At 45.9% G+C, this 121,701-nt stretch overlaps 3 protein-coding genes, 2 long non-coding RNA genes and 1 pseudogene across 20 annotated transcripts; 3 read left to right on the top strand and 3 right to left on the bottom strand.

The window, feature by feature from the left end:
* Window positions 1-19,629: 19,629 nt before the first annotated feature.
* Window positions 19,630-40,276, bottom strand: ZNF695 (zinc finger protein 695). Of its 4 annotated transcripts, none has more exons than XM_008985645.5 (5): window positions 40,124-40,276; window positions 33,453-33,532; window positions 31,245-31,371; window positions 30,502-30,597; window positions 19,630-21,614 (listed from the first exon to the last, which is right to left on the bottom strand). In XM_008985645.5, the coding sequence occupies exons 2-5, from the start codon at window positions 33,465-33,467 to the stop codon at window positions 20,578-20,580; spliced, it is 1,275 nt and encodes a 424-aa protein (XP_008983893.1). In that variant the 5' UTR covers window positions 33,468-33,532; window positions 40,124-40,276; the 3' UTR covers window positions 19,630-20,577. The 4 variants fall into 4 exon arrangements, with proteins under 4 accessions (XP_008983893.1, XP_008983894.1, XP_008983896.1 ...); XM_008985646.5 differs by having other exon boundaries at window positions 33,453-33,517; XM_008985648.5 differs by lacking the exon at window positions 33,453-33,532.
* On the bottom strand, window positions 36,776-39,919 carry LOC144580418 (uncharacterized). The gene is made up of 2 exons (XR_013529906.1): window positions 39,613-39,919; window positions 36,776-38,926 (listed from the first exon to the last, which is right to left on the bottom strand). It is a non-coding gene; the product is annotated as an uncharacterized LOC144580418 (long non-coding RNA).
* A 490-nt stretch (window positions 40,277-40,766) lies between the features above and the next one.
* Window positions 40,767-104,969, bottom strand: ZNF496 (zinc finger protein 496). 13 transcript variants are annotated; one of them, XR_013529903.1, is made up of 15 exons: window positions 104,862-104,969; window positions 104,508-104,723; window positions 102,728-102,843; window positions 101,941-102,367; window positions 101,437-101,620; window positions 96,400-96,479; window positions 80,978-81,110; window positions 80,337-80,444; window positions 79,125-79,238; window positions 69,518-71,715; window positions 67,244-67,368; window positions 57,237-57,315; window positions 54,738-54,835; window positions 52,198-52,319; window positions 40,767-41,770 (listed from the first exon to the last, which is right to left on the bottom strand). XR_013529903.1 is itself a non-coding variant. In XM_078357078.1 (11 exons), exons 5-11 carry the CDS (start codon window positions 102,328-102,330, stop codon window positions 70,937-70,939), a joined length of 1,788 nt encoding a protein of 595 aa, XP_078213204.1. In that variant the 5' UTR covers window positions 102,331-102,367; window positions 102,728-102,843; window positions 104,163-104,323; window positions 104,508-104,723; window positions 104,862-104,969; the 3' UTR covers window positions 65,304-70,936. The 13 variants fall into 13 exon arrangements, 9 of the variants coding, with proteins under 9 accessions (XP_078213204.1, XP_078213205.1, XP_054104376.1 ...); XR_013529904.1 differs by lacking the exons at window positions 40,767-41,770; window positions 52,198-52,319; window positions 54,738-54,835; window positions 57,237-57,315 and adding an exon at window positions 65,304-65,511; XR_013529902.1 differs by lacking the exons at window positions 40,767-41,770; window positions 52,198-52,319; window positions 54,738-54,835; window positions 57,237-57,315 and having other exon boundaries at window positions 65,304-67,368.
* LOC100389873 (small ribosomal subunit protein eS1 pseudogene) lies at window positions 56,054-56,919 on the top strand (annotated as a pseudogene).
* LOC128930252 (uncharacterized) lies at window positions 61,633-65,327 on the top strand. Its single transcript, XR_013529907.1, has 3 exons — window positions 61,633-61,731; window positions 65,052-65,084; window positions 65,198-65,327. It is a non-coding gene; the product is annotated as an uncharacterized LOC128930252 (long non-coding RNA).
* On the top strand, window positions 102,332-106,285 carry LOC128930207 (uncharacterized). Its single transcript, XM_078356421.1, has 4 exons — window positions 102,332-102,490; window positions 104,107-104,301; window positions 104,346-105,560; window positions 106,007-106,285. The coding sequence occupies exons 1-4, from the start codon at window positions 102,332-102,334 to the stop codon at window positions 106,055-106,057; spliced, it is 1,620 nt and encodes a 539-aa protein (XP_078212547.1). The 3' UTR covers window positions 106,058-106,285.
* Window positions 106,286-121,701: the final 15,416 nt, after the last annotated feature.

The raw sequence follows: 121,701 nt of genomic DNA, 5'->3' as shown, positions 1-121,701 counted from the left end.
ACCCAGAAGGTGGAGGTTGCGGTGAGCCAAGATCGTGCCATTGCACTCCAGCCCAGGTAACAAGAGTGAAACTCTATCTCAAAAAATAATAATAATAATAATTTGTTAAAAACAGCATATTTTCTGACTAAAAGAAATAAAGCATATTGAGCAGTTAGATATCAGTGTAGTAAACTGCATAAAAGGATCATATTTTAGCATTATTTATAATAGTAAAACTGAAGAGATCTAACTTTCTTCAGAGAAGAAACAGTAAAAAAATTGTAGTCCACTTTTTCTTTGGAATACTTTTAAGACATTAGTCATAGTAAATTAGAATTATGCACACTCATATGGAAAGATGTCAATGACACACAGTTTGAGAAACAGAAAATTTACAAATGGCATAGTATAATGTAATTTCTTAAAAAAAAACTTCATGAGTATAATTTACAAATTCATTTTAAAAATCCAGAAGAATAGACACCAACCTTTTAACAATAGTTTCTTCCAAGAAGGGAGTGAGTTTGGAGAGAAGGGTATGAAAGAGGAGACTTTCAGTTTATAAAGAGCTGTATGACTTGTCATCTTACTTACTTTTTGTAAGGCTGATAGCCTTGCTAAGAGCCGGATGAACAACACCCACCCTTCTCTATGCCTGATAACAGCTTATCAGGCAGAACACATTACTCAGCATCTGGCTTCTCCATGCAGGCTCCCTCGCCCACTTCTGCATTCTGCCCCCAGCTCTATATTCAGCACTAGACTAAGCACTCTCAGCACCAAGCTGTGCATTTGAACCTCAGCACTAAACTATACAGCTGAACCCGCAAAAATTGAAGAAATCCCGCCAAGCCTTACCCAATGGCAGCCCACCCCATGCATCCTAGGCCAACCCCGCTCTAACCCCCCATAGAACCCCTGCCCTGAGAAGTCAAGCATGACTTCTCTAGTCCCTTTCCCCAGGACCACAGAACCTCGTCCAGGAGATAAATAAATTGGCATCTAATTGTTCTTATACTGGTCTCAGTTTCCTCATTGTAAACGTGGCAGTAACCATTACATTTGGTGCCGAAACCCGGGAGGAGTTGTAAACCACCCCCCTCCTGGGGGCGGGGAGCTGACCCCTCCTGGGGGAATCTGACTCCTCCACCTAAAGCCGGGCCAGGAAACCGCTCCACCACGAGGTAAGACTTCTGTCACCCATAGCCTCTCCCGCTGCCTGCTCTGTAGACTCCCTGTCCGTAACCGCAGCCGTGTCAGGGACTCCTTACCGCCTTGGGCCCAGGGCCCCAGTTCCATTCCGAGGACCTGTGCGTAGAGGAGACGTCCCTACACTCTTGTCTTTTCCCCATAAGCGGTCTGCCAGGGGTCAGGAATCTGAGGGAGACGTCCCCATCTTCCTGAACCCTCTCCGGTGTTCGGCAGTGCAGTCCAGGACGCCTTCCCATCATCTCTGCAGCAGCGAGTGAGGTTTGGGTAATAAGAAACCCTGTTTACAGCTCCAGGCCCTACTCAGGACCTGGACCAAACCCCGGCTCTTAGTCCCAAATTAGCCCTTTGGCAAACTAACTCCTGTCAAAGTACTCTTAGTTACTCCTTTCTGTTCCCACGCGAGTGTGTGAATGAGTGAGTTTATGTGTAGTCCCATGGCCTAACGGCTACGGGGCTTGAGTGGGCCTTCACCCACAGTTCTATGGGGATGTCATAAGGCATAACAGTGATTCACCTCAGGACCAAAAGTTTTGAGGTGACCAGGCCTGGGGGTTATACGGGTACACCTTAGCCAAGATGCCCCTGAAATATCCCTCTGGGGACATGGCTGGACAGGCATCAGATTGGTCTCCCATCTGGGGGACGCCCAGCCTTTGTTCGTCAAACCTATTTGTGGTTCTGTCTTTACCGTAAGTTTGCCAACTTCATCAGGCTCCTGCTGGCTGATGTGCTGTGGTTTAGGTCTGCCTCCCTTGAGGTAGAAGATATCTTACAGCGGGTAATGAACCACTGGCTACAGGGGACCTTCACTGACTTTTTACCTCTAGAGATAACTCTGTTCTCTTTTTTCCTCCTACTTTCCATCTATCACTAAAACCTCACTCTCTGCCTCTCTCCCTGTCACTTCCCCATCACTAAAACCTCGCTCTCTGCCCCTGTTCCTGTCACTTCCTCAAAATCTCCCATGTGGCACATAGCTCTAGCCTTATCTCTCTTTATCTTCTTTCTCATTGTATTCATTGCAGCTTATAAGTTCTCTCAGCCACCCCCTCCAGGAAAAGAGCTCTTTTGCCCTATTGGGTGTAGTACCTCACCCCCACAGTTAACTAGCTAATCATGGACAACCGGGGATCCCGCCCTGACCCTAAGTTGCCGCTAAGGTGTCTAGTTTTAAACCTACCCAAGCCGGGCCTTTCAATAAAAATGAAAACGCTGTTCTTCCTCTCCACTGTAGCCTGGCCACAATATCCCCTAGACAACCACTCCAAGTGACATCCAGAAGGCACGCTTGACTGCAAGGTCCTGACATATTTAGACAACTTTTGCCAGAGAAATGGGAAGTGGGCAGAGGTTCTCTATATTCAAGCTTTCTGGCACCTCTGCTCCCATCCCGACCTCTGCTCCTCTTGCAGTACCACCCAGGTGCTCCTGGCCAAAGACATTCCTGCTCTGCCCTTGGCCCCTTCACCGGCCTCCTCCTCTTCTTTTTCTGACCCCAATCTGGCCGAAGAACTTTCCCTGCCCCCGACTCGACCCAATAATCCCCCACCATACGTGGACCTCAACCCCCCCTTCTCCTTCTCCTCTTCCAGTTTGCCCCCCACATCCTCCTCCTCCTCCTCTTCCAGCTAGCACCCAATCCCCTCCTGCTCCTCCTCTTCCAAGTCTTAATGTGGCCTCTCCTGTTAGTGCCACACCCGCTCACATGGCGCTCCTGGCATCAGCCATTCCCTCCTTTGTCCCCTCTGCGAGGTGGCCGGAGTGGAGGGTGTTGTCCGGGTGCGCGTCCCCTTCTCCCTTGCCAATCTGTCCACCATTGAGAAATGCCTAGGGTCCTTCTCCGCCAATCCTACTGCCTATATCAAGGAATTTTGTTACCTCACTCAGGCATATGACCTAACCTGGCATGACACCTATGTAATCCTGTCCTCTACCCTTACTCCTGACGAGCGTGGCCGCTTCCTTGAAGCAGCCAGAGCACACACTGATCAGGTACATCTCACTGAGCCTCAGATGCCAGGAGGTGTGGTGGCGGTCCCTGTGGCTGAACCTAACTGGGACTATCAAACTGGCCAAAATGGCCACCACTGCTGAGACTAAATGCTACAGTGCCTCCTAGCAGGCATGCAAGACACAGCTCAAAAAGTAGTTAATTATGATAAGCTGCGTGAAATAATTCAGGGTCCCACTGAAAACCCAGCTGCCTTCCTTGACCGACTAACCAACACTATGGTTCTTCACACCCGAGTAGACCCAGACTCCCCTGCCAGGACCACCCTCTTAGCTGCCCATTTTATCTCCCAGTCAGCACCAGTCATCAGAAAGAAACTAAAAAAGGCAGAGGAGGGACCCCAAACTCCCATACAAGATCTGGTAAACATGGCATTTAAAGTTTTTAATGGCCGAGAGGAAAAGGCTGAGGCCGTCTGCCAGGCCCATCTACAGCAACAGGTAAGCCTCCAAACCCAAGCTATTGTAGCAGCCCTGAGGCCAGCAGCTTACCTGGCGCCTGGCACAAGGAGCTCCTCAAAGTTCCTTCTAAAAGGTCCTCCAGGACCTGCCCAGGCTGCTTCAAAGGTCCCGCCTGGGCCCTGTTTCAAGTGTGGCCAGGAGGGACATTGGGCTCGACAGTGCCCCTGTCCGCGTCTGCCTTCCGGACCCTGTCCAATCTGCAAGCAAACTGGACACTGGAAGGACAGCTGTCTGCTCCGGACCACAGGCTCAACCCCCGCACCTCCATGTGGGGGACAAGCTGGTCCAAAGGATGCAGTCCCTTCGTTTGAACTCCTCGGCCTCATGGATTATTGATGCAGCCCAGACTTGAGGACCCCCATCACCCTTGCTGAGCCCAGGTTAAAACTGCACATAGCAGATAAGTCAATTTCTTTCGTGGTCGATACGGGGGCTACCTGGTCTGTATTGCCTTCCTACTCAGGACCTAGCATACATTCCCAGGTCTCAGTCGTGGGAATTGACGGGGCGCCCTCCTACCCCAACCAGACACGTCCCCTAACCTGCAACCTGAAGGGACTTTCATTTACGCATTCCTTCCTGATCATACCCTCATGCCCAGTCCCCCTACTAGGATGAGACATCCTCCAGACTCTAGGGGTTACCCTCTAACTCGCTAGCCCCCTACAGTCAACCCCATCTTCTACCCACCTCCTAGCACTCGCCTTAACTGGCAACACATCCAGTCACGACCCCTCGCCTCAACCCCCATCTCTCCTGAGGTAGTTGACCCCTCAGTATGGGATACTTCCAAGCCTATAGTTGCCACACATCATACACCTGTTAAAATATTCCTCAAGGACCCCACCAGTTTTCCCTCCCGTCCTCAATTTCCCATTTCAAAAACCCACCACCTGGGTCTGAAACCTATTATTTCTCGACTTCTAACCCAGAGACTCCTCATTCCCACCAACTCCCCCTGCAACACCCCTATCTTGCCAGTCCGAAAATCTTCTGGCGAATACCACCTAGTCCAAGACCTGCGCTTAATTAACGAGGCAGTGGTACCCCTCCACCCGGTGGTTCCCAATCCCTACCCTTGTTATCCCATGTTCCCTCTAACACCTCCCACGTTACAGTCCTTGATCTCAAAGTCGCCTTCTTCACCATTCCCCTCCACCCGGTGGTTCCCAATCCCTACCCTTGTTATCCCATGTTCCCTCTAACACCTCCCACGTTACAGTCCTTGATCTCAAAGACACCTTCTTCACCATTCCCCTTCACCCGGACTCTTACTTCCTCTTTGCCTTTCCTTGGACTGACCCCGACTCTAACTTGTCACAACAGCTGACCTGGACAGTCCTGCCCCAGGGCTTTAGGGACAGCCCCCCCCGACATCTTTGGACAAGCACTGGCAGCTGATCTTGCCACTTGCCCCCGTCAGCCCAGCCTCCTCTTACAATATGTGGATGACCTGCTGCTGTGCAGCCCCTCTCTTTCCGTGTTACAGCAGCACACAGCTGCTCTCCTTAATCTTCTTGGGTCTAGGGGTTACTGGGTTTCTCCCTCCAAAGTACAGCTGTCAGTCACTTCGGCCATCTACTTAGGCATCCGCCTTACTCCACACACTAGGGATTTAACTGTGGACCCCGGAAGGCGCTACTGGCATTACAGCCTCCAGAATGGGCTGATGAAATCCTCTCCTTTTTAGTATTTGTAGGATTTTTCCAACACTGGGTTCCCAATTTTGCCACCCTGGCAAAGCCCTTGTATGTGGCAGCTGAAGACACCCCCACGGGGCCTCTCTCCCATCCAGGGGCTGTTAAACAAGCCTTTAAAACCTTACAGACTGCCCTGTCCACAGCACCTCCCCTTCACTTGCCAGATCTTAATCGCCCTTTCCACTTGTTCACGGATGAAGAACAGGGAATAGCAGTGGGGGTCTTAACCCAACCCCTGGGCCCCACGTATTGTCCAGTAGCCTACTTATCAAAACAGCCTGACCCTACTGTCAGAGGGTGGCAACCTTGCCTGCAGGCCCTAGGAGTGGCCACAGAGCTGACCAAGGAATCCCTGAAGCTCACCTTAGGCCAGCCAATTTCGGTGTTCTCTCCTCATCGGCTAACTGACCTTCTCTCTCACAAATCCCTCGCACACCTAGGACCCTCCCGCTTACAGGGGTTTCATCTACTCTTCATTGAAAATCCTTCAGTCAGCCTCCATCCTTCTTCTCCACTCAACCTGCTCACTCTCCCTCCCCAGCCCACTCCTGTCCTGAACTTATAAATACACTCACCAAACCCCGAGAAGGCCAAACCGACCTTCCTCTGTCTGAGCCAGACCTCACTCTGTATGTAGATGGGAGTTCTGTAACAACAGCTGAAGGACGGCGAAAGGCAGCCTATGCCGTGCTCACAGACTCAGCCACCCTTGAGGCCCGCTGCCTTCCTGATGGAACCACGTCACAAAAGGCAGAACTCATTGCCTTAACCTGGGCTCTCTCATTAGCACAGGGAAAGCAAGTGAATTTCTATACTGATTCAAAGTATGCTTTCCTTATCACCCAGTGTCATTCTGCCCTCTGGAAAGAGCGGGGATTCCTTACAACCAAAGGATCCCCCATAATCAATGCTACTCAAATCTCCAATCTCCTAAAAGCCCTGTCACTGCCCAGGGAAGTTGCTGTCATTCACTGTCAGGGGCACCAGGTCCAACATGACACTGTTTCCCGGGGCAATGCATGGGCAGATGCGGCAGCTAGAGCCTTAACTAGCACCGGACCAGCCCCACCCCAGTCCTTTTTCTCACCACGGCCATGACGCCAGCTTACTCACTGTCAGAAAAACAGACCCTCATATTAAAAGGGGAACTGAGTCTGATCGGGGCTGGATCTGCCTAAACAGCAGACGGCCCTTCCACGGGAGCAGGCTTCCAAAGTAATTTCTGACATACACCAGTCCTTATGTATAGGGCCCAAGGCATTACACCGTTTTGTACAGCCCCTATTTTTCTCACCAGGTTTACAACAGACTATTGAGCAAGGGCACAAAGCCTGTGTCACTTGCTCTAAGGTCTCGCCTCAGGGTAGCTTGAAGCCACAGTACCCCACTCACCAGATGCGGGGCAGCTTGCCGGCCCAGGACTGGCAAATTGATTTCACCCATATGCCTCCTCATAAGAAACTCTGCTGCCTTCTAACTTTTGTAGATACCTTTTCTGAATGAATTGAGGCCTTCCCTACCCCCAAGGAAACCGCGGACACGGTGGCCTCCCTCTCAATTCAGGAAATCATCCCTCGCTTCAGCCTACCTGTGACCATGCAGTCAGACAACGGCCCGGCATTCACTGCTCGAGTGGTCCAGCTGGTTGCTGAGTCCCTTAATCTCTCCTGGAAGCTACACATCCCGTACCATCCTCAGTCGTCGGGTAAGTTCGAACGGGCTCATGGCATCCTTAAGAACCACCTGGCAAGACTCATCATAGAGGTAAAGCTCTCTTGGCCTACGCTCCTACCTCTTGCTCTGGCCCGGTCCGAGCTGCCCCACGGGACCGACAGGTCTCAGCCCCTTTGAGTGGCTGTACGGTAGGCCCTTCCTGGTTTCTCACAACCGCCCGGTGCAACCACCTCCCCTGGCCTCCTACCTTCCCTACCTCTCTCTCCTCCGCCATACTCAGGGAACACACTGACCGCACTCTCCCTGTGGTCCCAAGCCCAGAGGACTCCCATCCGGCAGTGCCTCTCCAGCCAGGTGACAGCGTTCTCCTCAGGGAACTTAAGCCAGGTCTCTGCAGCCCAGGTGGTCAGGACCCCACACTGTTATTCTGACCACCCCCACTGCTGCTAAACTCCTGGGTCACGCCCCGTGGTATGTGTCCCGCCTCAAACTGGCTCCCCAAAATGACCAGTGGAGGTCTGAACCGCTGGGCCCCACTCACCTTCAACTCACGCGTGGCCCCTGCCCGTCATTCTCTGACCCTCTGAGCCCTTCTATTCACAATAGCTCTAGCCCTTCCTCTTAAAGCAGGCCCTTACTACGTCTGGCGATTCTACCTTCAAGAATCTTAGACAGATGGCCCACCACTAAAACTCATGACCTTGCCCAAGCAGACTGCCAACCTGCAGGCTGCCAGTCAGCCATAACATTTGAATTCCCACAGTCTAAATCCAAAACTCTCAGGACTGGCTGGGGGTGGGGGGCGCCTTTGCCCTCTGTTTTCTATATCAACAGACCCAAGACCGCTGCCTTACAGAGAGCGAGACCTATGGTGGATGCCCACATGCTGGCTGCGTTATTCACAAAACCTTCAGAACACCCACTACCCCAGCAAGTGATATGCTTTTTCTCAACCAAGGCAAAGTGTCCCTTGTTATCCAAGATCCCTGGAACCCCCGCTGGGAAAGAGGTACTGCTGGCAAAATATCCACCTGGTTCCAAGATAGCCACCCCAGCAGTACGTGGCTGATATATCGTTCCATACCTGAATAGTGCCAGTAGGGATAGACCGACTTAACTCCCTAAGCAACACCATCCAACAGAGTGAGGCTGCCTTAACCAACCAAATTAAGCCCCAAAGCAATGGTCCCCAACCTTTCTCGTGGTTGGCACTAGACCGGCAAAGTGCCAGCATGCTGAGCCTAACCGAGGCCACAAATTTCACGACTTGCTTTCTGTGTGCCTCCCTTAACCAACCCCCCTTAGCCACAGTTTCCCTCCGAACCGGATTCAGCCTGTCACAATCACCCACGGGACCTGACACCTCCTTAACAGGCATCCCCGTTTTCAAAATACACTCCCCAAATCTCTCTCTCTGCTACAGAAAGACCAGGAGTCCCAGTCTTAGATAGAGGTAAAGACCCTCCTTCACGCAGCCCCAGGGCGGTACTTCTGGTGAGGTACAGGACCGAGAAAGCCATACTCCAGCTAGTTCTCTTCCCCACTAAGGGTCTATCTGAGCAAATTTCCTTTCATTAAACAGAAAACAAACTCAGAATGGGACATGTATCTTTGTAGATGGTAACAGAGACCACAAAGTCGTTTAGGAGGTAAGGGTACACACCTTAGAGGCAGAGGGCCAAATTAAGATTTTTTTTTTAGACACTATCTGGCTCTATTGCCCAGGCTGGAGTTCAGTGGTACAATTTTGGATTACTGCAGCCTCCACATCCTGGGCTCAAATCATTCTCCCACCTTAGACTCCCAGTAGTTGGGACTACAGGCATCTGCTACCACACTCAGATAATTTTTGTAATTGTTGTATTTTTGGTACACACGGGTGTTGCCATGCAGCCCCAGCTGGTCTTCAACTCCTGGCCCAGCTGATCAGATGACAGGCGTGAGCCACCACCCAGCCTAGAGCAGGTTAAGATTTAAGGTATACCAGGAACATGTGTAAAGTTAAGGGAGCTATTCAAACTCCTGGAGCCTCAGTTTCCCCATCTGTAAAATAGGGATCACATACCTACTTTATAAAGCTGTTTAAAGGGTTAAGTTCACTAATATATGTTAAGCCTCCTGCTATAGTGAGTATCCACATTATTAAAAAAGTAGTATCAGACTTCAAAATACAGGAATAACATGAAGAAAACCGAAGGCAAGACGCTCAGCTTCATATAAGCAGTCCCAGCAACATCAGAATGAGGAGATCTATAAGTAACTACAATTCTTCAAGGAATTCCACTGGGGTGGATGAATACGGGATCTGACAGCATACATATGTGGCCAGTATACAGTGACTTAGACAGCAGGGGTGCAATCCTTAAAGACCCTCCGAAATGCAGTTACACAGTGGGTTCCCGACAAACAGCAGCAACAAACCAGGCACTCCAGCAGATACCACCATCAGTGAGGCGAGCAGAGCAGAGCACAGACACACATCTAAGCAGAAGACGCTGAACTGGAAGAAGCACCAGGCTCTAGGAATAGCAGCTGCAGTAGCATCAGGACCAACCTTCTGCGACAGCTGCTGTGGAGACTGCCGAGAACGCAGGGTCTTTGCAGCCATACACACAACAGCAGAGTATCTGAACTCAGATCATGAGACTTTTTTCTTCATCAATCCTCATTTTAAGACAACAGATCACCTGAGGTCAGGAGTTAGAGACTAGACTGGTCAAAAATAGGCCGGGCACGGTGGCTCACGCCTGTAATCCCAGCACTTTGGGAGGCTGAGGCGGGTGGATCACGAGGTCAAGAGATCGAGACCATCCTGGTCAACAAGGTGAAACCCCGTCTCTACTAAAAATACAAAAATTAGCTTGGCATGGTGGTGCGCACCTGTAGTCCCAGCTACTCGGGAGGCTGAGGCAGGAGAATTGCTTGAACCCAGGAGGCAGAGGTTGTGGTGAGCCGACATCATGCCACTGCACTCCAGCCTGGGTAACAATAGCAAAACTCTGTCTTAAAAATAAATAAACAGATAAATAAATGAAATAAAAAATTAGCTAGGTGTGGTGGCACTGCCTGAGTAGTCGCAGCTACTCAGGAGGCTGAGGCAGGAGAATTGCTTGAACCCAGGAGGCAGAGGCTGCATTGAGCCGAGATTCTGCGCCACTGCACTCCAGCCTGGGCAACAGAGCAAGACTCTGTCTCAAAACATTTTTTGCAAAACAAGCAGTTGATAAAGAACTTGTATCCAAAATCCACAAAAAAACTCTTAAATCTTTCAATAAGAAATGAACAACCCAAGTATAAAACGGCAAAAGATCTGAACAGATACCTTAGTGAGAACATTAAGGACGGCAAATAAGCATATGAAAAGATGCTCAACGTCATACGTCATTAGGGAACCGGAAATTAAAACAATAATGACGTACCATTGCACACGTTAGAATGGATGAAATCTAAAACACTGACTACCAAATGCTGCTGAGGATGTGGAGTAACAGAACGCCCACTTACTGCTGGTGTCAATGAAAAAGGGTATAACCAGTCTGGAACACGATTTGCCAGCGTCTCTCAAATCGAGATATGCACTTACGAACAGCCTAGCAATCATACTCCTTGGCCCTCACCCAAGAGGTGAAAACTTGCATCCATACAAAAATCTGCACATGAATGTTTAGAGCAGCTGTCTTCCTAACTGCCAAAACACGGAACCCAACCAGAATGTCCTTTCTTAGGTGACCAGGTGATGTAACCGTGGTTAGTTTCCTGTCAGCCATCTCTGAGGCCCAGGAGTAACTGGTCCTTCCTTCAGGCTGTTCAGTTGGCTGGCTGGAAACCCTGGTCACATCCCGGATGGCAGCTACTTTTAATCCTAGATTTTATTAGAAACTCATGACGAAAATCTTCAAGACTTAGAAATATTTAAGTCTTACTGTGTAATACTGAGTACAAGGAAAGTAGTAGGAGGTCTTTTCAGCATCTCTGAAATCACATGCAGAAATAGTCCTTCATAAGGCCAACACTTGGTATCTCTGTTTTGCAAAGGAGAGTAAGTCCAAGATGCCACAGAGAGGTTTTGTGCAGCACTGCCCTCATTCCAACAGAATGAGCTCACTTTAAGTGACCCAGTAGGTCTCTAAAATGAATAAGCTATCAGGCATTAAAAAAAACTTTACTGAGAGGAAAAAAATTACAAATCAGAGGAAAAGTTGTTAGAATTTTTATATCTTATAACAAATAAATTATGTGCCCTATTCTCCCCTTATGGGTATATCATTAGTGCTTTCATAACACTTGTAATTTTTAGCTTTAGAACACCATCCGGGCCACACACGGTGGCTCCTGCCTGTAATCCCAGCCCTTTGGGAGGCTGTGGCAGGTAGATGACTTGAGGCTGGGAGTTCAAGACCAACCTGGCTAACATGGCAAAACCCCATCTCTACTAAAAATACAAAAATTAGCTGGGTGTGGTGGTGCACACTTGTAATCCCAGCTACTCAGACATGCGAATCGCTTGAACCCAGGAGGCAGAGTTTGCAGTGAGTTGGTATCACATCACTGCACTCCAGCCTGGGTGACACAGTGAGACTCTGTTTAAAAAAAAAAAAAAAAAAAACAAAAAAAAAAAAATCCCAGGTGCTTTAAAAAGCACAAAGACACAAAAGAAAATTCCAGAAATACAGAATTAATTACTTTAAGCTGATAAAGGACTAACACTCCAGTATCTTCTGAGGGAAAAGCTTTCAAACAAAAATCACTTTTGGTAAGAATTATAGGAAATGGAGCTATTGCTGTGAAAGGGTGTAACTAATTCAGAAATGTGATCACACACCCTGAAGCCCTCAAGGCTGATTAACTCCCGGGCTTCTGAGGGCTTATCCCACCCCATCCTCTATTTGGTGGGCCCCATGGAAGGAAACTCTCTCTGGCCCACGTAGGCATCCCTTTCTTTTTCTGCCAGTAACCAGTGCTTCGTCTCCACCAGGTCCTGGAGCTCAGGACTCCTTCACGACTTGGTTGTCAGGAGCTCAGAGCAAGATCTGCAGCGCTTCCGCAAGCAGTGGAGAAGAGCGGAGATGAGAAAAGGCTCTGAGATCTCAGGGTCTGAGCTGGAATTCTGGCCTTGTATTTCTCTCCTGTGAACCTCAGGCTGGTGACTTGACCTCATCCATAAGTGGTGATGACGCTGATAATAATTACCACTTACTGCTGGTGTCAATGAAAAATAATAGTAACGTTCATATAGAACTGGCAACGATGACGATAATAACCAAGGTTTATTTAGCACCTATCAAGTGCCAGGCCCTCTAGCAAGCATTTTACACATTGAATTCATTCTACCACGTACAACATTCTCACCTTTATGTACTAAAAGGGTCCTGCAGGGCTGGGCATGGTGATTCATACCTGTAATCACAGCACTTTGGGGGGCCGAGGTGGGAGGATGGCTTGAGCCCAGGAATTCAAGACCAGCCTGGGCAACACAGTGAGACCCCATCTTCACAAAAAATTAGCTGGGCATGGTGGTGTGCATCTGTAGTCCCAGCCACTCAGGAGGCTGAGGTGGGAGGATCGTCTGCACCTGGGACTTTGAGGCTGCAGTGAGTTGTGATTGTGCCGCTGCACTCTAGCGTGGACCACAGAGCAAGACCCCGATCTCTTAAAGAAAAAAAAAAAGGTCCTGCAGCTTCTAAGTGGCTGCCTGAGCCCGGGTGTGGAGACCAGGGCACCCGAAGCACATGTGCTGAGCAGCCCCCACCTCCCCTGCATGTCTGTTCTCCCTGGTCCCTGACTACCCTTGTCCACCCAGGCCCCGTGTGGATGCCCCCACACTGGCCTTATCCTCAGTCACCTCGCAGGTGGCCAACACCTGACTGATGTGACGGGCGGACAGCATAGATGAGGGGCACACAGCAAGGCCAGGTCACCTCACAACCCATGGGTGTACTCATGTCAGCCTCAAATGGGCCCCTGGCTTTACATCTTCGACACTCCCAAGACACCCAGGAGATGTATACAGCTCTCAGCTACACCATGCAGGCAAGAGCACTCAGGAAGGGGAGGCCCAGTGAGTGATCTATGGTGGACCCTCGTCGCAAGTAAAAGACCTTTGTTATCCACCCCGCAGGCCTGGCCACTCAGGGACTCGGCTCATTCTTGGCTGAGTGGGACGAAGGGTCCCTGTCAGTGCCCAGAGACGGCTCACGAGAACAAGAACTGAGAAAGGGAAGAGATGATGGTTGAGAGTTGGACGGCTGCCAACTTACACAGCATTAGAATGGAATAGTAACAAACACCAGTGGAAAGTCGTAGTCTCTTCCCGGCAACTATCCCTAAGAAAAGTAGTGATCGGCAGGAAAAGGAAAGGAAAAGTAGAATGGATTATGAATTAATTGTAGAAGAGAAAAAATCCCCAAAGTAAATTATCAATGAGTTTCAAGCAGGTAAAATGTAGATGCATTTTGCCTGCTGTTTCTGCGTGATTTTACAGCTTTGTGTAATAGAAGCTGCTTTCCCTGCAGAATCAGGGCATCCTCGGTCACCTGCAGCGTTCAGTTAGGTTCATTCTCTGCCTGGGTGGCACCCAGGTACTGCCAAGCTTCCGTGTGCTAGGATCCTGCCGCCCAGCTGCCTCAAAATGCAGCACCCTCTCCTGAAGTCAGTGCCGGCCTTTGAAAGGCTGAGGGCGATCACGCAGGGGGTCCTCCTCCTTCAACTGGAACCCCTTATCATAGGAAGCTGATTGTAGGGAACCAGCCCCCACACCCGACCCGTGGGTACCCCGAGTTTGGTGGTGACAAAGGAATGAGAAAAAGACAGATTAAGAATCAAAGTGGGACCGGGGGACCATCACTTGTAATGCAGGCAGTGAAGGCCCGGAGCTCTGGTTTCCACAGTATTCATTGAACACAGTCACTTTTATCTATAGTGCAGGTGGCGGGTGAATCAGAGAAAGGGAGGCTGTGCATCAAACATAAGATCGATAGCAGTGGTGGTTTGTGTGGGTTTCTCAAGCACTGAAAGCGAATAGACAGTGCAGGTGGTGGGAGGGGCTCAGCAAGGAGCCTACATGCCTGGTTACATTCCAGTGCTTCAAGGGAGTGTTACGTCCTTGGGCACTTGTTTAGAGTATCAGAGCTTAGGTCACTGTGTTCCCGGGGACACTCCCCAGAGGCTTCCTGTGGCTTCCGCAGTTTGTTGTTCCTGATTTCCTTCATACATTACTTATAACCGGTTTACATAAGCTCACTGTAAACCTTTCCTCCACTGCTGCTCCAACACTGATGTGAGGCCATCAGAGAAAGCCAGGGGTGAGTCTCAGCATCCCATTTTGCCATCTCCTCCAACTCTGCAGCTGACTTGGCCTGTTCAGACTCCTTGTTAAGGCCAGTTAAGTTTACTGGTCTTACGGACAGTCAAGCAGGCATCTGAGGTACCCTCAGAATTAGTCAATTTGGGGTCATCCACTTTGGCCACGAAGTCGCTGGCCATGTGCTGCAGACCCTTCTCCGGATGATATTCATCATGCAGTGATCAGGCTGCCGTTCCCTCAGGCTGTCCCAGCCATAGCTTCTCCTCTGATTGCTCCAAATAGTCCTCAGCCTAGCAGGTTCAGGAAACAGCCAAGGGGTCTGTAACTTCAGACATGAATTACTGGGACCAGTCTTCTTATAATTCACAGCATCTCCAGCTGCAAGAAACTCCTGGGCCCAGTTCTCAGACAAGGCCAAGGCAGCCATCCCAGTGGCTCTCTGGGGAGCCTGGAGGAAATTTGTTCGTTCTGCTGCATCTCAGCCAGGAGCTCATCCATCTTGAAGGTGTAGGGGCCACGAAAACAAGGGGTACGTTGTGTCCCGCAGGAATCTACCCACCAACTTACCTTCAGAAGCACTCCCAAAGGCTTGGAGACTGCCTCAAGGCTGGGACTCTGGGGGGCCGGGGGCTGGGCTGAGTCCCTCCTGCTGGGGTGGGGGGGTCTTTTCTCTTTTTACTTTATTTAACGATATTAATTATGCTTAGTATTTCAGTTCACTAATCTCAACAGCTCAGACTAATTTAATATTTAACCAATAGGTTGTACATTAAGTAATTGTATTTCCAACTGTTTATATTTGGCTTTTTTCAAATATGGCTTGTCAAGCTTGTAGTCTTTGGTTCTTTCAACATTAGCTTTTATTCCCTACTTTCCTCATTGTGATGACTAAAACATTTATAAAAAACAAGTCCTATAACTGTGTAACCTAAGTCTTAATTTTCTTATGGGAGGTATTACATGAGACATCTGCAGTCAGTTTAGGTCTTTGTTTTTTAAATTTGCTTTATGGCAAGCTGGGACACACACATGGGTTTGGCAACTGTGATCCCCACATATGAGGAGCACTTACTTCTCAGTCCATTATTTTTCTAAATGGTTTCTTTGGTTTGCTTCTCTAGCTGGAAAATTCTCATATTTTACTTTCAACTCCATACAGTAAAGATTCTTGTAACTTTCTGAGAATTTTATCTTTCTACATTTAAAATATGCAGAATCTTTTTCCAACAAGCACAAATGTCAACAGTGTACACATGAAATATATTTTACACATTTTTTTAACAGACAAGAAATCTCACTACTTTATTTAGAACACATCCTTTCCTCAACAACTGTAAAGTAATAATAATTTGTAGGGTGTGACTTTAATACGAGAAAACTGTACACTTTGCACAAATTTCTGAAATAAATGTACTCTGCTTCAGCGAACAGTACCTATTTATCACCAAAATTACTGTTTTTCTACACCACTGAGAAAACATTGGCAGATTTACCTGAATTCAAATTTTTGGCTTCAATCACCATGCTTCCTCATTGGCACTTCCCTGAATCCATGAAAAAAATCTGAGTCTTCCATCTGAACCATAAATTAATTTTTAAAATTTCAGTGGAGTTTTCATGTGGTCAGACAGTACGTGCTGGTTACATTTTAGACAAGAATTTCAACTGTAATTTACAATGTTCAGAAAATATGACCTGCTGGGTTTCTGCAGTAATAAATTCAATGACATATTTTAGGCCTAAAACTTTACCACTTAAAATATTATATCTGATATTTGAAAATAACGGGCATCCTTCGTTTATTGGCAAAAATAGCTGCCATTTGTTCCTATGCCAAATTCACACAATTTTCCAACAAAGTTAATATTATTTATGTCCATTGAGTTGTTGGACACCAAAAAGGTAATTTCCATAATGAGCTTAATGTTACCTAATATGAATGAAAAGGTGACAGAGGCTAGGAGATGAAGTGAATAAGGAGAGGGGAAATGTTCTTCCAAGTGTGCCAAGTTTCAATTACAAGAAAAAAGATTTAATGATCAATTGCATAGAATGGAGACTACAATAAATAATGTGCATTTCAAAAGTGCCATAAACACTATTTTCAATGTTTTCATCACAAAAAAATGTGGTGATAACACTAACTTGATTTAATCATTTTACAACATAAACATATATCAAAATATTACATTTTAGACAGATACATAGAACTATTTATTTATGTATTTTTGAGACGGAGTTTCGCTCTTGTTACCCAGCCTGGAGTGCAATGGTGCGATCTCGGCTCACCGCAACCTCCGCCTCCTGGGTTCAGGCAATTCTCCTGCCTCAGCCTCCCGAGTAGCTGGGATTAAGGCACGCGCCACCATGCCCAGCTAAGTTTTTGTATTTTTAGTAGAGACGCGGTTTCACCATGTTGACCAGGATGGTCTCAATCTCTTGACCTCATGATCCACCCACCTCGGCCTCCCAAAGTGCTGGGATTACAGGCATGAGCCACCGCGCCCGGGGAACTATTATTTTTCAATTAAAAATATAATTTTTTAAAATTCAATTTTTCTTTTTCAATGAATCTTTGATTTCTTCACTTTAAACTCTTAGGTATCAAGCATAAAAATGTTTAACGGCTTAGAATAGTACCTAACACATTGTATGTGCCAAATACTATTTTGTTCAAATTATCTTTTTTCACAGCATTCTTCAAATACAAGATTATTCTGTATATCTTGTTAAAATTTATTTTTCCATCTTATCCAAATATTGATAAAAATGGGAGGTAGGGCGTTTGCCCACTTCATACATTCCAAAATCAAAGGGCAATTTCACTAATGATTTTTACATCCTGTAACTCATTTGTCTCACACGGTAAACACCAATGTTATGTAACAGAACTATATTCATATACTTCACCCTAAAGAGAAAATTTTGAGTTGATTTGAGTACAGGACTCATTCTACATTTTTATTTCAAATCACTCCACGTCAAGTGCCTAGAATAATTTTTCATGACATACTAAAATAAAAAATATTAATAGGGGTGGATTACAAAAGTGAAGAAACATTCTATGAACTGTTTCATTATTTATATAAAATAAATATATTTATATCCCTATAACAAAAAAATTAAATATTTGTAGATAGAATAGCTCGTATAAACTGCTTAAGTTGTAAATTTAATGAACTTTTTTTTTTTAATTGAGATGGAGTCTTGCTCTGTTGCCTAGGCTAGAGTACAGTGGCATGGTCTTAGCTCACTGCAACCTCCACCTCCCAGGTTCAACAATTCTTCTGCCTCAGCCTCCTGAGTAGCTGGTATTACAGGTATGTGCCACCACACCCAGCTAATTTTTTGTATTTTTAGTAGAGATGGGGTTTCACCAAGTGGGCCAGACTGGACTCGAACTCCTGACCTCATGATCCATCTGCCTTGATGTCCCACAGTGCTGGGATTACAGGCGTGAGCCACCATGCCCAGACAATTTCATCAACATTTAATGAAAAATACCAATTTTCTCACAAAAACTTCAAGCAGTTACCTATTAGAGGTAACATTTCTTAATTCATCTGTTAGCCAGTATTACCATAATACCAAAATGAGGCAAAAGAATCACAAGATGACTAAGAAACAACATCCTAAATCTAGACACAGAAATTCTCAGAAACATTAAAAAATACAAAAACATATAAAAATGATTACATACCATGACTAAGTAAAATATTTTCACAATGCAATGCTGACTTAATATTACACAGTATTAGTTGAACTAAAAATGTAGTAATTTAAATGGAAGTCTGACAAATTCAACACCTATGAATGATAGAACAGCAAGAAAACTATTAGAAAACTTTTGAGACCTGCTAAAAGGCATCTATGAAAAACCAAAATCAGCCAGGTACAGTGGCTTACACCTGTAACCCAGAACATGGGAGGCCAAGGTGGATAAGACTGCATAAAGCCAGGAGTTCAAGACCATTCTGGACAACATAGGGAGACCCCATCTTCACAAAAAATTTGGAAAAAAATATCTCGCCATGGTGGTACATGCTTGTCCCAGCTACTCAGTTGGCTGCAGTGGGAGGATCACTTGAGCTTAAGAGGTTGAGGCTGCAGTGAGCCAAGAAGAAAAACCCCACACCAAAAGCTAATATACTTAATGGCGAATGATTGGCAGCTTTATCTGTAAGTTTGAAAACAGGATGAGAATTTCTACTTTTACCACTATTCACCATTGTACTGGAGGTGTCAGCCACAAAGTTACACTAGAAAAATCAATAAAATGCAACAGATTAGAACAGTCTTTTATTGCCATAATTTTGTATTTTTTTTTTGAGATGGAGTCTCACTCCTGTTGCCCAGGCTGGAGTGCAATGGCGGGATCTCAGCTCACTGCAACCTCTGCCTCCTGAGTTCAAGGATTCTCCTTCCTCAGCCTGAGCAGCTCGGATCACCGGCATGTGCCACCACCCTGGGCTAATTTTGTGTGTGTATTTTTAGTAGAGATGAGGTTTCACCATATTGGCCAGGCTGATCTTAAACTCCTAACCTTGTGATGTGCCCACTTTGGCCTCCCAAAGTGTTGGGATTACAGGCATGAGACACTGTGCCTGGTCCCTTTTTTTTTCTTTTTTGAGACAGTTTTGCTCTGTCACCCAGGCTGGAGTGCAGTGGCATGATCTCAGCTCACTGCAACCTCCACCTCCCAGGTTCAAGCAATCCTCCTACCTCAGCCTCCCAAGTAGCTGGGATTACAGGCACATGCCATGATGCCCAGCTAATTTTTTTTTTTTTTTTTTTTTTTTTACCAGAGATGGGGTTTCATCATATTGGTCAGGCTGCTCTCGAACTCCTGACTTCATGATCTGCCCGCCTTGGCCTCCCAAAGTGCTGGAATTACGGGAATGAAATGTTGTATTTTAAAGGTGTGAGAAATTCATTAAAAATCTATGTAATCTCAGCACTGAGGGAGGCCAAGGTGGGTGGATCACGAGGTCAGAGTTCAAGACCAGTCTGGCCAACACAGTGAAACCCTATCTCTACTAAAGATACAAAAAATTAGCCGAGTGTGGTGGTATCTGCCTGTAATCCCAGCTACTTGGGAGGCTGAGGCAGGAGAATCGTGTGAACCCAGAAGGTAGATGTTACAGTGAGCTGAGATTACACCATTGCACTCCAGCCTGGGTGAAAGTGTGAGACTCCATCTCAAAAAAACAAAAACAAAACAAAAAAACAAACAAAAAACCTACTTGAGCAAATAAAGAAGTTCATCAATGCCACAAGATCAACATGCAAGGTTGGATAATATGTTTATATTATAGCAATAAACAAAAGAATTACATTAAAATTTCACTAATAGTATCATAGAAAACAATTATAAATTTAACAAAATAAATGCACATAATATACACCGAACATTTTAGAATGCTGAAAAAAATCAAAGAGCCGAATAAACTGAGATAATATCCAATATTCAAAGATAACAATACTGAAAATGAAGATCAAAATACCCAACAAATTTATCTACAAATTCAACGCAAATTCCAACGTAGCTTTTAATGTAAATTGACAAGCTCTTCCTAAAATCTATATAAACATGCAAAGTAAATCAAACTCACAAGAATTCTGAAAAATAATAACAAAATTCAGTAGTTTACACTCTTGATAAAAATGCTTACTACGATGTTACAATAATTAAACAATATGGTACTGGCAAAAGGGCAGATTTGTGTACACCAAAAAAACAGAATTAAAGGTTCATTAATGAACAAATTAACTTGTGGTAAAATTACTTTTTTCTGTGAAAGGTGTTTTGACTGCCGGGCGCGGTGGCTCACGCCTATAATAACAGGACTTTGGGAGGCCGAGGTGGGTGGATCACGAGGTCAAGAGATCGAGACCATCCTGGTCAACAAGGTGAAACCCCGTCTCTACTAAAAAATACAAAAATTAGCTGGACATGGTGGTGCGCGCCTGTAGTCCCAGCTACTCGGGAGGCTGAGGCAGAGAATCGCTTGAACCCAGGAGGCAGAGGTTGCAGTGAGCCAAGGTCTTGCCATTGCACTCCAGTCTGGGTAACAAGAGCGAAACTCCGTCTCAAAAAAAAAAAAAAAAAAAGCAAGGTGTTTTGACAGTCATTATATTTATAATGCTTTAGTTCAATATGAACTCTGATCCTGAGTAAGACATGAGCAGGTATTAAAGGCTTTGCCACATTTTTTTATGTTTGTAGGATTTTTCTCAGGTATGAATTTTCTCATGTACATTAAGGTGTGAACAGTGGTTAAAGGTTTTGTCACATTCTTCAGATTTGTAGCATTTCTCTTTTGTATGAATTCTCTTATGGTTTGAAAGGCTTGAACAGGATATAAAGACCTTACCACATTCTTCACATTTATAGGGCTTCTCTCCAGTATGAATTCTTTTATGTTCAATAAGGTGTGAGCACCGGTTAAAAGCTTTGCCACATTCTTCACATTTGTAGGGTTTCTCTCCAGTATGAATCCGCTTATGTTTAGTGAGGTTTGAACACTGGTTAAAGGCTTTGCCACATTCATCACATTTGTAGGGTTTCTCTCCAGTATGAATTCTCTTATGTAGAGTTAGGTAGGAGAACCAGTTAAAAGCTTTGCCACATTCTTCACATTTATGGGGTTTGTCTCCAGTGTGAATTTTCTTATGTTTGGCATGGTTTGAACTGTGGTTAAAAGCTTTACCACATTCTTCACATTTATAGAGTTTCTGTCCAGTATGAATTACAATGTGATTAGAAAGGCTTGAGAAGGATTTAAAGACTCTGCCACACTCTTTACATTTGTAATGTTTCTCTTCATTATGAGCTGTCTTATGTTCAAGAAAGCATGAGCAGTGCCTAAAGGCTTTCCCACATTCTTTACATTTGTACAATTTCTCTGCAGTGCGGATTCTCTGAAGTGGAGTTAGAACTGAGGATATGTAAAAGGAATTGTCACATTCTTTACAGTTGGAAGATATCTCTCCAGTATGTCTTATCTTATGTGTATTTAGATTTGACAATTTACTGAAGACTTTCACATGTTTACTACACTGAAAGATTTTGGTATAGGTAGTTGATAAAGACTGGTTAAGTCCACTGTAACATTCTTTCTGCACCTTAGATTCACCCACACTGTCCCAATCTTTCTGTAAGTGTAAATTCTCAAAGCCACAGCTTCCATATCTTCTCAGTATCACTTTTTGAAATGAATCTTTTATGCCTTGCTCTGGCAAGAGGTCTTGGGTGAAATGAGAAGAAATAGCTGAAAAAAATAAACATAAATTATCCAACTTACTAGCCTTAGGTGAATATGATTTAAAAAGCTAATCTATATAATTACACCAAACACATTAGCAACATAGCATTATAAAGATAGCCCTAATTTTTTTATGTATATAATATAACAAAACTATACTGAACAGAATGCCTTTGTGAGAACTCTAGAAACCATGTTAAAACCTATAGAGAAGAGGAAGGAACGCTTGTTACGTTTATCCACCACAATTCTTTCTTCCCCTCAACACACCATAATCACTTCAGAAATAAACTCCCAACTCCTAGCTTCTCCTTCAAGACAGAAAGTAGTGGCACATATGTCCATAGTTTAGATGGAATTTTCAGAGACTAGTTTCTGTCTCCCATGACACAGAGTGCTGAAAGGAAGTGGTAGAACAGAACCAACCTTGGAATGACAGGTTGGCTCTGCCGAGACCAAAGGTAAATAATTGTTATGGCAGCAAGGAGGCTGCAGTACCACAGACAGACAACAGGTTTAGCAAATAACTGATTATAGAAGAAGAAAGAAGAAGAAACATGGGTAAACCTCTCTAACTGGAAATTACGCATAAAGTTCCAGAGAACACACATCCTGCGAACAGGTTTGAGAGGCTCATGGAAACCCTAGCTCCAGTCAATTGGTGTCAGACTACCCAGGACAATGCCTTTTTATAACTACTGCGACAGGTGACTTTTAGTGCCCAACTCTCAACCAAAGATCGCAACATATACATTAGGGTAACATGGCTCAATCAAAACAATAAGTGAATAAATAAACAAATATCCAGAAATCAACCTGAAAAATCTGAGATAACGATCTGAATAATGCCCAATGAGTAAAATGGGAACACAGACATGAAATTAAGAAAATGACATTACCCACACGAAGATTAAAAGTATAAGAAGAAATTGAAATTTTGGAGCTGAAGAATCCAAAAAGAATAACTGACAAATTCTCAAATGTTAAAAAAAAAATTATGAAGCTTAACACATTTCAAATAGGATAAACACTAACAGACCCATAACAAGACTCATTATAGGCAGTTTCAAAAAATTACAGATGAGAAGAGAATCTTGAAAACAGAAATGGAAACGCAATGTGTCATCTGTAAGCATGCTTCTATGAGACTGCCAGAGCAAAGCTATTTTATAAACCACGATTCTAGTACTTAGAATTTTATTTTTGTGTATGTGATCACAGGGCATACAGAGAAAACAGGAAACCTGCCTTATTTGAAGAAACATATCTCCAGAAATTCACCCTTCAGGAAGGGAGATTTTCGTATTTTTTGGACAAAGAATTTAAAGTAATCATCTTAAACATGTTCAACGACCAAAAGCAGAACACATTTAATTAACTACACAAAATCAGGTTGGGCATGCTGACAAGAGCAATATGGTTTACATAAAGTAAAATATTCAGGTTTTTGCTCATTTAAAAATAAATTCTGGCTATGCACAGAGGCTCACACCTGAAATTCCAGCATTTTGGGAGGCTGAGGTGAGAGAATTGTTTGAAACCAAGAGTTCAAGACCAGCTTGAGTGACACAGTGAGACTGTCTCTATGATTTTTTTTTTTAATTAGCCAGACATGGTGGTATGTGCCTATAGTCCCAGCTACTTAGAAGGCTGAGGTGGAAGGATCACTTGAACTCAGGAGTTTGAGGCTACAGTGAGTTATGATCATACCACGGCACTCCAACAGCCTGGATGACAGAGTAAGACCTTGTTTAAAAAAAAAAAATCAGAAAAACCATGCATGAGGAAAATAATATGTCAACAAGGAGATTTTTTTTTTTAAACTATAAAAAAGAACCCAACTAAAATTGTTGAGCTGGAGAATATAACTGTGTTGAAAAATTTACTAAAGAGCTACAACAGCAGACTTAATGAGGCAGAAAAAAACATCAGCAAATTGAAGATATATCATTTATAAATACCGAGTTGTAGAAGCAAAATTTAAAAAATGAAGATGCAATATAGGACTTAATGGACATCATTCAGTAGACCAATATATTCATAAAAAGAGACTTAGAAGATATAGGTAAAAAGTGGCAAGTTTTTTCTTTTTTTTTTTTTTTTTAAAGGAAGGGGCTGAGAACTTCTAAAATGTGAGTGAGATAAAACCAAAAATATTAGCAAGAATACTTGATTTGGCCAGGCACTGTGGCTCACGCCTATAATCCCAGCACTTTGGGAGGCTGAGGCGGGTCGATCACAAGGTCAAGAGATCGAGACTATCCTGGTCAATGAGGTGAAACCCCGTCTCTACTAAAAATACAAAAATTAGCTGGGCATGGTGGTGTGAGCCTGTAGTCCCAGCTACTTGGGGGGCTGAGGCAGGAGAATTGCTTGAACCCAGAAGGCGGAGGTTGCGTTGAGCCGAGATTGTGCCATTGCACTCCAGCCCAGGTAACAAGAGTGAAACTCCATCTCAAAAAAACAAAAACAGAAAAAGAATACTTGATTAAAAAAAAATTTACCTTCAAAAATAAGTGAAAAATAGACTTCCAAAATAAACAAAAGCTGAGAATGTTTGTTGCTACTAGTATAGTCCTAAAGGAAATTATAAAAGCAATCTATTGTGTTGAAAAATAAAATGATGCTGGACAACATCATAAAACCATATGAAAATATAAAGCTCTCTGTTAAAGGTATATATTTACCTTTATATATACATATATATATATACACACACACATATATATATATACACACACATATATATATACATATACATATATATATATATATACACACAGATGTGGAATTGTCTAATGGTACATAAAACTGAAAACTCTGTAGACTGTGAAAAACAATATGTCTCCAAAAATCTATTAATAAATGCACAATATAAAATGATATCATTTTTGACATTAATATTAAATTGGGGAATATAAAGATAAATAGTTTTTGTAGTCTACTGTAGGAAAGTTATAAGATAGATGGAAATGAGGGACAACATATCTACAAGGAACAGAAAACAATTAAAAACAAGATGGCACTAGTATTGCCATTTCCTTTAGAAATTGTTTTAAATATAAATAGATTAAAATCCTTAATGAAAAGAAAACGGCTGAATGGATTAAGAACAAACAAGATTCTAAAATATGCTGTGTACAAGACACTCAACTGTAGGTCTAAAAGAGTCAAATAGGTTGAAAGTAAAGAATGAAGAAAAATATTCCATGAAACCAGTAACCACAGTTGGGTGGTATGGCCACAATTATATTATACAAGATACATTTTTAATTAAAAACTGTCACAAAAGGCAAAGATTGACATAATGGTAAAATAGGCCCATTTACCAAAAATCTTTAAGTTTTATATACACACATACTCTACACACAAACATACATATATATGTCTTATGCATATATATGTATATGTGTGTGTGGTGTGTGTGTGTGTGTGTGTGTGTGGAGCAACATTTGCTTCCACATATATGAAGCAAATATTGACAGAAACGAAATAAGAAATACACAGCAACACAATAATTATAGACTTCAAGATTCCATTTTCAATAATGAATAGAAAAATTCCATAGAAGATCAATAAGAGGGCCGGGTGCGGTGGCTCACACCTATAATCCCAGCACTTTGGGAGGTCGAGGCGGGTGGATCACGAGGTCAAGAGATCAAGACCATCCTGGTCAACATGGTGAAACCCCCTCTCTACTAAAAATACAAAAATTAGTTGGGCATGGTGGCGCGTGCCTGTAGTCCCAGCTACTCGGGAGGCTGAGGCAGGAGAATTGCTTGAACCCAGGAGGCGGAGGTTGCGGTGAGCCGAGATTGCGCCATTGCACTCCAGCCTGGGTAACAAGAGTGAAACACCGTCTCAAAAAAAAAAAAAAAAAAAAAATCAATAAGAGAACAGAAAATTTAAGTATTATAGACAAATTAGACCTAACAGACATGTTCAGAATTCTCCAGGAAAAGCAGCAGAATATTCTTTTACAATATTCTCAATTGTGTATTCATTCTGTTAGGATACAAAACTTATCAAATTTAAGAAGACTGAAATCACACAATGTATTTTTTTCTAACCAAATCCAAAATACGTAAAAATTAAACACTCTTTTTCTTTTTTTTTTTTGAGACGGAGTTTCGCTCTTGTTACCCAGACTGGAGTGCAATGTGCAATCTCGGCTCATTGCAACCTCCGCCTCCTGGGTTCAGGCAATTCTCCTGCCTCAGCCTCCTGAGTAGCTGGGATTACAGGCACGTGCCACCATGCCCAGCTAATTTTTTGTATTTTTAGTAGAGACGGGGTTTCACAATGGTGACCAGGATAGTCTCGATCTCTTGACCTTGTGATCCACCCGCCTCGGCCTCCCAAAGTGCTGGGATTACAGGCGTGAGCCACTGTGCCCGGCCTAAACACACTCTTGAACGTATTCTTGCTCAAGGATCAGATGATTTTTTTTTTTTGTTAAGGTATCAGTACCAACAGTGATATACAGATTCACTGTATCTCAATCAAAATGCCAATGGTACTTCTTTTGCAGAAATATTCTCTAAATCCTAAAATTTGTTTAGAAATTCTAACTAATCAAACACCATTTCCAAAGAAGAAAAGGCTGGGTGTGGTGGCTTATGCTTGTAATCCTAGCATTTTGGGTCGTAAACATTACCAGGATAACTTGTGGCCAGGAGTTTAAAGCCAGATTGGACCCTGTCTCTATTATTAAAAAAATAAATAAATAAATAATGAAAAGAATAAGAAGCGGCTTTACACTTCCTATTTCAAATATATTATACAAAGCTATAAAAATAATGTAGCACTGACACAAGGACAAACATTAATAAGTAGATAATGAAACAGAAGCGAGAACCCAGGTATAAATCCTTTTGCATAGAATCAAATGACCGTCCACAAGGTTGCTATGACCATGCAGTAGGGAAAGGAGAATCTCCTCAACAAATCATGCTGAAAACTGAGTACCTACATGAAAACAATTAATTTGGGCCCTTCCTTTGCATCATATGCAAACAATATTTTGAAAGGATTGAATACTTAAACAAAACTAATAAAACTCAGGAGAAAATATAGAGGAAAAGATCATCAAATTGCTCTTTATACTGTTTCCTTGGATATGAAGGCAAATCCATAAGCAACAAAGAACAAAAAACTGAACTACACCAAATTTAGAATTTCTGAACATTGAAGGAAACATTTAGTGGAGTGAAAATACCACCTTAAAAATGGGTGAAAATATTTGCCTATTAGATACTTGATAGGAGTTAATATACAGACTATATCTCTCCTAAAACTCAGTAAAAAGAATAATAATTTGATTTAAAAATGGACCAAGGATTGAACTGACTTTTCTTTAAAAGATAACACTCAAGTGGCCAACAGGCACTTGAAAGAATGCTGAAAATTACTAATTTGTAGAGAACTGCAAAGCAAAATCACAATGAGATATCACCTCATATCCATCAAAATGGCCACTATCAAAAACGAATAGAGGCCAGGCACAGGGGTTCATGCCTGTAATCTCAGTACTTTGGGAGGCTGAGGCAGAAGAATCACATGAGGCCAGGAGTTTGAAACTAGTCTGGCCAACATGGTGAAATCCCATCTCTACTAAAAATACAAAAATTAACATGGCATGGTGGCACATGCCTGTAATCCTAGCTACTCAGGAGGTTGAGGCAGAAGAATCACTTGAACCCAGGAAGCAGAGGTTGCAGTGAGCCAAGATCAAGCCACTGCACTCCTGCATAGGTGACAGAGCAAGACCCTGTCTGCAGGCGGGGGAAAAAAGGCCAACAGAAACTAATCTCTCAAGGATGTGAAGAAATGGAAACCTGTGTGCACTGTTCATGAAAAAAAATGACACCGTTGCTATTAAAAAATAGTATAGAGATTCCTTGAAAAATTAAAAATGGAATTATCATATACTCCAGCAATCCCATTTGTGATTATATATTCAAAGTATGCAACTCAGAACCTAGAAAAGGTAGTGCAGCATTATTCACAAAAGCCAAAATGCAGAATCAACTCAACTGATCAACAGATAAAAAGAAATGTGGCATATACATAAAATTGCTATTATTCAGCCTTAAAGAAGAAAATATTGTTACACTATAAGGATAAAGCTTGAGAATATTATGTTAACTGAAATAAGCCAGTACCAGTGACAGTGTATGATTCTACTTACATATAATATATTTTTTTGTTTGTTTTTTGAGACGGAGTTTCGCTCGTTACCCAGGCTGGAGTGCAATGGTGCAATTGTGGCTCACCGCAACCTTCGCCTCCTGGGTTCAGGCAATTCTCATGCCTCAGCCTCCCGAGTAGCTGGGATTACAGGCACGCGCCACCATGCCCAGCTAATTTTTTTGTATTTTTAGTAGAGATGGGGTTTCACCATGTTGACCAGGATGGTCTCGATCTCTTGACCTCGTGATCCACCCGCCTCGGCCTCCCAAAGTGCTGGGATTACAGGCGTGAGCCACTGTGCCTGGCCTCATATAATATCTTTAAGTAGCCAACATCATATAGAAAGTTAAAGGGTGTCTGTCAAGGGCTGGAGAGAGAATAAAATAGGCAGTTCTTTAGGAGTACTGAGTTTTGATTTTGCAAGATGTACAATTTCTAGAGGTCTTTTGCATAACAATGTGAATTCGTGTAACATTATTAAAAATGTACCCTTAAAGGTGCTTAACATCACCAATTATCAAGCAACTGCAAATTGAAATCATGATGGGACATTATGTCACAGCTTTTAGGATGGCTAATATCAAAAGGAAGAGACGTGTATATTATTCAAGGTATGGACAAAAGCCTTGAATATCTATTCACTATTGCCCTATCTATCACTTAAGAAAATTAATTTACACCCCATAAATTCATACAAATAAAAAGAAAAAACTACAAAAGAGATCATATGGGACATACATAAAATTGGCATTATTTAGCCTTAAAGAAGGAAATACTGTCATACTGTACGATAATAAAGCTTGAGAATATTATGTTAACTGAAATAAGTCAGTACAAGTATTGACAAGGGTGTGAAGAAAAATAAATTCTGTATATTGTTGCTGAGTTGTAAATCTGTAGAGCCATTAGCAAAACCAGTATGGAGGTTCTTAATTAAAAACTGAAAAATAAAACTACCATATAATTCCTCAGTCCCACTTCCATGTAAATAACCAAAGGAAATAATTATATCAAAAAATTCTGTACCCTCATGTTCACTGCAGCATTTTTTCACAATTGCCCAGATATGAAAACCTAAATGTCTACAGACACTAAAAAGTATACACACACACACACAAACACGAATATTATTCGGCCATTAAAAATAATAAAATCCTGCCATTTCAACAACATAGATGAACATGGGGGAAATTATTCTAAGTGAAATAAGCCAGGCACAGAAAGAAAAATATTGCATAATCTCTTTTATAAGGGGAATCAGAAAGGGTTGAACTCACAGAAGCAGAGAGTACAAGGATGGCTGCCAGAGGCTGGAGGTAGGGAAAACAGGGGAATGTTGTTCAAAGAGTACAAACTTTCCACTCTAAGTTACATACTAGAGTACAGCATTGTGACTGTAGTTCCTAATAGCATTCTGCATGCTTAAAATTTGCTAAGATAGTTATATCAAATCATCCCATTGTACACAATACTCACACAATTTTTATTGGTGAAAAAATCCATGTTACATACATGTACATATATACACAAATGTATACACACCGAAAAATATATGAATAACAGCTCCAGTAAATTTCATACTAAACAAGAGAAAATTATAAAATGATAGTTATTATAAACTAAGGTAGCAAGAGGAAGTTAAATATATGCTTAGCACTGCTTTAAGCTACCCAAATAGATAGCATATTTAAGAAATCTAGGAAGTTGATACGGTTTGGCTGTGCCCCACCCAAATCTCAACTTGAATTGTGTCTCCCAGAATTCCCATGTGCTGTGGGAGGGACCCAGGGGGAAGTAACTGAATCACGGGGGCCAGTCTTCCCCGTGCTATTCTCATGATAGTGAACTAGTCTCAGGAGATCTAATGGCTTTCTCAGAGGTTTCGGCTTTTGCTTCTTCCTCATTTTTTCTTGCTGCTTGCATGTAAGAAGTGCCTTTCATCTCCCACCATGATTCTGAGGCCTCCCCAGCCATGTGGAATTAGTAAGTCCAATTAAACCTCTTTTTGTTCCCAGTCTCAGGTGTCAGTCAGCAGTGTGAAAAGAACTAACATGAAGTGAACAGATACACTAAACTACACTACAATTGAGAATTTTGGGCACAGTTTAAAATACCAATCCCAGTTTATATAAAACAATAGATGTTTAATTAAAAAAATAACAGTTTCTTATATTTAGGGAGATGTCTAATGTTCTCACAAAAATCACTGAGTATACATTTCTATAGAATGACATTTCAAACCTCTACAGAATGGGAAATCACAAAGCAGAAAATATATAATATCTGTTCTGGTGTTCCTAGGATTCTAAGCCAAATCCCACTATTCTTACACATCTTAGACATCGTGCAAAAAGGGAACTTAAAAATACGTTAACAAAGAGCGTCTAAAAAATACAGATATTCCTGTGTCCCCAAAGCAGTGGAAGAACAAGCAGATCATATGGTCTGTTACAAGTTGTGAAGAGGACTTTGGCTTTCACTATAATTTTGAAGAAAGATCACTGAAGGAAAGTAGAGCCTCGAAAGAATTTAAGAGCATGGGAGAGAGGCATTCCTACGTGAGAGCAAGGAAAGAAACTCGGGCTTCTTAGAAACCATTTCCATTGGAGCAGAGCTTCCAAAACCACATTTTAAGGTCTGGCTTCCTCCCTGATCTCTGAACCTCTCATCTTTACCATCCATTTAATTTACTCCCACTTACCTGGTTGTTTGGCTACTGTCTCACATTTCTTCACACTCCATGGCTCATTCCTTTGCTCTAGACAGGTGATCAGGTCTGGCTTAGAGATAGCAATACCTGGTTTAAAAAAAAAAAAAAAAAGGACCTGTTTTATTTTTTAAAAAGTAGCATGACTCTTGCTTGGATTCTCCAATTATCAACCTAGTACTGTGTTCACTAGAGAAATGAGGACATAATAGAAGATTCTAGAAAATAAATCCCAAAATACTGTTTCCTGACAGAACCTTTAGAATATTTTGCAAGTATTTTAAATTTATGAGTCCCTAGTTTCACTACCTAATTCTACTGAATCAAAATTTGGTGGTGGCAACTAGATTTTTTAGGGTGTGGGCAACTAAATATTTTTTTAGTTGCCACGGAAAATATTTTTTCAAACATACAGCAAGTGGCAGAGCCTGTGTTTGTTTCAGTTTCAGTTTATCTAACCAGTAAACAAACATGAGAGCCTTCATTTTCCAAAGCGAGCTATTTTATGCCACTAAATTTCTGGAATTACTACTAATCTAGAGTATGTGCATCACTTCAAGAAAGGAAGGTTAATGTCAAGATAAAATACCTTGAAGATTATTTTTTCTATACCAACAAATCCCCAAGTTTTCCTTGAAAGCAGAAATCCAAAACTCATTTATGCAAAGCAGAAAGTCCCCAAAATATTCTACAATGAAGGAAATAAAATAGAAATTATGCAATGACATCATCCTCACCCAGGGAGACCAGGTTTCTGTAGTTTTCTAACATCACATCCCTATACAGATTCTGCTGAGCGGGGTTCAGATAGCTCCACTCTTCAGGAGAGAATTCTATGGCCACATCCCTGAATATCAACAGTCCCTGGAAAAAAGAAAACACATACTTATCAAGTGTCCATGGGTAGAGTTCTTAATTTGATCCCAGGCACAAGAGAGACAGAGAGAATTGGTTCTTACTTATAGAAGGGACTGAAATTATCAAATAATTATAAACACAGAAATGTTCTCCAATGTATTCTCTAATCCTAAGAAAGAGGATGGCATAAGATGCACATAACCAGTATAAATGATCTACTTTTGTGAATAATACAGTATAAAATTAAGGGCAGCTGGGTGCCGTGGCTCAAGCCTGTAATCCCAGCACTTTGGGAGGCCGAGGCGGGTGGATCACGAGGTCAACAGATCGAGACCATCCTGATCAACATGGTGAAACCCCATCTCTACTAAAAATACAAAAATTAGCTGGGCATGGTGGTGCGTGCCTGTAATCCCAGCTACTCGGGAGGCTGAGGCAGGAGAATTGCCTGAACCCGGCAGGCGGAGGTTGTGGTGAGCCGAGACTGCGCCATTGCACTCCAGCCTGGGTAACAAGAGCAAAACTCTTGTCTCAAAAAAAAAAAAAAAAAAGAAAAAGAAAAAAATTAAGGGCATCAATACAGGCATATATATTTTTTTCCTGTTATATTTATATCACACAGGATAAGTCGTAAATATTTCTCATATGTAGAAGTCATGATTCATCAGAAGGTACCCCTCAAATTTTAATGTGTACACAAGAAACTAGAGATCTTCTGAAAATGCAGGTTCTGATTCAGAAGACCTAGGGTGAAGTCTGAGTTTCTCAATTTCTAGTAAGCTATACAGTGAAGCCAATGTCTGGCCCAAGGAAAATATTTTTTCTCAAACATACAGGAAGTGGCAGAGCCTGTGTTTGTTTCAGTTTCAGTTTATCTAACCAGTCAACAAACATGAGAGCCTTCCTCTTCCAAAGCGACCTATAACCAAGGAGAATCTAAAAAGAAAGAAGAGCTTCCTAATTAAATGTGATGATGCTTTATACACGTCAGTCAGTAAATCTCCCCAAGGTACTAATAATAATGAGAAAAATAACTCTACAGTGGAAAAATCTGATCAACTATAGTAGGATAAATTGATATCAAGGATCACACACAGGAGGACACAAAATCACTGCTCTAATATTATTGGCCAGAAAAATAGTAAATTACAATCTGAACCTAATCATGTAGCAACATCTGTTTTTTTTCCTTCGTTTTCTGAGACAGAGCCTTGCTCTGTTGCCCAGGCTGTAGTGCAATGATGCAATCTCCACTCAGTGCAACCTCTGCCTCCTCGGTTCAAGTAAGAGGCACCTCAGTCTCCCAAGTCGCTGAGATTACAGGTGTGTGCCACCATGCCCAGCTAATTTTTGCATTTTTGGTAGAGATGGGGTTTCATCATGTTAGGAAGGCTGGTCTTGAACTCCTGACCTCAAGTTATCTGCCCACCTCGGCTTCCCAAAGTGCTGGGATTACAGGTGTGAGCCATAGTGCCTGGCCAGAAATATCAGTTTTATGCAAAGTTCAAGCGATAGATATTTCCCAGGTTCTTTAATCTCTAACAGTGGATTTTAAAAGTGTTTCTTTAGTATCCTAAACGGGATACTCTAATTATTCTCTTTTCAGAACTTTTAAGTTATTCCAGGCAATTAATGCCATCGTCCTTAAATGTCCCTTTTCTTAATTCTGTTCTGCATAGAGCTGATAGAGCAGGTGGATGAAATCTGAACAGTACATAGTCCCCTTCTTCACTGATACCCTAAGACCCAACCCCATCCCCAGTGGGAATCTTGGGCATCCACACTTTCCCATGTTGATCTGTCACAGAACATTTTTAATACTGCCCATCATACATTGATGGTGAGATTTGGTCATGACATATAAGAAGCCTGGATGGAGAGAATGGAGAGAAGATTCTGGTATATAGGAGGAAGGATTTTACAGAGCTCCTTGATTAACAATCTTAGGGAAAAAAAGGGGGAAAAGTAGTTGGAAAAAACGTATTAGGCAGGTACATCAGAGTACAGAAATAAAGATTTGCAAGTTCTCAACACATGACATTCCAGAAGAAAAAGAGGACACATCCCCTGAACCCGGACACATTCACCTGAGAACCAGCCATTTCTTCCTCTTCTTCCTTCTTCGCTGGGATTCCTTCTCAGGTGAGATTATCTGGACAAATCACACCTGCATTTGAGAATATGCCTTTAAAGGTGTCAGCACAACCTTTTCACCTGCAGCCAGCACACCTGCAGGCGGAAGGCCCTGAAGCACAGGACAACCTTTTCACCTGCAACCTGCATACCTCCAGGCAGAAGGCCCTGAAGCACAGGACAACCTTTTCACCTGCAGCCAGCACACCTGCAGGCGGAAGGCCCTGAAGCACAGAAGAGGGCACACTCCTTTATTCTTCGTCACAGGAGGGAGGAAAAAATGAGCTCCCACACAAAGACCAAACATTTCCTGACTTCAGGTGATCTCCCCTGCCATGAACTCCCACGATTAAGGAAATATGGACCTTGGTGACCTACCCCTACCATACCCAAGTAGAACAGGTCCTCTGACCTCCTTTTGGAACTAAAGTCCCGTGACTGTATCTGGGAGCCCTCAAGCCTGACTCTGATCTCACCTTAGAATCATGGCGCGGGGCATTTCCTTAAAACAATGATGCCTCCATCCAGACCACAGACAGGATCTTTGGAGAGGGTATGCATGATGGTAGTTCTCTAAACTGGCCATGTGATTCTAATTGGAAGCCTGGGCTGAGAACTACAAGCTGAGCACTGTCTCTCAGGCTTCAATGTACATAGAAATAAATTGGTATTCTAATTTGATATTCCAGGACCCTCTAAGTAATGTTTCTGCAGGTGTGAAAGCAGTCTGTAAATTGGCTTATCAAGTCTTCTGATACTGTTCCCCTTGGACTCCTTATCAGCAACACTCAGCTAGAGAAGGCAAGCACAGCACAGAGTTCCTTCCCAACACTGGTATCATAACACAAATGCTTCTGACTGCAAGTGAGGACCACCAACTGCCATCCTAAAAGATGGCATTCTATGCTGAACCTTCAACGTTTACTATAGTCTAGGGAAGGCAGCAATGTCTGAGCAAGTCTGCACTGGGAAAACAACATGGACATGCACATTAATGCAATGTTTATGGAACATATACTACATGCTCAAAAGTATGTTACAGAGGACCGTGCTGAAAACGTAGTAACAAGTGAGGTAACTCCTCTAACACCCAGGCAGGTGGGTACTAAGGGTTCCACAATCCCCAGGATTTACATGAAGGATCCAGCTTTTTTTTTCCTGTTTCTCCATCACTGATTTTTAGGAAAAATAATGTATGGAGTCATTTTTTTTTTCTAGAGATGGAATCTGCTCTGACACCCACACTGGACTGCAGTGGTGTGATCTTGGCTTACTGCAACCTCTGCCTCTGGGTTCAAGTGATTCTCCTGCCTCAGTCTCCAGAGTAGCTGGGATTACAGGCACCTGCCACCATGCACAGATAATTTTTTGTATTTTTAGTAGAGATGGGGTTTCACTGTGTTGGCCAGGCTGGTCTTGAACTCCTGACCTTGTGATCCACCTACCTCGGCCTCCTAAAGGGCTTGGATTACAAGGGTAAGCGACCATGCCCTGCCAGAGTAGCAGATTCTTAACCCCGAGGAGGTATCACCTGTCCCTAATTAGCTAAATCTTGAGTCAGAGAAAGGACAATACTGCTTCCATAATGACTTTATAGATGGGTGTGGCTGTGACCATGGCTCTGCATATTTTGTGGCCCTAACCTTCCACTGCTGAGGTTCTTGTTTACATTTACAGATTCTGTCACCAGGCTCTTGTTATACCAGGAGCTTCTCACACAACTGTAACAGGTCCCTGGATTTGGACAACTCAAAGGGTGCTACTCTGAAAATGGGGCTTTAAGATGTCTATGTTGGCCAGGAACAGTGGCTCATGCCTGTAATCCCAGCACTTAGGAGGCCGCGGCGAGAATAGCATGAAGCCAGGAGTTCAAGACCATCCAGGGCAATGTAAGTGAGAGCTCATCTCTACACAAAATAAAAAATAAAATTTGCCAAGTGGTGGAGTTTATCCCTGTAGTTCTCGCTGTTGAGGAAGGACAATTACTTGAGCTCAGGAGTTTGAGGCTGCAGTAAGCTATGAATGTGCCACTGTACTCCAGCCTGAGTGAAAAGAGTGAAACCGTATCTCAACAAATAAAGTTAATAAAAGCTTTAAAAAAGGGGCGAAGAGCAAAATTTATTCTCTTATTTTCTGTTGGGGAACTAAGCCTCTTATTTCTAGCTCCTTTCAGTAGAAAGAGCTCCTTTCATACTTGGAGTGTACGGACACCTGCAGGGAGAGGCTCCCCAGGAAGAACTAACTGGGCTTCAATGACCTACCACAGCCAAGTCAAGTTCAAATATTCATGGTCTTGAACTCATGGATACTTGAATTTCAGTAGATCTGGATTCAGGTACTTGAGGGGGAGCCCTGGACAAAGTGTGCATATCAAAGAGGGTTTGTGGGAAAGAAAAAGCAGAGAAGTGCTATCATGTACTCATGTTAAGTACTCAGCACAGGGTTAGTAAAGAAGCAGTTTGTGCTACAGATACTGGCCCAAGTCGGGTATGCTCCAGCTCGTTCTTGTGTCCATGGAGGCAGATGAGATTAGTCATATAGTCCAAAAGCCGGGTGGGGGCGGAATGGAGGGATCGGGTTGCTGGGGGTGGGGATAGGCCAGGAGTCTTCTAGGCAACCATGTGGGTTTTTTATGGAAAACTCTCAAAGCAAAGGTGTTGTGATGGGACTCCTGAGGGTGAAGCCTTGTCCTGGAAGGGACTTAGCCATGTCGGTGCCTAGTGGGATGTTTACAAGTAGGTGAAAATCACGTAGTGGCGGCAGAGTGAACAGAGGGGTGTGTCTGCAGAAGGCTTTGCTTCTAAGTCCTCAGTCCTCTCTGACCCTGAGAGGAGAACTGGAATCAGAGGAGAATGTGCGACGTGTGTGCAGGAGAACAGAACCTCCCATTCCTGAGACACCCTGAGACGCCTCCAGCCCAGGCCACTGTGATGTCTTTTTTCTGACACCAAATGTGTGGAGTTGCTGAACACCAACAGGGTGTCCAACAACTCAATTCTCACACCACCCAAAGTCACCACAGACCCCACAGGTTCAGGACTCAGTCCCACAACACTGCTGCCACTGCAGAGGCCAGTCACATGTCCCCGGGGCCCACCAATACTTCTGGGTTACTGCTGTATCTCAGAAACTCCCAGAGCTGGGTGCGGTGGCTCACATCTATAATGCCAGCACTTTGGGAGGCCACGGTGGGCAGATCACCTGAGGTCAGGAGTTGAGACCAGTCTGGCCAACATGGAGAAACCCAGTCTCTTAAAAAAAAAAAAAAAAAAAAAAGAAAGTTTCAAATAGTTTTATTTGATAGAGCTATTCACAGAACTCAGGAAAACACTGTACTTATGCTTACCAGTTTATTATAAAAGATACAACTCAGGAACAGTCAAATTGAAGAGCTGAATTTGGCAAGGGAAATCGGTGGGCAAAGATGGCAGGTAAATAGCTGTGATTAATGAAATCCTTCAGCTCTGTGTTCTCCAAGAACAGCTTAATAAAAAGCAACACGTCTCTCATGATAACTTAGATGATGCTCCCTCTTATACCTGTCACAAAGCCAGGTACAGATAATTCCCATTTCTTCCCTATAACCAGTCAGCTCAACACTTTTGTCTTCAGTTGTTAGAACAAAATACTTATTAACCAAACTGCTTAAGGTTCTCTCCTTTCTCCCAGGCCCCTGAATTTGTACCACCATCTGCTTGAGCTAACATCTAACTCCTATTTACGACCCTCCTAAGAACAGGCCACTTTGGGAGTAAAACTTTTTCTCATTAGGATCTGATGTGCCACCTGCATCGGGTCCTCTCACTCTCACCTTCCTTCTACTCTGCTTTGTTCCTCCGTACGAAAGAAAGCCCCTGTCTGCGTAAGCTTTGAGATCCTGGAAGATACCATAGTTGGTGCTTTCCCTCTGTTGTAACACTCCTTTAGAATTAAGGAACTTCTTACCTAAATGTGAATTTGTTTTATTTGACAAAGTCTAAAAACAGCCCCAGAACAGTAACAGTTCCATCCTCAGAAAGAGCCTCCTGACTCCACTTCCATTCCCACCCAATGGCACCCACCTGTGGATCCCAGCTCTCCAGGGCTCTATGGCTCCTCTCACGCTGGGGTGTGCAGACTGGGACACCTGCAGGGGAGGCTCCCCAGCAAGAACTCTAACTGGGCCTTCAATGACCTTCTTTTGCAGGCTCAAGATTGGCCTTAACTTAAGAGTCACTGGGCTCAGACTTCTATTTTCCAGTCAGGTTTATTCACTTAGTTTTAATGAGAAAATGCCCAGTGTTTGAAAAATCCAGCAAAACCACTCAAACACAGTGTTTATCTAAGAGAATAAAATTATAAGGCACCTCTATTTTATACCTCAATAGAGACAGCAAAAGCGTCTATTAGTTTCAGACAATAAACACATCAAATTATTTCCATAATTCAAATCACTTAGTAGACACACATATGAACATATCTAGGAGATGCCAAGTCCCATCCTCTAAAATTCAGTATTAAACTTACACATCTAAATAACAGAGATATCAACTCCACAAATTCTCCACCCTTTAAAAAAGAGGAACTAATATTTTGATGAATCAGTGTAATTCGCCAATTAATCTACTACATTTATTTTGTGGAAATGTATTCATTTCCTACAGCCATACTGGAAGAGAGATTTTCCCTATCACTTTCCCTGGTAGCATTCCCACAGCTAAGCCCTGGGATTCTGTTTACAATCACCCTCCAAAAAAGAATAGGCCTGACAAGCTTACTACACTCACTCTAGTGAAGAAAAAGGTAACTCAGTGAATATTTGACTATATATTGAATGTCTTTTCTGAAATCTGCCTCTTAAACATTTTCTTAATTTTGAAGCTCTACTGTTAAAATGCAATAGACAGTTAATAAAAAAAAACTAAGGTTGAATTAAGTGGAAAAAGTTTTCAAGGTGTAAAATCCAGGAAGTGGCAATGCTGACTGGAACACAGACAAATCTGACTCAAGTGCCAAGTCAGGCCATCCTATCACTTGGGACGTTCTTCTGTTTCCCCACTGCCCACTGAACAACTCAATGCCCACCTTCCCTGCTTGCCCAGGAGCCACTATATCGTGTCCCACTGTGTGCCCCAAGAGGTTTGGCTTTGCAGATTCTTGCACCGCCTCCCTGGAGTGGGTTTTCCTTGTCCTTTGGAACATTTTTTTCCCCTTCACAAGTCTGAGAGGATCCAGATGTCAGAAATCATTTGTCTTTTCCTCTCAATATCGGCATCCGACTGGCTGACCAGCAATGTGTCTCCAAGGAACAGAGAAGCTGGAGTTGGGTGAAGACAATCTTAACTTCGAGGTTAGCTTTGTCAACTAAGGGTAGAACGAGATTTCTCTCAGCCCCAGGGCATCCAGCTGCTCCCCTAAGAGGCTCCACCTGCATCACTGAGGTTGTCCTCTGGGAGGAAAGGAACAAGAGGTTAATATCCACTCAACATTCCCTGAGCCAGGACTGCTGGGGGCATCCTGGGCCATACCCAGGCAATAATGAAACCCAGGCACAGAAAAAGACTTAAGTGTGTGTGGGGACACATTACCTTGTAACATTTCCAAAACAGAACCTCAAACCAAATACATTCTGATAAGGTGTCTGTGCCTGGGGAAGATAAAACAAGAGGCACAAAGATTTTTTTTTTTTTTTTAAAGCAGAGTGTCAGGAGATTCTTCTCTGTTCACATAAAATGTCTCCAAACAGAAAACAGATGTCTAAAAAAAGTGCCATCCAATGCTCTGTGGAAAAGTGACTAAAATATTGTGTGTGAAAAGTACAATAAAGGACAAAGAGGCTGGGAAGACAGGACGGTGAATGTGAGGCCCTGCTTGCCTGCTCGCCACACATTTGCATACGCAGTGGAAACCAGTCCCCCTCTGGAGTGTTTAAAATCATTAAGTAGCAGTCAGTATTAGACCCAAGTAGCACTAGTGCCATGGGTTCCTAAGGAGAGAAATCTATCTCAAATACACGTCTTGTAAATTACTACCTTAGCGGAAAACGATATTCAGGCTGAACCAACCAAACCTCCAATAACCTCTCCTTACAGAAGCAGGAAACTTCCACCTGGACAGTCCCAGCGAGGCGCCTACCTAACTGCACCAGGTTCTGAACGCGGTTCGCTTCCTCACGCACCGTACGAGCCTTTGCTCCAGGCACCCGCAAACCCGGCTGGGCGCTCTGCACTGATGAGCAGTTCCTTGCTCAAATAAACTCTTCAACATGTAAACCGCGACTCCCTTTTCGTGTTTCCCAGGGGAAAGGAGGGCCTGGGACCCACAGCGCCCCCACGGTGGCTCCTCCTGGGTCGGGGCTCCCCCAGGTTCCTCCCGTCGCCACCGCACAGCCACGAACGCACAGCTGCCTGCGACGGCCCCGGCCGGGCGGAAGTCGCGCACTGAAGCGGACCGGACGCGGGGCGCGGCTGGCGGCCCAGCCCACATCACATCCTGCGGCCAGGAGAAGCCGAGCGCCGGGCGGGGCCGCCGGGGTATCGGGTCCGCAGACTCCGGAGGGAGATGTGGGGAGGCCTAGGGCCGTCCAGCCAGTTCCAGCCGTTTCCATCAGCCCCGCCCCACCTCGGGACCCCGTGCATATACCCACCATTTCCCAGCTTCCCGGCTGTCCAGGCCTCTTAGCTATGGATCTCCTGATACCTGCAGGACACAGGGCAAGAGCTGTGGCGGCCACCTGGGCGTCCTAGAGCAGAGCACGCGGAGCACAGACGCCCGCGCGAGGACTAGGCGAGACGAAGGCACCGCCACATCCCGGAAGCCGCGCCCTTCTGTCCGGCTGCGCGCCTGATTGGACCGTTCCCACGTCAGCGTCCCTGATTGGATAGGACTCCAGTCCCCGCCCCCTCAGGCCCTGAGTGACGGAGGGTGTGATCAGACGCTGGGCTGACGGCGACAAAGTAACAGGTTCTTGGCTTCAGCCTTTTCATGGAGGGCTTCCTGGTTGCTCTGGGCCTCGTCCAGCCCAGGGAGTATTTTCCTTTAACGTTTGTATAAGGTTATATTCATTCATAAATAATAGACATACGTAATTCGCAAATGAAAACAACAGAGTGGGAAGGGTTTTAACATTCAGGTTTTAGGGCCTTTCTGGCCTCTGGTCATTTGATCAGGCAGCCTGAAATTTCATAAAGGAGACAGTCCTTTAAGAAATAAAATGTAAGCCACGTGTGAATTTTAAGTTTCCTAATAGCCACCTTTAAAACATTAAAAATAACAAGTGAAACTGATTGTCATTTAACCTAATATATTCAAAATATTATCATTTAAATATATAATCAATATATGAATGAACTGTATAATTTTCGGTAGTCAGTCTGTGAAACTCACTCTGTATTTCGTCAAACCTTTCCAGCACGTCTCAGTGCAGCCACATTCCAGGCCCTCAGTACCCACACATGGCCAGTGGTTGTCACACTGAGTGCAGCTCTGAGGGAGGTGAAGGGCCTGAACCTTCATTTCCTTCCAGAAGTGAAAGATTGGTACCTCCTTATCAACATCTCTCCCCAGGCCAAAGGCTGAAGGGACAGTGCCCTAGAGAGAGAGCAAGGGCTGGTAGACCACTGCTGCCCCCCTGCTGTCCATCTTCCTTCCAAAGATCAGACAGTGAAAAAAGAACAGTGGAGCCCCAGGAGGACTTAATACCAAGTCTTTAGGTCAGTCCACAGCTTTGACTTCCAAAGTTTAGATATAGAAAAAATAGATAAAACAAACTTCTTATACTGGTATTTGGCCTTGGCCCTAATGAACAGGCTATCGGTTGTATTTTTCCTCCTATGGTGTGGGAGACTGGGTGAGTTTACCAATCACATGTACACAGACATGTGGACATATGTGTCTCTACATAACTCATCACCGTCTAACGAGATCCAAATTTAAATAAAGGGAAAAGAAAATCAATACCTATAGGGTGCCTACTGTTTGCACATAACTAGTAATCAGTCTCTCATTGAATTTTGACATCCTGTCTGTATTGAGTGTATGTATTAGTTAGTGATGCCTAACAAACCACCCAAAATTTACTAGCTCATGATTCAGCTGGTCAGCAATTTTAAGTTTAGCTCAGCTGGGCAATGCTTTTGGTCTCAGCTGGGATCCTTCAGACGTGTGGTCAGATGCTGATTGTAACTGTTTCTAGGGGTGAGTTGCCTGTCAACTGGGGCACCTTCATTCTTCTCCATGTGGTATCTCATCCCCCAGCAGGTTAATGTGAGCTTATTATAGAGATAACAGGATTCTGAAAGAAAAACAAAAGCACTCAAGAATTTTTGAGCCTAGGTCCCAAACGAGCACACTTACGTTTTCTGTTGACCAGTGCAAATAAGACCAGCCAGATCTAAAACTTTTGAAGTACAGATTTTGCCTCTGAAGGGAGCAGCTATAAAAGCACATTGCAAAGGGCACGTATGCAGGGAGGAATGAAGAATTTTTGCAATCAGTTTCATTATGCCTTTTCTTGCAGATGAGGTTTATATAACTGTTCCAAGGCAAGAAACTTCCAAAACCCCATAGCTACTAAGCAGCTGTGTTGGAATACAGACTCAACTCTGACCAACTCCAAAGCCTATGTACCTCCATAGACCAACCACACTACTCATGCAACTTCCCTGGTTATTCGAGGTTCTAGAGAGTTAACACTTCTGCGGTAGAAGCAGAATCCTTTTGATATTTGTGCCCATATATTACTGTTTATCACTGGCATAACCCCTCAAGAAACTGCAGAAGCATCTTGGAAGGATATGGAATACTTAAGAAAATAGCTGGGGAATGAATTTAGGAAATCAAAGCCAAACAACATATTTATTTTTCATCATAGGAGACTTTGAAAACATATAATGTATTCCATATATCTGCAAATTCTTTTCATTTTTGGGTATTTTTAGGCTGCTTATGATTTTTAACACAGACTAAAACACTATGCCTGAAATAACCTCTTATTCTGGAAGCAAGTGACATAAAGATAGGTCTGCTGATAAAGACATTTTCTTCTGCTGCAACTTAGCAAAATATCTGAGTGTGTCTTAAAGTTATCCGTAGAGTTTTAACAGGGCCAGTTCATAGGCAACAGCTCAGAAGCATATGTGGTCCCCCAGGGCTTGTGACTGGCATCTGGGTTGTTAAGACTTCTTTTTTATTTTCACTAACAGTTCTTTATCAACAATGTCTTTTGCAATTGTTAGTTTCATTCAGCAGCTTGTCTTTTGCTTGTCTTAACAGTATCTTTTGCAAAACAAGACTAAAGTCCAATTCATCAATTTTGTCATTCATGAATCATGCTTTTGGTGTTGCATCTGAAACCCTATTGTCAAACCCAAGGTATCCTAGAGTTTCTGTTGTCTTATCTTCTAGAAGTTTCAAATTTTGCATTTCACATTCAGGGTTTTTATTTTTTTCTCTTTTTTTGGACACTATTTACCCACTGAACATTTACGTTTTCTATTCATTTTGAACTAACTTTGTGAAAAAGGCAAGGTCTTTGTCTCATTTATTTCTCTGCATATAGATGTCTAAGTGACAAGCAGTATTTGTTGAAAAAACTACTTTTTGAATTAAATTTCCTCTACTCCTTTGTCAAAGATCAGTTGACTGCGTTTTGTGGGTTTATTTCTGAATTTTCTATTCTGTTCTATTGATCTATTTGTCTATTCTTTTCCAGATACCACACCATCTTGATTACTACAACTTTATAATAAATCTTAAAATCATGTAATATGACCACTAGAAATTTACTCTTCATTGTTTTGTTAACCGTTCTGGATTGTCTTTCCATATAACTTTTAGGGTTAATGTTTCATTATTGACTACATAACTTTTAAAGAGTTTTAATGGGATTGTTTTGAATCTATAATTCAAATTGGGGCAAACCAACATCTTTTTTTTTTTTTTAGATGGAGTCTTGCTCTGTCGCCAGGCTGGTATGCAGTGGCCCCATCTCCACTCACTGCAACCTCAGCCTTGTGGGTTCAAGCAATTCTCCTGCCTCAGCCTCCCAAGTAGCTGAGATTACAGGTTCCCACCACCACACCCAGCTAATTTTTGTATTTTTAGTAGAGATAGGGTTTCACCATGTTGGCCAGGCTGGTCTTCAACTTCTGATGTCAGGTGATCCACCCACCTTGGCCTTCCAAAGTGCAAGGATTACTGCTGTGAGTCACTGAGCCTGGCCACATTCTTTTCTTTCTGATTGAAGTAATCCCTTCAGCATTTCTTGGAGGACAGCCTTGGTGTTGATTAAATCTCTCAGCTTTTGTTTGGGAAAGTCTATATTTCTCACTCCCAAACATTCTTCATATATTTTTGCCAGATATACTACTTTAGGGTAAAGGGTTTTTTGGGGATTTTTGTTTTTTTCTTCAGCACTTTAAATATATTATGCCATTCTCTTCTGGCTTGTACGGTTTCCACTAAAAAGTCTGCTGCCAGACGTATTAAAGCTCCATGGTGTGTTGTTTCCTTCCTCTTGCTTCTTTGAGGGTCCTTCAGCTTTGTTGAGGACCTTTGGGGTTTGATTATTAAACACCTTGCGGTTGTCTTCTTTGTGTTAAGTCTGCTTGATGTTCTAATATATAACCACCTTTAGTGAATATGGTATGTTTCTCTAGGTTTGGAGAGTTCTGTGTTGTTTCTCTTTCTCTACCTCCTCTTAATTGCCAACAATTCCCAGATTGGTCCTTTTGAGGCTATCTTGTAGGTGTGCCTCATTCTTTTTTATTCTTTTTCTCTTTAGTCTCCTCTGTCTGCGTATTTTCAAATAGTCTTTCTTTATGCTAATTCTTCTGCTTGATCAATTCTGCTATTAACAAACTCTAATGCAAGTTTTAGTATGCCAGTTGCATTTTTCACCTCCAGGATTTCTGCTTGATTTTTAAAAATTATTCCAGCCTCTTCATTACATTTATCTGATAGAATTCTAAATTCCTTCTCTGTGTTATCGTGAATTTCTTTGAGTTCCTTCAACACAGCTGTTTTGAATTCTCTGTCTGAAAGGTCACATATCTCTGTTTCTTCAGGACTGATCTCTGTTGCCTTATTTAGTTCATTTGGTGAGGTCATGTTTTCCTGGATGATCTTCATACTTGCAAATGTCTGTCTGTGCCTAGGCATTAAATCAGTAGTTATTTATTATAGTCTTCATAGTCTGGGCTTGTTACCATTCTTCTTGGGAAGGCTTTTCAGATATTCAAAAGGACTTGGGTGTTGTGAGCTAAGTTGTATCTGTTTTAGGGGGCACCCTAAGTCCTCTAATGCTGTGGTTCTTGCAGACTCATGGAGGTACTGCCTTGATGGTCTTGCACAAGATCTGGAAGAATTCTCTGATTTACAAGGCAAAGACTCTTGTTTTCTTTTCTTACTTTCTTCTAAACAGTCTCTCTTTCTGTTCCGAGCCACCTGGAGCTGGCAGTGGAGTGACACAAGTACCCCTAAGTCCACCCCTTCTAGAGCTGTGCTGGGTCAGTCCCAAAGCAAGCATAGAGCTGGGTCTCACCCACGGCCTGCTGTAACCCCTTTCTCGCTACAGCCTTTGTTTGCTCAAAGCTCTGGGGCTCCACACTCAGCATGTGGCAAAGCCAGCCAAGCCCATGTTTGTTTCTTCAGCATGGTAAGCTACCCCAGGCCAGGAACGTGTCCAGAGGTACCGTCTGGGAGGCAGGGACTAATGTCAAAAACCTTAGAAGGCCACCTAGAGCAGCTCCACTCCTGTGACTTTGCAGGATTCATCCCCAGTGGCTGATCTCACGAACTGGTGATGATTGCCTGTAGCTTTTCCAGACACAGGGAACAAGCTGCCAGTGGATCCACTATTCCTGGGTTAACAGAATGGTGGCCCCCTTCTTACAGCTCCACTAGACAGTGCCCCAGTGGAGACTCTGTGTGGGGGCTACACATTTCCCCTCCATAGTAGAGGTTCCCCATGAGGGATCTGCTCCTGCAGCAGGCTTCTACCTGAATACCCAGGCTTTCCCATACATCATCTGAAATCTAGGTGGAGGCTCCCAAGCCTCAGCTCTTGTACTCTGTGCACCCACAGGCTTAACACCATGTGGAAGCCACCAAGGCCTATAGCTTGCACCTTCTGAAGCAGTGGCCTGAACTGTGCCTGGGCCTTTTTGAAGCAAAGCTGGAGCTGGCATGGCTGAGATGCAGGAAGTTGTGTCCCAAGGCTGTGCAAGGTGAGCCCTGGTCATGGTCCATGAAACCATTTTTCCCTCCTGGGCCTTTAGGCCTGTGATGGCAGGGGCTCTTGCCAAGGTCTCTGAAATACCTTTGAGGTCTTTTACCTATTGTCTTAGCTATCAGCACTTGACTTCTTTTTACTTACGCAAATTACTACAGCCTGCTGAATTCCTCCCCTGAAAATGGGCTTTTCTTTCTTAATTTCTTCTTCTACAAAAAAAAGGGATATATTTGCAGAATGTGCAGGTTACATAGGTATACGTGTGACATGGTGGTTTGCTGCACCTATTAACCTGTCTTCTAAGTTCCCTCCCCACACCCCACAGGCCCTGGTATGTGTTGTTCCCGTCTCTGTGTCCATGTCTTCTCATTGTTCAACTCCCACTTAAGAGTGAGAAGAAGCAGTGTTTGGTTTTCTGTTCCTGTGTCAGTTTGCTGAGGATGATGGCTTCCAGCTTCATCCATGTCCCCACAAAGGACATGATCTCATTCCTTTACTTTTTTGGGGGGGATGGAGTCTTGCTCTGTGACCCAAGCTGGAGTGCAGTGGCACAATCTTGGCTCATTGCAACCTCTGCCTCCTGGGTTCAAGTGATTCTTCTGCCTCAGCCTCCTGGGTAGCTGGGAGTACAGGCACACACCACCATGCCCAGCTAATTTTTACATTTTTAGTAGGGACAGGGTTTCACCATATTGGCCAGGCTGGTCTCAAATTCCTGACCTCCTGATCCATCTGCCTCAGTCTCCCAAAGTGCTGGGATTACAGGTATGAGCCACTGTGCTTGGCCTCATTCCTTTTTATGGCAGCATAGTATTCTATAATGTATATGTACCACATTTTCTTTATCCAGTCTATCATTGATGGCATTTGGGTTTGATCCATGTCTTTGCTATTGGAAATAGTGCTGCAATAAACATACGTGTGCATATGTCTTTATAGGAGAATGATTGATATTCCTTTGGGTATATACCCAGTAATGGGATTGCTGGGTCAAACAGTATTCATGGTTCTAGATCCTTGAGGAATCACCATATTGTCTTCCACAATGATTGAACTAATTTATATTCCCACCAACTGTGTAAAAGCATTCCTATTTCTCTACAGTCTCACCAGCATCCATTGTTTCCTGACTTTTTAATGATTGCCATTCTGACTGGCATGAGATGGTATCTCACTATGGTTTTGATTTGCATTTCTCTGATGATCAGTGATATTGAGCTATTTTTCATATGTTTGCTGACCACATAAATCTCTTCTTTTGAAAAGTGTCTGTTTACATCCTTTGCCCACTGTTTTTTTTTCAGACGGAGTTTTGCTCTTGTTACCCAGACTGGAGTGCAATGGCACGATCTCGGCTCACCGCAACCTCCGCCTCCTGGATTCAGGCAATTCTCCTGCCTCAGCCTCCCGAGTAACTGGGACTACAGGCACGTGCCATCATGCCCAGCTAATTTTTGTATTTTTAGTAGAGATGGGGTTTCACCATGTTGACCAGGATGTTCTCGATCTCTTGATCTCGTGATCCACCCACCTTGGCCTCCCAAAGTGCTGGGATTATAGGTGTGAGCCACCACTCCCGGCATCCTTTGCCCACTTTTTGACTTGTAAATTCCGGATATAAGATCTTTGTCAGATGGATAGATTGCCAAAATTTTCTCCCATTCTGTAAGCTTCCTATTCACTAATTATAGTTTCTTTTGCTGTGCAGAAGCTGTTTAATTTAATTAGATCTGGTTTGTCAATTTGGGCTTTTGTTGCAATTGCTTTTGGTATTTTAGTCATGAAGTCTTTGCCCATGCCCATGTCCTAAATGGTATTGCCTAGGTTTTCTTCTAGGGTTTTTATGGTTTTGGGTTTTACATTTAAGTCTTTAATCCATCTTGAGTTAATTTTTCTATAAGGTGTAAAGAGGGGTCCAGTTTCTGTTTTCTGCATATGGCTAGCCCATTTTTGGGCTTTTCTTTTCTACCACATGACTGGGCTGCAAATTTTCCAAGCTCTTATGCTCTGTGTCCCCTTTAGATGTAAGTTCCAACTTCAGATCATTTCTTTGCTCATATATATGAGCAGAAGTTTTTGGAAGCAACCACTTTACTTCTTGAATGCTTTGTTGATCAGAAATTTCTCCCACCAGATACCCTAAATCATCATTCTCAAGTTCAAAGCTCCACAAATTTCCAAGGCAGATACATACAGCGGCCAAGTTCTTTGCTAAGACATAACAAAAGTGACCTTTGCTCCATTTCTTAGTTAGCTACTCATTTCCATCTGAAACCTTGACATCTGAACTTTCATGTCCCTATCACTATCAGCATTTTGGTCACAACCATTTAACCAAACTTTCCATTATCTTCCTGTCTTCTTCTGAACCCTACAAACTCTTCCAACTTCTGCCTGCTTCCCAGTTTCAAAGTCACTTCACATTTTCAGGTATCTTTATAGCAATGCCCCACTCCTCAGTACCAATTTTCTGTATTTGAAACTAATTAATGTATAATAAAAAGAAGTTCAATTGGCTCAGGGGTCCACAGGCTGTAGAAGAAGCATGATGCTGACATCTGCTCAGCTTCTGGGGAGGCCTCAGGAAACAGTCATGGTGGAAGATGAAGGGGGAGCAGGCATGTCACATGGCCAGAGCAGCAAGAGAGAGATGGGGGAGGTACTACATGCTTTTAAATCACCAGATCTCATGAGAACTCACTCACTATTGTGATCATAGTATCAAGGGGGGATGGTGCTAAATTATTCATGAGAAACCACCCTCATGATCTAGTCTCCTCTCAGCAGGCCCCACTCCAACTTTAGTGATTACAGCTGAACATGAAATTAGGATAAGGACACAGATCCAAGTCATATCACCAACCAAAAGCCAAGTTCTTGAACTGAGGACCTCAAGAGACTGCTTGCTGTTCTATTCCTCTGTGGCCAAGCTGGTACCTAAGGTGCAAAATAAAGTCCCCTTTACTTTTCCCTCTGCTTTTCTCAAGCAGGAAGAATCTTGCCCTATAGCCACACAGATGGTAATATGCTGAGTCTCACCTAAAGCCAGAACATCTCAGAGTCCCACCATGACATACTGCCTTGGTATCACTGCTCCTTATTCAGGGCCCAAGGGCTCTTCAGTCAGCAGGTGATGACTGCTGGAAGGGCTGTGTTCTTCCCTTCAAGGTAGTGGGTTCCCTTCTGAGCCCAAATGTGTCTAGAAATGTTGTCCAGGGGCCAGGGCTTTGAAAAGGGACCTCACAACTCTGACTAGTACCCTATTCTGCTGTGGCTGAGTTGGTATCCAAGGTGCAAGACAAAGTCCTCCTACTCTTCCGTCTCCTTTCCTGAGGTGGAAGTAAGTGTTCTCTTTTAGAACTACAAACTCTGCAGCCTGCGTGTAGGGAAGAGGTAATGCCAGCACTTCCTTGATTGCTCCAGCTGGTGTCTCAGCAGGTCATGTGCTCCCACAGTCCCCTGGCTATGGCCCAAGTTCAGCCAGAACTTGCCTGCAGCCTAGACTGCCTTTCAAGTGTGTTTAGGGCCCTGGAGCACTTCAGCCTGTGACAGTGAGGTCTGCAGGTTTGGACTGCTGGGATTTGTGATTTCCCTCTGGCTAGAGCTGGTTTATATGCCCCTTCCATTGGTGGGCTGCAGCTGAGGTTTGTCCCATTTTGTTTTCTGCTATGACAGGGCAGCACTGAGTTCAGTGCCTCACAGCGGTTGCACTGTGCTTCTCTGCAGTGCACAGAATCACCCTCTGCACCATGCCACAGCTGCCTGGCAATGGGGCAGGGATGGTGTTTGTGATTCAAGACTGTTTTTCCTACCTCTTCAATGCCTCCTTCAGCAATATGAAGTTAAAACCAGGTACTGTGAGTTTACATTTTATTTTTAGTTCTTATAACAGTGCTTTTTTTGTGTAGTTAGTTGTTAAATTGGTGTCCTTGCAGGGAGAATGATTAGCAGAGCCTTCTATTCTGCCATCTTGCTCTGCTCCTCCCTTAATTTTGCTTCATACTTACTTTGTACTTAGGTTTACTTATATTCAGTTTTACTACACTTAATGTAACTTATGCTTAACTATGCAGATTAAAAACTCTATGTAGTCAAATATATTAGTATCTTCCTTCATTGTTTCAGGATTTGAGACATAGTGAGAAAGTTTTCCATGCTCCCATTTATACAGTGATTCATTTGTGCATTTTCTTCTGGTATTTTTTTTTTAAACTAGAATTGAATATATGGAACCATTGCTATTCGTACTCATTTACTTGCATGGTTTATAAAATTATTTAAGCTTTATTCCTGGCCCTGTTACTGTCTAGTTATTCCCACATAACTCGTCTTAATATGTCTTCCTTCGTGGCTTTAGATATCACCATACATTTATTTGTTTTCAACTGGATCTATTTTTCTTTTTCTAGAGGGGTTAATCTCTTCCACTGGTCTATTATTTTTAATAAGCTCCTAGTTTGCATTTATAATATTTTATAAAAGGTTTTTCCATAGATGTTAATAGATACGAATGATCTGTTTTTTCCTTTTGATACCATTTCTGTTAGTATTTGGTACCAATGATTTATTTACTTCATAAAACATACATGGAATTTGATTATATAAATATATCCAATTAGCAATATGTGCCCCAAAAATATATATATCAATAAAAGGTAATTTTAAAAAAAGTTTTTAAGTTATCCTTTTTTTGTCAAAAAGACCAATTTTACAATATTGATATTTTTGAAACAAGGATTTCTTTATGACTAATATTTACTGTCTTAAAAGTATTTTGTGCTACGTAAACATCATTTTATTTTTGTTTTGTTCACACTTATTCATTTGATATTAACAATTCTGTCTTTGAAATTTTGTAATGTCTAAAAAGTATTATTTAGCTGAATATATCCATCAGTCTTTAGGAGTATGGGCTAAATTTTCTCCCATAGGCAAAAATGTGGATGATTCCCATGAAGAAAAGCAGCTCATAACAGTTAACAAATAACAGTAGTGACATGGAGGAGGACTCCTTCAAGGGAGATGTGCAGTTGGCAGGCAAGCTTATGAGGCCCACACTGAAAAGGACTCACCAGCCGGGCACGGTGGCTCACGCCTGTAATTCCAGCACTTTGGGAGGCTGAGGTGGGTGGATCATGAGGTCAGGGGTTCGAGACCAGCCTGGCCAACATGGTGAAACCCCGTCTCTACTTAAAAATACAAAAATTAAGGCCGGGCGCAGTGGCTCAAGCCTGTAATCCCAGCACTTTGGGAGGCTGAGGCAGGTGGATCACGAGGTCAAGAGATTGAGACCATCCTGGTCAACGTAGTGAAATCCCATCTCTACTAAAAAATACAACAAATTAGCGGGCATGATGGTGTGTGCCTGTAATCCCAGTTACTCAGGAGGCTGAGGCGGAAGAATTGCTTGAACCCAGGAGGCGGAGGTTGCGGTGAGCCAAGATCGCGCCATTGCACTCCAACCTGGGTAACAAGAGCAAAACTCCGTCTCAAAAAAAAAAAAAAAAAAAATACAAAATTTAGCCAGGCATGGTGGTGTGCACCTGTAATCCCAGCTACTCAGGAGGCTGAGGGAGGAGAATTGCTTGAACCTGGGAGGTGGAGGTTGCAGTGACCTGAAAGTGCACCACTGCACTCCAGCCTGGGTGACAGAGTGAGACTCTGTCTCAAAACAAAACAAAACAAAACAAAACAATGGCTCACCAGGTATGAAGGCCTGGAGTGCTTTTAGAACTTTCTGCAATGGAAAGGAGGGGTTGCTGTCAGATGTCTTGGTTCTTCAGCTGCTAGAAGTCTTTAGAAGAGAACAGAAGATGGTCCCCCCAGAGTAAGGTATGCAGACCAAGTAATTATATGCCACCTTTATGTTTTCTTGTCAGTATGTTGAACTAGTGTGGTAACCTGGTTAATTATTGCCAACTGAGGATATAGGCAGGTTTAAATATCTTTGATTTCCATAGCATCAGGGCATGGATAAATCGTGACTGAAGAAGTGCTGGGTCTAGGGTAAATATGCCTTGTGACTATGCAGACTTCATGTGAGAAAGTCTCTAATAGGAGAAGCCACTGCAATAGGAGTTGCCATGTTTCTTGTGAATGCCATAGGTTGCATATTGTTGGTTATGTAGAATGGCTAACAGCTCTCCCCTATGGGACCACAGCTGAATCCTACTGTTCTGCAGGGAGGTGGTGGCCTGTGATGTAGGATGTCCGTTATAGAGCTATTTCCATTCTATATGAAAGACTGAGGTGGGTGGATGACTTGAGGCTAGGACTTTGAGACCAACCTGGCCAACATGGTGAAACCTTGTCTCTATTAAAAATACAAAAATTGGCCGGGCGCGGTGGCTCACGCCTATAATCCCAGCACTTTGGGAGGCCGAGGCGGGTGGATCAAGAGGTCAAGAGATTGAGACCATCCTGGTCAACAAGGTGAAACACCGTCTCTACTAAAAATACAAATATTAGCTGGGCATGGTGGTGCGCACCTGGAGTCCCAGCTACTAGGGAAGCTGAAGCAGTAGAATTGCTTGAACACAGGAGGCGGAGGTTGCAGTGAGCTGAGATCGTGCCATTGTACTCCAGTCTGGTGACAACAGCGAAACTCCATCTCAAAAAAAAAAAAAAAAAAAAAAAATACAAAAATTACTGAGGTGTGGTGGCATGTGCCTGTAAACCCAGCTGTTTGGGAAGCTGAGGCAAGAAAATCACTTGAACCAGGGGGGCAGAGGTTGCAATGAGCTGAGATCTGTGATTGAATTCCAGCCTGGGTAACAGCAAGATGAAAGAAGGAAGGGGAGGGGAGGGGAGGAAAAGGGGAAGGGGAAGGGGAAGGGGAAGGAGAAGGGGAATGAGGATGGGGATGGGAAGGGGAAGGGGAAGGGGGAAGGGGGAAGGGAAGGGAACTGTAATAGAACAGAGTTGAACAGAAGAGGAGTGGAGTGAAATGGAATGGAATAGGACAAATTGGAATAGAATGGAGTGAAATAAAGCAGAAGAAAGTTGAACACACTGAAACAATGGAATGGAGTGAAGTGGAAATGAAATGCACTAGACAAATAAATTGCAATAAAATGGAATGGAGTTGTATAAAACAGAATATAACTGAACATAATAAAATAAGATAGAATGCAGTGGAGTGGAGTGGAATGGAGTACAGCAGAATGGCATAGAATGTAGCAGAATGCAGTGGAAGGGAATTGAAAAGAATGAAATGGAATAAAATAGAATAAACTGGAAAAGTGGAATGGAGTGGAGTAAAACAGAATAGAATGGAATGGAGTGGCGTGGAACAGAGTGGAGTAAAATGAAAAAGAATGTTAGAAAATAGAAAGAATAAAATGCGATGGAATGAAATGAAGGAGTCAAGTATAATGAAAGGAAGGGGAATAGAATGGAATAAAATAAAATGAAACCATTTACAGAATGAAATGGAATAGGATAAGCAAAATGAAATAGAGTGGAGTGGAATAGGGTAGGATAGGATAGAATGAGACAAAATAAAGTAGAGTGGTGTGGAATGGAATGGAATGGAATGGAATGGAATGCAGTGCAGTGGGAGGGACAGAAATGGAGTAGAACAGAATAAGTGAAATGGAGTGCAGAGGAGTGGAGTGAGCTGGCGTAGACTGAGTAGAGTGGAGGGCTGCATCTTGTAAGGATCTTCTTTCTAGTGGAGACTCTGCAGAGGTCCAAGGTAGGGCAGGGCATCACATAGCAAGGGGGTGGAGTGCGATAGCTCAGGCCTCTCTTCCTTTACTTATTAAGCTGTCAGCTCCATTCCCACGATAACCCATTAATCAGTTAATCCATGAATGAAAAATTCATTCATGAGTGCAGAGCCCTCATGGCACAGTCACCTCCTAAAGGTCCCATTTCTCAACACTGCCACATTGGGAATTAGGTTTCGACATGAGTTTTTGTGGAGACAAGCCGTGTTCAAACCACAGCACTGGGGGAGTGCATTTCCATTTAAAGTTGAAGGGATAGAGATTGCCTAGGACATACAGCAGAGAAATTCAACAAGAAAAAAATAATTTTTGTTTGTTTTGAAACAAGGTCTTGCTCTGTCACCCAGGCTGGAGTGTAGTGGCCTGATCTCAGCTCACTGCAGCCTCAGACTCGCAGGCTCAAGAGACCCTCCCACGTCAGCCTGGGAGTCAGGCTAATTTCCATTCAGTCAGTAGCTGGGATTACAGGTGCATGCCACCACACCCAGCTAATTTCTGTATTAAAAGGTTTTTAAATTTAATTTAATGTTTAAAAATGTACTCAGGGGCCGGGCATTGTGGCTCAAAATCCTAGGACTTTGGGAGGCTGAGGTGGGTGAATTTTCTGAGGTCAGGAGTTCGAGACCTGCCAGACCAAAAACCCCATCTCTACTAAAAATAGAAAACTTAGCCAGGTGTGGTGGTGCACACCTGTAATCCCAGCTACTCGGGAGGCGGAGGCAGGGGAATCACTTGAACCCACGAGGCAGAGGCTGCAGTGAGCTGAGATCATGTTATTGCACTCCAGCCTGGACAACAGAGCAAGATTCCATCTCAAAAAAAAAAAAAAAGCTTCAAAATTCAAAAGGACAAACCAAAATAACAGGAAAAGTCTCCCTCTGATCATTTATCACCTGGACCCTGAGTTCCCTTTTCCAAAGGAAATGATGTTAACATTGCTCTGTAAATTTCCAAAAATATTTTATACATACAATAGCATGTAATATATAGCATATATAACTATATGTGTGTTGTACTAATTTCCTACTGGTGCTATAAAAATTATCACAAATGTAATTGTTTAAAATAAAATATAGTTATTATCTTGCAATTCCGGAGTCAGACATCTCACATGGGCCATAGTGGGCTAAAAATCAAGATGTCAGCCGAGCCCAGTGGTTCATACCTATAATCCCAGTGCTTTGAGAGGCCTAGGCAGGAAGATACTTGAGCCCAGGAGCTTAAGGCCAGCCAGGGCAACATAGTGAGACCCCCATCCCTACAAAAAGCAAATTTTAACTAGCTGTGGTGGCACGCACCTGTAGTCCCAGCTACTCCAGAGGCTGAGATGGGAGGATTGTTTGAGTCCAGGAATTCAAGGTTGCAGTAAGTGATGATCATGTCACCGGAGTCCAGCCTGGGTGACAGAGGGAGAACAAGTACCAAAAAAAAAAAAAAAAAGACATACATAAAGAAAAGTACATATGTAATGTTAGCTATGAATTGATTAGACACATTTATTTATTTATTTTTGCTTAAGACAGAATCTCACTCTTGGTTGCCCAGGCTGGAATGCAGGGGCGTGATCATGGCTCACTGCAGCCTCAACTCACTGGGCTCAAGCAATCCTCCCACTTAGCTTCCTGAGTAGCTAACTATAGGCTCACCACCATGCCCAGCTAATTTTTTTTTTTGAGACGGAGTTTCACTGTTGTTACCCAGACTGGAATGCAATGTCACGATCTCAGCTCACCGCAACCTCTGCCTCCTGGGTTCAAGCAATTCTCCTGCCTCAGCCTCCCGAGTAGCTGGGACTACAGGCGCACACCACCATGCCCAGCTAATTTTTGTATTTTTAGTAGAGACGGGGTTTCACCTTGTTGACCAGGATGATCTCAATCTCTTGACCTCGTGATCCACCCGCGTCGACCTCCCAAAGTGCTGGGATTATAGGTGTGAGCCACCGTGCCCGGCCAATTTTTTGTATTTTTAGTAGAGATGGGGTTTCACCACATTATCCAGGTTGGTCTTGAACTCCTGGACTCAAGTGATCTGCCTGCCTCGGCCTTCCAAAGTACTGGGATTACAGGTATGAGCCGCCGCACCTAGCCTGTTTATTTACTTTTGAGATGAGGTACGGTAGTGTGACCCAGGCTGGATTTGAACTGTGGACTTAAACTACCATCCCAATTAAGCCTCCTGAGTAGTTGGGACTATATAGGCTTGTATCACCACACCCAGAATATTATTAAACACCTCCTAGATCCAGGTGCTTTTTTAACTCTGGTGTGACAAAGATATGAGCTCACAATTATTACAGCATCCAGCCAAACAGCAAGGATTCAAAATGAATACGGGAAGTTATCTCCCCAAACCATTGTCTTGTTTTGTCTTATGAATACAGCGTTTCTGATTCTTAATTCATTCACAGACCACTTTCACTATATTGCCACTGTGAATACCACCTATATTGTGTCAAATACAAAAAAAAAAAAAAATCCAGACTTGGGAAGGAGTCACTTAATAGAAAAGGATTATTACAAGGGGAAGGGGAAGGGGAAGGGGAAGGGGGGGACTATACTCCTACTGTGAAATCTGCCAGCATCTCAAACGTTGGGTAGAAAGGGGTTTTTCTGCCCTTTTGGCTCTCTGAGCAGCACCATGGCGGTTGGCAAGAACAAGCGCCTTACGAAAGGCGGCAAAAAGGAAGCCAAGAAGAAAGTGGTTGATCCATTTTCTAAGAAAGATTGGTATGATGTGAAAGCACCCGCTATGTTCAATATAAGAAATATTGGAAAGACGCTAGTCACCAGGACCCAAGGAACCAAAATTGCATCTGATGGCCTCAAGGGTCGAGTGTTTGAAGTTAGTCTTGCTGATTTGCAGAATGATGAAGTTGTGTTTAGAAAATTCAAGCTGATTACTGGAGATGCTCAGGGCAAAAACTGCCTGACTAACTTCCATGGCATGGATCTTACCCGTGACAAAATGTGCTCCACGGTCAAAAAATGGCAGACAATGATTGAAGCTCATGTTGATGTCAAGACTACTGATGGTTACTTGCTTTGTCTGTTCTGTGTTGGTTTTACTAAAAAACGCAACAATCAGATACGGAAGACCTCTTATGCTCAGCACCAACAGGTCCGCCAAATCCAGAAGAAGATGATGAAATCATGACTCGAGAGGTGCAGACAAATGACTTGAAAGAAGTGGTCAGTAAATGGATTCCAGACAGCATTGGGAAAGACATAGAACAGGCTTGCCAATCTATTTATCCTCTCCATGATGTCTTCGTTAGAAAAGTAAAAATGCTGAAGAAGCCCAAGTTTGAATTGGGAAAACTCATGGAGCTTCATGGTGAAGGCAGTAGTTCTGGAAAAGCCACTGGGGATGAGACAGGTGCTAAAGTTGAACGAGCTGATGGATATGAACCACCAGTCCAAGAATCTGTTTAAAATTCAGACTTATAATAGTGGCAAATAAAATGTGTGGCAAATAAAATGGCTTATTTGTGGCCGGGCGTGGTGGCTCACACCTGTAATCCTAGCACTTTGGGAGGCTGAGGTGGGTGGATCACCTGAGGTTGGGAGTTCAGAACCAGCCTGGTTATCATGGTGAAAGCCCATCTTTATTTTAAAAAATAAAAATAAATAAATAAATAAAAAGTCCTATTTGCAAAAAAAAAAAAAGAAAGGGATTTTTCTTCTAGAGGGAAGAGTGACTAAAGCTAGGAAGAATGAAGTGTGGGGAAATGGGAGGAGCCACATGAAGGGAGGGGTGGGAGGTGGAGTGAATGGAGTAGTGAGAGAAAGTTTTACCTGGCGTCCAGCTTGTTCTTAGGAGGGACCGGCTGCTGCCTCAGGTTGAGGGTGGGTTCAGGTTCACGGCCCTGGGATCCTGGGAGAAGGAGAGTCTGGTTAACAAGTACTCCGTTCTGATGCATCAGTGAGTATGTTGGTCAGCCTAATCATTTGTGGGGCAATGAGTGGGAATTTGGAAGGTCTGTGTGTGGCCTTGTGTCAGGTCAACGAGGGAACATCCTCAAGCCTTCTCTAAGTTATATGAGGAAGGGAAGTTCTTTGCTGTGTCAACTGATATTAAGCCTGTTAAGGCAGACATAATTTTATAAATGTTTTGTAAATCAAAGAGTATCTGGAACAAGTCTTAATTTAGGAAGTTTATTTTGCCAAGGTTGTGGATGCACCCGTGACACAGCCTCAGGAGGTCCTGGTGACATGTGGCCAAGGTGGTCAGGGCACAGGAGACATTGGACATCAATCAGTACATGTGAAATGTACATCGGTTCAGTCCAGAAAGGTGGGACCACTTGAAGTGTGGAGGGGCTTCCAGGTGTATATATAATAGGTAGGTAAGAGACAAAGGATTGTATCCTTTTGAGTTTCTGATTAGCCTTGCCAAAGGACGTAGGTGTGCATTTAACTCAGCAGAGGGATGACTTTGAGTTCTGCCTGCCTTTGTCCACAAACTGTGAGGAAGGTATGTAGTTTTTTGTTTTTATTTTAAATCTTAGTAGCTATTTTTTTGGAATAGAGTGGGAGGCACGATGAGATTTGAGGAATTCGGCCCAGATATTCTACTCAGGGACAGGATGTCAGCCACAAATCATAAGACCTTCTCCAGGTGGTTAATTTGGACCTGTAGGTCATCAGCCGGAAGCCATTTCCAGGACACAAAGGGTAGGAGAATTGTTTTAATTCACACTCCCAGGGATCAGGTAAAAGTCACCACTGTCAACCAGTACACTTGATGTTCTTCCTTTTAATAACTAATCAGGTTCTTTAAAGAAAGTTTCAGATTGCTCATACAAAAGGACAACTGGTAGCAATGCCATAAAGAAAGGGGGCATTCGATGGACTCAAAGAAAACAAAGCAATGCTACTAGACCGGAGACAGTGGAATCCAGTTGCATTTATGAGTTTGTCTTCATTAAATACTGGAGATTAGTAAGTGTCAAAGGAGCCATGAAGACATCCTAGCACAGAGAGGGTCCACTGTGTGATCTAATCAGAAGAGCTGCAGAAAAGAATAGCTTTGCAGTATATGAGTTAATGTTTTTAATGCTACACCCATTCATCAACTAAAATTATCTCAGTGATTCCCCACTTTGGGAATCCCAAACAATCCATTAGGATGCCAGTGAAAATTTTCCCATCAGTTTTTTAAAAACTAAACTTCAGTTTTTAGAACAGCTTTACACATTCAGAAAAATTGGTAAACTAATACAGAGAGTTCTCATAAACTCTGCACTCAGTTTCTTCTGTTATTAATATTTTGTTAATGTATTTGTTGGGTACACGTTATAATGAATGAATGAAGTAGCTATGTTACTAACTAAAGCCCAAGCATTCTTCAGATTTCCTGTTTTCACCTAATGTCCTTTTGCCGTTCCAGGACATTGATCTAGGATGCCTCCTCACACCCAGTTGTCCTGACTTCTTAGTCTCTCCTTGACTCACAGTTTCTCAGACTTTCTTGTTTTTGATGACCTTGATGGTTTTGAGGTATTGTGGTATTTTGTAGAATATCCTTCAACCAAGGTTTGTCCGATGATTTTCTTTTTTTAAATAGAGATGAGATCTTGCTACGTTGCCCAGGCTGATCTGGAACTCCTGGGTTCAAGTGATCCTCCTGCCTCAGCTTCCCAAAGTGCTGGGATTACAGGCATCAGCGACTTTGCCCAATCTGTCTGATGATTTTCTCATGGTTAGACTACAGTTTGGAATGGGGGATAGTTTGGGGTTGGAAGATCACAGAGGTAAAGAGCCCTTCTCAGCACTTCATTATCAAGGGTTCAAACTGTCAACTTGACTTCTCATTGTTGATGTTGGCCTTGGTCACCTGCCTCTGGTAATGATTGTCAGGTTTGTCCACTATACAGTGACTCTGTCCTCCTTTCCACACCGTATAGTTGGAGAGGCAGTCACTATGCACAACGCACACCTAAGGGTGCAGCGTTACGCTCCCACTCCTCAAGGGCAGATCATCTATGTAAAGCATTGGAGTTTGGCGAAGGTAGTATCTACTCCCCATTTATTTATCCAATTGTTTGTTTATAATAATACAAACTCCCTCTTGACTTTTAAATGCCCAGCCAGTCTTCTGCATCCAGCCTGCCTTGTCTGATTTTGTTTTTTGATGTATGTATGAGTCCATTTTCACACTGCTATAAAGATACTACCTGAGACTGGGTAATTTACAAAAAAAGGACGTTTAATTAACTCACAGATCCGCAGGTCCGGGGAGGCCTCAAGAAAGTTACAATCGTGGTGGAGGGAGAAGCAAGCACCTTCTTCACAGGCAGCAAGACAAAGAGACAAAGGAGGAAATTCCAAACACTTACAAAACCATCAGATCTTGCAAGAACTCACCATCACCACAATAGCGTAGGGGAACCACCCCCATGATCCAAACACCTGCCCCGCTTGACGCCTTGGGATTACAGGATCCTCCCTCAAAACTTGAGGGTTATAAACTGCGATGAGATTTGGGTGGGGACACAGAGCCAAACTCTATCAATATAGGTTCTTGCTCTGTCACCCAGGCTAGAGTACAGTGGCATAATCAAGGGCTCAGCGCAGCCTCCACCTCCAGGGCTCAAACAATCTTTCCACTTTCCACTTCAGCCTCCAGAGTAGCTGGGACTACAGGCAACACGCCACCATACCCGGCTAATTTTTGTATTTTTTATAGAGATGAGGTTTTGCCATGTTGCCCAGGCTGGTCTGGAACTCTAGGGCTCAAGTGATCCGCCTGTCTTGGCCTCCCGAAGTGCCGGGATGACAGGCCTGAGGCACGGCGCCCAGCCATATGGCTGTGTGTGCTTTCTCCCCTGACCACCTCATCTACTCTCACAACTACAATGACAGCAACAGGGCAAGACCCCCAGCATTTCCCCAGCAGCCTAAAGCTCCTCTGTTCTTTGGACTTGCATGTTCAGCTGCCTCCTGCCGTGGCTACCCTTAACGCTCCGCATGTTCCACACTGAACTGCTGCTGCAATTCTCCTTCCTCCCCAAGACATCGCCCCTGTGTTCATGTAGAAACCTGGAAGTTTCCCTCCCAGCTTGCCACCCAGATACTCCCCAAATCTCTGTACCTCTCTTCACCCATGCTGTTGCCTCCAAAGTGCTTCACGCTGGACTCCCACCTGTCCTGGCTTAGTGGCCTTGAAACTCACCTTAAATCCCCCAGTGCTCCCTCTCCCTAGCATCCCACTATCTTCTCCCTAATACTCCACTGTCGCCCCTGCACCCTGATATCCTTCTCCTGTACCCCGTTTCTCCCTCCTCTACACCCCACTACAGCAGAGCCACCTTTAAAAACACAAACTTTGGCCAGAAAGGTGGCTCACGCCTGTAATCCCAGCACTTTGGGAGGTTGATGCCAGGAGTTCAAGACCAGCCTGGGCAACTTAGTGAAACCTTGTCTTTATGAAAACTACATTTAAAAACTATTGAGGCATGGTGGAGTGTGCCTGTAGCCCCAGTTACTTGGGAGGTTGAGGTAGGACGGCTTGAGCCCAGGAGTTTAAGGCTGCAATGAGCTATGATGGTGCCACTGCACTCCAGCCTGGATGACAGAGTGAGACCCTGTCTCAAAAAATAAATTAAGTAAAAATACAAACCTGGTTACGCTACCTCCCTGCTGTCATAGGCTCTCAAGGTACATTCCAACAAGATCTGTTGCCACTCTGTCCCTTGTTCCCAGAGCTTCATGGGTCCTCCTCAAGTCCAGCCATGGACAGCCCTGCCTACTCCTTTTCCCATGCTGCCTTTTTTCCATCTTCCACATCTTCCTTTCAAAGTCACTTCTCTTGGAACGCTTCTCTGACCCTACAGACTATGGGAAAATTCTGTTACATTCTCTATGTATTCCTAATCTGTAACTCTCATCAAAGTGGTTATATAAAGATCATTTATTAGAGTTCATTACTTTATGGCTTTAATTACTCTGTTAGTATACAGCAGCTCCGCACACTGTGAAATGTCCAGACTCTAGACAGGCTGCCTGAATTGAAACCTTGGGTCTGCCGTGTATCCCTAAGCAACTTCCTCTACCACTCTATGCCCCATCTGTAAAATGGGCATAATGATTGTGCCTCCTTTGCAGGGTGATCATGAAGATTCAGTGAGCTGCTATGTGCCAAGCTCGTCCAAGAGGGCCTGAAATTTCAGCAGCTGCCACGGGAGGTAAATGGTGAATAATGCAAGTCTGTTCTTCCGAATCATAGAAAGACTCCCGAGTCTTTTTCTGCCGGCCTGATCATCATCTACCAGAGGGAGGGCAGTTTGAGGTAAGATAAAATCTGGAAGAAAAAGCATCACTGGCCACTCCCACCCTCATCCCTCAACCCCCTAGCTCAGGTTAAGGGCTTGCAGGCCCAGCTGCACCTCTGCCCTAGAGACACCTGTACAGACTCCTAGGAAATTGCTCAGAGCCACGCAGCCATGGTGAGACTGGAGTCAGGGCAGGGCTCACCCCTGGGTCTCCCCACAGTACTTGCAGGCCTCTCTAGAAAACAGACAGACTGAGACTGGAATGGGGAACTGAATACCCCTAAGTTAGTGGCGCACGAGTGTTTCCATGACGTATGCTGGCAAGTCAATTCATTATCAATACAAAGAGGGAGCAGGATGCACTGCCACATGCAGACCTGGGCCCTCCCCGAGCCTCTGCAGCACGCTTGCAGTAAACCGGTCCCAAAAGTTATGCTTTGGTGTTGCAAAGAGAGATGCCCCTCTGAGGAGACAGGAGGGAGTGTGAGGGTCACAGGGCAGCAGAGCCAGAGCGTCCTGGACTTGCCTGTGCCCCTTTCCAGTGGGGCTGGTGGCTGCGATGCTGACTGGGCAAAGGAGAGGGCATGGGTGGCAAGCGTGGCTCCCAGGCACTTCCAGGCAAGGGAAGTCCTCCTCTCCTGAAGTCCTTTCTCCCCACCCCATTTCAAAAGACCAGGCTTTTCTTATTAAAAACCGTTGTTTCTTCTCTGGATGTGTCCTGACTTCACCATTACTGCCAGGCCTGAGGCTCAGCCAAGCCCTGAGACCCAGCACAGCCTGGGGAAGGCCCAACCACTAGAGCAGCTCCAGGCTCCACCTTCCCTCGGGGCTGAGGGAGGGAAGCCCAGGCGGGTAGGAACCGCCCAGCTTCAGCCAGGCCTTCCTCATAAACTTCTTCCCACCCAGCCATAAGATGAGGAAAAGTAAGTCGCTTCTTCCCGCTTAAAACCCAGCTGAGAAAAATCTCACCCCCTCCATCCTGACAAAAACAATGACAACATCACTCACCCATTCAATATTCTCAGAGTGTCCTGTCCCCACAGGAAGGCGACTACATCTCTCAGGTTTATTCCTCCTCCAGCTTGAAGCCACCGCGAGGACTGTGTGGCTTCGCCACCACTCTGCTTCAGTCTGAGGGCGAGGCACTTAGGTCCTTGTGTCCTCGCCTGCTGTGGTGACAGCAGGAATGAGGCTGCAGGAAACTGGGTCTGTGACCTCAGAGAAAACATTTAACTAAGTTGTCCTCAGTGGCCAAAGGAGGGCTCTGGACAACTTATTGTGTCTCTTTCAGCTTTAACACTCATGATACTTTTGTTTTCAGACAAGGTCTTACTGTCACACAGGCTGGAGTACAGTGGCATGAGCAAGGTTCACTGCAGCCTTGACCTCCCTGCCTCAGGTTATCCTCCTGCCCGAGCCTCCTGAGTAGCTGGAACCACAGGTGCACACCACCACGCCTGGTTAATTTTTGTATTTTTTGTGGAAACAGGGTTTTGCCATGTTGCCCAGGCTGGTCTCAAATTCCTGTGCCTGCCTGGGCCTCCCAAAGTGCTGGGATTACAGGCGTGAGCCGCCACACCCAGTAACACTCAAGATTTTTACTGAATGTGAGCCAGTAGTTGAGTTTCAAAACACATTTTAAAATGTTTTTCTTCCCTCCTTTCTTTCCAGTCTCAAGATATAACCTTGAAACAAACTTAAAAACCTTTTTCCTTAGTCTTAAAATATAACCTTGAGATGTACTCTGAAACTCCAGCCCCTTCCCTTTTCCACTGTATACTTCTTTACCCCATGCACCTTTATCTAACCATATGCTTGTTAAAACATTCCAGGGGCTAAAACACACCAGACAGGCAGGTCCAGCTGTGAAATCCTCCCCGACTTAACAGACTGCCTCAAGATCGATAATCTATTGCCTGACTGCAAGCAGCATAAGAAGGCTCTGGCTGCTCACGGCTTGTGGAAAGAAGCCAAAATAATGAGTTGGCCCAGCATTATGGCTCACGCCTGTAATCCCAGCACTTTGTGAGGCTGAGGTGGGCAGATCACTTGAGGTCAGGAGTTCGAGACTAGCCTGGCCAACATAGCAAAGCCCCATCTCTACTAAAAAATACAAAAATTAGCTGGGCATGGTGGCATATGCCTGTAATCCTAGCTACCAGAGAGGCTGAGGTATGAGAATTGCTTGAACCCAGGAGGCGGAGGCTGCAGTGAGCTCAGATTGTGCCACTGCACTCCAGTCTGGGGCATAGGGCAAGATTCTGTCTCATAAATAAATAAAATGAAGTTATTATAGCTTGAGACTAGGGGGTTTGAGGAGGAAAAGGAAAAGGAAAAAAGAGTTTTAAAACGTGGTTTGAGGCTTGGCTGCTAAGCTGCTCAGTCACATGGCCATGGCAGCTGTGAAGAGAGTGCCAGCCTGTGCTCAAGGCAAGCATCACAGCAAGACACTGCCCTGCACCCCGTACAACTCCAGCACACCTTTCACATCAGGCTGCCCTGCTTTAAGCCCCTCCCTCAGCCCAGACTTTGGAAATGGTTTCTTTAAGGCCTTGGCATTTCCCATCTGCTAGCATCTCATCAATACGGCTGCTTTCCTTTTACCGCACCGTGCTTCTTGTGAGCAGCTGAACTTGAGTTGGTTACATGAAGATAACTATTTCCTGAGGGAGTGTCACCTTACTGTGGAAACCAGAACATGGAGGGCAGCTTTGGTTTCCTGTAGTGGAAGAACATGACTGATTACCTGATTTTCAGATTTAAATCCTCCCTTAGGGCCGGGCAGGGTGGCTCAAGCCTGTAATCCCAGCACTTTGGGAGGCCCAGGCGGATGGATCACGAGGTCAAGAGATCGAGACCACCCAGGTCAACATAGGGAAACCCCGTCTCTACTGAAAATACAAAAAATTAGCTGGGCATGGTGGCGCATGCCTGTAATCCCAGCTACTCAGGAGGCTGAGGCAGAGAATTGCCTGAACCCAGGTGAGCCGAGATCATGCCATTGCACTCCAGCCTGGGTAACGAGAGCAAAACACCGTCTCAAAAAAAAAAAAAAAAAATCCTCCCTTAAAAGAACAGTAATGGTCTGAATGGGCCCCCCCTCCCCCCATGAAGATCTTTCCCCTGGGACCTGTGATGTGGCCTTATTTGGAAAAAGGGTGTTTGCAGGATACCTAGTTGATACCGGAGACTGGCATCTGGGCAGTGGGAGCTCTCCCCAGCACCTCAACATGCTGGCTTCCAAGCACCCACTTGGATGGAGGTTCTGTTTCTTTTGGGAGGGCAGAAGTGATGGGGTGCAGCTCTATCCAATACATATCAAACTCTCATTTTGCAGGAGCATGTTGTCTGAGACCCCAAGCTGGATGAGGTAAGCAGACATAGTCAAAGAGGTCTCTGCCCTTGGTGGTCAACAGAGGAGAGAGTGGTGAGAAAGGAATGCATTGGAAATCATCTGCCCTCTTCTTCTCAACTGTAATGCAGGTCTGCACTTACCATCTCCGAGCCCCAACACTGCACACCTGGCTGTTACTGAATCTAACTGGGATCCACTCGTCCAGCGCAGTCAGGCCAAATATCCACACTGAGGTTTATGTCAGGAGAAAGGAAGGTGTTTATTTGCAGGATGCCAAGCAAGGAGAATCAGGCAGCTCACACTGAGTATCTGTCTTCCACAGTGGCTTGCAAGTAAGGGTTTTTAAAGGCGAGGTGGCTGGTGCCAAGGCAATGAGTTACCTCAACTGCTCAGTCAGTTACACATCAAATGCCTTGTTCTACTCATCCCCCGCTTCTCACTACTGCATTTGACTCGTCATTTAAAAAAGAAAAGAAAAAAAAGAAGGAGAAACATAAAGGCAGGGGTAAATTTTAGGAAAGCAGAAATTACAGGCAAATTCATGAATTAATACATTGAAATGATGTCTTGGTTTAGCCTCAAAAGGGCAGGATACTTTGAAGCAGAGGCTTACAGCTCATAGGTAGAATTCACAGATTTTCTGATTTGTAATAGGTTATAGAAGAGCAGCTTGGTTTAAAATTCTGGGCCGGAGGAAGAGAAGGTTAGGTCTGGCCCTTGGGAATGACTTCCTCCAGGGTCAGGAGGAAATTTAAGACAACACCGGTCAGAGTTTAGTCCTCAGGCCTCGTTATCTTATCTGAGGTTTCTGTGCCAGTGAATCCTTGCCCAGCAAGGAGCATGCCTTTGACAAGAACTAACCCATCCAGACCCGAACCTCCAGTGTCTGACCTGACCAACGTGTCCTCTGCCTTATGCATCCCAGAGTCTGGTGCCAGGCAATGAGGAACCATCTCTGTAACCCAAAGCCCACAGAAATTTTTCAAACTAGTCAATCCTAGACTATTCACTTTGCTCTGCCTTGCCTCTGTCCAAGGAAACCCCAAAAAGACAGTGGCCCAAACCTTCTCCTTGCTCGTGTCCTCTGCCTCCTGCCACCTGGTCTTTCCTGTGTGGCCCTGTGTGGCCTGAGGTGCCTCCTGTCTCTAGGACCTGTAAGCAGAATAAACTTTGTCTTTTCCTAAGACTCGTTTGTCTTCTCTTGTGGCTACACTTGACTGATCACATAAAAAAGTACAAAACAGCAGGTATCCAACCTCACCATGTTTTGACAAGGTGTAGCAAAACCAGTAACATGAGCCAGGATAGACGCAAACATAGCAAGATTTTTTTTAAAGCAGGTGATGGGGAGAGGGTGGTTCTCCTGCCATTTGGTTGTGTGATTAGAAGACAGACCTTTGTCATGGTTATCAGCCTGCCTGTGATATTCCAAGATGTGTGAGGTCATCCCACTTGCATGTATTCCTGAGGAATCTGCTTTCCCACACTTTTTAAGAATTTTGCATCTGCTCACAGGGAATTTCTATGGCTTCTCTGTACTTTGTTGATTATATGTACATTAATCATGGTGACCTGGTTATAGGCTATGGTTTCAAGAGAAGATAAAGTTCCCAACTGGTATTTGATGGGCAAAATAGGTATAAATGGACCCCATGGGCTTTGCCCTTGATGAGAGCCCAGTCCCTGCCAACCCTCCCCCAGATGCTGGGCTGCTGAAATTCTACTGGTTGCCCTCTATATGGGTCTGGGCTGCTGGAGGTACCTGGTCTTCCACCGGTCCCCTCAACACTCCTTTTCCTGTGGCCAGTCTGCCCTAAGCAAGTTTTGTAACCTCTAGCCTTGTTGCATGGAATAGTAGTGGACACTGACCATCACTTTTAAGACCAAACAGTAACAGTGTTTGTTGCTAATATTGTGTCTGGAGGCTGGGTGTGGTGGCTCAAACTTACAGTCCCAGCACTTTGGGAGGCCGTGGTGGGAGGAACTCAGAAGTTTAGGACCAGCCTGCACAAAACAGTGAGACCACCTCTTAGGAAAAAAAAAAAAATGAGCTTGTTTGATGGCATTTCTGAAGTGCTATAATCATCACTGAACTGCCTACATAACTCTGCTAGCAGAAGTACTCGTGTCTGGTCCAAACTCTGCTTTTGGCAGAGGAAGGAAAACCATCTCACCGAAGAGTGACTTGGACAAGATCTCTGCCTTCTCTTCCCTTTGTGCCACAGTATGATTTAGGACTGATAGGGACCCTCCCTCCAGTGGACTCATCTTTTAATTGTTTCTTCTTCTGAGGCAAGAGCTGGGGAGATAGAGAAAACGGAAAAATGGCTAACGTTAGGTTAAAGTTGTGGTGTGACCAGGAGTACAATCTACCCTGTGTATGAAACAGTTATTTATTCTTTCTTTTGGGGAGCAGCCAGATCAGGTGACCAGAACTAGCTAAAGCCTACAGGTCCCAGAAAACATCAGATTTTCACCTTTCGGCTGTGCTTCACATTTTACCTTTTTTTGAGATGCGGTCTTGCTGTTGCCCAGGCTGCAGTACAGTGCGTTCCACCGTTCACAGCAACCTCTGTCTCTGAGTTCAAGGGATCTTCCCCTGCCTCAGCCTCCCAAGTAGCTACAGGAATGTGCCACCACAGCAGGCTAACTTTTCTAATTTTTTTTTTTTTCCCATACAGATGGGGTCTCACTATGTTGCTCAGGCTGGTCTCAAACTCCTGAGCTCAAGAAATCCTTGTCTTGGCCTCCCAAAGTGTTGGGATTACAGGAATGAGCCACCATGCCTGGCCACCTTTTACTTTTCAAATGAAAAGCCTAACACGAATATTGATTCAGCTAGTGAGTTTTTATTATGGACCTGTGGGTTTGTGGCAATGCCAAGGGATCAGAGGAATGAAGAGGGAGGATGTTGCTCAGATGGGGTCTCAACCTCCAGAGCAAGGTGGAGACATAGCTCCAGACAGCTGCCCAGCCCCTGGGGTGGGAGGGAAGAACTGAGGGGCAGCTGTTCTCAGGGAGACAAAGATCACTTGGGTGCAGCCCCCTACACCGTGGTGGAAGGTGCTGGTTGGGCTGGAGAGTTGTCAGACCTCTCCTCGGAGCAGGTAACCCCTAGCTGCTCCTGCTGCATGGGACAAACCTGGGTTTCAGCTACATTTCCCAGGAGGATTTCCAATTCCATCTCCTGAGGTGCCTTGGTTGGCTCTGGATTGGTGGTAGGAACTCAAGAGACAGCCTCCCTGTAGTTTCTAGTTCCCTCACATTCCCTTCGTCACTTTCTCGTTCATGATGTGGCTTTACACATAAAACACAGGGGTAGGTAGAACAACGTTCCTCTGAGTCAGACGTCTGAAGCAGGAAGGTGAATAACCCTCCCAAGTCCTCAGAGCTACTAAGAGAATCCTCAGGAGAGGTAGGATCACACAGGTAGGTGGGGTAAATGTGAACCCACAGAGCCTGGCTTCCACTTGGAATTATCCCCCCTCCTTGGCCTTAAAAATCCAATTTCTCCCTTGTCCAGATAGGTTGATACAAGAGACAAACTATTTAGAAACTAAAAGCCTCAACAGCTTACTTCCTGTTCCAAGTATAACCAAATGGTTTTACTGCGCTTACTCTTCCTGGGCACGTGTGTAGATGCATCTACACAGAAACAGTAGTTGTGACTATATAATCTTGTCATGCGTTTGGGGCTGAGGCTTTTTGATTCTTTTTGAGTCGGGTCTCATTCTGTCACTCAGGTTTATGTGCAGTGGTGTGATCTCGGCTTACTGCAACCTCTGCCTCCCAGACTCAAGCAATCCTCCCACCTCAGCCTCCAGAGTAGCTGGGACTGCAAATATGCACCACCACACCCAGCTGATTTTTTATACTTTTGGTACAGATGGGATTTTGCCATGTTGCCCAGGCTAGTGTCAAACTGAGCTAGGCGATCCACCCGCCTTGACTTCCCAAAGTGCTGGGATTACAGGCCTCTGTGCCTGGCCCAGAGGCTTCTTAATGTGAAAATTACATGACAAGGAGCACCAGGAACTTCGTCTGGTTTACTGCCTGTTGGTAGGATCTGACATATAAATAATACAAAATACTCATCTGGTCTCACTTGCAGTTTAAACCACTGTTACACTACAGGCTTGATGCCCTCTCATGCTGACCCTAGCCAACATAATCAGTTTTTCAGGAATACCATGTTTTAAATTGCTTGAGGCTTCATGACCTCCTGTCACCCTCAGTCCAGAACCCCAGCTGAAGACAAAGCTCCAGCCCCAGTCAGGAGGCAGGGAGGGAGGAGAATCTGTCGGCCTTTAAGGCTACTAAGGTTCTTCCATGCAGAGGACACCTGTGCTGAGTACCAACACCTGGGTCTGAACCCTGCCTTCGATGGAATTGTGAGCAAGCTTGCTTGGTTGTACTGACTCATTTGTGAATTAGGAATGACAGCATACCTCACGTTTACCTGGAGTCGTGGGTTGAATTCTGTCCCTTTCAAATTCATTCCAATGTTGAACTCCCAATCTCTAGTACCTCAGAATGTGACCTTACTGTTGAAGAGTTGCTGCGGCCATAGATGAGGTTATACTGGAGTCGGCAGGATGGGCTCTAATCCGATATGGCTGGTGTCGCACACAGCAAGAGTGCCATGTGGAGATGAAGGCAGAGACTGGCGCTTCCACACACCAAGGAACGGCAACTGCCAGCAAAAGCACGAAGCCCCTTCTCCCTCACAGCCCTCGGAAGGCGCCAGCTCTGAGGACGGCGTCATCTTGGACTTGCAGCTCCCAGAACTGTGAGGGAATCCATTCCTGTTGTTCTAAGCCAGCCAGTGTTAAAACATACCTAGAAAACTGACACCAGCAGTCCAAGCTAACGTATACGTAAAGTGTGATGCCAGGGAAGGTTCTGTTCCGGAGCTTGGCTCACCCAGACAGGAGAACCCCTCACTGGGGGCTGAGCTCCACATTCTTAGGCAGTACAGACTGGAATTAGGGACTTAAGTGCCTTTTAAATGATGATGCCTCGGCTTCCAACCCACAGGCATCTGCCAAGCATCTTTAGGGTACAGACATCTTGGGGTATGTGTAACACAAATTAAAAGGGAAGCTTTGTTTTTGGTGTGCTCCAGATCCCTAGTAACTGGCCCCCAGGACAAATTAAAAGGTATGATGACTGTTTGTGAACTCAAGGAGCTCTGCAGACCCCTGCCTCAGACTCCAAGCCCAAAAGGGCTGTCTGATCATCTTGGATCTGCGGGGTGCTCCTGCCCACCTGATGGCCACAAACCTGGGGCTCAGACATGACATGTCTGGCTCAGACAGGAGGAGGGAGGTGTGCTCTCTATGCCTGGCCCTGCTCCCCACTGAGCCCATCATTCCCACACTGCCTTCCTGCTTCCTCCAGTCCAACACCCTCCAGCAGCTTCTGAGTGGAAGTGCAGGCACCCTGGAGCTTCAGCAGCAGATCCCAGCATTCAGACAGGGAAGGAAGGGAGGGAGGATACTGAGGTTTGGTTGGTGACCAGGGCGCTGCCCCGACAGGGGAGCCCAGTTTGACTCCCCGAGCTTGGGGACCATGGGGCAAGGGTCTCTAAGACATAGAACACCTGGCATGTCCAACCTGGTGGTGGCACATCCCTGTTTTTTGGCACAGCAGAAAGAGAACACTCACTTGCCCACTCTCATTACCTGGTGGAGGGAGAGTGCTACCATGGCACCACCTGAACGCTGGACACTACCTGAGAGCAAAGGACAGGAGGAGGGAGGTGTGCTCTCTATGCTGGGGAAGGTGCGTCCTGGGTGGGGGTGCTCATCAGTACCAATGTGAGTGGGCAGAACCGCCCAGGGTGAGGGCACACCAAGCGGGCAGGCTCAGTAGGAGTTCAGAGCCTGCTTGGAACGGCGCTTCATGTGCAGGCGCTCATGGCGCAGGAGGTCATAGTTCTGCGTGAAGCTCTTGACACAGTACCTACACTGAAAGGGTCGGGCTTTGTCCTTCAGGTGAAGGTGGCTGCGGTGCCGAGCCAGGTGGTCGTGCCGCTGGAAGGCCTTCCCACAGTCACAGCACTGGAAGCTCAGCTTGGCCTTGCCGTTTTCCAGCGGGTCGTTGGGACCCTTGTCCACGTCCTCGGACCCCTCCTGCTCTCTCTTCTCCACCGGCTGGAGTCTGTCCGGCTGCAGGTGTATCCGCCGGTGGGAGAGCAGGTGGGAGTTGAGGCGGAAGCTCTTCCCGCAGGCACCACACCGGTAAGGCTTCTGGGCCTCATGGCTCTCCAGGTGCCCGTCCAGGTCCTCGCTGTCACTGAACAGCTCCCCGCACACTGAGCACTCGTGCGGCTTCTCCCGCTCTCTGCGGCTCCGCAGGTGCCGGATGAAGTTGACCCTCCAGCGGAAGATTTTCCCACAGTTTGGACACACGTAGGACTTCTTGGAGCTCTGCATCTCGCCCCCGGCCTCAGCGCTGCTCCGGTGGGAGGTGGGGAGGCTGTGCTGCTTCTCTGTGGGGCTCGTCGGCTCTTCTGTGCGGCTCTTCCGCTCCTCTGTGCAGTACGGGCCGTGCTGGGAGTCCTCGTCCCCAGAGCTGGAGAGAACGATCTCGATGGTGACTTCTTGGTCCAGGCTGTTCTCTAGAGATCGCGGGTTGCCGCCAGCTACAGGAACGTAACATGCAGGTCAGTGGTGCTGTGCAGGCCACATCCCAGACCCTCTGACCCCGCGCTGGAAGCCTCAGCTTGGAGCTTGCAAACCCACATTTTTACAATGTTCCTCGGTGATGGGGGCGGCCTGGCCAGCCCTGCAGGGGCCACTGGTGTAGCCTGTGAGGAAATCTTCAGCATGGGCCACGCTGTGTCCAGAGCATGCTGGGTGCCTTTTTCCCTGCTCGCCCTCTTCCCCGCCATTTTCCCTTACCTCCCACACCCAACCCTTTTGTTCTCTAACCACCATGACCACCCCATCCCCCAAGCTCTTGGAGTCTCTATCTGTGTAAAGCCTGACCATTTACAGATCACTAATTTAACAAGGCATGGGGGAAAACTCTATCAGGATAGTGAGGACCTGGGAGACAGGAAGACTCTGCATCCTACACATGCAGTTCCAGGAAGGTGCCGCTGTCATGTGCTGACACTTGCATGGTCCAGGGACTGTGCCAAACTTCTGACATGCACAGCCCTAGAAGCCCCTGGACACAAGCTGATGACCTACTGGTTGCCGCAACTGCACATAACTAAGATGATCTGTCCCAGGAAGGAGGGCTGAGGTGCTACTCAGCCTTGCTAGGCTGCTCAACAGTCCCAGACTGCCCAGGGTCCAGCTTCCCCCTCTCAGTAGCACCGCATTTTTGAGGCCACAGGTGGTGATGGGTAAACATGCTCTGGACTTCCTAACCTAGACTGAAGCTGGCTCAATGCATCCTGAGTCTGTGATGTCGAGAAGGGAGAACCACAGGGAGGGGCTGGGTGGGCAGTGCAGATCCCGGCCTAAGGTCCTGGCCTACAGAGCAGAGCCCATCATACAGGTGGCCTGTGTCCTCACTTCTGTGAAATGTGGAACACAAATCTAGAGGTCAGGGGTAGTGGTGCCAGGCCCTCCTAGATATTAGTAGGAATGTGGTTGGTCTGGGCTTCATGGCTGTGGGGAGGAGAGCCCTGGCGGGTCAGAGAAGCTCAGGACAGGAGAAGCTGGACAAACAGAAGCAGGGCAGAAGACACAGAGGCTAGGGAGAGCAGAGAGATGATGAACAGTAGTGGGAGCAGTGGGGCCATTTGTCAAATCAGTCACAAGGGAGTCAGGGGAATGTGAGTCTGGGAGTGGGTACTGAGTCTGCCAAGAACCCATGTACTATAGGAGGGAAAGCACCAGATGACAGAGACTGTGTGTGTGTATATGTTTTTAAAATTTTTTTTGTAGAGATGGGGTTGCACTATGGTGCCCAGATAACAGAGATTCTGTGTGTGTGTGTGTGTGTGTGTGTGTGTGTTTGTATTTTAAAAATTTTTCGTAGACATGGGGTTGTACTGTGTCGCCCAGGTTGGTTTCAAACTCCTGGGCTCAAGTGATCCACCCTCAGGCAATCCACCTGCCTCAGTCTCCCAAAGTGCTGGGACTACGGGTGTGAGCCATCACACCTAGCTCTGACCTGCTAGATTTAAGACTTGCTTGCGACCCATTTCCCTTAAATTTCTCTCTTCTAGAATGAGAATGGTCTATCATATGCTTTTCTCACAGTTGTATTTTGGAAGCAGAAAACATCTGGTTTCACAGGTTCATAGCTAGAAAGGATTTTGCCTCAGGATGAATCATACTTTGAGTCTCACCCACACCCAATTGAGAGGCTGATATTTAGATAATATTTTGGACTTACAGTTGATGCTGAAATAGATTGAGAATTTGGGAGCTGCTGGGATGAGGTGAATGGATTTTGCATGTGGGAAGGACATGAATTTTGAAGGTTCCAAGGGTGAGGTCTCACAGGATGAATTGTGTTCTCCCAATACTTCCCACTGAAGTCTTAACCCTAAGGACCTCAGAATGTGACTGTATTTGAAGACAGGCTATTTCAAGAAGTAATTAAGTCAACATGAGGACATACGGGAGGGTGGACTCCACACAGTCCAATATGACTGGTGTTCTAATAAGAGAAGATCAAGACAGGACAAATACAGATCTTAGACCATGTGAGTACACAGCAAGGCGGTGGCCATCTCCTAGCCGAGGAGAGGCCTCAGAAGAAACCAGCTCTGCTGACACCTTCATCTTCTATTAGCTGCCTCCAAAATAGGGAGAAAATAAAATCCTGTTATTTGAGCCACCCAGTCTGTCGTACTTGTTACGAAAGGCCTAACAGAGTAATATAGCACATAGTAGACAACATCACCTCAAGTCAGCTAAAATGACCAAAATTCCACGCAGAATTTCTACAAAAGGGGAAATAACTCAAGGATAGTCTTATTATGTACTATCAACACAATATGAAGAAAATTCCTTGAAGACAGAACGTAGATGAGACTGCTAGAAGCCTGCCCAAAATACCAGAGGATAAGCACCACCAAAGAGTTCTCAGTTCAGCAATAAAAACAAAAGGGGGTGTGTGTGTGTAAGATGGTGGTGGGTGGGCATAGGGTGTGGTGGCCCCACAGGGTCGTGGGGTGTCTCTTATGCTGTGTTGAGGTGCAGGATCCAAGAGGTGAAGAGACAGGACACTGAAGAACTGGTGAAGAGCATCTGGACTCAGGGGGGTCATGCCACCTGTAAGCACAGATCAGTGGTAGCCCCCAAATGCCCCAGAGAATCTGTATTTATTAGGTACAAGCAGGGGCAGGGTCATGAGTGACATCATCATCTATAGGCTTAGTAATAGGGCATATATAATCATAATCACGTGAGTCACAAGCGAGGGGACCACCCCATTATGTCACCTGGACAGAGAGGTGGGCCGTGTGCGGCAGGGGACCAAGCCGTGCACAGTAGTAGAGGGTCATGTACAGAAAAGCAGTCCACCCCCATTAGGTCACCAAGGCAAGGAGGTGGGCTGTGTGCAACAGGTGTTGTGTACAATACTTCTTATCTAGGGGCTGGAGACTTCAAAGGGTTTCTAACAGAAAGATACTGTAAGCTTAATGCAGTGGGAGCTGACAGACTTGTGCTCTTAAGATATTTATGGGAGGATTCTTTGAGCTAGCACAGAAGTGAGAAAAGACTGATGGGGTGTGCAGCTGCTGTGACTGGTCATACCAGAGGGGTTCTTCTCCCTCAGTTATTTGAGGGATCTCAGGCCTGAGGCCTACTTTCCACAGAAACTGGATGCAAGGTACCACAACTCCTTTATCAGGAGGAGAGGCTCCTGCTCCAAGCCTGCCATACAGCGTGTGCCCTTTCAGGCAGGGACGCCACCGCTTGGGTCTTTGGTTCTCGTCCTGGTCTGGCTGTTTTCCCATGTGCTGCTTCTGTTCTGTGACTGCTCTAGGCATTCCTCCTACTACAAACTACTATATGGTTATATAGAAGGATTCTATAAATCAGCACTAAATGTGTCCGTACAGCTCCAACTACAATACCTATATGATTATATAGAAAGATTATATAGAACTAAGTATGCTAGATATAAGTATTAAGTATGATTATATAAGCTAGATATATGTAAGTAGTAAGTTACACTTCAAGCACTAATTCTATAAACTAATATATGATTATATATGAAGGATTACATAAAGGAAACAGCTGAGCAACGACACTATCAACTAAGATATTCTTCAGGCACTACTTGTGCCTGGGGTCTGGATAGTTCTCCTTCCTCGGTGCACAGGGGGGTGTTACCCACAGGTGGGGGTGTTGTCCCTGAATTAGCTATCAGGATAAGGTTAGGGAAGACAGAAAAGAGCTATTAGGCCAGGCGCAGTCGCTCATGCCTATAATCCCAGCACTGTGCGAGGTCGAGGTGGGTGGATCACTTGAAGTCAGGAGTTTCAGACCAGCCTGGCCAACATGGTGGAACCCTGTCTTTACTAAAAACACAAAAATTAGCCAGACATGGTGGCACACGCCTATAATCCCAGCTACTCAGGAGGCTGAGGTAGGAGAATTGCTTGAACCCAGGAAGTGGAGGTCACAGTGAGCCAACATGGCGCCACTGTACTCCAGCCTGAGTGACAAAACGAGACTCTGTCTGAAAAAAAAAAAAGAGCTATTGGTCTAAGGGCCAATATATGCATTAAACCATTTAATCCTTCACAATAACTCTACAAGGCTGCTATAACTGTTATCTCTGTTTTACGAATCAAAAGTTTAAGACAGAGAAGTGAAATTGCCCAAGGTTTCAGTAGAATTGAGCCCAACGGATATGGGGACCAGGGCTTGTGGCCAGGGCTTGTGGCAAGCAAATGGCCAGGCTGCTGCAAATGTTCGTTGTGGGCAGAGTGGCAGAGGCATCCAGCATGCAGGTAAGTGGCAGAGGCATCCAGCAAGCAGGTAAGTCCGTGACTGACACCTCAACAAGGATGCTCTGCAGGCTGGGAATGAATGACTTCCTGTGAGCTGAGGGGGTTAAGGGGAAAAGCAGGGGAGGCTAGGAAGCTAGATGTGAAAACCAAAATGATAAAGACATTATTAAAAACGATTACACATTCTTGTAAAGTTAGAATGGAGAAGCTTTCTCAAGCAAGACATAAAACCAAAAAGATGACAATTAAGCTTATCTACATTTAAAAACTGTAAGAAAACATTTAAGCCAGGCATGATGGCAAAAGCCAACAGTCTCCCCAGCTACTTGGGAAGCCAAAGCAGGAAGACTGCTTGAGCCCAAGAGTTCGAGACCAGCCTGGGCAACATAAAGAGACCCCATCTTGAAAAGAACAAAACATTAATATGTTGCAAGACTCATAAAGTTTAGGGAAACGGAAGGAACTCTGCATAAATACAGCAGAGGCAAGGGATTCAGACCCATTATTTTCAGTGTCTAAGAATCCACAGAAAAAGCAAACTGTGGTTTAGTAATGTGGAGTAAAAGGCATGGGTCTGCAGCCTGCCAGCCTGAGTTCAAATCTATTCAGGAGTCTCACTCCGTCACCCACCCTGGAGTGCAGTGATGTGATCTCAGCTCTTGGCTCACTGCAACCTCTGACTTCTAGGTTCAAGAAATTCTCCCTGCCTCAGCCTCCTGAGAAGCTGGGATTATAGGCGCCCACCACCACACCTGGCTAACTTTTGTATTTTTTAGTAGAGCTGAGATTTCGGCATGTTGGCTAGGCTGGTCTTGAACTCCTGACGTCAGGCAAGCTGCTCGCCTAAGCCTCCCAATGTGCTGGCATTACAGGCGTGAACCACCATGCCCAGCCATTTGTCTTTGTTTTTTTTGAGAAAGAGTCACTCTGTCGCTGAGGCTGGAGTGCAGTGCTATGATCTCTGCAGCCTTGACCTCTCGGATTCAAGTGATTCTCTTGCCTGAGACTCCTCAGTAGCTGGGACTACAGGTGTGTGCCACCATGTCTGGCTAATTTTTGTATTTTTGGTAGAGACAGGTTTTGCCATGTTGGCCAGGGTGGTCTCAAACTCCTAACCTCAGGTGATCTGCCCACATCGGCCTCCCTAAGTGCTGGGATTATAGGCATGAGCCACTGTGCCAGCCTGAGTTCAAATCTTCACTCTGCCACCTACAGCTTGTGAGCACTGGACTCTGGGCAAATGACTTCTCGGGTGCCCCAGCTTCAATACAGAGACATGATGGCACCCATCTCAGAAGGTGCTGTGAAGATGCAATGCATGTAATCATGTAAATCACTGAATCCTGGTGCAATGTTTGGAACATTAAAAAAAAAAGTGTGAAAATAAACGAATAAGGATAAATGAATACTAACTAGGCAATTCACAGAGAGAACACAATTAACAAGAGACATTCCTCCTCAGTGGCGGATGCAGCAGCATTGTCTGATTGGCACAGACTGAACATGTGGGAGTGCCCTGCATAAGCATGGATATAGAGAAGCAGGGCTGTCACCAGCTATCTGGGCATCAGCTGGTGGGAAAAGCTTTTTAGGAAGGCGAGCTGGCTGGAGCTAAAACAGTGCCTACTCTTTGAAATCCATCATCTCTCCCCCTTCTCAGGAGCAGCCCTTTGTTTCTGGCTGTTTCAGAGCAGTCTGTGTCAGTGTCCAGCAAGAGAAGAATGGTGTTGAAAACTCCTATGTCTAAATGAACACCCATCCACCTTCTAAAAGTATGCTAATGGGGCTGAGAGACATGTTATGGGCAGAAAGCAGCTGGAGAAGATTCAAAGTGCATCACGAACTTTGCAGATTCAAAGTGCATCCAGCTTGCACCTGAACTCCACGTGGGCCCCACATGAACGCATCACCCTTGGCATGCAGAGGTGGGCTACTTGGAAAACCAGGAGTGGGCACCAATGCTTGTGGAGCAGGATCTCATCCTTTCAGATCTCCCACACTAGAAAATCCCCTTTGTCCACCCATGAAAGGGGGCCAAGCACAAGATGCATGGAGCTGGGTCGAAATGGCACAAATCTTGCCTTCAAAAGCATCACAGGTAGAACAGCTAATGTGTGTGAGCCAGTCTCCATCTCTGCAGAAAACTACAATGACACATGGGTTCAAGTAAGAATCAGAGACTTGGGTTTGGTTTTTAGAAGAACCTATGAGCCGGGAGCCTGTAATCCCAGCACTTTGGGAGGCTGAGGCGGGTGGATCACGAGGTCAGGAGTTCAAACAAGCCTGACCAGCACAGTGAAACCCCCCGTCTCTACTAAAAAGAAACAAAAAAATTAGCCAGGCATGGTAGCACATGCCTGTAAGTCAAGCTACTTGGGAGGCTGAGGCAGGAGAACTGCTTAAACCAGGGAGGCGGAGGTTGCAGTGAGCTGAGATAGCACCACTGCACTCCAGCTTGGGTGACAGAGTAAGACTGTGTGTCAAAAAAAAAAAAAAAAAGAAAGAAAGAAAGAAAGACGGCAGCATTATAGCCTCTGCTTCTGGAGGTGGTGACCTTTACCAAGACGACTCAGTCTACACTGTGGCTATTTCTCAGAAAGCAGAAATGGAACATACACTTTCCAGGAGTCCCGTGAAGCTTCAGGACACCAGAAACCAGCTCTTTAATCCCAATTCCAAGGTTCTGTGCCAGGATGCTGGCCATCAGTGCTGAGAAGAAAAACACTCACCACATCACCAACAGCACTACAGCAGCACCCTGCTTTGACACACCCTCCCCAGCCCTGGGAAAGGCAAGGAGGGTGAGCCTGGGATTGAAAGTGAGCTGGGGAACACCCCCAGCAAAACAGAATCAGAACAAGCATCTCAGAACACCACAGCAGCGGTCAGTGGGGATCCTGAAGAGTTCAATTCCTAACTGCTCCATGCCCTCGCCACCACTGACATTTACACCACACACGCCACACCACACCCACACACCACGTATGTGCATGCACACACACATGCACTCAACACAACCATCCCCCATGCCACATATGCACATCTACATGCCACACACCACAGACACACATGTGCACACAGAGACACACAGGCCACCCCATACCTCCGTGACCCTTCTTTACCTGGGCAGGTGCTTTGAGGTACTGCCATCTGTGGGCAGCCCTGGAACTCTGGCACCTGCAGCTCATCACGTTTTCTTCTTTCTTCTACCTGGAATGGCTGGAGACCTGGAGAGTCTTTCCAGAGGAGGAAATAGAAAAATTGATTTGTCTGGCACCTACAGCACTAAGAGGGTGCTATCTGAATAGAGGGCAGGCTATGAGGGTGGCCCTGGGCTCCCTCCTGGGAACTGGCAGTGGGTGGACACTCAGTAAGTGTTTGCTGAGTGAATGAACTTGAAGGCAAAATGGGCCAACTCCACGAACATGAGCTCTGAAGCTAGACATAATCTATGCAGATCTGGGTTCTACTTCATCTACTCTGTGGCCAGAAACAAGTACCTCCCCCAGCCCACATTTATTTCCACTTTCTGCGGTGGGTTTTCTACAGTTATCACAACAGTCTCCTGCACACTCCGCACAGCCTGCGCAAACAGCTTATGCAGAGCCTGCGGGCTTGACATGGGACAGGACTACCCATCTGTGCCACGCCAAGGCTCTGAACGCTTGTTCCAGGTGGGGATGGTACATCAAAACCCTGTCCGCTTCAGCCAGCTCCAGGTCCCAAAGGGAAGGGGGTGTAGGGCTGCTGATGATTCTGTACAAAGCTATTTTCTCCTGAAGGAATAGATGCTTCGAAGCACCATGGTATAAAGGCCACTGGTGCACGTGTTGGTGACACAGCCTGAAGGAGGGCTGGAAAATGCTGCTGACCCCCAGCACCTCCCCACACCTCAGTGTCCTCACAGCACCCCTGTGCCAGGGAGAGGGAAGACTGAACAGGTGAGGCGTTTGAAAGGGCTGCGCTCAGTGCCCAGGTGAGAGGAGACACTTCCTCTGCAACCAGGCTTGTTATGAATCTCTGACCTCACTCCTGGAGGGGCCACTGTATTATCAGCACAAACCAGATGTTACTTATAGGCAGAGGAGAAAGGCATTCCTATTATTCCCCAGCTCGTGGCAGAGGGAGTACAATCCCAACGCCTGGCAAAGTTAAGATCCCCCATTCTTTCTATGAAAAGTCAGAGACAAGGCAAGACATGCAAGACCCAGACAGAGTCTGGGGAAATCGAGAAGGCAATCTGGGGCTGCAGAGAAGCCAGGGAGTGGGCTCACCTCTGCTGCCAGCAACACTTAACCCTCCTCTGTTCTCTTAGTTCTGGAATCATTACTCACCCAAGTAAGAGACCTGGGGCACTTCTTTCCCCTGGAGATCCTGCAACTCTGGGACGCGTGGCTCATTCTCCTCTCCCTGGGAGAGATCTGGCTGGGCAGCTAGGTCGTCTGTTCAAAGAAAAACGCAGGGTGCATGTTTGTTAGTAATCTGCTCCTACAGCAACCAGGACTGGTCCAGAAGAGAGAAGGTGGAGGGATGCCCAACGGGCGTGGCACCATCAGGGTGAGAAGTGAAAAGGCTAGAGCAGGCAGCGCAGGGGCAGTGGGGGGAACACTCGGTGGGGAGAGCTATGGGCTTGGGGTGTCTCTCTGAGGCTTGTCAGGTGTAAAGCAGACATAAAGGGACAAAAGGGTAAGAGCAATGGAAGAAAAATGAACATACAGCACACGTTCTATTTGGTTCTGTGACAAATAGCCTGGTAAGCCTGATGTGGTGAGATGGCAGGTGACAGTCAGCCAGACAAACTGTCTATAGGGCTGCTCTGTGCAAATGACCTCCCATCAAGGCTGGGGGTGAACAGAGAGATCTGATGCAACCCCCGCTTCCCTGACCTTATGGGAGGAAGTTGACTCTTACCCAAAGTGAGAACCTCCCTGCCCAGTTCCCTGGTCTTGAGGTATTGGGGGAAGTTATGTCTTACTTGGAGGCATTGAGACCCCGCAATCCTCCCCAATGATGAACTCTCCGTAGAAGCCAGTCTGGGCAGGATCTAGAAGGGACCAATCCTCTTCAGAGAAGCATAGAATCATGTCCTTGAATGGAGAAACCCGGTTCTGAAACCACAGTAGAACAGGGATGCCTCAGTCCAGGGACAAGCTGGTGTCTTAGTCTTAGTCCATTCAAGCTGTGATAACAAAATACCATAGGACGGGCAGCTTATACAAAACAGAAATCTGTTTCTCACAGTTCTGGAGGCTGGAAATCCAAGATCAAGGCACCAGAAGGTTGGATGTCTGGTGAGGGCCTACTTCTTGGTTCAAAGACAGGCATCTTTTGTGTCCTCCCATGATGGAAAGGGCAAGGGAGTTCTCTGGGGCCTCTTTTATGAGAGCCCTAAACCCATTTATGAGGGCTTTGCCCTTTCACCTGATCATCTCCCCAAAAGGCTCCATTTCCTAATACCATCATCTGGGGATTACAATTTAAACACAAATTTTGGGGAGATATAAACACTCAAACCATAGTATTCTGCCCCTGGTTCCCCCTAGATTCATATCCTTTTGACATGCAAAACAAACTCATTGCATCCCAATAACCCCCAAAGTCTTAATTCATTCCAGCATCAACTCAAAAGTCCGAAGTTCAACGTCTCACCTAAATAACATCTAAATCAGTTATGGGTGAGACTCAAGGCACAATTCTACCTGAGACAAATTTCTCTCCAGTTGTGAACCTGTGAAATCAAACAAGTTACGTGCCTTCAAAATGTAGTGGTGAGGCTGGGCACAGTGGCTCACATCTGTAATTCCAGCACTTTCGGAGGCCAAGGGCAGGCAGATCACCTGGGGTCAGGAGTTTGAGACCAGCCTGACCAAGATGGTGAAACCTCATCTCTACGAAAAATACAAAAATTAGCCAGGCATGGTGGTGGATGCCTGTAATCCCAGCTACTGTAGGAGAATCACTTGAACCCCAGGGACCAGAGGTTGCAATGAGCTGAGATTGCACCACTGCACTTTAGCCTGGGCAACAGACCGAGACTCTGTCTCAAAAAAAAAAAAAAGGTGAGGATTTCAAATCTCCTCTTTTCTTTTGGAAAAGAAAAGAGGTGATTCTGCCTTACCAGAATCACCCATAATAGTCTGTTCATGGGCAGGGCACAATGGCTCATGCCTGTAATCCCAGCACTCTGGGAGGCCAAGGCTGGCGGATCACCTGAGGTCAGGAGTTTGAGGCCAGCGTAGCTAACCTGGCAAAACTCGGTCTCTACTAAAAATACAGAAATTAGCCAGTATGGTGGCACATGATTGTAATTCCAGCTACTCAGGAGGTGGAAGCAGGAGACTCACTTGAGCCCAGGAGGCAGAGGCTACAGTGAACAGAGATTGCGTCACTGCATTCTAGCCTGGGCGACAGAACAGGACTCCATCTCAAAAATAAATAAATAAATAAATAGTCTGTTCAAGGCAAAACAGGGTTTTCTAGCCTGCACTTCAAAACCCTTCCAGCCTCTACCCATTACCTAATTTCCAAGCTTCTTCAACACTGTAGGTATTTGTTAGAGTAGCACCCCAAATTATTGGTGCCAATTTTCTGTCTTAATCAATTTGCGCTGCTATAACTGAATAATGCAGACTGGAGACTTGTAAACAACAAATGTATGTCTTACAGTTCTGGAGGCCAGGAAGTCCCCAGCTGATACCAGCATGGTCAGGTTCTTGTGAGGGCCCACTTTCTCGCTCCACAGATGGCCATCATTTCATTGTGTTCTCACATGGTGGAAGGGGCAGGGCCGCTCTCTGAGGCCTCCTTGATAAAGGCACCAATCCATTTATGAGGGATTTGCCCTTCTAACCTGATCATCTCCCCAGTGTCCTACCTCTTAATGCCAGCAGCTTAGGGGCTAGCATTTCAACGTGAAATTTGTGGAGAAGAGAACATAAAAACATTCAGACCACAGCACTAGGGGAGTGGGGGATGGAAGGTGGGGCTGAAGGGAGAGCCCACAGCAACGTGTACAGACAGAAGGAGGAGAAAGGAGACAGACTACCCCAGGTGCAGGCTCCAAGGCACACACTGCTTTGTAATTTCTGCTCTTGGATCCACCTCACCCCTATCTTGTTAGGCAGAATCCAAATGGCAGCTGCCTCGCTGGGTGGCCACAGATGTGGAAAAACAGGCCTTCCTACTCAGTGCTGGGGCAGCTGCACATCCACTCCCGTGGTGGGCTGCTGGGCAATGTCCATGAAGCTACCAGCATGCTCAACCTTCAATGCAGAGATTCTAAAGTTTATTTTGCACATGTGCAACATTAAGTCTATAAAAGCTGCTTCACCGCAGCATGGATACAATAAACACTGAAAACCTTTACACACACCAACAAGATAGCTGATTCAGATGGTTTTCCTGGGTGTTGGGGCCAGGCACCTACAACAGGGCTGGGAAGGAATGATTTTCTTTTTTTCTTTTGAGACATGCTCTTGCTCTGTCGCTCAGGCTGAAGTGCAGTGGTACAATCTTGGGTCACTGCAACCTCTGTTTTCCAAGTTCAAACGATTTTTGTGCCTCAGTCCCCTGAGTAGCTGAGACTACAAGCATTCACCACCATGATCAGCTACTTTTTTTTTTGTATTTTTATTAGAGATAGGGATTCACCATGTTGGCAGGCTGGTTGGGAGCTCCTGAGCTCAAGTGTTTCAACCACCTCCACCTCCCAAAGTGTTGGGATTACAGGTGTGAGCCTCCACACTCAGCCTTGACTAGTCTTTTTTTTTTTTTTTAAAAAAAGCAAAAACATAGAGGGCAGAGGGCATTTAAAGTAATCAATTTGGTGAAAAGTAAAAGAATGTTAATATAAAAAATAAACACCTCTGGAATCATTATACATAAATTGCACACATGTGTCCCAGTGATCAGAGCTGACATGAGCCACGCAGGACACGCCATCTTCAATGCCTCTATATGTGCTGCACTGGGGAGTGCACAAGCCAGTGTGGTTCTCCTGCAGAATGTGCACCTGAGTGTCACTGTGAGTCAAACCCCACCTGAGGGAAGGAAGGTACATCACCCACCACGACATCCTACTCTTCCGAACGATCCACAGCATGACAAACACTGAGAACCCAAGGAGGAAGTGTTAGAGATGGGAAACGAAATGAGAAGCAACACTGCTGGATCATGGCTGTTTCAATGTTAAATTTCTACTATGTGAGACTTGTATTGTGGCTATTTAAGAGACTCCTTGTGTTTAGGAAATATGCTCCTTTGGCCTGAATAAGGGGGCACAAATGTCTGCATCTAACTGAAGATGTGGGGACAAACAAAATGAGAAGATGGGGGAGGTAAGAAAGAGAAGGAGAGAAGGCCAGGCACAGCGGCTCACACCTGTAATCCCAGCACTTTGGGAGGCCGAGGCGGGTGGATCACGAGGTCAAGAGATCGAGACCATCCTGAGCAACATGGTGAAATCCCATCTCTACTAAAAATGCAAAAAATTAGCCGGACATGGTGGCACATGCCTGTAATCCCAGCTACATGGAAGGCTGAGACAGGAGGCAGAGGTTGCAGTGAGCTGAGAATGTGCCATTGCACTCCAGCCTGGGCAACAAGAGTGAAACTCCATCTCAAAAAAAAAAAAAAAAAGAAGGGAATGGGGGAAAGTGAAGTAAAGGGTATTTGGAAGTCTCTGTACTATTCTTGCTATCTTCCCTAACTTTAAAATTAATTCCAAACAAAAAGTTTAAAATAAAAATAAAGAGAATACTTCAAAAATTCTAACTCTGAATCAGGGTTTTGGAACAAGGACTCTTGCCTGTACATATGAATCACCCAGGCATCTTGGTAAAAATTCTGACTCAGTAGGTCCAGGGGTGGAGCCTTGGTCAGAAGCTGTATCTGAATGAGCCCCTAAGTGGATCTGCTGCTAGGAAGAGGTCAGTGTGAAAAAGCCTGTCTTCCCAGGCTGTTCTGCGGCATGCAAAAGAGGCCTCAAGAAGCCACGGGACTTCCTTACAAGGACTTGTGGAAGACAACTTGATATTTGTTCTTAAATGGGGAAAAAAATGGTAATTGTCACGGTTGACAAAAATATGAAAGAATCCAGGCCAGGGGCGGTGGCTCAAGCCTGTCATCCCAGCACTTTGGGAGGCCGAGGTGGGTGGATCACGAGGTCAAGAGATCGAGATCATCCTGGTTAACATGGTGAAACCCCGTCTTTACTAAAAATACAAACAAATTAGCTGGGCATGGTGGCACGCGCCTGTAATCCCAGCGACTCGGGAGGCTGAGGCAGGAGAACTGCCTGAATCCAGGAGGCAGAGGTTGCGGTGAGCCGAGATCGCGCCATTGCACTCCAGCCTGGGTAACAAGAGTGAAACTCTGTCTAAAAAAAAAAAAAAAGAATCCAGCACTCTGACAAGACTTCGGGGAAGGGGTGTGTGTGTGCAGTGGGGGTTCCGAGGGAAAAACTCAGACTGGACATTAACAGCAGATTTGGCTTTTTTTTGAGCCTTGCTTAGGTGTTTGAGAATCTACTTGCTGTAGTTTGAATGTGTCCCTCAAAGTTCGTGTGTTGGAAACTTAATCCCCAATGTGGCAGTATTGAAAGGTGTGGGCTTTAAGAGGCGATTAATGGGTTATCATGGGAGTGGAACTGGTGGCTTTGTAAGAGGGGGAAGAGAGACTCGAGTAAGCATGTTGAGATACTCAGCCCCCTTGCCATGTGATGCCCTGCACCCACCTCAGGACACCACAGAGCCCCCACCAACACAAAGGCTCTCACTGGATGGAGCCCATCCACCTGAATCTTCTCAGCTTCTGTAACTACGAGAAGTAAATTTATTGTCTTTATAAAGTACTGTTTCAGGTGTTCTGTTATAAGCAGCGGAACACTGACAACACAGTCATGGTATCACAGAAGCAAACCCAAGTCCAGCGGCCAGGTGGGTAGAGAGACAATACTCCAGTCAGCAACAGAATCCGACAGGCCTTTTTTGCAGGATGCCCAGAGAGCTTTTAGAACCATATGGACAAATGCTTCCATGTTGGGGAGAAGCATAAAAACACGACATTGATCTACAGCAGGATCCTAATGAGGCACACAAAATGGCAGGGAAAATCTAGAAGGAAGTTCACAAGGCCATTCATTCAGAGTCTTCTCACATGACTGGGAATGAGTGGTATCTTTTCACTTCCTAAAATTTGTTAATTTTTAAAATGAGAAGGGATGGGGAAAATAGATAAACATGTCTATTTAAGATGAAATCTTCAGAGGAGAGTTTTCTAATTCCTCCCACTAAATACAAATAAAAGCCCTGGACATTGCACATAAAATGAATACAGGAAGAATCTGAAAGGTAGAGAGAGGGTGGCAGAATGGCCAGGGACCTTGGAACAACATGTGCTAAGTTCACTGGTTCTTCTGTCCACCACATATTTCCCCGACTTGATGCCAAAGCAGCCAGCTACCCAGAAATGTCCATGGGCACAGACCTAAAAAACAAGCCCCAACAAAAGCCTGCTCTCACAGCCACTGGACCTGGCAAGGGGCAGCCCAGCTAAACAGATAATAACTGCTCTACCCCACTTCACACTGCAGAAGAAAACTGCTGTTTCTTACCAACACCAGTAGAGAATGAGTGGGGACCCCAGACTTTCACCCTCATCAGGGCGCAATGAGGTGCCTTCACATCCCTGCTGGGGTGGTCTCAGAGAAGGCCAAATAGGAAGCTGGGACCTCCATCCCTGCTGGCTGAAGCCCCCCTGCCAACTCACCAGTAGAGACCTTGTAGGGAGCTAACTCCCACTCCAACTCAGGTGTATGAGGAGCATGCCCATTTTGGTGCCAGTGGAGATCACAGAGGAAACCTGATGTTCTCTCACCAGGTAATAACAAGTGGTGTACCACCTGCCCTTCGCTTGCTGAAGCAATGTCAAAAACAACACAACACAACCAACCAAAACCAGCTACACTGAAGTTAAGGTCCAGAGTCTTATAAAAATGTGCAGGCAGGAAATCACTCACCAAGAATTGGAAAGATCTGAAATCGAATGAAAAAAGATAACCAACAGATGCCAACCCTCAGGTGGCAGATGCGTTAGAACTATCTGACAAAGAAGCTGTGATAAAATGCTTCAGTGAACAACTGTAAGCACACTTGAAACAAACGAAAATACAGAAAGTGTCTGGAAAGACACAGAACGTCTCAGCAAAGAAACAGAAAACAACTGGAAATGTGAACAGTACAAACCACAATATGAAATAAGCAGCTCAGTGAACAGGCTTAGCTGAGGAGGCGACAGAAGAAAGACTCAGTCAACTTGAAGATGGAAAAATAAAGTTATCCAATCCGAACAACAGAGAGAATACTGGCTGAAAAAATAACAGAGTCTCACGTACCTTTATAAATTACAGTTTCTAACAAGAGATCTAAAACCTGTGTCCTTAGCACCCTGGAAAGGAGAAAGGAAGAGGGACTAAAAAAGTACTTGCAAAATCTAGCTCAAGACTTCCCAAACGTGGAAAGAGACGTAACCTAGAAATTTAAGAAGCTGAGCAAACTCTAAACAAGTTAATCTAAAGAAATCCATACCAAGACACAGTATAATTTAACTTCTGAAAACTGAAGACAAAAAAAGAAAAAATCTTAAAGGCAGCCAGAGTAAAACAATACCTTCCTTACAGGGAAAAATTCTGAAAGAGAAGAATTCTCATCAGAAACCATGGAGGCCAGGAGGTAACATTATATTTTTCAAATGCTGAAAGAAAATTGTGAACTGTGAATCTTTTATCTGATGAAAACATCCTTCCGGAATGATGGGGAAATGAAGATCTACTAAGACAAGGAAAAAATAAGTCCATCACCAGAAGAGCTATCGTAAAAGAATGGCTAAGGAAATACTGCAAACAAAAGGAAGGAACCTTGGAACATAAGAACAAAGAAAACAGTAAGCCAAAGTAGGGGTAATATTGTTGCATTGATCCTTTTACCACTATATCTTTGTTGCTTTAAAATCTATTTTATCAGATGTGAGAATTGCAACTCCTGCTTTTTATTTATTTATTTATTTATTTATTTTTGCTCTCCATTTGCTTGGTAAATCTTTCTCCATCCCTTTGTTTTGAGTCTTTGTGTATCCTTGCATGTGAAACAGGTCTGGATGTAACATGCCGTTGGGTTTTGGCTGTGTCTTTTGATTGGGGGATTTAGTCGATTTAAATTTAGGGTTACTGCCATTTGATGTTTACTGGCTGTTTTATCCATTCGTTGATGTAAATTCTCCTTTATGTTGATGCTCTTTATTTTTTGGTGTATTTTTAGAAAGGCTAATACTGGTTGTTTCTTTCTGTGTGTAATGCTTCTTTCAGAAGCTCTTGTAAAGCAGGCCTGGTGGTAATAAAATCTCTGAGTACTTGCTTGTTCATAAAATATTTTATTTTTCCTTCAGTTATGAAGCTTAGTTTGGCTGGATATGAAATTCTGGGCTGAAAGTTCTGTTCTTTAAGGATGTTGAATATTGGCCCCACTCTCTTCTGGCTTGTAGTGTTTCTGCTGAGAGATCTGCTGTAAGTCTGATAGGCTTGCCTTTGTGGGTAACCTGACCTTTCTCTCTGGCTGCCCTTCGTATTTTTTCCTTCATTCCTTATTGTTTCAATGCAACAATAAGAGCTAACAATCCAAACACCCAGATACATCAGACCTATAAAGAGATTTAGACTCAACGAGACAGAAAATTAATAAGGATATCCAGGACTTGAATTTAGATCCAGAACACGTAAACTTAATAAACATTTATAGAGCTCTCCACTTTAAATATACAAAATATACATTCTTGTCAATACCACATCACACCTACTCATAGGTTTAAATGAAATATTGATCAGCCATTATTAATACCCATTTTTAGAATAAAGCAACATTTCTGTTCTCTCTCCCTCTTTTTCTTCCTCTCCTTCACTCCTTTGTTTTCTTTCCTTCTCATAAAAAAAAAAGAAAGAACAAAATATGGGTAATAAATAGGTTTTCTTTTTCCTTTTGAGTTTTCTAAGTAATGTTTGACAGTTGAAGCACAAATTACAACACTCTATGATATGGTTCTAAATGTATACAGAGGAAATATTTAACACAACTGCATTATAACAGGGGAAGAAGGGTGAAGGTATGAAAAGGAGATGTATTGCTGGGCGCGGTGGCTCACGCCTGTAATCCCAGCACTTTGGGAGGCCGAGGCGGGTGGATCACGAGGTCAAGAGATCGAGACCATCCTGGTCAACATGGTGAAACCCCACCTCTACTAAAAATACAAAAAATTAGCTGGGCATGTTTGGCGCGTGCCTGTAATCCCAGCTACTCAGGAGGCTGAGGCGGGAGAATTGCCTGAACCCAGGAGGCGGAGGTTGCAGTGAGCCGAGATCGCGCCATTGCACTCCAGCCTGGGTAACAAGAGGGAAACCCCGCCTCAAAAAAAAAAAAAAGGAGATGTATTATATTTCTTTCTTTCTCTCTCTTTTTTTTTTTTGAGATGGGGTCTCACTCTGTCACCCAGGCTGGAATGCAGTGACACAATCACAGCTCAATGTGCAGAGCTCAATGACCTCTTGGGCAAGCAATCCTCCCACCTTGGCCTCTCAAAGTGCTGGGATTACAGGCATGAGCCATGGCGCCTGACCAAAGGAAATAAGTTTCTACACTTCACTCAAACTGATAAAATGACACCCAATAGATATGATAAGTTATGCATATGTAATGTAATACTTAGAATAACCACTAAAAAAGCTATCCAAAAATATACATACACTCAACACTACACTCAGTAAATCGAAATAGAATTCATCAACACGTTCAAGTAGCCCAGAGAAAAATAGGAAAAAGGAAACAGAGAAACAAAAAGAGGCAGAAAAATAGAAAGACAGACTTGAGCCCTAACGTATCAGTAATGACATTAAATACAAATGGTCTAGATACATCAATTAAAACACAGCAACTGGCAGAGTAGATTAGAAAACATTATCCAAATATATACTATCTAGGCCGGGGCAATGGCTCATGCCTGTAACACCAGCACTTTGGGAGGGCGAGTTGGGCAGATCACCTGAAGTCAGGACTTCAAGACTAGTCTGGCCAACATGGTGAAACCCATCTCTACTAAAAACACAAAAATTGGCTGCGAGTGGTGGCATGTGCCCGTAGTCACAGCTACTTGGGAGGCAGAGGCAGGAGAACTGCTTGAACCCAGGAGGCGAAGGTTGCAGTGAGCTGAGATTGCACCACTGCACTCCAGCCTGGGCAACAGAGTGAGACTCCATTTCAAACAAACAAAACAAAACAACAAACATATACTATCTAAAAGTAACTCACTTCAAATATAATAATATAAGCAGGTTGACTGCAAAAGGATGGAATAAATACACAATTATTAATCAAAAGAAAGAAGCTATATTAAGATATATCAGATAGGATAGACTACAGACCAAAAAAAATTACCAGAGAAAGAAAGGGACATTATATCATAATAAAAGCATCTATCCACCAACAAGACATGGCAATCCTAAATGCTTATGTGCTAAATAAGAGAGGGACAAACTTCTGGCTCTGTTTGTTTCTGTTTCCTTTTTCCTATTTTTGTCTGGGTTACTTGAACATTTTATAGAATTCCATTTTGATCTACCTAGTATGGTTGAGTGTACGTATATTTTTGTATAGCTCTTTTAGTGTTTATTCTATTACAAAATTCCATTGGTATTTAATGTCATTACTGACATGTTAGGGCTTAAGTCTGTCTTCGTATTTTTCTGATCTGTTTTTGTTTCTGTTTCCTTTTTCCTATTTTTCTCTGGGTTACTTGATAGACCTTATAGACCTGAAAGGAAATATACAAAAATCATCTTGTATATACTCAGAAACTTCAGCAATCCTCACTCCTCTCTCCAAAGCTGGTAGAACAACCAATTGCACAGAAAATAAATGAGGATAACAAAGAACTCAATAACACTATCAACTAACATAATCCAATCGATATTCATGGAACACTTCACTCAAAATAATAGCAGAATATATGTTCTTTTCAAATGCCCACAGGACATACACCAACACAGAACATATACTGGGTCATCAAAATCCTAGAAGAAGAGAGACATGCCTCAAAAACTTTTTAAAACCATTGAAATCATACAGTGTGTCCTCTGATTACCATAGAATTGAACTAGGTTTGACTGATACCTATGAAACTAGATATCAATAACAGAAAGATAACAGGAAAGTCTGCACATCCTTGGAAATTAAACACCACCTTTCTAAATAATTCTTTAGTCAAAGAGGAAGGCTCAATGGAAATTTTAATATACACTGAAATGAATAAAAATTCTTTTCACTACTCAGGAGGCTGAGGGTATCATTTGGGCACAAGAGGTGGAGGCTGCAGTGAGCCAAGACTGCACCACTGGACGACAGAGTGAGACGCTGTCTCAAAAACAAAACAAAACAGTTTAAATCTAACAAATCATGTACAGAAATTGTATGCAGACAACTACATAACACTGATAAAAGAAACCAAATAAATAAATAAATGAAGAGGAATACCACACTCACAGATAGAAATTCACATTTACTATCAAGTTAGTAAAGATGCCAATGACCCCCAAATTTATACAGGTTTAATGAAACTCCTATCAAAATCTCAGCAAGACTTTTCATAGATACAAACAAGATTATTCTAAAATTCGTACAGAAAGGTAAAGGGACTAAAATAGCTAAAATAATTTTGGAGAAGAATAATAAAATGGTAGGAATTATTGAGCACAATTTTAAGACTTAACTATATAGTTACAGTAGTCAAAACTGTATGACATCAGTGGAGGGAGAGACATAAAAATCAATGGATCAGAACAGAGAATCCAAGAATAGACTTACACAAATATGCCCAACTGATTTTTGATGAAGGTGAAAAAGCAGGCTGGGCATGGTGGTTCACACTTGTAATCCTAGCACTTTTGAGAGGCTGAGGTGGGAGGATTGCTTGAGCCCAGGAGTTCAAGACCAGCCTGGGCAACATAGCAAGACCCAGTCTCACAAAAAACAAAACATTAGCCAGGTGTACTGGCACACATCTATAGTCCCAACTACTTGGAAGGCCGAGGCAGGAGAACTGCTTGAGCCCAGGAGGTCTAGGCGGCAAGGCTGACGTGCATCATTGCACTTCGGCCTAGGAGACAGAACAAGATCATGTTTCAAAAAAAAGGGAAAGAACGGTAAAAAAGCAATTTAAGGAAAGATAACCTTTCCAACCGACACACTGAAACCCTGGCAATGGACATCCATTGGTAAAACATGAACCTCAATCTAAGTCGCATGTCATATATAAAAATTATAGATCAGGGCTTAAAAGCAAATGGATTACAGATAATGGATCTAAATGTAAAGTGTATAATTACAGTTTTTAGAAGAAAACAGAGGAAAAAGTCTTTGCAATCTAGATTAAGCGAAGAGAGTTTAGACTTTACACCAAAAACCCAACCCTTAAAAGAAAAAATGACAAATTAGACTTGATGCAAATTTTAAATTTTTGCTCTGCTAATGACCCCATTAAGGGGACAGAAAAACAAACTACATGAATTATGGTGATTACCAGAGGCTGGGAAGTGGCGATGGGGGTGAAGAGAGGTTGGTTAATGGGAGGAAACATACAGTTAGATAGAAGAAGACAGAAGACATAAGCTCTAGTGTTCAATAGCACAACAGAACGTCTACCATTAACAAAAATTTACTGTATACTTCAAAACAGAAGAGAAGATGTGGAATGTACCCAACACCAAGAAATGATGAATGAGGTGATCAATATCCCAATTTGATAATTACACATTGTGTGCTTATATCAAAATATCACATGCACCCCATAAATATGTACAACTACTATATATTGATTAAATATTTTCAAGTACTAAATTACATTCTCTGACCACCCCTACAAAAAAAGACTACATAGTGGGAGAAAATATTTGCCAAACACATATCCAGCAAAGTACTAGTAACTAGAAGTTGTAAAGATCTCTCAAAACTCAACAGTAAAAAAGCAAAATGGTTCAATTAGAACACAGACAACAGTTATGAAGAGCCACTTCATAGAAGAGAATGTAAAGGTGGCGCATAAGCACATGAAAAGATGTTCAACATTATTAGCTATTACAGAAACACAAATTTAAACCATAATGAGATACCACTGCACGCCTATAAGAACGGTTAAAATAAAAAAAAAAACAAACAGACAATACCACATCTTGGTAAGTTTTGGAGAATGTAGATTACTCATTGATATGGTTTGCTGTGTCCCCACCCAAATCTCAACTTGAATTCCCACGTGTTGTGGGAGGGACCAGATGGGAGGTAACTGAATCATGGGGGCAGGTCTTTCCTGTGCTGTTCTCATGATAGTGAATAAGTATGATGAGATCTGATGGTTTTATAAGGGGGAGTTTCCCTGCACAAGCTCTCTCGTCTGCTGCCATGTGAGACATGCTTTTCACTTTCTGCCATGATTGTGAGGCCTCCTTAGTCACATGGAACTGTAAGTCCATTAAATCTCTTTCTTTTGTAAATTGCCTAGTCTCAGGTATATCTTCATCAGCAGCATAAAAACAGACTAATACACTTATACATTGCTGGTGGGAATGTAAACGACACAGCCACTCTGGGAAGGGCAGAGTAGTTTCTTTTAAAACTAAATACATACTTACCAACAACTGCATACCTGGCCATTTATCTGAGAGAAATGAAAACTGATGTGCACATAAAAACCTGCATGCAAGTATTTATAGCAGCTTTATGCAATAATGACCCCAAACTGGAAACAACCCAGATGTTCCTCAGCCAGTGAATGGTTAAACAAACTGTTGGACTTCCACGCCATGGAATACTACTTGGCAATGAAAAGTGACGGACTAGTAACACATGCAACAACCTGAACGAAGCTCCACAGAATTATGCTGAATTAAAACAGCCAATCCCCAAAGGTTACATGCTATATGAATCCATTGATACAATATTCTTGAAATGACATGACATTACAGAGATAAAGAACAGATCAGTGGTTGCCAGAGGCTGAAGAGTGGGTGAGAGTAGGAAAGAAATGAGTGTGGACATTAGGTAACAGGAGGTATCCTTCTGGTGAAGCACCTACTCTATCTTGCATGTATCAGTGTCAATACTCTGGGTGTGACATTGTACTAGATTTTTTACAGCATAAGATTTTTACTCTGTATTTTACCGCTGAGTGTTAAAAAAGTTCACAGGATCTCTGTGTTATTTCCTATAATGGCATGTGAATCAACAATTATGTAAAAATAAAGTTAATTTTAAAAGAAAAACAGAACTTTATGTGTACCATGTTCACAGCAACCTTATTCACAATGGCCAAAATGTGGAAGTAACGCAAATTTCCATGGACAGATGAACGGATAAAAATGTGATATATACACATGTGGAGTATTATTCAACCTTAAAAAGGAAGGAAATTCTGACACATACTACAACATAGATGAACCTGAGAACATTACGCTGAGTGAAATAAACCAGTCACAAAAAGGCAAACAGTGCATAATTCCACTTATATGAGGTATTTATAGTCACATTAATAGGGACTAAAAGCAGAATGGAGGTTGCCAGGGGCTGAGGAGAAGGGTAAATGGTGAGTTATTATTCAATATATAAGGAATTTCAGTTTGGGAAGATGACAAAGTTCTACAGATTGGACGTATAACAATGTAAATGTACTTAACACCACTGAACCGCATACTTAAAGCTATATGTGTTTTACCGCAATTATAAATTAAAAACACTTACAAACAAGACATTCATGATGGGGACTTTTAATGCACTGCGCAGAAACTATCAGAGTAATAAAACAGCACTGACGTATCGAAATCTCTGTACTGTGCTCGCCATGGCATTTACTAGGTACTACAGGAATTGAAAGCTGAAGACCGAACTTCATTAGGTACTGAATTAATAGCATCCCCTTGTGTTATTCTGGTTAAAGGTACCAACTTTTAATAAGAAATACCAGTTTAGCTCCTTTGTGTTTGGGAATGGTCACAGTACGTAGTAGATGCTGACATCTACGTGTTGAGCATCAGAGTACAAGGGTGTGTGCCACAGCTTTGGAGGGGCAAAAGCAAGTTATGGAACTGGGTAACCTGGCTAACTCTTTCCCATCCTTAGCCCTTCCTTCTCCAAGTTCAAAGTCATGTCAGCCGGGCACAGTGGCTCATGCCTGTAATCCCAACACTTCGGGAGGCTGAGGCAGGAGGATCACTTGAGGTCAGGAGTTTGAGACTAGCCTGGGCAACACAGCGAGATCCTGTCTCTACAAAAAATTACAAAACTTAGCTGGGTGTAGTGTCACGCACCTGCAGCCCCAGCTGCTCAGGAGACTGAAGTGGGAGGATCGCTTGTGCTCAGGAGTTTGAGGCTACAGTGAGCAATGACTGTGCCACTGCACTGAAGTTTAGGTGACAAGGCAAGACCCTATCTCTAAAAATAAAAATAAAATAAAGTCCTGTCGAATAAACTGTGCAGAAAGCAAACTGCTCAGCTTCCTACATTCTGCTGAGACACGATCATAGTGCGTCTACTGTTTTTCAGTTTTCTTTCTACTGGGTAAGGAGCAACTAAACAAAAGCAGGAACCGCACCTCCTGTTCCCATGGGAGGGGATGATGTTGCCAGAACTAAATATCACGCCAGCCGGTGGAACGTGTCAGGAGGGAAAATGAAGGAGATATGGCCAGAAAGCACGGCCAAAGGCAGCAACTGGGCTAGAAAGAGGTGAGTAGGATCACCTGCTGCACCAGCCTCCAGCCCTGACTCTGACTCCTCAGAGCACCTGAATAAGCAAGTGTTAGGCGAAAACACAAACGAGAACATTTGAGGGAATTCTGGAATGACTCACCACATAGATCTGTGACAGGACTGAAATTGCCTGTGCTTTCTTCCCTCCACTTCCTAACATTTCTAACCTGTAACTATTGCTGTGACAATTATTAAATTTTTTGAAAAATTCTCTGTAAAATAAAACAGCAGAGAGACCTCCTTTTTCACAAGAGGGGAACTTAGACATCCGGAGAGGCCCATCCGTGGGAACTCATGGGCCTTTGTTTCCTGCTGTTGTCTGCACAAAGCTTCCTGAAGGTGCCCTGATGACAGTCAAACCAGTGAGTGGCTGGGACTAGAAGAGCTGGTGGAGAAATAGAGTGTCTCTTAAGCCCACACTCTGTCTATTTTAGCTTTTCTGGGCCAGGACTGAACATCCTGTGTGGCAGTTGGAAAGCTGGCTGGGGTCCTAGGAAAGCTGCCCTGTAGCCTACTGAGAGGTAAACACGGGATTTTCAAGGACTCTTGGAGAAATCACTCACCGGGGGTAGCTGCAGGGTGGTCACCACCTGCTGGGTGTCCCGTACATTCTCTTCCTGAAGAAGGAAAGTATCTTGCAGAACTGAAAGAGATCAGAAAAGGTGTCCCAAAGGGGGCAAGGGCCAGGCCTGGTGCCACCTCCTGAGCTTCCTGGGGCTCTTCACTTCAGTTTTGGTAGCCAAGAAAATCACAAGAGAGGCACCAAGAGGGAGCTGTTTCATGGTGCTTTTCATAAAACCCCAGGCTCTGTTCTTACCTGTAAAATGAGGATTACAAAATGATGTACATGAAAAGCACTCTGTAACTACTAAGATTGCTGCGTCTTTGTTTTCAGAGATAATAAAGGGGGCTATAACAGAGGGTGCCTGGCTGAGTTCATGAAAGCACGGTCAATTAAATTAACTCTTTCACTTCGGGTAGGTACCCAGACCTCAGCACTGTTATCCAAAATATGGGAAAATAAAGGTTAAAACTCTACAGAGTTCAGCCGTAGGAGGTGATGCGTGCCTGTAATCTTAGCTAATCCTATTCTGGGAACTGAGGTGGGAGAATCACTTGAGCCCAGGAGTTCCAGACCAACATGGACAACACAGAGAATATTTTTCTCTTAAAAAGAAAAAGAAAAAAAAGCAGCAGCAGAAAAAGAAGAAAAAGCTACAGAGTTGAGGAATCTATAAGGACTGTTAGGGTCTGGATGAGGTGGCTCATGCCTATAAACTTAGCACTTTGGGAAGCCAAGGTGGGAGGTTGCTTAAGCAAAGGAGTTCGAGACCAGCCTGGGCAACGCAGCAAGACCTCATCTCTACTAAAAATAAAAAAACTGGGAAGCTGAAGCAGAAGGATTGCTTGAGCCAGAGATATCGAGGTTGCAGGAGCCACAGCTGCACTACTGCACTCCTGCCTGGGTGACAGAACATGACTCTGTCTCAAAAGAAAAAAAAAGGTAAGGGCTGTTGGCAATCAGAATTACTGTGGAACTCCATAAAAGAGAAGGAAAATCCTGTCATTAGTGACAACATGGATGAACCTGAAGGACATGCTACAAGCAATAAGCCAGGCACAGAAACAGAAATACTGCATGTTTTCACTTAAATGTGGACTCTAAACAAGTTCAACTCATAGAAGCAGAGAGCAGAGCGCTGGCTGCCAGAGGGTAGGGAATGGAGGGACTGGGGGGACATTGGCCAAAGGGTGCACAATTTCAATTACAGGAGAGAAGTAAGTTCAGGAGTCCTACTGTACAACATGGTGACTACAGGCAGTAACAATGTACTTGAAGACTGCTTAGAGAGTAGATCTGAAGTATTTTCACCACACACACACAAAGGATAGGTATATGAGGTAACACATTATATTAATTAGCTAGAATTTTTTTTTTTTTTTTAAGAGACTAGTCTCACTATGTTGCCTAGGCTGGAATAGAACTCCTGAGCTCAAGGAATCCTCCCATCTCAGCCTCCTGAGTAGCTGAAACTACAGGTGTGCCACCATGCCTAGCTAATTAGCTTGATTTACATTTCACAATGTGTATAGACATCAAAGCATCACACTGTGCACTGTAAATACATACAAACTTTTGTCAATCTCAAAGCAGAAATTAAACAAAAAAGAAAAACTGTCATCACTGTAGGCACTGTGAAAAAGCATTTGGCACAGTACCCTAAAGACCCTCACACGAGGTGCTGAGTGTGGCTTTGGGACCATCGCACCAGCCTACCGGGGACTCTGCCACTTTCTGTCCTGTGATTGTAAACTACACCTTGCTCAGGCTTCTGCAATGAGCCACATCCCCTGCCAACAGTGCAGCCACGTAAAAATGAGCTGTTTCAAAAGGTACTCCTTTCTCAGAGTAAGACTTGGAGAGCTGTGCTACAGTCTTCTGGTTAATGCTACGTCACATGTTAAGTCATTACCAAAGCAAACCCCAGAAGCCAGTGTCTCTGACCTTTCAGACCAGGATACAAAGCCATCAGGAACAGCAGCTGCAGGAGTGGCTATATGGAGCTAAGGCCTGCTGGAACCCATGCAGATGGCAGTGCCATTCTAGGGGTCTCAGTGCAAGGCAGCCTCTTCCCAGTGTCCGAAGGGAAGCTCAGGCTAGACGGGTGTAGATTTGAGGAGGTGGTATTTCTTGTGTGTATGTTCTATTTTAAGTTTCTATCTTCATCTTTATTTAACTTCCTTTTACCTCCCAGTTTTATTGAGGTTTAACTGACAAAAACTGTATTTTGCGTATAAAAACTCTACAATGTGTTAAGTATACATTGTGAGATGATTAAATTAAACTAATTAACAAACCTATACTTCATGTATTTTTGTGATGAGAACATTTCTTATTTACTTTCTTAGCAATTTTCAAGTATAAGATGCACTGTTTTTAATCACCATCACCATGCTGTACCACAGATCTCCAGAATTTATTCATCTTATCTAATGGAAACTTTGTACTCTTTGACCAACATCTCCTAGAGGGGGTATTTTATTTTTTAGAGGTGGGTCCTAATATGTTGCCCAGGTTGGTCTCAAACTCCTGGCCTCAAGTGATTCTTTGGCTTTAGCCCCCTGCGTAGCTGGAAGCACAGGTGAGAGCCGCCGAGCCTGGCTAGGAGGTGGTGTTTTAACTCTGCTCCCTCACACCTGCCACCTTCTGGGACATGTAGACATCCTAGATATGTGTATGTATATGAATACATAGCCCCGCCCTACTTCTGGCCCTGATAAATGAATACATGTCCCTTTCAAGAATCACTTCAGAGAGGTGCAGCCCTACACAGAATCTAGCTTTTGGGGAAGACCTTCAAGATGAGGAACTACAGAGCTCTGACGGGTAGTGCGTTCCAATCGGAAACTGTCCTAATAGTTCAGGTTTTCCTGACTGCTAACTCTCATCACATCTTTGCCTACTCATTATTGCTCATGGAAATGGGACGGCTGGCCCTGTTGTCCCAAAGCCCACCTGTGTTGCTGGCTTACCTCAGAACTTTATCAAGAAGCAACTGCACAGGCTGTTGTGGTTCCTGAAACTCCTTCCCCTCCTCCACTGCCTTCCCAGACCCCATTACAAAGCCTCTCACAGCCCCCCACTTCCTGCATAACCCAAGCTACTTGCACGTGCATTGCTGATGTGGGCGACTGGCTGCTTCCCTTATACCTGTTGTTATGGGGCTAGGTTATGCCCCTCTCAAATTCCTATGTTGAAGCCCTGACCCTTAGGTTCCTCAGAATGCGACTATATTTGCAGACAGGGTCTCTAAAGAGGTAATTAAGAGAAAATCAGGCCATACTGGTGGACCCTAATCCAATACGACTGGTGTACTTAAGGAGGAGATTAAGACACAGACACACACAGAGGAAAGACCACGTAAAGATACCCAGAGAGAGATGGTGTCTATTACACCTGCTCCGAAAACTTTTCGTGTAAACATCTTCTTCCTTTCCCTGAAAGAAAACTGCCCGTCATCCAGAGTCCTGGCACAAAGCTTGTTGTCAGCTTTCAGGGCTGGTTATTCATAGGTTTTTATGGGTCCCAAGGAGAGCCAGTGGCATAAGAGACTTCCCCTCCTAACTCCTTCTTTTTTTCTTTTTTGAGATGGAGTTTCACTGTTTTTTCCCAGGCTGGAGGTCAATGACGTGATCTCAGCTCACTGCAACCTCCACCTCCTGGGTTCAAACGATTCTCCTGCCTCAGCCTCCCAAGCAGCTGTAATTACAGGCGACCATCACCATGCATGGCTAATTTTGTATTTTTAACAGAGATGGGGTTTCACCTGGGGGCCAGGCTGGTTTCAAACTCCTGACCTCAGGTGATCTGCCCACCTCGGCCTCCCAAAATGCTGGGATTACAAGAATGAGCCACCACGCCCAGCCCCTAGCTCCTTCTAAATGTCTATCTGCAAACTTCTCTTGGTGTTAGCATCAGACCTGTCTACAAGCCAAGGAGAGAACCTTCTGAAGAACCCAAGATTGCTGATATTTTGGCTTCAGACTTCCAGTCTCCTGAACTGTGAGAGAATACATTTCTGTTAAATAAGCCAGCCAGTCTGTGGTACTTTGTTATGGTAGCAAATATCACACCGATCTTGACTTTTAGCAACAAGAGGCAGAAGAGTTTATGTGATTTGTACAGAAGTCACCATAGTTTTTCCACACAGAGAAATTTAATAGGCATTTTGGTTTTATTACTGAAAAGCTTACCATAACGCCAAACATGACTTCTGTAAATCATCAGAAAGCACCCTTGGCCCCCCAGACACTTTTCTTCCATTGTACCTATAAGGCTCTGTGGTAAAAGGAACCCATGTGCCCAACTCCCTTCAATCCAAGGGCGCCAGTTTCCCATGACAAGTACTTCAGGTTAAATTTTGGGCACCTCAGAAGTTGTGCTCAACCTTTTACAGGTTGTATATCATTTAATCTTCCAAAAACCCCAAAAAGGGTGATTACCATCTCTGTTGGACAGAGGAAGAAACCAAGGCTTTCAGAGTTTACCCAAAGGTTCAACTCTAAGTTTATCTGATGACAAAACTACCTTCCTGCAGCCACCGTGTACTTTGTATACATACTCAAACCATGTATGTTCTGGCTTCACACCGTAGATTCCACCCTGTGTCCTCAAAATATTTTTATATCTCTTTACAGCATGACAATGATTCTGTGGACAGGACTGTTTAACCAAGGAAACAGGTTCCAAGAGGCAAGAAGAGATGGCCACGCTCAGTTCATGCGGCAGGCCCTAGCTGTCATCCAGCTGACAGATCCTGCAGAGATGCACCCTCAAAGAGATGAGAGGGCACAACCTCACAACACCCACTACAGAACAGTTCCCTCTGAGAGGATCCAGAACCCCGAAGAGGACAAACGTGCTGATGAGGTTCTCATTTAATTGCTCTAGGAAGGGACTCAGACCCTGGTAACAGCTCACAGATAGGAGAAAACTGCTGATGTAAAAGCCATCAGCTTAACAAAAACCACACCCAGTTCACAGTATGGGGTATGCACTCCCCCAGACTACCCCTCCTACACACCCCTGGGCTGCATACCTGGGTCCCCGCTGAGCTGGCTTGGTGGTCTGCCTGGGAGACCCAGGCACTGTGCCAGGGCCATGGGCTGGGCATCCTGGCTCTTTGCAAGGTCGCTGTGGGGCTCTACCGGCAGCTGTTCCTGCTCCTGGTCCAGAGGGCTGTCCCCATCATCAATCACCACAGGGTCTTCACAGTGCTTGAGCTGTAATCCCAGAGAGAGCTTTTCAGGGCTAGGTGAAGTGGTCCCATCTCTCCCTGGGTCCGGTGACCATCCACTCCACAGTGGACCACCAAAGGCTCAACCTAGGCCTTGGACTGGGCAGTAAAGGGGGATGACACTATCATGCCCAAATTAGAGCCTTCAGGGAGTAAAACTTGCTTTCTTGGGAATCTCTAGTCTGGGCCTAACCAAAGTACATGGCTCTAGATGGAACTTCCTTGCTCCCCATGCGGACGCATGGACCAGCCAAAGTGTCTGAGCACCAGCTCTCTCCCGGCGCCAGCCCCACGCCTTCTACTCACCCACTGCCAGGGTCTCCCGGGCTCCCGTTCCAGTGCCTCCACTGCGGCCACAGCCTGCTCCCCGCTCTCAGGCTCCTGGGCCCGCACCCAGCTCTGGATCTCCCGGGGCAGGATGGCCAGGAACTGCTCCAGCACCAGCAGCTCCAGAATCTGCTCCTTGGTGTGCCTCTCTGGCCGCAGCCAGCCCCGGCACAGGTCCCAGAGGCGTTGCAGAGCCTCCCGGGGGCCCGCCGCCTCCTGGTAGCGGAAACGGCGGAAGAGGCGCCGAGAGGACTCGGGGCTGGGAAGCTCCCCCTGGGGGCTAGGGTTCTCTCCCGGTGGGCTCCTCATTTTCCTGGGCTCCTCACTTTCCTTCGGAGCCAAGACTCGGGGGCACAGGGCTGTGGGCATGATGGGATTTGATGGGGGTCAGCAGCAGAAGACGACCCTATTTCCAAACAGAAATCACTGGCTTCAGTGTTCTGGTATCCTGCGGTCGTTTCTGGGGGATAGTGACAAGGAAACTGTCAACGCCCTCAGATACCAGCCCTTTGGAGAAGCCCTGGGAAATGTAGGGAGTGTTGGTGTGGCTGGGCTTTACATACAGCATGACACAGACAGAAAGATGCCCTCCCCTTCCCCACCCCTGACAGTACCATTAAGTGTGGATTCCCGTAAGTCAGTGACTGGGTGAACAAGACTGGAAATCTGAGAGAAAAGTGGTGGCATTTCAACGTGACACTGGTGTTTTGAGCACCCCAGGAAACCAAGAGCGCCACATGCAGATGTAATCAAGACTCTCTGGTACCTTGAGTGGCTGGGTCCTCCTGGAGAGACCCAAGATGGGCAGGCCAAGCAGGCCACTATCTTGAAGGTTTGGAGCTGAAGTCACTGTGCTTGCTCTTAAGACTTTTACAAATAGAGCTGGGAAGACAAAGACAGACATGCACTGGATGAGCCTTCAAAAGCACATCCAGGAATAGAAAATCCACCCTGCTGGTGGCGGAGGGCTGATGGACAACCCAGCTGGAATCAGGTTTGCCCAGCAGAGCCTGCTATGGGAGGCAGGGGATGAAGCAGAGGTAAGAAAACGCCCAGAGACAGGGAAATCACACGAGGCAGCCACATGCAGTTTACCAGAGAGGCACAACACGGCATTGAGAAATCTTGCTGGTGGCCGGGCACGGTGGCTCACGCCTGTAATCCCAGCACTTTGGGAGGCTGAGGTGGGTAGATCACAAGGTCAAGAGATCGAGACCATCCTGGTCAAAATGGTGAAACCCCGTCTCTACTAAAAATACAAAAAATTAGCTGGGCATGGTGGTGCGTGCCTGTAATCCCAGCTACTTAGAAGGCTGAGGCAGGAGAATTGCCTGAACCCGGGAAGCAGAGGTTGCGGTGAGCCGAGATTGCGCCATTGCACTCCAGCCTGGGTAACAAGAGCGAAACTCCGTCTCGGAAAAAACAAAACAAAACAAAAGAACTCGCTGGTTTTATATAAGCCTTCCGCCAACTCTCTGGAGCATCTCAGAACACCTACACCTTCATCACATACTCAGATGCCTTGAACTTCAACCTCGCCTCCACTCTCTTCTCTATCCTTGCCATCCTCAAACCACCTTCCAGGCAATGGCACACCCTTCTTTAAGAGCCGGTCGGTCACCACATAGCTCAGCCCTCATCGAACCCCCAGACACTGCAGCTAGCACAGCTCCCCCGTGGGGCTCAGGGATGCCCACACCTCCCAGCTGTGGGGCAGACAGGTGCCGACACACGCAGGGTGGCAAAAGATCAGCACCAGTGTGCCTGGCTGCTGTCCACGATCCTCACTTGAGAACACGGGGCCGGGAAAGGCACCTGCGGACACTCACAGTGCCCTTCTCTGCCATCGGGCCTCCGTGATCCTTGGGCACTGCCAGGAGCCTGCCACTCCCCCAAGTGCATGAGGTCGTCCAGCGTGGCGGGTCTCAACCTCCAACAGCTCACAGGTGGGAAGGGGGCACGGGCCTCACCCCCAAGTCACAGGAAGGCAGGTGATGCCAGAACAGCTACCGGACAACTGAGTGGCTCCAGAAAAACCCACTCCTCGGAATCTCTGGTTTCCGAAGTCACAGCCCGTGCAGAAACGCGTGTGGGGGCGGCAGGCTGGACGCCTCACCGCGCTCCCCTCCCCGGGTTCCCTTCCAGGGAGGCTCCGGCCCCGCCCGCCCAGCTCGGCGGCCCCCGCGGCGCCCATCACACACCTGCGGCGCCCGGGACCACTCGCGGCCGCCCCCCGCGCACCGGCGCCCACCCGGGCCGCCAGCTCCCGCGGCGGGCTTCCACTCGGGTCGTCTCCGACCAGACGGCCGCGTCCGTCTTTGTCACGGCGGCACCTGGCGCGTGGGAGGCTCGGAGGAGACGCCTGATGAATGAACTAACGTTAGCGAGTCGGAGGAGGGCCCCGCAGGGCGGAGCGCGCTCGCAGCCGCCGGCGGAGGAGGGACCGGGCAGGACCGGCAGAAGGGAAGGAGCCGGTCGCCGCGGCCGGGGAAGGGCCCCGCGCTCCGCCTCCTCCCGCTCACGCCCCGCCGGCCCCGGCTCCTCACCTCACAGCCTCCGGCTCCCTCGCGGCGCCCGCCCGAAAGCCCTCCCGCGGCGGCGGAAGTCCAGCGCAGCCCTCCGCATCCTCCCAGCGCGCCCTGCCGGCCGGACTTGCTGAGGCGGGGTCTCCGCCGGCGCCCGGCTCCTCTCCCGGCGGGTCCACACCGCGTCTCTCGCTCATCCGGAAAGCCGCGGCTCGGCTCGGGGGCAAAGGGAGGCGCCTGAAAAACAATCGTGCTGCTTTGGCCGCCGCCCGCACCTTCCCGAGCTCCGGGTCCGGGCCCGGAGACGGCGCCGCGGAGGCCGGCGCGGGCCGCGGAGGGCGGGGCGGGGCCGGCCCGGGGCCCGGGTGCACTCACCGCCGCGGCACGTCCCTGTTTGCGGGCGGCGCAGGCCGTTCGCCGCCGGAGCCCGCCGGACGCCGCGGAAAGGAAAGGCCGGAGCCCTCGGGCTCCCTCCCCTGGGACACTTCCTGCTCCGCTCTAGGACCGGGGAGGTCTCCGCATCTCACTGGTTCGCTCCCCCGCCCCCCGGCCGAGGTGTGCGCTGGGGGTGACACCCGACACCCCCGGCCCGCCCCGCTCCGCGCGCGCCCAGGCCTGGCCGCCGGGCCGGGGGCTTTGTGGGTCAGCCACGTCGCCGCGCCCGGGCCTCCCCGCGGGCCCGCCAGGGGGAGGCGCGCGGCTGGCGGGAGGCCGAGGCTTCGAGGCGCGGCGGGGCGGGGGCTGCGGGGGCGGCCGCGGGTCCGGAAGGGCAGCCCGGGGGCTGTTTGCTCCGCTCTTCTCGTGTCTGCTGCGCTTCCAGGACACGCGGGCCGGTGGACGCCCGGAACAGCCTACCGGGAGTCGCGGCTGAGGCTGAAAGCTGGAACTGGGGTGCGGGATGGAGAGTGGGGGGGAATTCCCGGCCGAAGCCGGGGCCGCCAGCTCCTCCTGCGGCTGCGGGACGCGCCTTCCGGGCCTGACGCCACGTGCAGGGTCCCGGGACCGAGAAAGGCCGCGCAGCCGGAGGCCTCTCCGAGCACGGGACAACCCTGGGAAGGGCGCACAGTGGCTGCCGTGAGTCCTGGCCCTGCGTGGGGGTCGGGGAAGGACCACGGTGACCCCGGGCACAGGGGCGCAGGGAGGGGATGAGGCAAGCTTATGTGGCAGTGAGGGGCAAGCAGAAATTAGGGGACCCCACCCGAAACAGGGCTGCTGGCCACTCCCCTGTGCTGAGTGCAGCCCAGATTCTCACGTGGGTCGTCTCCGGGGCATGCTCATTTTTCAGGCTCCAGAGCTTGAGAGAAAGTGCTCAGGTCCCTGAGCAGGCCTGATTCCCACCGCCCCTACTCCGGCTTCCGGAGGGGACCTCCCGCGCAGCTCCGATTTCCTTCGGCTCCCCTTTCCAGGGCAGGCAGAAGGAAGTCAGTTTTCCCAAAGAAAGTGGCCCCGCTGGGAAAATGGGACCAGGTAGTCGGACTGAGGCACAGGCTCCTTGAGCTCCGCTGCTCTTCTCATCTCAGGGCCGTGGGCGCTGCCTCCTCTGCACTGCTGGAGGGAGTAATCGCTTTTGACTGGCAGAGTCTCTGCGAGCCCGGGTTTGTCAGTGTCCACATTCCGACCTGAGCAGGAGATGGACCGAGCGAAGGAGTGAAGCCCTTGGTGGTGAACAGTGATCGTCCCCCAGATGACAGCCTGATGCCAGTAAATAAGGAGCGAGTGTGGCGTTGTATTTTATGAACCATCTTGGCTTGCCATCGTACTCAGTTTTTGTTCAAACACCAGTCAGGCTGTTTCTGTGAGGCTGTTTTTTAGATGTGATTAATCGTTCAATCTGTGGTCTTTGAATGCAGCGGGTTACCCATCATAACGTGGGTGGGCTCCATCAGATCTGTTGAAGGCCCTAAGAGCAAAGCCCGCGGTCTCCTGAGGAAGGAGCTCCGCCTGCGGACTTGAGGCAGCCTCGACTCTGGATCTGCAGCCTGCACTGCGGATTTTGGACTTAGAAGCCCTTGCAATCTACAGAGCGCATCAGTTCCTTGCAGGAAAAGAATCTCTCTCTCTCATCTCTCTATTGATCTCTAGCTCAATATCCCCCACCCCCTTCCCTCTTCCTGCTCCATATGTTATTTGTTCTGTTTCTCTGGAGAACCCCGACTGTGACACAGGGCCCTTAGCTGACAGGGATAAGAGCGGGTGGAATGTGACAGCAGGAGGCAGAGGGCCGGAGACAGTCATCTTGCAGAGTGGAAAGGTGAATGGACGGTAGCAAAGGAAACTGTGAATGATGGATAACCCCGAAAGTGAAGTGTGCACAGGGAAATGTGCTGTATGGCTTAAAGCCCAGGGCTTTGCAGGTAGGCAGCTATCACCCTCTGATGTCGGCCCCCTGTGGAGGCCATCGTGCCTCAAAACGTGCGTGTGGACTACAACAAATGCAAGTGTGCAATATGTGAAGCCCCACCACCCATCACTGGACCAACCGCACCTGCCTTCTCTGGGAGCTGTCAGAACCCACAGGCCCCAACCACAGCCTGCACGCTAACCAGGCAGCAGGGACTCCGTTGCTTTTTGCAGTGCGAGAAGCTCTTGTAAGCTGGGCGTAGCAGATACTCAATAAACTGTGCTTTAGGAACAGTCCTCGGAATAAGTGCTAGTTCTTACTGTGTTGGACACAGACTTAGAGGGGAATGGACAGCAATGGCACTGATCTGGTCCCTTATTGTGGTCTGTGGAAAGGGGTTAGTGAGAAGCTATTCGGTGAAAGAGCTTTGCATGATTATATTTTCTCACTATAGAAGCCTCTCAACTGTCACAGAGGCCTGTTCATCTCTTTTTTTTGTTGTTGTTGTTGAAAGCAAGAAAACACTTTGAGGTCTGCAGGTAGACTGACATAACCCTCTCTCAGAGGCTCCAGTGAAAGTACCTCTAAAAATGGCGGATTTATCACTGAAGAGATGACATCTCTTTCTTTGAAATGTGTATTGGATGCTATGGTCAGGAAAATAAAGCGGAGACCCCAACCATTGGTATTTGGAGCTAATCTTGAGCATTGGGTCGTTAATGCCTATTCAGCCAGACCATCAGGGACAAGCTTGTACCTTGACAAATTCAGATTTGCTGAAATGACCGGATTGATTGTCTTGATGCAGTGAGGGGGGGCACCCAGAGGAGGCGGGAGCCTGGCTTGATCAGGGGAGAAGTCTTTGCAAGGTTTGGCTCCAGGTGGAGGATGGAGGAGGGGGAGGATGTCAGGTGTGATATAAATGTGAAAGTCTCTCTTGTGGGATCTTTTAACCCAGGTGGCTGCAGCAATTAGAGTCCAGGAATGAGATGCAATTAAAGGATTTATTATGCTCAAAGGCTCTGGAGAGGGCGGCACTGCAGGGGTGCAGGGGCCTTGGAGGAGTGCGAAGGGAGTGGGCTCCGAAGTGCAGGTGGGGAGCCAAGAAAGAGAGAGAACCTGTAGGTGAGCACCTATGTTGGGGGGTCAGGGTGGGGTACACCACGAGCAAAAGGTACTAGGGGATTTTAATGCTGCATGTTGCTGGGTCACAGTCAGGGGAAGGCGAGAAGGGGACCTCAAGGCAGAGACCAGGCTTATCACACCAGTGCCTAGTTGCTTGGGGTACTCAGCCTGTGCGTGCTGCTGAGGCCACATGGAAGCATGAGGTTTTAATAATTGATCATATGTCAGGGAAGTGGGAGCCAGATCTGCACTGGTTGTTGTTTAGAGGTGGGCTTGGGAAAAGTTGGGGTTCACTGAGGTTTATCAGCTGTCAGGATGCAAGGGTGGCTTAGTTATTGAGTTCCCCCAGTCACAAATGAGTGTAGCAAGGGGTCTAGGACATTCTTGGTTAGAAGAAGGAGTCCCTCTGTCAAGTGGGTGTTGTGGCATTTCACCACTTCCACAAGACCTCGGGGGAAACCGTGTCCTGCGAAAGCACAGCAGGTTACTCGTCTGTCTCCTTAGCCTGATGAAAGGCAGGGCTACCTGTTCTCTTTTCAGTCCTTGCAGATTTTCTCACTTTCGCTCCTGGAGAGGTTTTGACTCTCTTAGGAGGGAAACACCCTGATCATTACAGTTCTGCAGATGTTTCCATGAATGTGAGTTTGATCCTTCATGATCTTTGCTGTTTGCTCCTCAAGTGCTTTGAATCCTTAAGGATAGTGGTCAGGGACCCAGTGTTACAGGTGTGTAGGCGTGTGTATGTGTCTATGTCTGTGTCTGTGCCTGAGTGAGGGAGCCAGTGTTACAGGGGTGTGTGTGTTTGAGTGAGGAAGAGAGGGGAAGGGATAGTGCTGAGGGACCCAGTGTTACAGGTGTGTGTGTGTGTGTGTGTGTGTGTGTCTGAGTGAGGGACCCAGTGTTACAGGTGTGTGTGTGTGTCTGAGTGAGGGAGGGATGAGGAAGCATACTTTGTACAGTCTGTTCAGCATTTGCTGAATCATTCATTTGCTGGATATATTATCTGCATTTTACTGACGAGTTCTCAGCACCATCCCAGGAAGTTGGAGCCTTAAGTAGAGTTTGGAATTTGCCTTCCAGGAAAGAAGGGTTTGCTGCAGGCCTCAACTGGGTAAGGTTCTTGGGTGAGTAAATGCAGATCCTGTGTACTGTAGGACAGTGGTTTGGATGATCTAGTAAAGGGGGAAAACACCCTTACAGTTCTGGAATTTTATGTCCAGCTATTCCTTGTATGCCCTGACAGTTAGGAAAATTTAAAAAGTAACTATCTGGCTGGGCATGGTGGCTCATGCATGTCTATAATCCCAGAACTTTGGGAGGTCAGAGCAGGAGGATTGCTTGAGTCCAGAAATTTGAGACTAGCCTAGGCAATGTAGCAAGAAGCTGTCTCCACAAAACACTTAAAAGTCATCTGGGCAAGTGGCATACGCTTGTAGTCCCAGCTACCTGGGAGGCTGAAGCAGGAAGATCGCTTGAGCTGAGGAGTTGAGCTGTGATTGTGCCACTGCACTCCAGCCTGGGCGACTGAGCGAGACCGTGTCTCAAACAAAACAGCTAACGGTCAGTTCCGTTCGGCTTCCTGCCACCTTGCTCTTTCCATGGCGTTTTCTGAAACTCAAGTCACCTTTGACATCTAGTATTTGCCAATTGATATGAAGTCTGGCAGCCTCAATGTGTCTTAGATTTATTTTTTTCTGTGCAATACTGCCTAGAAGCCCTAACCTTGGGTTTAGTAGAGACAGATTTCACCATATTGGCTGGGTGCAGTGGCTCACGCCTGGAATCTCAGCACTTTGGGAGGCTGAGGTGAGTAAATCACAAGGTCAGGAGTTTGAGAACAGCCTGGCCAATATGGTGAAACCCTGTCTCTACTAAAAATACAGAAATTAGCTGGGCGTGGTGGCGGGCGCCTGTAGTGCCAGCTACTCAGGAGGCTGAGGCAGAATTGAGGTTGCCGTGAGCCGAGACCGTGCCACTGCACTCCAGCCTGGGCGGCAGGGCGAGACTCCATCCCAAAAGAGAAGAAAAAGGAACCCTAACCTATATCCTGATTCCATCTCAGAGCAGAGACCTCATCCTGGATCCCGCACCCTGATGTGTGTCCTGACTGCAGCTCAGAGCTCAGATTTCTTCCTGGCCTCAACATCTCTCTCTCCAGCCTGCTCACTAAGGTGCAGTTTAAGCCGTGCTGTCCCGGGTATTTTCCCTCTGCCAGACCCAGGTGCGGGGAAATTCTATCTGTGTCGCCTTACTGTGTGTGTTACTTAAGTAGTGGGAGGTGATAGGTTAATTTTTCCATTCATAAACCATTGATGCAACACCTGGCTCAAATGGATAAAACAGAATCTAGTACATATTCTGTACCCAGTGCAGAGTTAAAGACAGTTCACAGGTGACTGCTCATCACAGTCCTTCCTCCTCCTCCATTAGTTACGTATAAACTTTTTTTTTTTTTTTGAGACGGAGTTTCGCTCTTGTTACCCAGGCTGGAGTGCAATGGTGCGATCTCAGCTCACTGCAACCTCCGCCTCCTGGGTTCAGGCAATTCTCCTGCCTCAGCCTCCTGAGTAGCTGGGATTACAGGCATGCGCCACTGTGCCCAGCTAATTTTTGCATTTTTAGTAGAGACGGGGTTTCACCATGTTGACCAGGATGGTCTCGATCTCTTGACCTCGTGATCCACCCACCTCGGCCTCCCAACGTGCTAGGATTACAGGCTTGAGCCACCGTGCCCGGCCTAGCTGCGTATAAACTTTTAAACTTGATAGTGTTTGACATCTCCCATTTTAGTGTATTGTAGTCTGCCCTTCTGCCAGTAAACACTGTAATAATTAATTTTAGGTGTCGACATGACAGGGCTAAGGATGACCAGATAGCTGGTAAAACAGTCATTCCAGGTGTGTCTATGGGGGTTTCCCAAAGAGACTGGTATTTGAATGAGACTGAGTAATGGAGATTTGCCCTCACTGATGTGGGCCGGCATCATCCAATGTGCTGAATGCCAGAGAGAGAAAAGGCAGATGGAGGAGGAAGTCTCTTTACTTCCTGAGCTGCAGCACCCATCTTCTCCGGCCTTAGACACTGGGGCTTTGGGTTCCTGCACCTTCATACTCTGATAGCGGCCATTTGGTTTCTTTCTTTCTATTTTTTTTTTTTAAAGACAGGGTTTTACCATGTTGGTCAGGCTGGTCTTGAACTCCCGACCTCAGGTGATCCGCCTGCCTTGGCCTCCAAACTGCTTGGATTACAGGCATGAGCCACCACGCCCGGCCCCGGCCTTTTGGTTTCTTAGGCCTTCAGCCTTGGTCTGAGAATTGCACCACTAGCTTCCCCGGTTCTCCAGCCTGCAGATTGGATATCATGGGATGTCTCAGTCTCTATAATTATCCAAGCCAGTTTCATGCCGAATACCCTCTTAGTCTCTCTGCTTCTGCCTGTGTCCTGCCAGTTCTGTTTCTCTGGACAACCCTAATACAAACACCACCTGCCAATTATTTGTGCTCCAACAGTAAGTATTCTAAATTCCTCCCTAGGCTCCAAACATTGCAAGAACTTTCTCTAAGTATTTATTTATTTCTCTGAGACACAATCTCTCTCTGTTGCCTAAGCTGGAGTGCAGTGGTGCAGGCACAGCTCACTATAGCCTCTACATCCTGGACTCCAGCAATCCTCCCACCTCAGCCTCCCAAGTATCTGGAATTACAGGCATGTGCCACCAGGCCCTGCTAATTTTAAAACATTTTTTGGGGCCAGGCGCGGTGGCTTAAGCCTGTAATCCCAGCACTTTGGGAGGCCGAGGCAGGTGGATCACGAGGTCAAGAGATCGAGACCATCCAGGTCAACATGGTGAAACCCCTTCTCTACTAAAAATACAAAAAATTAGCTGGGCGTGGTGGCGCGTGCCCGTAATCCCAGCTACTCAGGAGGCTGAGGCAGGAGAATTGCCTGAACCCAGGAGGCGGAGGTTGCGGTGAGCCGAGATGGCGCCATTGCACTCCAGCCTGGGTAACAAGAGCGAAACTCCATCTTAAAAAAAAATTAAAAATAAAAATAAATAAAACATTTTTTGTAGAGCTGGGGTCTCACTGTGTTGCTCAGGTTGGTCTTGAGCTCTTGGGTTCAAGGCATACTCTCATCTTGGCCTCTCAAAGTCTTGGGATTACATGTGTGAGCCACTGTGCCAGGCCACTAAATCTTATAAGCATAGCATGATCTGCTACAGGAATTTCTTAGCACTCAGTAGCTGCTGTTTTTTCAATTTTGCCAGTCTTCCGTCCTCATTCCTTCAGGCCCAGTTCACTGCATGTGCAAATAGGAGTGTCAGGGAAGTCTTATAATGGGTAACAAGGTTTGCGTCCGTCCTAACTTTTGGTCCCTGAAAATGTGAACTTAATTTGGAAGCAGAATATTTGCAGATATAATCAAGTTAAGATCTGACTGAATAAATGTCAGACTGAGCTAGAGTAGGCCCCAAGTCCAGTGACTGGTATCCCTTTGAGGCCATGTGATGATAGAGACAGAGACTTGAGGGGTGTGTAGAAGGTCAGGAACACCATGGACGGCTGCCAATCACCAGAGTCTAGGAGGAGGCAAGGAAGGACCCATTCTCAGAGCCTTTGGGGACAGCGTGGCCCTGCCAAGGCCTTGATTTCTGACTGTTGTTTCAGGCCACTCGCTTCATGGCAGTCAGGACAGCAGCCCTTGGAACTGAGCAGAGGCTTGTGTGCATGCACCATCTTACACCCACTGACTTGACAGTGGGGGTAGGAAACTTGCTGCCTTCCTACTTTTCTGCGTGTTTTGTGATGATTGTTACCAGTCTGTTCACACTGAGTATCTTGTAGACAAATCTGAACCCCTGTGTTGACGCTTGAAGCTTGTCACCTTCAGCTTTTCCCACCAACACTTTTTTTTTGAAGTGAGGTCTTGCCACATTCCAGGTAGCCTTGAACTCCCAGGCCCACGGGATTTTCCCGAGTAGCTGGGATTGCAGGTGCGCACCTCCATGACTGGCTTTTCCCTGCCTTTTAGTTCCCACACCTCACTGGTTAAAATTTACAATGTCCCCCAACTCCGACCCATCAGCTCTTTTGAATTCTGGTAGCCTTTTGTTCAGTTGTCTCCTGGAATATCGAGATAATTGCCACCAGACCTCAGTGCCTTTATTTCTTTCCCTCTGAGTTAATTCAACTTGGCATTTGCTGGGTATCAAATGAGGGGCTCACTGAAGCGTGAGCAAGTGGGGCTTATTCTGGATGACCTGAAAACCCCACGGGTGGAACAGGAAGGTGAAATGAATGAGACTGACAGTAATGCAAAGAGGTGGGTGGTTACCTTCCAGGGAGAGGAACAGAAAGCCTCCCTGGTAAGTCCCCTCCCACCAACAAGACAGTGTGGCAGCCAAGGGAATGGCCCTCTGAAGGTCTGCTGGAAAATCAACTCACAAAAGTCAGATGAATAGTAGAAAAGGCATACAGAGTGATTTGATCATAGTTTTACATGACTCAAGCCTTCAGAATGAAGACCAAAAGACACAGGGAAAATGTCCATTTTTATGCTGTGGTTGAACAGCGTGTAGATAGCTATGCAGACAAATGACTGGGCAGAAGGGCCCCACCTCATGCTAGCAGACTGAGTGAGGAAGCCCTGTGGGGCCTCTGTTTAGATTCTTCCTGGTCTCCCTGTGCAGCATTGCTTCTGGGTACAGAGCAGGCCCTCTATGGAATGGTGGGGGGGGGGTCTTATGACCTACAATCAAAGAAGGTAGGTCAGATTATTTATTCATTTAGAGATGGAGTCTTGCTCTGTTGCCCAGGCTGGAATGCAATGCGCGATCTCGGCTTCCTGCCACCTCTGCCTCCTGGGTTCAAGCAATTTTCCTGGTTCAGCCTCTCTAGTAGCTGGTACTACAGGCGCACGCCTCCACTCCTAACTAATTTTTGTATTTTTAGTAGACATGGAGTTCACCATCTTGACCAGGTAAGTCTTGAACTCCTGACCTCATGATCCATCCACCTCAGCCTCCCAAAGTGGTGGGATTACAGGTGTGAGCCCCTGTGCCCAGCCCAGATGATTTATTTGTGGTCAGTTTTTATACAGAAAGGTGGGGAGAAAGTTAGATTAATGTTTTTAGCTATAATGACTGGCTTTAGGGAAAAGGGGTTCTGGTTTCACTTTGGAGAAGAATAATTCTAGTTTCTATTTTTGACCTCAGGGGAAAATGAGGGGCCAGAAACAGGAAGGCAGAAGATCAGAGAGAAAACTTGCTTCTGAGGCTGCTACTGAGGTCTTCATTTTGGGGTGTCATCTTCTGAACCCCAAGAACAAGAAGCTTTAGTCCCTACAGAGGTGTTCACAGCCAGGAGGGGAGGCCTGGGGGTGAAGAGGGCACCGTGCATTTGAGATGGAACTGGTAGGGCAGTTCAGCAGACCCACATTAGCTTTGCACTTCCCTGCCCTGCCATCAGCCAGGGATGGCTCCAAAGTGGCAACTTTTAGGTTTGTTTCAGGCTTGAGATCCACCAGCTTGAAAGAGGGACAAGCATCCAGGAGACGTACACAAACGGGTAGCTTCTTTTGTGTGTGTGTGACAGAGCCTCACTCTGTTGCCCAGGCTGGAGTGCAGTGGTGCAATCGGCTCATTGCAACCTCTGCCTCCTGGGTATAAGCAGTTCTCATTCCTCAGCCTCCCAAGTAGCTGGAATTACAGGCATGCACCACTGTGGGCGGCTAATTTTTGTAATTTTAGTAGAGATGGAGTTTCGCCATGTTAGCCAGGCTGGTCTCAAACTCCTGGCCTCAAGCAATCTGCCCACCTCGACCTCCCAAAGTGCCGAGATTACAGGCATGAGCCACTGTGCCTGGCCAAGCCTCTTGAAAACACTATTTGGAGGAAACTATGTGACAGACTGGGAGATAAGACCTGGAGGCCCCACCATACACCAAGCTAAAGAATTTGGTTTTCACTCTGCAGGCTGGAGTTTACGATTTTTTGCCCGAATCCCCAAAAAAGGCACATGCTCTGATAATTCCTGCTCTATTCTGTTAGATGAGGGCAGGACTAGGCCGGGCATGGTGCTTCCACCTGTAATCCCAGCTCTTTGGGAAGTAGAGGCAGGTGTATCACCTGAGGTCAGGAGTTCGAGACCAGCCTGGCCAACATGATAAAGCCTTATCTATACTAAAAATACAAAAAAAATTAGCCAGGTGTGGTGTCAGATGCCTGTAATTCCAGCTACTTGGGAGGCTGAGGCAGGAGAGAGGTTGCAGTGAGCTGAGATCACACCATGGCACTCCAGCCTGGGCAATAAGAGGGAAACTTTGTCTCAAAAAAAAAAAAAAAAGGCTGGACTGTTACTCTACTCATGCTCCCCGAACTCCTCAAGTCCTGCTTTTGGGCTTCTGTATTTCTCTCTGCATTGTCTAATCCTGCTGTCAGTCTAGTCAGAATCCTGCACCACTGGGACTGATCACCATGATATCTGATTGAGTTCCTTATCCTCCATCATCCCTCCGGTGATGTGCTATCTGATCACCATGGCCTGCCTTCAGCAAGAATCCTGTTAGGCCAATTTGGCCAGAATTTCCCGACCTGTGGTGTTTCTTCTTAGTAATTTATCTGCTGACCACCCCCCCGCCGCTCCTTGGCTATAGATGTCCACCTTTCCTTGTGTTCAGAGTTGGGCACAATCTCTTCTTAGTAATTTATCTGCTGACCACCCCCCTCCACCCGCTCCTTGGCTATAGATGTCCACCTTTCCTTATGTGCAGAGTTGGGCACAATCTCTTCTTAGTAATTTATCTGCTGACACCCCCCCACCCACTCCTTGGCTATAGATTTCCACCTTTCCTTGTGTTCAGAGTTGGGCGAAATCTCTTCTTAGTAATTTATCTGCTGCCCCCCCCGCCCCCCGCTCCTTGGCTATAGATTTCCACCTTTCCTTGTGTTCAGAGTTGGGCACAATCTCTTCTTAGTACTTTATCTGCTGACCCCATCCCCCACCCACTCCTTGGCTATAGATGTCCACCTTTCCTTGTGTGCAGAGTTGGGCGCAATCTCTTCGCTGCTGTAACGCATCACTGTGGGGGGCCCTGTACTTATCCTGATTGGCCACTTGGATAACATCTGCTTTACTGTTCTTTAATCAGTAGCATCGTGATTTTTTCATGAACACTGTCACATGTTATAATGACTCAAGACAGCAAAGTGGGCCAGGCATGGTAGCTCATGCCTGTAATCCCAGCACTTTGGGAGGCCAAAGCAGGCAGATCATTTGAGCCCCGGAGTTAAAGACCAGCCTAGGCACATCTCTATGAAAAATCAATAACTTAATAAAACAATTAGCTAGGCTTGGTGGCTCACATCTAGATTCCTAGCTACTCCAGAGGACTCTCTTTTTTTGAGACAGAATTTTTTTTTTGAGACAGAGTTTCGCTCTTGTTACCCAGGCTGGAGTGCAATGGCGCGATCTCGGCTCACTGCAACCTCCGCCTCCCGGGTTCAGGCAATTCTCCTGCCTCAGCCTCCCAAGTAGCTGGGACTACAGGCACGCGCCACCATGCCCAGCTAATTTTTTGTATTTTTAGTAGAGACGGGTTTCACCATGCTGACCAGGATGGTCTCGATCTCTTGACCTCGTGATCCACCCACCTCGGCCTCCCAAAGTGCTGGGATTACAGGCTTGAGCCACCGCGCCCGGCGAGACAGAGTCTTGCTCTGTCACCCAGGCTGGAGTGCAGTGGCACAATCTCAGCTCACTGCAACGTCTGCTTCCCGAGCTCAAGCAATTCTCCTGCCTCAGCCTCCTAAGTAGCTGGGACTACAGGTGTATGTCACCATGCCCAGCTAATTTTTTCATTTTTAGTAGAGATAAGGTTTCGCTATTTTGGCCAGGCTGGTTTTGAACTCCTGACCTCAAGTGATTCACCTGCCTCAGCCTCCCAAAGTACTGGGATTACAGTCATGAGCCACTGTGTCTGGCCTTGAGAGGATTGTTTGAACTCAGGAAGTTAAGGCTGCAGTGAGCTATGATTGCACCACTGCATCTAGCCTGGGCAACACTGCAAAACCCTGTCTCTGAAAGCAAACAAAAAAGGACAAGGTGTTAGTGAAGGGTTCTCATCAGGCTAAGGGCATCTTAACAGGTAGCAGGGTTCAGTTAGCATATTTGAGAAGGGCAGACTGCAGCCCCAAGGCCAGGAGAGAGAAGTTCAGGCCGCTGGCTCACTGGCCAAGTGCCAAGATGATGCCACAAGCAGAAAATTGCACACTTGACCTCATGTGATGGTTATATCATGTTCTTTAAAATACTGTACAAAATTAGCTTCAGGTTATAAGGTGTATATAAAACATAAATGAGCCAGGTGTCGTGGCTTACACCTGTAATCCCAACACTGGGAGGCCAAGACAAGAGGATTGCTTGAGACCAAGAGTTTGAGATCAGTCTGGGCAACATAGGAAGACTGTATCAATAAACATTAAAAAGAAAAAAACAAGTCCAGGCACAGTGGCTCACGCCTGTAATTCCAGCACTTTGGGAGAGTGAGGCGAGTGGATTATGAGGTCGGGAGTTTGAGACCAGCCTGGCCAAGATGGTGAAACCCTGTCTCTACTAAAAATACAAAAATTAGCCAGGTGTGGTGGCAGGTGCCTGTAATCCCAGTTACTCAAGAGGCTGAGGCAGGGAATTGCTTCTTGAACCTGGGAGGAGGAGGTTCCAGTGAGCCAAGATCACACCACTGAATTTCAGCCTGGGTGAAAAGAGCAAGACTTCATCTCAAAACAAACAAAAAAACCAACTAGCTGGTGGCACCTGCCTGAGCCCAGTTTAAGACTCCAGTGAGCTGTGTTCCCACCACTGCACTCCAGCCTGGGCAACAGACCAAGACACTGACTTTTCTTTTTTTTTTTTTTGAGACGGAGTTTCGCTCTTGTTACCCAGGCTGGAGTGCAATGGCGTGATCTTGGCTCACTGCAACCTCCGCCTCCTGGGTTCAGGCAATTCTCCTGCCTCAGCCTCCCGAGTAGCCGGGATTACAACTACGCGCCACCATGCCCGGCTAATTTTTTGTATTTTTTCTTTTTTTAGTAGAGACGGGGTTTCACCATGTTGACAAGGATGGTCTCGATCTGTTAACCTCGTGATCCACCCGCCTCGGCCTCCCAAAGTGCTGGGATTACAGGCTTGAGCCACCGCGCCCGGCCTGACTTTTCTTTTTAAAAGAAACGAATGAGCCGGGCGCGGTGGCTCAAAAAAAAAAAAAAAAAAAAAAAAAAAAAAAACCCAAATCAAGGTGCCGGTATAATCAAATAGATCCACTCCCTGTTTCATAGAGGGCTTGCTTTCTTTTTTTGGAGATGGAGTTTTGCTCTTGTTTCTCAAGCTGGAGTGCAATGGTACGATCTCAGCTCACTGCAACCTCTGCCTCCAGGGTTCAAGCGATTCTCCTGCCTTAGCCTCCTGCGTAGCTGGGATTAGAGACATGCACCACAATGCCTGGCTAATTTTGTATTTTTAGTAGAGACTGGGTTTCTCCATTTTGGTCAGACTGGTCGCCAACTGCCGACCTCAGGTGATCCGCCCGCCTGAGCCTCCCAAAGTGCCGGGATCAGCGTGCCTAGTCGAAGGCTGTCTTTCTATGATGGGGGTGGGTGGAGCTCTCTGGAGTCTCTTATAAGGGCACTAATTCCGTTTATGAGTGTTCCATCTTCATTCACTCTGCACCCACCGGCCCCCCAACTCCGCACCCCCCACCTCGCGCCCCCCGCACCCCGGCCCCCTCACTCCGCCCCCCCCGTCCCCCCACCTCGTGCCCCCCGCACTCCTCCCACTCGGCGCCTCTCACCAAGCCCTGGCTCCCGCGGTCCCGGCCCGAGGCACCCAGCCCCGCAGCCGCTCAGGCCCCCGCCGCCTGCAGCAGCGCCCCCTGGGTCCCGCACCGGCACCCGGCGCCTGTTCTGTTTTTTTCTTAGCTGTACAAGGTTGGGTTTCAGCCGGGCAAGTCAGGCCGGTTTCCTGCGCCCTCTCGTGGAATGTGTTCGCTTCTCTGCACACCCACGTGAACGGTTCGCCCGTGACCCGGTGGCAACGCAAGTCCAGGGCGTTCCTCCTCCTCCTTTGCTGCTGCTCCTTTCTCCTCCTCCTTTTTCCTCCTCATTTCTTTTCCTTCTGTGCATTGATTTGGGACTGAAGAGTGTGAGGTTCCTGAAGGAGGTCAGCTGGTTGGCCTGCGTCTTGCTGACTTTGTTTAGAGCTGGTCCTGAGAAGGAAAACCATAAAACGTCGGTACATGTTTGTTAATTGTTGATGCACCGCAGCACACGCCTGCACACACCCGCACACGCCTGCACACATACCACACACACCCGCACACACCCACACACACGCCTGCACACGCCCGCACACCCCCCCACACCCGTACACACACCACACACCTGTGCACACACCCGCACACACCTGCACACATACCACACACCCCACACACCTACCACACACCTGCACACCCACACCCGCACACACCACATCCACCACACACACCCGCACACACCCGCACACGCCTACACACACCTGCACACGCCCGCACACACCCGCACACATACCACACCCCCACACACGTACACACACCACACACCCACCACACACCTGCACACACACCCGCACACACACCGCATACACCACACCCACCACACACAGCACACCCTCCTACACACCACACACACCACGCACACCCGCACCCGCACACACCACACATGCACATCACACGCACACCCACACACCCCGCACACACCACACCCACACACACACCCGAACACACCACGCATACCCGCACACACCCCGCACACATACCACACCCCCGAACACATACCACACCCCCACCCACACACCACACCCCCCACACACACCACACACCCCCACACACCACACCTGCACACGCACACCTGCACACCCCACACACCACACCCACACACACACCACACACCCGAACACATACCACACACCCCCACTCAGACACACACCCACACACATACACACCAGCACACACCACACCCGCACACATACCAGCACACACAGCACACACACCACACCCACACACACCACACCACACCCGCACACACACCACACCCACACATATACCACACACACCCCCACACACACACCACACACACCCGCACACAGACATGATTGCGCGCTTATGTATCACTGTTTCCTTCTAGATACATCTTTATATTGAGATATTTTGGAGGCATACTTTTTTATACCATGGTGGCTCTGTTCACACAGAGTCGAGCTGTGCACAAGGCATATAGATGTCTTGTATTTTTGCAGTTTACATGTTTGTGGTGCGGTACCGTATGTATTACCTACACAACAATTAAAACAATCTTTAAAAGAATTCATGTGGCTCAGGAGATAGGTACGTGTAGCACCCAGCTTTCTTCACCTGGCAGCACGTCAGGCGCAATGAGTGCGCAGACAGTGAGAGAATCTGACAGCTCACTCCATCCTGCTTTTAGCCTCACAGGCTGGCTGGCTTGGCTCATTCCTGGGCATGGGCCTGGCCCATGCAAAATTGCAACCACCCTTGCAAAACTGCAGCTGAGACAGCAGAAGAGACCTGACCTAACCAACTCTATCTTGCTTCTGACCTCTGTCTGTTGGTTCCTGGATGTAGGCTGAACTAACTTCGGGAGGAAATTAACTTTCCTGCCTGGGGACTGGAGTGCCTTTGTAGGATTAACAGATAGATCGCAAGATCAGAAATTATAGTTTAGAAGTCATGCAGCTAGAGGCTACAAGATTCGGACCCTCCCTAAACTGCTCAGTGCTTGAGATATTTTGCAGACCCTGCCTGCGCTTAATGGATCAGCGGGCACCACCCAGATCGATAGACTGGCTCATCTGATCTCAGTTCCCTGATTTAATTCTACCTAAACAATCAGCACTCCCCCCTCACCCACCAAGTTGTCCTTAAAAACTCTGATCCCCAATTGCTGGATGAGACTGATTTGAGTGGTAATATAACAAGGCTCCTGCACAGCCGGCTCTGTGAGAATCACTCTTTCTCTACTGCAATTCCTCTGTCGAGATAAATCGGCTCTGTCTGTGAAGCCGGCAAGGTGAACCCACTGGGCGGTTACATGCCACGCTAACTTTGGGAAAAATTTAGTTTATGGTTTCAATGATAATAACCCTTCCTCAAAACTAAGCTGCCCTCATAAAACTAATGAAAGGCCACTGCTCGGGGTGGGTCCTTCCTGTCATCCCAGCACTTTGGGAGGCCAAGGCAGACAGATCATGAGGTCAGGAGTTTGAGACCAGCTTGGCCAACATAGTGAAACCAACATTTGTGTCTAGTAAAAATACAAAAAATTAGCTGGCGTGCTGGCAGGCGCCTGTAATCTCAGGTACTCTCGAGGCTGAGGCAAGGGAATCACTTGAACCCAGGAGGAGGAGGTTGCAGTGAGCCGAGATGGTGCCGCTGCACTCCAGCCTGGGCGACAGAGCAAGACTCCGTCTCAAAACAAAACACAAAACAAAGTAATGATAGTCCACCGAGTTAGAAGGATGACAGAGGCCTGAATTCTACTGAGTTGTAGGCATAGTTAAATAATTACCCGCCAGTTATTCCTGAGGACACAAGCTTTGCAGCTTCCCTGATTACTCCTGCAGATGTAAAACCTCACATCGGCCTTTTGAGAGGTCTTTTCAGGCTTCTGTGTAACTGACAACTGATGGCTCGGCTTGGACT

The sequence above is a fragment of the Callithrix jacchus genome, chromosome 19 (genome assembly GCF_049354715.1).
Source record: "Callithrix jacchus isolate 240 chromosome 19, calJac240_pri, whole genome shotgun sequence".
Taxonomy (NCBI): domain Eukaryota; kingdom Metazoa; phylum Chordata; class Mammalia; order Primates; family Cebidae; genus Callithrix; species Callithrix jacchus.
Note: the sequence above shows the minus strand (reverse complement) of the source record. Positions and strands in the feature narration are given on the sequence as shown.

Bases quoted from the DNA above. Each gene is read 5' to 3' on its own strand.
- ZNF695 (XM_008985645.5), bottom strand. The intron at 30,598-31,244 runs GTGAGGATGATG...TTTTTAAACCAG, and splicing joins CAGAAACCTGGTCTCCCTGG to GTATTGCTATCTCTAAGCCA. The intron at 21,615-30,501 runs GTAAGTGGGAGT...TATTTTTTTCAG, and splicing joins GACAGTAGCCAAACAACCAG to CTATTTCTTCTCATTTCACC.
- ZNF496 (XM_078357078.1), bottom strand. From the start codon at position 102,330: ATGCCCACAGCCCTGTGCCCCCGAGTCTTGGCTCCGAAGGAAAGTGAG. The intron at 96,480-101,436 runs GTATGCAGCCCA...GATCTCTTTCAG, and splicing joins CCAGCTCAGCGGGGACCCAG to TTCTGCAAGATACTTTCCTT. The intron at 79,239-80,336 runs GTGAGTAATGAT...TCCTCTGGAAAG, and splicing joins GCCCCAGGTCTCTTACTTGG to ACTCTCCAGGTCTCCAGCCA.
- LOC128930207 (XM_078356421.1), top strand. From the start codon at position 102,332: ATGGGATTTGATGGGGGTCAGCAGCAGAAGACGACCCTATTTCCAAAC. The intron at 102,491-104,106 runs GTAGGGAGTGTT...GTTCCCTTCCAG, and splicing joins TTGGAGAAGCCCTGGGAAAT to GGAGGCTCCGGCCCCGCCCG. The intron at 104,302-104,345 runs GTGGGAGGCTCG...AACTAACGTTAG, and splicing joins GTCACGGCGGCACCTGGCGC to CGAGTCGGAGGAGGGCCCCG.